Here is a 144179-nt window from a genome sequence, read left to right as displayed (position 1 = left end):
CTCTTGCCATATGATGGTATGTCCAGCATTTTGATACTCTATGTAGAATCGCATTGGTTTCCAATCAGATCCAGTGGCCTTTTCCTCTGTTGAACGATTTCAGTTGCTTGTCTATCTCACGGTCATTTTGACGTTCATACGACGAGCAAATAAAATAAATTTCCAAGTATTACTTCTTCTTTATTTACTTGCAACACACAATTATATCACATGTACCTATTACACATTAATATCACGCTCAGTGACTGTGCTGTGGTGAATGATTTTTAAGAAAAGGTCTGGTGATGGTGAATGCACTGAAACCGGTACCTGTTAATAAAAAATCAGTGCGGCATGACTTACGTTTGATATACGATTACATTCCGATATCAGTCACTTGGTCCCAAACTGACAGAACAACTGAATCTACGGAAATCTCATGATACCACTCGGGAGTTCGTGTGAAAATTTTCGTCTTCTGAACAAAGCACAGAAAGCAAAACTGAAAATTACTCGTACTTACTGGACGTCATTAATGAGGAATGAAACATTTAAAAACAAGACCACTGCTACGAAAGTCGCTGCTGAACTTAACATGCGTCAAAATAGGTTATAGAAAACAAGAGAGAAAGAGCAGAAGTACGACATTCACGTAATAATAACTGCTGATGCCAAATCTCCCGCCAACGAGGTGAATGTGGAGAAGAGGCTTCAGCGTTGCAAGGAGCACAAAAGCTAGACCAAGGGAGGTAGGTAGAGTGGAGCAGCGCGTCAACCGTAAGAATGATCCCTGCCACAGGACGAGTTTACTTGTGGTGACCACTGGGTAGGTGTGCAATCCAAACTGTTTTCCCCTGACTTCGAAAGACAAAATTCTGTAATTGTCTGGTTTGGTCATACAGCAGCTTTCAATTATCCCTACGGTCATAAAAAAAGGATAGGTGACTGGTGTAATCTATGAAACCATTTTCGGTGCTCCCGTTCATTCGCCCACGCAGACATTGCTCCCAGGAGGGGCGTACATTCTTGAAGATGCTAATACCCCTTCCCCACCGTTTACACACACACGCGAACACACACACACACACACACACACACACACACACACACACGCACTGCAGCAGTTATTGTGAGATTGGCGACGTAAGGGAGGTGTGAATAATCGGTATTGTTTCGAGGTATGTGGCTGGCGGATGCTTTCACCAGGAAAAATTCGCGCGTCGAAGTTCGTACCTTCACAGTCTCTCGCTACGATTACCACCGAATCAGTACAATGACTATTATATTAACTCTCGTTTTAAACGAATGATATTTATATTTTCTTTCTTGAAGAAAAGGGAACGTCTTCCACCGCCATGATAAAGTACGCAGTAAAATGCAATCACAAGTGAGGTCGCCGTTGTTCTAGAAAACCGCAGGTTCTCGTGCTTCCAGGTGTAGGTATAGTTTCTAGTAGGAATAATTTAGAAATGAAAGAAAGCTTTTTCCCTTTCCGAAAGATATATTGTAAAATGCTTTTACACAAATACATATAGGTCACTAAACGACACATGTCCGTCCAGAATCACGGATAGGAAAAGACAGATAGTTGAAGAGTGAAAAAATTGATATCGGCTAAAGAAACATTAGAAGATAGGTAAATCTTCATTTTTAATTTCGTACATATCTCTTTCTGGCGCGGGCATGTTTATACTGCATCTTTGCCCCGCACAGTGTTCCAGTACTTACTAAATGAGATTCGCTTAATGGTTCAAATGGCTCTGAGCACTATGTGACTTAACATTGGACGTCATCAGTCCCCTAGAACTTAGAACTACTTAAACCTAACTAACCTAAGGACATGACACACATCCATGCCTGAGGCAGGATTCGAACCTGCGACCGTAGCGGTCGCACGCTTTCAGACTGTAGCGCCTAGAACCGCTCGGCCACATTCGCTTAATGGGTAAACCAAAATGAGATTAATCACAACACACACACACACACACACACACACACACACACACACACACACACATATACACAGGGGGAAGCGGAGAGGGAGTGTAAGAGAGAGAGAGAGAGAGAGAGAGAGAGAGAGAGAGAGAGAGACAGACAGACAGAGTTGAAAATTTCCAAAAATTATTTGAAGAAAATGAGAGTGAATTGATACGTCTTCCCTGGCTTCCACATTCGACCCACTGAAGACACCGCCCAACAAGTGTTCCTATACAGCCTGCACGTCAAAGAGATTAGCATGTGCGCGGAAACACTGTCATGTCACAATAGTGGAAAAGGCCAGCTGGACTGATGACTCGTAGTACACGTTGGCACACGCTGGTGACGGTACGAGAACGTCATTAACGACGTGAGATGATGCAAAACCTTTGGCAAGAAAGCATATTATGGTGGAGTTGTTTTCATGCTGGGGATATTTACATGGAAGGCCTCTGACGGTCTACCATCGTCTCTCTCCAGCGAAAAATACAGCAAACTACTGTCTAAACATGTGGATCCGTTTGTTGGTGCCAAGCGAGAACGTCTCAAATCACTGTCCCACCATCTAGATACAGTTTCTCTGCTTTCCTAAAATCGCTTGAAGTAATTACCAAGATGGCTCCTGTCAAACGGTATGACCGAGGTCTTTCCCCATCCTTGATATATTCTAATATTGTGCTCCGTCTCTAATGACCTCGTCGTCGACTGTGCGTTAAACCCTAATCTTCCTACGTCCTTCTTTCCTTCCATCTTCGTGCGTACAACAGCTCTCTTGAGACACGCACTTTCACCAAGACGATGTACCATCTCATCACTCCTGAATTGTGTCGAAATGGTTGAGGAAAGCCCCACGGACGTTCCGCGTGTTTAGACGCCACCGCCTCGCGCCCATCCTCTCCCTCTACTTCACCTTACTTTTACTGCGCATTTCTGAGACGCCATCGAGTGAGATGTGCGCGCCCTCGACACAGTTCCTATCATTCTCCGTGAGTAACGGGCTGAAGCTGTGGGGGTGAGGGGGTGGGGGTGGGGGTGGGGGTGGTGGTGGTGGTGGTGGTGGTGGGGGGGGGGGGGGATGCATCAGAATGCCCCATTGTGGCGGAATGGAGTGTTACGCTTTATTTGCTATGTGTGTCTAACTCAATTACCGATTGGGTAAGACTACGTTGCGCCTTACTATGTGAGGTACTGTAGGGCTGGTGAAGACAGTACCAGACAAATTACTGCTCCCACAATTCAAATATGTACCCATTAGCTCCGTAAGCCATCTGTAAATGAAATCAGAATCAGCATCAAGATATGGAACAATTAAAACCGTCCTCTCTCGTCTACCTTAACAGTGAGTTGAATCAGTAATAGGTAAATGTTGAATACTCGCCATTTGCTAAAATGGCTGTTCTAGTACTCTATCCTTCACATCCGCACTGCTGAGCACCTAGCAACGTTGACTGTACGCCACTCCTAATTTATACGTTAGGGTGCTGGACATACATTTACAAAGCATTTTCACGATAGAAATAATAGAAATAAAATAGAAATAATAGAAATAACATAATGATAAATGAAAAGCACCATCAAAATGGTGCTTTTCATTTATTACAATGTTGTTCTACCAAGAACCGACGGAAGATTCTGTTAACATGATAAAATAAATGTTTTAATTGCGCTACGTCCGCAGCTCGTGGTCTTGCGGTAGCGTTCTCGCTTCCAGCACACGGGGTCCCGGGTTCGATTCCCGGCGGGGTCAGGGATTTTTCCTGCCTCGTGATGACTGGATGTTGTTGTGTCGTCTTCATCATCATCATTCATCCCCATTACGGTCGGAGGAAGGCAATGGCAAACCACCTTCACTAGGACCTTGCCTAGCACAGTGGTGCCGGTCTCCCGCATCGTCCCCTACGCTCTGTCACTGAGTATGGGACTTCATCATCATCAGTTGCACAACATACGGTACGTTCTGGATTATAAATACTTCACTCTAAAAACTATGGCTGTAACTAACCGATACAATTGTCGCATTCTGACAAGAGTGCAAATGTGGATTTAAACTGGCAGGCTGTCTGCTTAGCTGATAATGAGACGCGTGTGGAACTCGATATAATATTGTGGGTTGTGTGGATTTAACATTTATGTTGGACGTTTCAATGTTTAGCAGAATGATTGTCTCACTTATTTTAGTCCAGAAATCTACCAGCCACATGCTCTTTTTATCTTTTTTTTCTGAATTGCATATCTTCGCTATCTCGTAGTTGTTTTTGCTTACTCCCCCCTCTCCCTCTCGCTCTCTCCCCACTCTCTCTCTGTCTCTCTTTCTTTGTGTGTGTGTGTGTGTGTGTGTGTGTGTGTGTGTGTGTGTGTGCGTGGATCGTCTTGCATCGTCAGCATGAGGGTTTACTATCTTCTGCTGTCTCGTGTTCGCACGAGCTGCAGATGAGGAGAAATGCGTGCAGGACACGACGGTACGGGCACGGAAAGAGGTGGGATTCAGGATTCAGAAGCCGCTGGTTGATTAAAAGTGTCTTTTAATGTCACTTAATGCCGCAGTATGGCGGTAAGTTCCGTGAAGGCTACGAGAGTTCGACTGCTGAAATCACAATGAAAATTTCTCGGTAACTCAACTGTTTTCACTGTTTTGGCTAAAAACACCGGAATGCGATTGTGGTAGCTCTCTTACTCATCTATATTCTTGCCTTAGTCTTCTCAGTGCCATCTTTCATTGCACTACTACTTCTGTCGTGGCGTAATTGAGCCTTGGCTTGTCCATCTTAGAACCGCTACATAGTCTCCCCTATCCACTTTTTCTTTTGTTTTTTTTTGTATAGCAGTGCCGCCCCCCTCTCCTCCCGCTTCTTTGTATACCTGGCAGAATCAACCAGGAAGTGGAGATGAACACCTTTCTCTTTGATCGGTCCATGAAAAGTCCCGACCAAGAGTCCGACATCACCAGTTGATCGTGCTCACTCATTCCTGATGACCAGTTGCTATGGCTGTCAACGCTGAGGTAAACTCACTAAGCAGAACGATGTTGTGTTTACTTTCACCTCATTCATTTTGTTGCCATACAAACATTCCACTTCTTGTTTCCGTTCACATTACAAAACGAACAATTCCATTGAACAGATTTCATGGGATTGGACAAAAGTAGATGCAATTTTTTATAACACATCAATACAGAAATGTTTTATCTTGGAATAGTACTGCCTCACAAAGAAATAGTTAGCAATAATGCAAAATTCAAGAACGGATATGCTGATTTGTCGCAGAAAGGATGCAGCCAACCAAGGAGCGTTTTCAGAGTAATTTTGTGCCTTACACCACGCAGAGCGGTCCTCACTTTGTTCAACGAGTATTGGAGGAGGAATCTATCTGGCTGATGGTAACAGATACTGTATAATGTTTAGGTTGGTTGATTGGGGTGGACCACAAGACGTTCTGAAATTCTTCTTAACATAGATAACAGCACGAACTGGAGCACCATCCTTGCTGTTTTAACTGTCACTGCCACCTCCAGTTGTAACTGGCAATGAATGGCATTCACACTACAGATTTACACAAATGCGCATATCGCTAGTATTTTGGCTCATCATGGGCAAGATCATTTTGTGAATCATAATCTACACGTGGTCAATGTTCACATAATCTTTGGCCGCAATTGGTCCAAATGGTTCTAAGCACTATGGGACTTAACATCTGAGGTCATCAGTCCCATAGAACTTAGAACTACTCAAACCTAAGGACATCACACACTTCCATGCCCGAGGAAGGATTCCAACATGCGACCGTAGCAGCAGCGCGGTTCCGAACTGAAGCGCCTAGAACCGCTCGGTCACAGCGGCCGGCTGGCCGCAATTCATTCTTAGAAACTAATACAGGGTGGGGCAAATAGAAGTGGCCAGGACGAGTAGGTACATTGTCAAACCATTTGTGGCAGCATTAACGGAGGAGGAAAAGACGTACAGTTACTTCCAACAGGATGGAGCAACTGCCCATACAGCCATCCGAAGCTTGGAGCACATTTACACAATCTTCACGCCTGACAGAGTCGTTAGCAGAGATCAGTCTGGTCGCTGCCCCAGCTGGCCACCCAGGTCTTCTGATCTGCCAGTGTGCAGTTACTTTGTGTGGGGAGCCCTCAAGTCTAAGGCATACCGCAACAACCCCCACTGTCTTCAAGAACTGCAGCAGAACATTGCGGATAAGACTGCATCGGTTCCAGCGGTCCAGCTTCGATACCCCTTCAGTAGCTTGCTGACCAGGACCCAAAAGTCCCAAGACATGACTGGTGGTCACTTTCTACATCTGCCATAGTCATGTTAGTACTGTATTTCCTTTCCTTTGCTGTGTTTCCTTGTACTCTGGAACTCTATTCGCCGGGTCACTTTTATTTGCCCCACCATGTACAAAGCTAAATTTCATACCATGAAATTGCAGTCTGAACCATAACAAATTTCACACAACCTTTTTCGTGTGATAAGTGGACAGTCAGAACTAAAAGTTGCTCCGAATGTCAGTTACTTAAAGCTGCGATAAGCTACAGCAAGCGGCTATGCACCTCATGTTCTGCCATCTATTTCTAAAGGCTGCGACAATTTTTACTGCTCAACTTGCAACAAGGGATGGAATCTCGCCAGGTAAAATAAATACGTTCCCTGGTAAAAAAAAGTCATTGGTGCCGTTATTGGTAATAGATCTGGCGAAGGTGGAAGCACAATGTGATTAAATCGGTTAAAAATAATAAAAATATTATTCGATGTCAATTTATGAATGTCTAAAATTCTAATATCTCTCGCCATGTATACCTGAAATAAAATGTTAAACTAGAGTTTCAAAAGGTGGATATTCTGAATTGTCGTTCTGGACAATGTTCTATAGAAATTGGTATGCAGTTCCTCAGGTCTGTCTTTGATATTAGACGTTTAACAAACTGTAACAGTGCGCTTGGAATCTGTTACGACATTGATATTACAGCATTTAGTGTTACTGTAACGTATTTCAACCAACCATCGCTAGCGATTTACGCCCATTTTGTTCCATACATATGCTCGGTTGTTCTCGCTGTTCATCATATTCTACTAGCTATTCTGCTCTACGACACATTGTATCATTACAACCCTCTTGAATCGACTAAGAATCTAATGAGTTGACTCTACGTGTGTATCTTGTAAAACCACTTAGTCACGACAGAATATCAAATGGCTTTCGTTACCAAGGGCGCACATATGACAGTTTGTAGGGGAAGGAGGCCTAGACCTTAGCATATGGGGTATTTTTAATATTCTGGAAGACGAATGGCCACATGCAATTAGACATAAAAGATTTCTAATATCAACCCTGTTACAAAACCGCGACATATCGACTGAGAGCTGGGGGGGGGGGGGGGGGGGAGGGGGGGCGGTCCCCGTTGCTCCCGGGTATGGGCGCCCTTGTACGTTACAGCAGTTAGCAGTTCATGTTTTCGTTGCTTGAATTTGTGGTGTTCGACTGAGCGGCCATCACCGTCCAAATGTGGTGATTTTATTGCTGTGGGAAAGGACGGAAATGAATGTAATAGGAACAAAGAAGCATTTTAAAGGCACATCGAACACCACTTCCTGAGGTGACTAATGTGCCAATGAATTTAATCCCACACTCAAGGGAAGGTCTTGCTCCACGAGATAGCAAGGAAAGATTTATAGTTTCACTTGAGACTCTCCTGTACAGTGTGATCAGCAAGAACTAGATTGTAACAGTGCATTGCACCTTTAAACTTTGGCAAAGGAAACTGTAGCTTCCTTAACGGGTATCGAATCTCCTTCAGTTTAATCGAGCGATACTGTATAATCTACATATCAGACACTTATCTCTTTAATGCGACTAAAACAATCGTAGATCAGCACACCGACAGAATAGGCTACATAAAATTTCAACGAATACACAGCACGTGACCATCCTTCCGCGCCAGCAGAAACGATACAACAAACGTTCCGTACAAGCACACTGAACACAAAAAAGAATTCGTCAAAAACCAAGATGACTGATGGGTCTTGAGTGGTGATTAGGTGATGTGCCAACCGAGTGTACAGGTATAGATTAGTTATATAAACGTCATACCCAACAGGAATGCGGATAAGAAGCGTACCCCACAGGAATGCGGATAAGAAGTCCAACTACGGGCCCGTCACTGCCTAAGCGAAGACAGGGAGCGGCACGGAAGTGAAGTGTATAAAGGACGTCTACCAAAACGTGAATCCCGTGCATAAACATAAAAATAACGATGTATATGTTCCAGAACTACTTTCATTCTAGTGACGCACATATGTAGAAATGATCCTTTTTTTTTAAAAAAAAAAAAAGATCTAACTGGACCAGTGACACTTCTTTAATGCAAAGAGGCGAAACGCACCCTGTGAAAATAAAAGCAAACCAAAGTAGGTAGATACAGGCGATTTTTTTATCATCGTCATTAGAGTTTAACGTTTTTCGATCTTCATTCAATGATAAATACAATTCTTTGCCCAAAAGTTAGGTCTGGCCCTCAATTAGTTAGATCGCTAGTCCGAAGACATACGTTTGCATCCGATATCTGTCGCTGCTACCAAGCGAGATGACGCAGTGGCTAGCACACTGGATTCATATTCGTGGGGTACGATGGTTCAAAACAACCTTCGGTTATCCAGATGCAGGTTTTCCATGATTTATCTAGATCGCGCCAGGCAAATGGCGGGAAGGTTCCCTTGAAAGGGCAGGGCCGGTTTCCTTCCCCATCCTTCACGAAATAATACGAGCTTGTGCTCCGTCTCTAATGATCTCGTTTTCGATGGGACGTTATATCCTAATTTTCCTTCCTCTTATTGGCACTTAGCTATTTTTTCGTCATTTAACACGACTTTCAATGTTGACAAGACTTCGTGTAAATATGAATACCGATCGTGTTTCGGACTCATTTTCAACTCAACCCAGAGTGAAATTTTCGTGTTGAATTGCCAGTTAATCTGAAAGTAGAACGCACACTAAAATTAATTGTGGGTAAGTCGGATGCCAGACTGAATGCAGTCCATCAGCAAAGGACGTAACTTGCAAAACACTCCTTCGACCAAAACATGAATGTTTGTTTAGTAAATAAAAAATGCCTTGTCTTGCTGCACTGTATTTTATTTCCGTTGTGTCCTGCCTACCCGTCGAATATAGGGTGCCTACGAGACCTGCTTTCTCTGATAGCTAGCCAACAATTCAAGCAAATCGTATTAATGAAGTTTCATTACGGTAAGATAAATGAGAATACTTAACTTTGAGAATTTACAATGGGGTGTCTCAAGCAATGGGCGACAGGAAGAATAAGAAAAACTCTTCAGTATCCACAAGTCCTAATACAAGTGAAACGATACAGTTCCTAAGCCGCTGCTATAGAGGTCGTAGAACGGCTAGTGTTCAACTGGACCGCGGCCAGGCGGGGTGGCGCTGATGTTCTCTTCGCCTAGAGGCCGCTGCCGTCTCGGTGTCGTCCTAGGGATGGGTCGCTCAGAGTACGGTTGGCTGACGTCTCCTTCACAGCCCTCTCTGCCTACCGTTCCTGACCGTCGTGCCGGCGCTTGGCTTTTACCCTGGAACAATTTCTCCCATGCGCGTTACACCTTTTTTCACTTTAGGGCATCATCAGTGGGATCTAGAATGATACTGTTCTGTTTTGACATGTGTTACTTGTAGACTATGGAACAGTTCACGTCTCGTTTCTTATAAAAATAAATAATTACCTACAGTTCTTCGTGTTTTTAGTTGTTAGTCGGAACAGAGAAACATGCTTATGTTTCGTAAACAGAGCTGTAATGCGACCTGAAGCTTGTGACCAGATCAGAGGAAACGCAGATGCCAACTAAAAACGCGAAGAACTGTAAGTCAGCACTTATTTATATAAAAAAGAGACGCGAACTGTTTTGTAATCTACAAATAACACGTATGTGAAAAATGCAAAAGTGTGTCATTCTAGATCCCGCTGATGATGCCATAAAGTGAAGAAAGGCGAAACGCGCCTGGGAGAAATACAGTGCAGCAAAAGATGGCGTTCTTTATTTACAAAACAAATATTTCTGTGCTTGCTGCGGAAGATGGCCATGGGAACAAATTCACGAAACATGAATATTGCTCGTCATTATGGGATCCGTACCAGTTCGAATTGTCGGCTGCGGTGGCCGAGCGGTTCTAGGCGCTTCAGTCCGGAACCGCACGACTGCTACGTCGCAGATTCGAATCCTGCCTCGGGAATGGATATGTGTGATGTCCTTGGGTTAGTTAGGTTTAAGTAGTTTTAAGTTCTAGGGGACTGATGACCTCAGATGTTAAGTCCCATAGTGCTCAGAGCCATTTGAACCAGGTCGAATTAATAGAGAAGATCCAAAGAAGAGAAGCGCGTTTCAATAAGTTTCATTTAGTAAGCGTGAAAGCGTCACGATGATGGTCATTAACTCCTGTGCAAGGAGCTGCAAGAGAGCCGCTCTGCACGACGGTGTGATTTACTCTTAAAGTTCTGAGAGCGAACGTTCCTAGAAGAGCCAACAAATATTTCTTCTTCCTGCCCAGATTTTGAGAAAAGGCGCTGAAGACAACATCAGAGATATTCGCGATAACACGGAAGCCTAGTGGCAATCGTTCTTCCCGCGAACGTTTCGCGACTGGAACAGGAGACGGGGGAAGTGCCACTCGTACACAAAGTACCCGCCGTCACACACCACAACGTGACTTGCGGAGTACAGACGTAGATGCAGATATAGAGTACCGCCCACAGTGAAGGGGAGGGCTCGTTCGTGAGTCTGCAAAGACAATGACGTACAATCTACAACACGGCCATGCCTATTGCAGCACTTTAAAGTTCAAACAATCCTCGTGAACGATTGTTTTTCTCCATCTTCAACATATATTGCGAAGGATTAAGTACCAAATCGGTTCAACAAGGCTGTCAATGTTTGTAATACGATACCGGGGACAAATTTATTTATAAAACAGCCAGTAAACGGAACGAAACATTAGAGTTTAACGTCTCGTTGAAGTAGTGTTCAGTACGAGCTGAGAGCTGCCTGGAACTGGGCAAGACCGGGCCAGAAATCAGCTGTGACCTTTTCGTGTGAACCATCCCAGCATTCCCCCGAATACATCTAGGGAAACCACACGAAAGCGTGAATCATGAGGGTCCGACGGGGATTTGAAGCCTGCTCCTCTAGATTGCGAGCACAGAACCTTAAGGACTGCGCCACCTCCTCTGGTAACAGAAAAACGTATGTAACCATAATGAATGGTCATCTACAACTTTCTTGTGCTTTTAACAGTAAGTAAACGGTTAAACTACATTGAAGAGCCAAAGAAACTGGTACACCAAGCACGCAGAAGTGCCGCAGCACGACGTGACATGGACTCGACTAATGTCTGAAGTAGTGCTGCAGGGAACTGACACCTTGAATCCTGCAGGGCTGTCCATAAATCCGTAAGAGTACGAGAGGGTGGAGATCTCTTCTGAACAGCACGTTGCAGGCATCCCACATATGTTTAATAATGTTCGTGTCTGGGGAGTTTGGTGGCCAGCGGAAATGTTTAAACTCAGAAGAATGCTCCTGCAGCCACTCTGCAGAAATTCTGGACGTGTGGGGTGTCGCATTGTCCTGCCGGAATTGCTCAAGTCCGTCGGAAAGCACAATGGACATGAATGGATGCAGCTGATCAGACAGGATGCTTACGTACATGCCATCTGTCAGAGTCGTATCTAGACGTATCAGGGGTCCCATATCACTCCAATTGCACACGCCCCACAGAGCCTCCACCAGCTTGAACAGCCCCTGCCGACGTGCAGGATCCATGGATTCATGAGGTTATCTCCACGCCGTTTACCTCCATCCGCTCCATATAGCTTGAAACGATACTCGCCCGACCAGGCAACAGTTTAGGTGAGGCATAAAGCTTTGTGTTGTGCAGACATCAAGGGTATACGAGTGGGCCTTTGGCTACGAAAGCCAATATCGATGATATTTCGTTGAATGCTTCGCACTCTGACACTTGTTGATGGCCCAGCATTGAAATATGCAGCAATTTGCGGAAGGGTTGCACTTCTGTCACGTTGTACGTTCTCTTCAGTCGTCGTTGGCCCGTTCTTGCAAAATCTTTTTCCGACCGCAGCGATGTCGGAGATTTCATGTCTTACGAGACATTACCTCCTCTCCTACCATCCAGAGAGGTCTGCTGCATTGATCGTTGGGTATTTGACTAATACACATTTGTTTTTGTTAATTGTTGAAGACGCCGTTGAATTAGAGAACAGATATAATTCAGTTTACTACTGATCATAACTGGGTGAAGCTTAGTGCGTGTAAGTTTCATAGTTCCGCAGTTGACAAGGTTAGAATTTCTTTAGAAGATACTGGTGTACACCTTTCGCAGTTTGCTACTGTCGCTTATGCGAAGCTTAAAAATTTGCAAATCTGCAGTCGTGTAATTGAAGAAACAGTAGGCACTGTGAAATTTACACACGCTGGCGGAAGTATAAGTGAGGTCCCTCCTTTGAAACCCCATGTGATCACATAAGTTAATTTTTAAGCTGCTTTGGACAAGTAATTTCTGTTTAGGAAGAGTGATGAGGTAGTAACGGGATTTAACTTGCCTGTTCTCAATATAGCTAGGCAAACTGCGACTGATTTATTGAAACACGTTCCGTCATTTACAGATGTTCCCAGCTACAGTGCATTAGTTATCTACGACAGACAGCCGAGCACGCGTGTATTGTACGGCTCCACTGAGAATACGGGTGCCGAGTGCTCGCTGCGGCGCGTGGGTCAGTTGCAGCACAAGGAGGCGGTCGAGCGCACGGCCGGCGCATGCCGCTGACGCAAGTGGGCGCGGTCGCCATGGCAACGCAACCCTCGCCTGTGACGACAAACAATATCCCGGAAACGAAAATCGAGATTGAGCTGCACGGTTAGCGCGGCGAATTGCTAGCCAAAGAGGCCCGAGTTCCATTCGCAACTGGGTCGGAGATTTTTTCCGCTAGGCGACTGGGTGTTGTGTTGTCCTTACGTTCGTATCGTTGTAACTGACATTACAATAGTTGGATGGCTGTAAGGGCACGTCCTGAAAGCCAACAAATAAAAAAAAAAATATCGATAATGTCTCAGAGACTGGAACCTTAGAAACGGGCGCAGAGTTAGGATATACCGACTATAGTCAACGGAACATGCGATCTCCAGAGAACACCGAAAACTGTGCAGTTCTCCTGCCGAAATCCGTACCAGATGAGGTAAATGACTTGTACGTGGGGAGCAATGCATCTGAATATCATGTTGCAACGACTCGTAAGATGGCTCGTCCAGCAGCAGAACCTTAGGTCCCCGAAACGGGAGACAGTTCACGTCAAGTTAAAGGACAAAGAACAAACTCACGTCATATCAGAAGGGAAAAAAGACATCGCCGATTCTTCCGACACCAGTCAGAGCAAGAAAGACAACGGAAGCAACCACTTTGTCAGCCCAATAAAAAGAACGAACGTCGCAGAAGGCCCAGCAACCAACGATCTCACTCCGAGAAGAAGAAAATCTGAAGAAAGAATGAAGATCTTAGGTACACCGGATCGGGCGACTGAAATAGGTGACGAGGACAATCTGGCATGGACGACCAACTGATAACTTCAAATGTTGAAAGATAGTAGAAATGACGACGACAGCCTTCATGGAATCAATTCTAAGACACTGCGCTAAACAGTAGAAATCAGTGGTGTTGCTGTGCTACAGATGTAAATGATCCCAGTTCTTTAGATACAAAGCTTTAGTAAAATTTTGAATATTGCTGTCGGTAACTTTGTCAAATACGTAATCAATAATATATGATCCGACTCAATTGAGGAATACAAATACACTACTGGCCATTAAAATTGCTACACCAAGAAGAAATGCAGATGATAAACGGGTATTCATTGGACAAATATATTATACTAGAACTCACATGTGATTACATTTTCACGCAATTTGGGTGCATAGATCCTGAGAAATCAGTACCCAGAACAACCACCTCTGACCGTAATAACGGCCTTTATACGCCTGGGCATTGAATCAAACAGAGCTTGGATGGCGTGTACAGGTACAGCTGCCCATGCAGCTTCAACACGATACCACAGTTCATCAAGAGTAGTGACTGACGTATTGTGACGAGCCAGTTGCTCGACCACCATTGACCAGACTTTCTTCAGTTGCTGAGGGATCTGGAGAATGTGCTGGCCAGAGAGCAGTCGAACATTTTCTGTATCCAGAAAGGCCCGTACAGGACCTGTAACATGCGGTCGTGCATTATCCTGCTGAAATGTAGGGTTACGCAGGGATCAAACGGAGGGTAGAGCCACGGGTCGTAGCACATCTGAAATGTAACGTCCACTGTTCAAAGTGCCGTCAATGTGAACAAGAGGTGACCGAGACGTGTAACCAATGGCACTCCATACCATCACGCCGAATGTTACGCGATGACGAATACACGCTTCCAATGTGCGTTCACCGCGATGTCGCCAAACACGGATGCGACCATCATGACGGTGTAAACAGAACCTGGATCATCCGAAAAAATGACTTTTTGCCATTCGTGCACCCAAGTTCGTCGTTGAGTACACCATCGCAGGCGCTCCCGTCTGTGATGAAGCGTCAAGGGTAATCGCAGGCATGGTCTCCGAGCTGATAGTCCATGCTGCTACAAACGTCGTCGAACTGTTCGTGCAGATGGTTGTTGTCTTGCAAACGTCCCCATCTGTTGACTCAGGGATCGAGACGTGGATGCACTATCCCTTACAGCCATGCCTGTCATCTCGACTGCTAGTGACACGAGGCCGTTGGGATCCAGGACGGCGTTCCGTATTACCCTCCTGTACCCACCGGTTCCATATTCTGCTAACAGTCATTGGATCTCGACCAACGCGAGCAGCAATGTCGCGATACCATAAAACGCAATCGCAATAGGGTACAATCCGACCTTTATCAAAGTCGGAAACGTGACGGTACGCATTTGTCATCCTTACACGAGGCATCACAACAACGTTTCACCAGGCAACACCGGTCAACTGCTGTTTGTGTATGAGAAATCGGTTGGAAACTTTCCTCATGTCAGCACATTGTAGTTGTCGCCACCGGCGCCAACCTTGTGTGAATGCTCTGAAAAGCTAATCATTTGCATATCACAGCATCTTCTTCCTGTCGGTTAAATTTCGCGTCTGTAGCATGTCATCCTCGTGGTGTAGCAATTTTAATGGCCAGTAGTGTATTATACTGGAGTTGACTTCTATGAAGAGCGTCAGACACATTTTGGCAGTAGGTTAAAAACAATATTTCATCTGTGAACAATAAATGAGTACTGAAATGAAACTGAAGCTTGACCTAAATTCTACTACTAAAAGTGTAGGAGAAAGATGAACACTAAGTACTAACTGCTTCCGTGTATGTCATGTATGTACAGAACGTTACCAAAATCCATGTACTATATGCGCTCCTTATTTCACATTTACTTCCAGCTCTACTCAAACTACTTGTTTACACTGAGGTGACAAAAATCATGGGATGGCGATATGCACATACACAGATGGCGGTAGTCGCGTGTACACAAGGTATAAATGGGCAGTGCATTAGGAGAGCTGTCATTTGTACTCAGGTGATTCATGTGAAAAGATTTATGGCGTGATTATGACCGCACGACGGGAGTTAACAGACTTTGAACGCAGAATTGTAGTTGGATCTAAACGCATGGGACAGTCCACTTCGGATGTCGTTAGGGAATTCAGTATTCCGAGATCCAGTGTCAAGAGTGTGTCGCGAACACCAAATTTCAGGCATAACCTCTCACCACTGACAACGCAGTTGCCGACGGCCTATACGTAACGGCCGAGAGCAGCGGCGTCTGCGTAGAAGTTATTAGTGCTAACAGACAAGCAACACTGTTTAAAATATTTACAGTAACGAATCCGTTAGGACAGTGCGGCTAAATTTGGCGTTAATGGGCTATGGGCGCATACGACCGATGCGAGGGCCTTTGCTAACGTCACGACAACGCCTGCGGCGGGCTCGTGACCATGTCGGTTGGACCCTAGTTGACTGGAAAACCGTGGCCTGGTCGGATGAGTTCCGATTTCGGTTGGTAAGAGCTCATGACAGGGTTAGAGTGTGGCGCAGACCCGAAGAAGCCACGGACCAAAGATGTCAACTAGGCACTGTGCAAGCTGATGGTGGCCCCATAATGGTGTGGGCTATGTTTACATGGCGTGTACTGGATCCTCTGGTCGAATTGAACCGATCGTTGACTGGAAATGGCCATGTTCGGCTACTTGGAGACCATTTGCAGCCACTCATGGACTTCATGTTCCCAAAGAACGATGTCATGTCAGCAGGCCACAATTGTTCGAGATTGGTTTGAACAACATTCTCGACAATTCGAGCGAATGATTTGGCCACTCGGATCGCCCGACATCATTCCCACGAACGTTTACGGAACACAGTCGATAGGTCAGTTTGCCGGCCGGTGTGACGGAGTGGTTCTAGGCACTTCAGTCTGGAACCGTGCGACCGCTACGGTCGCAGGTCAGAATCCTGCCTCGGGCATGGATGTGTGTGATGTCCTTAGGTTGGTTAGGTTTAAGTAGTTCTAAGTTCTAGGGGAGTAATGACCTCAGATGTTAAGTCTCATAGTGCTCAGAGCCATTTGAAACATTTTTGATAGGTCAGTTCGTGCATAACATCCTGCACCGGCAACACTTTCGCAATTATGGACGGCTACAGAGGCAGTATGGCCCAGTATTTCTGCAGGGGACTTACAACGACTTGTTGAGTCCGTGCCACGTCGAATTGCTGTTCTACGGATGTCCGACACGTTGTTAGGACGTGACACCTCACTGTAATACACATCAATTCAACAGCGTAGTTTAAGAGCTTCAAAAGGACTAGCAATTTATTTATATACTTTTTGTTTATAACATTAACTGAATTTTCTATGTTTGCATGCACATACATATTCCTCAAGCCACCATTCGGTGCGTGGCGCAGGGTACGTTGTACCACTACTAGTCATTTCCCTTGCTGTTACTCCCACAAATACAGCGAAGGAAAAATGACTATCTACATGCCTCCCTACGAGACCTAATTTCTCTTATCTTATGGATCTTATGCGAAATGTACATTGGTGGCAGTAAGATCATTCTGCAGTTAGCTTCAAATGCCGCGTCCCTAAATTTCCTTAACAGCGTTCCTCGAAAAGAATGTCGCCTTACCCCCCAGGGGTTCAGATTTGAGTTCACGAAACATCTCAGTAATACCTGCGTGCTGATCTAACCTACTGATAACAAATCTAACAGCCCGCCTCTGAATTGTTTTGACGTCTTTCTTTAATCCGACCTCGTGGGGATCCCGAAAACTCGAGCAGTACTCAAGACTGGGTCGAACTTGTGTTCTATATGCAGTCTCCTTTACATATAACCCACACTTCCTAAAACTTCCCAATAAACCGAAGTGGACCATTCGCCTTCCCCAGTACAATTCTTACATGGTCGTTCCATTTCATATCACTTTGCAACGTTACGCATTTTTTAAAATTATTATTTTTTTTTCTCACACCGGCCGGAAAATTATGGTCTGCAGCGTGCTCCTAAGCTGGTCGCTGGTCATAAAGTTGTTTAGGAGTTCTTGTAGTAGTGCGTTCCATTCTTCCACCAGCGGGTTGACAACTGCTGGACGGTTGTTGACACATACATGGTTACAGTCACACAACAACACTGAACAGTGCGTGAACCGTGTTCAAAGATTTGGAGGGCAGTACGCCCTTGCAACATTGTACCTGCTCACACCATGACACTTGGACCACCATAACGGTCTTGTTCGACAAACCTGTGCGTTCCTTCATATAGCGAGAGATGGGAACATTAATGCACCCAGGAAGATTGTCGAAAATGATCATTTTGATGGTCGAGGTATCATAGCGTGGGGAGGCTGTATGTTTCATGGGCGTACTGTCCTCCAAATCTTTGTTCGCGGTTCACTCACTGGCCAGCGATATTGTGACACTATATTCCTCCCCAGTACGTATTTTCAGGGTACATTCGGGTCTGACTTAATTTTTAGGGGTGACAATGCGCGGCCGCTTCAAGCAGCGCAAGTGGAGAAGATCTCTGAAGGAGCGGATATTCGGCGGACGGTCTGTCTTGCCAGTTCCCCCGGCTTAGATCCTATCAAACACGTGTTGGATGTGTTGTGGAGTCGTAATGCAGTACGTCCGCACAGCAGTTGGCAACCACGCTGTTGAAGGAATGGATCCCCCTACCATAAGAACTCCTTGTGGCTATCATAGAAGGACGTTGCAGAAGATGTATTGCCATCCCTAGTGGTTCCAAACCGTGTTAATAACCGTGTCCAGGCATATGTAATGTCGAAGAGACAATCATAAATCACGATGACTTCAGTGGTCTTTGTATAAAAGTGTCATTTCTGTTCATCTCACTGCGCATTTCTTTCTTCTGCACTATACTGCAGTAATTCTTTCTATGTGTGGTCCAAGTCTGATCGGGCTATGTTACTTGACAGCGAGACATCACGTTCTTAAGTTTTGCGCACCAATGTATTTATGCTTATAGCTGTTTTTCTACCTGACAACGAATAAGAAAATAATTCATTATCTTGAAGAAAAAAACAAGGATCGGTGGAGCCTCTGCACACGAAAGGCAAACGCCCCAGGTTCGAGTCCAGATCTGGCACGCAGTTTTAATCGGCCTGGAAGTTTCATGTTCTTATAATGATTATATGGCTTGCGTTTCTCCTCGCGCGAAATTCTACCGAAAGAGCGGACACGCTCTGACACCTGTGGATTCTGGACCTCTCCCCAGTGTTAGTTATTAATTGTCAGCCGGACTTTTACTCTGATTCGTTTGTGCATTTCCTTACAAGATGGTACGTAGTGTGCTGTCTTCGAGTAACTTGTGAAACAACAGCGTTTCCCTGTGGCAGGCGTGGCTTGTTGAAGACAGCAGGAGGAGTGGGCTCTGAGTTTACCAGCAGTCCCTCCAGCTGATCATTGTCGCTTAAACACAGGACAAAAGTTCTGAGCGCACTCTCGGCAATAGCCGCAGTGCCTCGACATCAGCTGAAGCAGCAAAGTGTTCCACAATAGGAGCATAACGAAGTCGCTACTCTGGCCTAGTGTTCTACAAAATTCATTCTACAAGTGTCCTTGCACTTGGCTGGCTGGTACAGGCTCCTTATATCACCAGTCGAAGTATTTGTTAGCAAATTTTGTTGCTTTTGCACATCGTCCTCTTTTTCAATGCCCTGGCTCTACGTTTCTCGGCAGCATCAGCTTGGCGAAATTCTGTACATGCCAAACCGGTTGGTATAGCTGACGTACTCAGACAGGCTGCCTACGTCGAACTCAAATCAGTAAACTGTATGTGACTGTGGATACATTACCACAAGGTATTCGCAGGAAAGCAGCTTTAGAAGTGGAGAAGAAGAAACAGGTAACAGATCCCAGCCGCACCTCGTTTGGACACGAGCCTCAACGACCAAAACTCAGATCAAGAAGGAGCTTCATGTAGACAACTACAGAAATCCTTTCATACCCCGGAACTCGCCGAGTAGAACTTTGGTGAGAGTGTTTGCTTGCAGAAAGCCGAACGGATGCCAAACTGGAACCTGCCACGGGTTTGTACCTCCCTCACTATACAGGGAGGAGGCTGAGCAAACTGAGAACTGCGGTGTCACGAAGCAACGTCAACTTTAGGAAATGGAATTTCAGCAGTGCTGATGAAATTTGCCTGTGTGATGTCCTGTAGGACCAACAACATTTGCTAGCCTGCGAGAAATTTCGAGACACATGTACTACCAGTGATCTAGCTGCACCCAACAAAACAGCGGTCAGTGCCACCATAAATCGTAGAGAATTATCTTGCTGTTTATTTGTTTTTATCTTCCAGTCTGTATTTTATAAATTCTTGTCTTGCATATTAATCCGTGTATTTTTATTGTTATCACTCTTTGCCTGCATTTCATTGGATTTTCTTTGTAACTGATTCTTTGTATTAATAAAGCTCTGTATATATGTTATAAATGCCCTGCCGTATTCATGTCCTGACACGTAAAATAGATAATTAAATACATTTTAAAAGGAACGCAATCATCTGACAAAACATTTTCGTATATTTGCAATGTAAACTAGATTTTAGTGTGTGATATGTAATTTGAAATAAGAAAGCGTGCATTTTTCATAAATATAGCAGTTAGAGGGCTGTTTTTTTAGTACATATTTGATGAAATTTGTAGTTAAATGACGTGGGTATTCGAACTGAAAGGGAAAAAACGAAAAAAAAATAATGAGAGAAGTGAGACTCTAATCAATCTCGACCGCTAATGATTTTTTTCATCTTTGTGTATTTTAAACTTCGCAGAATCGCTAGTAGGGCGGGGATCCCTGTTTAAAAACTTGCATCAGCCAGGAATCGAACCTAAAAATCCTATATGGCAAGCGAATATTGTATTACACAGCCTATCGAGAAAAATCGAACACATTTTAGCATATTAAAAACGGCCAACTTCGAACTCGATTTTCCGAGAATTTTTGAGAGTTACATCGGCCTGTTTTGCCTGTTTAATACTTGAGTTCTCACCTTCATGTAACATAAATATAAAAAAGCACAAAAATCCGACTGCTGTGTGGTGCCCTTGTTAGTTTGCGGAGATCTCCCAGAATTTGTAATATACATATCCTCTTGCGTTGTGATCTTCTTGTCTGAAGGCTCGTCCACTGTGCATTAAGTTCCAACGACAGTGCTCTTTGTACATCTATGCGCATAAGCCACTCTGTGGTGCGTAGCAGAGGGTACTATCTGTATTTATCTCTGTCACATCTTCCCGTCTCTGATCCACTCAAGACTGGTGCGCGCAGAGATCGACTGTTGTTAAGCCTGTGTGTCAGCTCGAATCTCTCTGATTTTATCTTTATGGTCTTTGATTGTCTCTACTACGAACGTACGCTTTCGGACTTTTAGCGATAAACTACAGCATGATGTACAATGTCTCTCTTGTAGCGCCTGTCGGTGCAGTTAGATGAGCCACTCACGCGATGCTTTCGCTCTTATTAAACGAACCCACGATGAAACGCGCTGCGTTTTTTTTTTTTTTTTTTTTTCGGATCGTTTCTGTTTCCTCTACCAGTCCAACCTGAAAAAAGCCCTGAGTCGGAGCAACACGCTAGTATCGGTTGGACGAGGCATGTAAAATACCTCTTTCGTGGGTAGACTCTATCTCCTTAGGATTCTTCCAATAAATCTCAGTGTGGCACCTGCCGTTCCTACAACTAGGCTTAGACTATGCAGTTGCTCCACTTTGTATCATTTCTGACGCATATTCCCAAATATTTACTGAATGAGACTCTTTCCAATGAACCGGCCGGAGTGGCCGAGCGGTTCTAGGCGCTTCAGTCCGGAACCGCACGACCGCTACGGTCGCAGGTTCGAATCCTGCCTCGGGCATGGATGTGTGTGATGTCCATAGGTTAGTTAGGTTTAATTAGTTCTAAGTTCCAGGGGACTGATGACCTCAGATGTTAAGTCCCATAGTGCTCAGAGCCATTTGAACCATTCTTTCCAATGATTATTCAGATTGTGTAATCAAACAATAACTGACCTTTCCGTCTATTTATGCAAATACATTATATTTGATTAAGTGTCAACTGCCGATCCACATCTACTTACATACTCTGTAAACCAAAGTATTGTCCATGGCAGAGGGTACTTTGTACCACTGCTAGCCTGTTCGATTTACAAATGGACACTGCAAAATTTCTCTTATCTTGTCCGCGCGGTCCTTATGCCAAATGTACGTTGCGGGGAGTCTGGATTGAGCCGGTTCTCTAAATTTTCTCAACAGTACAAAACTGTTAAGGGCTTCGTGCCCACTTGTTGACAAACTGCCTATTGGCTTCTGTCTCGGGTTCTTCGGCCGACGCTTGTTTGACGATTTTGTGACGTTTCGCCAGCACGAGTGGTTGGAATTTTCAAAGCTTCAGGCTCCATTGCTGGTGGTGGACTGGAGTTGAGCTCGCGGCTGCAGATCATATGTACGTGGCGCGACAACGTCCAACGCTTTTTCCGTAGTAATTTCCGGTGCGATTCTCCTCTTGCTATCTGCAACGGTCGATCGTTGCAGCACAGGAATCCAGGCTCCGTTCGCCTTGAGGCTTTCATCTTTCCTGTTGAAGCTATTCTCACGTTTGTGTATTTCTATAGCTTCTCTGAACAAGTTGTGTGACAGTTCGTCTTTACAGCTAGAGCTTCCGTGTCGGCAAATTTTACTATGTGGTTGGCCTCACAGAGCACGTACTCTCCACGGCCGATTTCTCAGCCTGCACCAACTTGCAATGCCGCTTTGAGTTCTGTGATCTTGATGTTCATTGATCGTCCACTCATTCCAACATAACATTTCCGCATGTACGTGGTATGTCCCCTTTTCTCCGTTGCCGATTTGAGACACTCTTTGATTTTCTTTGCCGGTTTATAAATAGTCTTTAGCTGTGTTTGCGCAATATATGGCCGTTTATGTCTGACACTCTGGGAATGCATGGCAAAAACGCCGTACCCGACATTTCTTTTTCCGATGTGTCAGTTCGCTGAGTGATTGGCTCTGTTACACTTCCTATACAGGGTGTTACAAAAAGGTACGGCTAAGCTTTCAGGAAACATTCCTCACACACAAATAGAGAAAAGATGTTATGTGGACATGTGTCCGGAAACGCTTAATTTCCATGTTAGAGCTCATTTTAGTTTCGTCAGTATGTACTGTACTTCCTCGATTCACCGCCAGTTGGCCCAATTGAAGGAAGGTAATGTTGACTTCGGTGCTTGTGTTGACACGCGACTCATTGCTCTACAGTATGTAGCACCAACTGGTTAGTGTTCATCACAAACGTGTGTTGCAGTCAGTGCAATGTTTACAAATGGGGAGTTGGCAGATGCCCATTTGATGTATGGATTAGCACGGGGCAATAGCCGTGGCGCGGTACGTTTGTATCGAGACAGATTTCCAGAACGAAGGTGTCCCGACAGGAAGACGTTCGAAGCAATTGATCGGCGTCTTAGAGAGCACGGAACATTCCAGCCTATGACTCGCGACTGGGGAAGACCTAGAACGACGAGGACACCTGCAATGGACGAGGCAATTCTTCGTGCAGTTGACGATAACCTTAATGTCAGCGTCAGAGAAGTTGCTGCTGTACAAGGTAACGTTGACCACATCACTGTATGGAGAGTGCTACGGGAGAACCAGTTGTTTCTGTACCATGCACAGCGTGTGCAGGCACTATCAGCAGCTGATAGGCCTCCACGGGTACACTTCTGCGAATGGTTCATCCAACAATGTGTCAAACCTCATTTCAGTGCAAATGTTCTCTTTACGGATGAGGCTTCATTCCAACGTGATCAAATTGTAAATTTTCACAATCAACATGCTTGGGCTGACGAGAATCCGCACGCAATTGTGCAATCACGTCATCAACAGATGTTCTGTGAACGTTTGGGCGGGGATTGTTGGTGATGTCTTGATTGGGCCCCATGTTCTTCCACCTACGCTCAATGGAGCACGTTATCATGATTTCATACGGGATACTCTACCTGTGCTGCTAGAACATGTGCCTTTACAAGTACGATACAACATGTGGTTCATGCACGATGGAGCTCCTGCACATTTCAGTCGAAGTGTTCGTACGCTTCTCAACAACACATTCGGTGACCGACGGATTGGCAGAGGCGGACCAATTCCATGGCCTCCACGCTCTCCTGACCTCAACCCTCTCGACTTTCATTTATGGCGGCATTTGAAAGCTCTTGTCTACGCAACCCCGGTACCAAATGTAGACTCTTCGTGCTCGTATTGTGGACGGCTGTGATACAATACGCCATTCTCCACGGCTGCATCAGCGCATCAGTGATTCCATGCGACGGAGGGTGGATGCTTGTATCCTCGCTAAAGGAGGACATTTTGAACATTTCCTGTAACAAAGTGTTTGAAGTCACGCTGGTACGTTCTGTTGCCGTGTGCTTCCATTCCATGATTAATGTGATTTGAAGAGAAGTAATAAAATGAGCTCTAACATGGAAAGTAAGCGTTTCCGGACACATGTCCACATAACATATTTTCTTTCTTTGTGTGTGAGGAATGTTTCCTGAAAGCTTTGCCGTACCTTTTTGTAACACCCTGTATAACTGGTGGAGTGTCCATTGCTCCTCAGAACGCCTTCCAGGTGTGGCATCTCGCGTCTGAGGTACTGTGGCTCACAGATTCGTCTTGCTCGCGTTACGAGCGTATTAATCATGCCTCTTTTCTGGCCCGGGTAGTGATTTGAATTGGTCCGTGTGTGTCGGTTTTCGACACACGCTGTGTCCCAGGTTTTCAGCATCTCTTGTGACCAGCACGTCTAGAAAGGGTAGCTGTTTGTCCTTTCCTACTTCCATGGTAAATTTTGTATTGGCATGGAGGCTGTTTAAGTGTCTTATGAAGTCATCTAACTGTTTCTCACTATGGCTCCACACAACGAAAGTATCATCGACGTATCTGTACGACACCTTATGTTTACAAGGTGCCAAGTCCAGTGCCCGTGCATCGAAATGTTCCATGAAAAAGTTGGCAATCACTGGACTAAGGGGACTACCCATGGCGACGCCTTCGAGCTGTTTGTAGAAGTTGCCATTCCACATGCAATAGCTCGTGGTGAGACACGCATGAAAGAGTTTGGTGATCTCTTGCGTGAAAATGGAACCAATGTTCTCCAGAGAGTCACTGTGTGGCACTTTGGTAAACAAAGAAACAACATCAAAGCTGACCAGGATGTCATTTGGTCCAAGTTTTAGTTTATTCAGCTTTTCATTGAAATTCCTAATTCCTTTGGGTGTGTGTCAGTCTTCTCAACGTGCGGCTGGAACAGAGAGGCCAAGTGTTTTGCTAGTTTATACGTCGGTGGGCTAGGAGAAAATCGGTCTTATTGGAACGTTATTCTTATGGATTTTTGGTAATCCCTACAGCCGAGGTGGCAGGGCTTCTGTATCGCGCAGGTTCCTCTGTATATCACTGTATATCAGCCGAGAGGAGACGCCTTGATTAACCGATTCGTATTTCGTGTGATCCGTTGCGTCGGATCTGGGCTTAGTTTTCGGTACGTCGTCAGGTCTAATTGGTCCTGGATCTTCTGCTCATAATCTTCGGTCTTCATAAGGTCAGATTTCCTTTATCGGCATGCAGTACCAATATATTCTTGTCGGCGTTAAGGCTCTTGATAGCTTGTACCTCTTCTTTTTTCCGGTTGCCAGTTGGTGGTTTCGCTCGGCGCAGTATCCCGGCTGTTTCAGCTCTTTCACATGGAGGGATCCGAATAGCTGCTTCGGTGTTAGCAATGATGTCCTTCACAGGTATAGTTTTCGAGATGATAGGGAAATTCCCTTCTTTTTGGAGGACAGACAGTTCCTCTTTGGTCAGTTGTCGTTCAGTGAGGTTGACCACTGTGTCGGGAATCGCCTTGTCAATCTGCTTCCATCATCTTGCAAACTTAAGCATTCTGCCTCTTAGATGATAGAAGAAGTCCACGCGTTCCTTATCCGTTCTTGCCAAGTAGCTCCATATTACACGAATTTTCTCAAGACGGAAAGCTCGTTGCACTCTGTCATAGATACGATGTGCTTGGGCAGTGGTAAAAAGGCGCTTACATTTCAAGAACTTCGGTGTAGCCCCTTCATATGGGCATCGCGACAGAAGGGCGAGAGAAGACATCAATCGCGCTTTCTTCTTGTGTCGTTGGTCAAGACGTCGGTACAATCAGCAGATCTCCTCCCCGTAGAGGCGTAGAACAAAATCGTCAAGGCTTTCGTGGCCACTTGTTGATAAACGACCTGTTGGCTTCTGTCTCTGGTTCTTCGGCCGACATTTGATTGATGATTTTCTGGTTGTAGAGACGAGCTATCACAACCGCTTGTTCATACAAGCTAAAGAAATACACAAACACGAGAATAGCATCAAAAAGAAAGAAGAAAACCTCAAGGTGAACGGAGCCTGGATTCCCACGCTGCAGTGAAAGAACGTTGCAGGTAGCAAGAGGAAAACCGCGCCAGAAATGACCACGGAAAAGCCGTTCGATGTTGGGGCGCCAGGTACATATAATCTGTGACCGCGAACTCGACTCCAGTTCACCACAAGCAATGGATGGTGAAATCTGACAATACCAGCCACTTGTGCTGGCGAAAAATCAGAAAAAAAGGTTCAAATGGCTCTGAGCACTATGCGACTTAACTTCTGAGGCCATCAGTCGCCTAGAACTTAGAACTAATTAAACCTAACTAACCTAAGGACATCACACAGACCCATGCCCGAGGCAGGATTCGAACCTGCGACCGTAGCGGTCGCTCGGTTCCAGACTGTAGCGCCTAGAACCGCACGACCACTCCGGCCGGCCAAACGTCAGAAACATCATCAAACACACGTCGATCGAAGAACCCGAGACAGAAGCCAACAGGTAGTTTTTTTCCACAGTGCTACGCGAAAAGAATGTCGATTTCGCTCTAGGGATTTCCATTTGCGTTCACGAAGTATTTGCATAATACTCGCGCGTTGCTCGAACTTACCGGTCTGGCAGTACGCCTCTGAATTACCAAGCTTCGATCATCTGCAGGTGTCCTTCATTTTGTTACAATTTTCTAGGCTTATGACATCTCTACACACAACAGCATTATCTGCAGTCTCATGCAGCTTCGGATGTTGTTATCTACTAAGTCACCCAGATCTACTGTGAATAGTGATAATCATAGATAGCTGGTTAGTTAGTTAGGTGTTCCACAGGTCAGTTAAACGATGCATGTGTAATGTTCCCTTGGGGCAGGACCGAAGCTACTTGTATGCGTGAAGATTTATCGCTGTTAAGAGTAATGCATGTGTGGATTCAGTGGACAGAAGACCAAAGCGTTAGAGGAGCCTGTAATAACAAAATTTCTCTATATAAGAGGTAAATAACCTGATGCCTTAGGAATTTGTAAGCAAACGGTCGATGGGAAATGAAAACGATGTGACTTGGATATTTTCTGCAGGTAGCCACTAGTATGAGGCGACTTCAGAAACCAATTTACACCTGTCATCTCATGCTAAGACCATTGACCAAAAGAGCAGTGCCTTGTCAGAAGGGAGTAAGTGTTCCGAGTTCGCTGCAGACACAGTTATGCTATGGTGAAGATATACAGCGTGTGACAATGTTGGACTGAAATGGATATGTAGAGCCCAACGTTGAAGTAGACGTGACGGTATGATTACTGTGGGCAAAATGTCTACATTGCTCACAGGTTCACTGCGAAATTCACGCAGTATATGGACCAAACACAATGTCGCGTCCGGCCGTAGTGTAATGGTGCTACAATCTGACAAAGACTGCACAGGCGTGGGCGACGCTGGTCGCGAAGATAAGCCACCGACATTGAGCACAGTTGACAGTGTCCAGGCAGTCGAGGATATGATCCACAGCAATCGCAGATTTTTCTGACAATGAGGAATGGCTTCGAGACCATAGAGCGGATTTCTGTTGTCGAGGTATTAAATGGTACGTGGAACGCTCCGATCATTGTAAACAGAGCTTTGGTGACTATGCAGAAAAATTGTGTCATATATCTGTGTCATTGTGAAGTGTAATGCAGCATTTTATTAAAGTTACTTGGCCTGCCATAGTAATGTTTAATTACTTTCTGTAGTATCTTCAAATAAAACCGAGCGAGGCGGCGCAGTGGCTAACATACTGGACTTGCATTCGGGCGCATGACAGTTCAAACCCACGTCCAGCTATCCTGATTTAGGTTTTCTGTGATTGCCCTAAATTGCTTCAGGCAGTGCTTGGGTCGTTCCTTTGAAAGGGCACGGCCCATTTCCTTCCCCACCCTTCGCTCAACCGATGAGACCGATGCCCTGTCTGTCTGGTACCCTCGCCCAAATCAACCAACCAACCTCATAAGAGACTGGTCGCAGGAACTTGCACATAATTCGGACAGTAGGGCGTGTAAATGTTCCAACCGGATTAGTGTATCTACGTAGGGAGTCCTGTGAATTCTACGACGTACATTTCATAAATAATGCACACATTACCGATATGCGGGCGATCATTTTCGTGGAGAATGAGTGACCCAGCCTCGAGCAACTCAGTTCGGGTTTTATGCGTTTCTCTGTGCAGGTTTTGTGAGAAGTTACAACAATACACTGCTGTGACACTTGTTCCACATGGTACTTTTACCTGTCATGACGATTCCTTGCTTGATCATGAGCGAAAATCATTATTTGCTTAAGCTTTGAGTGAACGCGTTGAATTTTTTTTTTATTTTTTATTTTTTTTTACTTGGAGAATCTGAAGCTTTCCACTCATTAGACTCTGATTTCAACTCTGAATCAAAGTCCCTCTTCCACGTTTCATGAATAGCGACAATTCGACTCAAGAATCCTTGACCTTCAAGGTCGAATCGTTGCGTGAGCAAGGTTCCAATGTCCAGGTGTCTCTGCTTCTTTTCAGCGGTCAAACAATGTGTGACCCATCTCGCTGAGATTTTTCTCTTCTTCAAATCATTTGTCAGAATACGGAATACTGATGTCGGGGGAATTCCCTTGGCTTCAGAGAGTTTCTCAAAAGTCACAATGCGATCTTCTTCAAGAGCATCTGCCACACGTTTCACGCTTCATCTGTCGACGTTTTTTGCCTTTCGGATCTTGGATTATTGTCTATGCTCAAACGACCACCAAGAAAAAAAAATGGTTCAAATGGCTCTGAGCACTATGGGACTTAACATCTGAGGTCATCAGTCCCCTAGAACTCAGAACTACTTAAACCTAACTAACATAAGGACATCACACACATCCATGCCCGATGCAGGATTCGAATCTGCGACCGTAGCGGTCCCGCGGTTCCGGACTGAAGCGCCTAGAACCACTTGGCCATCAAGAAAACGATTAACCCAACGTGAAACTGTACTACGGCCTACTGTAAACTCGCCACGAACTTCACTTAACGCACTGTGGATTTCTGTAGGGCTTTCCTATCTTGGTTTATGAACTCTGGTCTTCATCAGTCACAGCACCAGAGACCCCTACAGGGTCCATTTCTACCTGTCGCCAATTTTATGTTAGAGTATACAGCAAAAAAACAGAAACAAGTGTTCTTCCTCAAGCTCCCAATTACCTCTAAGGAATTTTCATTGTTATTAGATCAAACAATCCAGAGTAATACCACCCCAGGCATTATTTATCAAATATCCCTCGTAACATGACTGGCAGCCGCGATAACAAGCTTATCGTAGCTTGCGAATTCCACTGTCAGGAGAACCTAAACTGGAGAATAACCAAGGCGTGGTCTAAGGATGGTGTCATGAAGTTTCGTAAAGAAGGAGTACTTGTAGACCAATGTAGTTCCAATTTCTAGGTAGCCAGTAATGTGGTTTTACGGTAGGCAGTGGGAAGAATGTGAGTGTACAAAAAGGTGGAAATAAGTATCGCAACAGGCAAGAACTTGGACAACAGATGAGAAAGGGCAGTTGATAAATGTAGGTGCGGATAGTGAAAGAATGAAGGGGCTGGAGAAGTACAGATCAAATTAGGCTTGGGCAGCGGGCCGTCATACGACCGACACAAAGACAAAGTACTGAAACATTTCATCTGTATTTTACAAGTGTGGTCGGGTGGAAAGCACGGTGGGATTGTAGCGTAGAGGCAGTCATAATAATGGATGCTTATGCATTGCCGTTCTTGGCCTGCAACATTCTCCAATGGAACAGGAAAGGAGAGAAATACTGTAACTGTGGTCCGGAAACACCCTCCGCCGCACATCATAAGGTAGATTACGGAGTACAGTGGAAGATGCAGGATGCTCCTCCCGTTTGCTTCCTCCGCAGTCCCAATCACACAGGCCAAAGCGACTGCAGAGTATGATGCCATGCTGGTACCAGAGTGTGTAAAGCTAAATACTGCACTCATCCAACGACAACTCATGAGTATTTATGTTTCTGTCCCCCATTGTTCACTCTCGAGTATAGTGCGTTTACAGTGTGTGTTGTGGGCACGTTATTACTCCTCACACGACGGGTTGCAGTAGTTAAAAACACTGGACTCTTGTTTGCGATGAGTGGATTTCAGATTCGTGTCCACCCATACACGTATTAAGAGCGTACACGGGATCTGATATGTTAGGGCAAGGGACAAGGGGGTTCGGGGATGTGGAGGAGTACTCATATTAGTTTCATTGAAAGAGGATGTGTGGAGGGAGCGAATCATAGTCTATATATATATATATATATATATATATATATATATACTTAAACTATTTAATAATTGTGTTCTTTAAGCAACAAACGTACTGATGCTACTACTTTATAATAGGTACCTTAAATGAGCATGCGCTGTTTGTGTTAGAATTGTATATATTATATTGCTTTTGGGCAGGTAATACTCAGATGCTTGCTAATACTCTCTATACACACGGTTTCAGTAGTTTTCCACACTGCATGGTAACATTAGAACAAATATTGTGAACTGAAGGGCCTACTCCGCTAGAAGATTTTAGATCTCAGAGCCAGCTGGAATTTTCATCTGCAAGGAGAATAACATCGAATGGTGAAACAGTTTTGAAATTTCTTGACAAATGGCTGTGGGTCAGAGTTGTAAAACGACTGTAAGCCACCATAAACCATCATAAGTAGATGTAGACTACGGTAGTTATCCTTGTAGCTTTGGTCAGTTAAGGCCGTACCTGCATTACTTGTGCGCTAGGTGTGTTAGTTAGTCACTTGTCGGGCGCTACCTCACAACGGCCGCTTACTTTATACGTGCGATCATTGTCTTACTAGGTTCCCCTAAAAGCCGGAAGCAGTGAACTGTCTAGAAACAGCATTTACAGAAAAACTGAATTGTCAATGTTTAATACAAGTTTTGTTCGAAAACTGTTGATTTTTAACGTTGTTGTAGTAAAAATAAAGAAAAGAATACAGATTTGTCATATAGCGCTAGAAAACGCAACTTCCTCAACAAAAAGGTAAAATAAAAATAAATTGATATATATCAAACATTACTTCGTCAAACTTATATAAAACATGTTTCTGTTATCCATAAACAATTTTCGCAATTATCAGTAATAACGGGAAACTCCTGCCTTTGATCATGGCGAAGAACGTTCTGTTGAGTACAAAATAACAACTATAGTTACATATATTTGCACACGTAAACTGTACTTGCATCTAAAGTAATTTACTCTGGTTACATATAAGTGCATAAGTTATGCATTAAGCTAATTCTTATTACTTATAAAGTGCAGTCTGTGTTCTGCAAGAATATAAAATACGCAGTTGACTAACACTGATTGATGTTCGGTTCTAATTATATTCAAAACAAACAAAAAACCAAAGAGAAGTCGTCGGCTCCCAGTTTCTCTCTTAGACATTCATTTATGTTTCTTTCCCCACTAATACTACCAATAATCCTAGCATTTACTTCGTCATTTATGAAATGTACCAAAACTATCGAACTATAGTTTTGGTAGAGCGCGACTCTACTCTGGGTACATTGACACTAGTCACTATCCATTACATGTCCGGGCTTTCTTGAAGCTGATACCGAATGATCTGTACGTCGGGGTAGTGTACAAATCCGCTTTGCGAAGATCGAAACATTTTCCTAAGGAAAGGGATACATTTCTCTCCCTCACCCCCTCCCAACTCGATCCGAATCCTAAATTAGTTTTCCCGTGGTTTGCCTCAACCACTTCAGGCAAATCGTTGTATCTTGGACGGTTTCTTAAGAATGGTCGCGGCCGATCTGTTGCTATCTTGAACTGTGTTTGTGCTCTGTCTCTTGATTTCGAAGGAGACAGGAAGTTAACGTACAACATTCCTTCAAACGTAGTCCCAAATTGACTATTTACTAGTACCAAACTTTTTCTGAAACATGTCCTGTAGCATTTGTGATAGTTTTAACCCAGCCGCTGTTATTTTAGATAGCTTTCATTTATGACAGCTGAATGTTAGCTTCCAAACGGAGAAACTTTCGTTACTTACTTATGGTTCTCACACTGGTGACTGTAGTAATGCCATTGACAAATTACAAACAAGATGCTTGAGACGGTTTGATATAAGAAACTACCACGTTTGGCTAGGCGCGTGATGCTTTACCGTAGTCGCTCTATAGACACGTTTTGACGCATTGGTCATTGTGGTTTTCCACGTGACTCACTGTCTTCTAGCTGGTTTGTTGTTTGTAGGCGTACGGGCAGGGGCATTTCTCCCGAGAGGAGTAAAACGAAAACAAGTTTGGGTTTGTAAAGGTGAAGGACACGGCGAGTGCGGGGAGAACGTCTGCTGTGCATCCCGTGTGATTGTACTTTGGTGTAATTCCAAGGCGGCTGCTTTAAGATAAGGCACTTACGACTTCGTTTACTCATCTGTTTCCGATACATTATTGGGTAACGAAAGCAGTATTTGAATTGATATGTTCCTGAGTCGTTCTGAAGAATTTTTAGATGCCACAAATGCGACGCTAGTCTCAGTTTCCTCTCTCCTCTTCGACAGTGCCTGAAACGTTAGTAGGATATGCTAACGTGGCAACGTAGCTTGGCCGTAAATGCGCGACCTCAGCTATGCTAGATCGATCCACCGGCAGTCTGGGACAGTTGCATAGTGCATCCGAACAATAATTAGCGTCCTCAAATCGGAACATCACGTGAAAAAATGGAGCTCCTATTGCAGCGCTGGGGTTAAATTTTTACGTCTTGCTTCTACGCACGCCAAAAACTCTCAGTTTTATTCTAATTTGTTTACCTCTCCTTTTTGACTATGATTGCTTATGTAATTAACGATAAAGAGGTTAAACGAAGCAACTGAAAACGGCAATGAAAGTGAATTTTCGCAGTTTGAGCAAAACTGATCGATTTGCATCTTTCGCCAAGTATTCTAAAACCATTTGTATCAGTCCACTATCAATAAACAAAGTTTTGTTTTGAACAAGACTGTCTAGGCCACGCAATTTCCGTGGCTCTATATCCGTTGACAGTTCCTGTATCTGGCTAAGTAAGATATTACACTATATAGTAAACGAATTAACTGACGCAAAGGAACGTAGCCAAAATAAATAAAATCCCAAGTAATTAAAATATCTACTCAGTTCTGAGATAATGTCCCTCACTGAGCAAATCTTGACTCTTGAGTGCCAAGCTATCACAGAACTGCGCTTGCTAAGAATAGTGTCAGAAAAGAAGTAAAAAAACTGACCTTCTTGGAATACGAGTATCGACAAACAAAAAGTAATTTTATTACGGATTAGTAAGAAAATATGCTCATACACCTACCGAACCACGATGCCAGTGTGCGGCCGGGCATTCTAATGTGTCGTTAAAATTTCAGTTCACACATATACTCCAAACAATTTGTTGCAGAAATAGTGTCGGTAGCTGCACATCACACAACTTTTCGTGGCTCGTAAAAACTTCACAGGCTATAAGAAGAGCTGAGAACTTTATATTTTCCGCTCACACTGTCATTCGAATGGCCGTCACGCCTGTCACTTAGTTTGTTAACAACATCTCGTCGCTAGTTGCGCTTAGACCTTCCGGCGGTCTGTATGTTCACTAAAATGACAGCAGCTTCACCGTTGCTAGGCGACAGCTTTCTCCGCGCCGTGGACCAACAAGTTAGCCAACGTCATAGCGTGAAATGTCACTAAGCAACTGTGTGGCATTGATAATTCTGACGTGTAGCTAAGAAATGATATTTTTCATTAACTGATGATGAACATCACTGAATTCAGTGCATGATAAGCCTGTGTAATGACCTTAATTGGCAAACAAGAAAATTAGTTATGACTTTCGTATTTGAAATAACACAGTTGTTCTCCAGCTTCTGCTGCAAGTAATCGTTCACCATCTTTTTTTTTCAATTACTTAGGACAGCATGACGAGGGCCATAACGTGGTTTGATTGATACAAGCATCTTTGCTAATGGTGTACGATAACAACAGACAAACGCACGGAAATCTAAACATGGCAGCCAGAAGGGCCCATGGTGTACAAAGAGTCCTTACTAAATTGGAATCGTCGGTTAAGGCCGGTGACTATTATGAAGCTCATCAAATGTACAGGACTTTATATTTTAGGTACTGAAAGACATGGATGTTTGTATCTTCACCGGATTTTGTTGCGTCAAGGAATCAGTGACGATCTAACCTTGTTTATTTACCATAACAAGTAGTCGAATTGTTTGATACTGAGATGTATACACTGGTGGGCTTTGTTTCAGATACTTAGCGCAGAAAAAATATGAAGAATTGCTTCAGTTGATACACGAGGGTGCTACGTGGCTTTTGACAAACGATCAGGTACACACTATTTAAAGTGCAGAGTATGTTTTGATTAGTTGTAGAACTAAAGCCAGTGGTCGTAATAGTGAACACGCAATTTTCTCTATTCAGTTTTTAAGCGATTTGGTCAACACAAACAGGGAGTAAAAGTTATTATGAATGAAATCTAAGAGGGAGTTAAATTTATTTGGCAACATATAGCAGTGTGTATATGTGTGTGTGTTGTTTTCATGGTTTTATTGGAATGTATTTAATTACATTTTGCAAATGAAGCTATTAATTGTATTAATGCTACAAATAATTTTAACAGATATCACAGCTTGAGCGTTTAACACCAAATTTTGTGCTACTGTTCAGTGTTGTGGTTGTCATTCATTTTGACACATTGTAGGGCACTTGATTGGACATCTTTATTTTTTCTTTTGTTTATGCTTTTAGGTGGTGCTTTTTAATTGAACATTTATGTTTTGTTGAATTTTCAAGGTATCTACTCGTGGATAACCTATATTTTTACGAATTAGGGTGTATTATTGCTGTTAAATACGTTTTTCAACAGAGACTGTAATAGCTTCATTCTAGAAATAGACAAGAACTTTGGGAGTGTTGGGAAAGAAGTTGCATCCTCTTGTGTAGTGTAATTATTTATTCTGTAGAAATACAATAACATTGTCACACATGCATTAAATATGTCATTGTAGCAAGTGAATATGAATAAAGTGCATTGAATAATGACAGTAATAAACACTGAGAAGGAAATCTGTAATTTTACTTCATTTTTTTTCCTTTTGTGTTTTCTAAGTGTTATTTACAGTAACGCTCGAGATGCTCATGCATGTTTTAGATTGGTGCCTTTCTAGCAGTCGAAATTATTTGAACATAAAACTTTAATATACTGAGTGAAAGTCACTTAGTGGGCACCCCCTCCCCCTTTGGCATTTTCTGTAGTTTGTGTGTTATACATGTGCACAGTAGGCATCATAGTACTTGTTGGAATCTTATCTATTATCTAATGTACATTATCTTAATTTACCTTTTTATGATGAAAAGGGCATTAAATATGATAAGTTTGTATAAGTATAACCTAAATGTAAATATTATCCTATGCTACAGGCCAGTTTTTTTACTACACCTTTATTTGCCATTCACATTCGTTGCCTTCATCAACTTGCGAGCAAATTGTGATCTTTCAACTTAACCTATGCTACAGATCAGGCTGTTACCACAACCAAGATTTAAAGGGATTTGGGGGAGAGGTCCAATATTCCACACAGACCACTTTATTAACCCATTAATGTTGGAAAACAGTCTCCTTGGTCAAATAATTCGATGCAGTTAGTGACCTTTATTCTAGTATCATAGAATGGAGCCCGTTAAACATGCCCATGCTGTGTGTCAGCTTTCACATGTCAGTACATTTGATTGTATATTATTTTTTAAAATATAGGATCAAGTGACAGACCTATCTGTAGCAGTTTGTCAGCTCGGTATTTCTTTTTTCCCTTCATTGACTGCACCTGATTATCAGTTATTGTATTTACTTTGGTTTATTGTGGTTTTCTTTTTTCTCTTCTTAATTATATATTGGGTATGTCTCCTATGGGTTGTCAGTTGTTTTTCTCTAGTGTTTTGGCAGATATTTGCAGATTTGTTTTTGCAACATGTAGCTGGTGTCAGCTCAATCAAATCCTGTTCATCATGTCTCATACAATGCCTGGTGTTGAGGGAAACCGTTAGTTTGTTCCCCAAAACCAACAAATTATTTTTAAATCAGAATTTTATGTGCCTGTTTCATAGAGTACTCACAGATTAGTCTAGTGCATTATTTATGTTATCGATATTTATTACCAGGAACAGCAAAACATGAAGAATAATTAGTACCCCAGCAGCACCTGAGTAACATGTTTCTGTAGGGTGGCAGCAGTCAGCATGGACCAGGACAGTGGTGTCACTGCTGGAGTACTCATTATTCTTCATGTTTTACTGTTAATACTTATTGCTTAGATGAATATTGCACTAGACTAATCTAGTACTGCTCTGTCGAATGGCACAAAAAATTCCACTTAATAATGATTTTGTTTGTAACATGCTTACCATGTATTGTGAGCCTCTGCCAATGTTGTACAGGAAGCGAATATGGGGTGTACTGCTCTTACATGGCAGTACTGGATGCATAACAGCTCCTCATCAAGCCACTTCCCTCTGTTGGATAATGGAACTTCCCCTGTTTGCAGTTTAATGGTTCAGTTAACATATTTTTAAACTATACCCTGTAGTGCAATGGGCATATAGTGTAGTAAATGAAAAAATTAACTAAACAAAAAGGAAGCAGAATAAAATAATTTAATTATCCTTGGCAGTTGTCCAGTGTATCATTGATTGATAGGTATTCATTAGGATCTTTGGACTCAGATTTGTAATGAACAATTCTTTTAAAATTAATCACAGGTCAATACAATTTCAGTAAGTAACTTTAATGAATGGTTCTATTTTATTCAATTGTAGATCACAACTAGTCCCCATATGCTCTCACATGTAACCTCTTTATCTCGTGAGCTCGAAAACATAACTGGATACGGTATGAAAAATTTGTCGTTCAAAGGTGGAGTGAAAGAGGTTATACACGAGGTTCATAGTTTTGTAATACGATTGAGTTACGAAATACATTGTGAACTTCGGTATTATAACAAATATTTCAGTGTTAAATAACGAATTGTTTCTTCATTTACTGAATATTTGAATGATATATAGAAAAAATACAATTTTGCTGAGATAAATGTGTAATTTGAAAGCTGAAGTTTGTGGCAGGACCATCTCACCTCTTGAAAATGATTTGTGAACTAACTGAAAGTCCAGGTCTTGAAAATCACAAAAATAATAAATGAACAGGCTGACAACCTGTACCACAAAATTTTATATTGTAACAAGCAGCGAATTGAGGTCAACAAAGGTCCACAGTGACAGTTTTATGGGTTGCAATACTTTGCTATAGTGCGTCCCATGCTTGTGCAATAGGATTTAAGTTTGAGGTGAGTTGTCCACCCTAGACGTGGGATTGTCGCACACTGCATCTGATAGCTCACAAAGTACTCAGAGCAGGTTTGCATTATAAACAAGTGGCTCTGTTAACAAACTGGAGATGTGTGGCCTACATGCCTCTGGGACGTTTCTAGATACTTGCTAGTCGGATGTTCTTGGACACTGATGGCAACAAAATGAAGCTGGCGTTTGACTGTAGAATGTGCCTGAACTTGTTCATTCTACTGCTGAATATTTCCTTCCTAGAAGCCTATCACCTGGAAATAACACTAGTAGTGATTTTCGACTTTTAGCCTGTCTCACACTGACTTTTGCTGGCCGCTGCTGTGCCAGTGGCATTGGAAAATATAATGTTATCCAAATACACACCTAAGAGAAAAGAAACAACATGTCACGAAGGAATAATCTGAATGGGATGGAAATATGTAGATGTGATGTATTTGTACAGACAAACAAATGATTACAATTTCAGAAAAATTGGATGATTTATTTAAGAGAGAGAGCTCTACAAATTGATCAAGTCGGCAGTGCATTGGTCCACCTCTGGCCCATATATAAGCAATTATTCAGCTCGACATTGATTGATAGAGTTGTTGGATGTACTGTGGGATATTGTGCCAAATTCCAGTTGGCACATTAGATTGTCGAAAACCCGAGCTCGCTGGAAGGCCTTGCCCATAATGGTCCAAGTATTCTCAGTTGGGGAGAGATCCGGCGATCCTACTGGCCAAGGTAGGGTTTGGCAAGCATGAAGACAAAAAGTGTAAACTATCACCGTGTATGTAAGGGCATTATCTTGCTGAAATGAAAGCCCAGGATGGCTTGCTATGAAGGGTAACAAAATGGGACATAGAATAGCATTGACGTAACACTGCTGTAAGAGTTCGGCGACAACAAAAGGAGTCCTGCTAAAAAAAAAAAAAAGACATCCCAGACCATCACTCTCTCCAGATACGTCTGTGCTTGTCGTCGGGGCTCAATTCAAAGTGGGACTCGGCACTGAAGACAATACTACTGCAGTCAATGAGATTCTTGGCTGAAGGTGTGCCTGGAGAGAGCATAACACACAAATGACAAATCGGATGAACAATAAAGTAAGTGACTCATTTTTAAAATGATGACATTTTAAAGATTTTGTAGAGCTACATCTAAACAAAGCACATTGGTTTCAAATTGCTGAATTGAACCAAGCAAAAGAGGATTTTAACATGGGAAACACTGTACTTTCTCTGGGCTTGTCTGCCGTGCCAACCACGTGGCACATCTCATTGAGTAAATCTGGCACACTTTTTCTCATTTGTATCTGCTTCATGTTTTCAGCATGAACCAGGAAGTCGGCTGCATGTCTGGTTGTACTATATCCATGTACAGCCATCTGTTCCAACCACAGGCGGTGTCTGAAGATCCTTTCTGTATATAGAAAACTTCGATGTTGCCAAACAAAACAATGGAAGAGATTTTTTTGTCTTCATGTTTTTCTTGAATAACAGAACTTACATTGCAGTATGCTTTTTGTCTTTGTTGCAGTTGACCAGTGGTGCTGATTTATCCATTCTCTTTGTCGATGTTCTTCAAAAGTCTGAGAATGCACCATCTGATGATTATTTTAAGAAACTGTCACGGTAAGCTGCAAGTTAAAAATCTTCACTAAGAATATTATTTTCTAGTACTTGCAAGTCTAGCACTCTCATATTTTATTTTATGTTTCGGTTTGTTATAGTGTAATGCCCTATACTGCCAACAGAAATATGTCCAAGGAAATAATATCTCTAGCTTTCACAAGAACAGTTTCTTCCTAGGAGTAAGGAGGAGCTGATTGGGGGAACCTCTCAAAACTTCCGAACTGCATATAATGGCCTTCCAAAGTTTAGTGACAGAGAATTGTGTAGGAACCATTAATTGATATCACTGAAAATTTCATTAAACATTCTTTCAGAAACTATTCATGATTTGCTAGTTTTTTGCAGTGTTTATAGCATCAGCACTTGGGGGAGGGGGGGGGGGGGGGAACTATATCCATATTAATCTCCTTTCATCAGTAAAATTTCACACACACACACACACACACACACACACACACACACACACACACACACACACACACACACACACAAAGGAGAAACAAGAAAAAGATAAGGGCACAAAGTTGGATTTATTTGGGCAACCAGTTGGATGATGACTAATAGCTTAATACAGGACTGTTTCCAGTTGAAACCCTCTGCATCCTGTCAAAGAAATAACATTTGAGCTGTTTTGCAGGGTTTATTGTTACAACATTATATTCTAATTTACTTAAAAGGATGTTGTGATTTACACAGAGAATCTTTAACAGATCACAGAATATACGAGTTACCTGCAATTTGTTCTCTAATAATTGGTATATTTTTGTTGAATGCACAAATAGCTTTCTCGATATCGAAACCATTTAGAAATCCAAACTATATCTTCAACAATGTATTGTGTGTAGTTACATGGTTAAGAAACCCACTTGTATATTATATTTGCTAAAATTTTAACAAATACTGTCACAAATGAAATTGTATGGCAGTTTGATGGTATTTCTTTATCTTCTTTCTTATACACTGCCTTAACTTCAGTGTATTTCAGTAAATCAGTAAATGTTCCAGTGAGCATGACTGATTACACATACAACTTAATATGTTATTAAGCTCAAGAGGACCCACTTTAATTGACTTTGTTGATATATTACCATAGCCGCTAGTTTCTTAAAGTATTTTTCTTTGTACATTGGATGATATTCTTATATGTAACACTGTTCATTCAGTAGCCCTATGGCGAGGAGGTATTCAGTGAAATGGAACATACCAAGAGGGTGGGGATGTTAACACTCCTTGAACTAATCACAAGTGAAACAGTCATGGAGGATGAGAATGAATGAAATTTTAAACATACTTTACTTTTAAAATTTATACAAAGTTAACTGTGACATGTAAATATATACTTACTACAGTGCACATGGTAATTCTTAGAATATTATAATAAGTGTTCTTTAAAAGATTGCATTTCTCACACACATTACATTACAATTCTGAAGAAGTACGGAAGTCAAATATCACATTGAATTCACATTATGTGATGTTGATAAATTATACATACAGATAATTTGGTTCTTATCAGAAATTCATCTGTGAAGTTGGAGGACTTAGCAACTAACAAATCATGTAAGCTCTTCTTACAGTGTATCATAAACTTTTGTATAGTTACTGGCAGTTACTGAAAATGTGTGTTTGTGACTAGTGGACACATACCTACGTCAAAGTAAGTAATCTTAAGTCTCTATGTAGATTCTTTTTTATTCCTAGAGTTGTTGTAGGTGTGAAAGAATGATGTATTATTTACAACAAGTGTGATCAGGAAATGAAAATATGCTGAGAGCCAGCAGTTAACGGGATTCTGCTTGAGCTTGAATTCACACCACAAATTATTCACATTATATGCTTTTTGGACTTGGAGAGCTTTGACTTAGCTTGATTGTTTGCACCAAAATAGTATACAGCATGCAATTATACAGTGAAAGTAAGCAATGATAATGAACCTCTTTGGAAAGCATTAATGAACATCTGTTGTGCTCTATAGATGAATATCTTAACAGGGATTGTTAGACCAGCTTAAGTAAAAATGTCTGTTAGATTCAGTTTTGACAGCAGTCAAGATGAGGTATTTTGTGCATGATAAATTTATTAAAATTGGATAACAATGTTTCATTCTGCAAGTGTATTAATTCTGTAAATATTAGCAGTTCCAGTTTACTGCAATATATTAACCTATTTTGACAATCTGACAAGTGATCAGGATAGTGAGTATTGTATTCAAATGTTTTATGTTTTTATGTTCTGGTTCCAGTTTCTGACATGTTCCACATCCACAAGAATTATTTCATTTTTGGGTCTATGGAACAAAAACTGAATCTAATCTAATCTTAATTAATTAATTAACAGTTCTGTTCTACTATCCTCTATAACTATCTTTGTGTCAGCATAACTACGGCAACCCACATCCATTGAGTCTGTCTGCTGTATTTCAAACCTTGGTTTCCCTCTGCTGGTATCACTCCCCCATGTAGACATACACTTGCTAAACATAGATTTATATTCAAATTTCTGTTTTTCCAAAAAGCTTTTCTTGCTTCGCAAGGTTTTTAAATGTTATACAATACAGGAAGTTTCTAACGATGTGGGTGATAAGAAGCGATGTGAAGTTGGATTGCAACATTCACTCCTCTCACACATCGGTTGACTTACTTGTTACATACAGTCGATCTTCTTCTCTGGATTGCCTGCTATGTCGACCTCCAAAAACTTCTTCTCCGAAGAATACTGCTGGTTAAAAGGAATTTATGACTCTCTCTCTACTTTTGAATTAATTTAGTACTCGAGGAATACTTTTAGTTCAGTCCTGGCATATTTCGACTTCCATGAACGTATTCACCATTTCTCACATGAGTATTTGAATGTTCACAAGTCAACCGATTTGTCTTGCGTTAGAATCTATAAAATACATCTCCAATAAAGTTGGTTTAACAACCACGTAATTTATGAACTCGTCTTGCCTCTAGCGAGTACTGCAGGTGAAGTACTTAAGTCTATAATCAGTTGTTCATTTTTCTCTAACAACACTCACAGTCACTAAAACAGCAAAGAATACTGCATAATTACTTCTTGTTCTTCCAATACAGCTTCCGTGGTGCGAGCGGCAAACACTTGTCGATGCTGTTCGACCATTGCGTCTACCTTGTTCTTGTGACTCCTTTCCAGCCTGCACACACATACATGTGCTGCACAGTTTGTATGTTCTCTCACACTTATTTTTAAAATATTGTATGTTCGAGGCGGTAGAAGGGCGAGTGGTTCTAGAATTTACGCTGAAATTCTTGAATCACTACGAATTATGGAACCAGGTTCAACTCAGTTTCTGAACCAAGATGAAAATTGATGTCCAGTCAACAACATTTATGCAATCAGCCCTTAAGTGTCTCATTTCCTAAATTAATTCCCTCAGCCTCACCTAATTTAATTCGACTACATTCCATTACCATTGGTTTACTTTTGTAGATCTTCACTTTTAACCTCTTTCCAAGACATCCCATTCAACTGATTTTTCTCTCTCTGACAGAATTGTAATGCTATCAACAAACATCAACATTTTTAATTCGCCTCCCTAAATTATAATCCACTTACCAAATTTGTCCTTGGTGTCCTTTATTACTTGCTCAGTATACAGACTAAATAAGATCAAGGAGGGGCCCTTCTCAACTATTGCTTCCCATTATTGCTGCTGTGTGAGTTCCGTACGAGTTGTGGATAACCTTTTGCCCTGTGTGCGTTATCCCTGCCACCTTAAGAATTCTATAGAGTATATTTCAGTCAATATTGTCAAAAGCTTTCCTTGATCCTTTAAACACTATAAATATGGGTTTGTGTTTCTTAAATATTTCTTTTATGATCAATCAGAGGATCAGTATTGTTTCGCATTTTCCTACTTTTCTCTTGTAAGCAAACAGATCTTCCCCAAGGTCAGCTTACACCAGTACTGTAAATATTGAGTCTCAGTATTCTGCAACCATGACTTATTAAACTTGCAGTTTGATTATATTCACACCTTTAAGCATATTGTTGGTTTGGAATTTGAATAATTATGTTGTTCACAAAGTCTGGTGACATTTACTCTTTCTCATGTATCTTGCACACCATGTGCAATAATTTTTCATGGCTGGCTCTCCCAAGCAGCTCATTAATTATGAGAGAATGTAAGGGGTCTCGTTTCAGCCTCCCATGTAATCTTCATATATTTGTTTTTCTGTTACTATAATTCTGTGTTTAAGTTCATTTCCTGTAAATACTGCTTCTATGTATTTCTTTCACCTCCGCTATATATTCTTTGCTAACGTTGGCTCCCTATCTCAACACTTAATATTCGTGAAGCTGCTTCTGTTCTTTGATTTTCATGTCCATGGCATTTATCTTACCCATAATCATACATGCTTCTAAAGTTTCTCATTTCTCATCTAACCATTTCTGCTATGACATTTCAGAGGTACTTTCACACATTAGGATCACATAAACACCTCTTCGACTAAATTACTCGTTATGTAAATAACAGTTAATCTGTACTTGTACACACATTGGCAAAAAATTATTCTTTATGAAATTGTGTAATCTACTAACCACTTCTTCTATTAGCTATTGGTAATATGCCATCAATAACTAATGGTTAATTAGTAATTTATTAACCATCTAACTAGATAATCCAAGACGATTAGCACATCCCTGAAAATAAAGAAAATATGTGAAATGCTATGCAAAATATCCAGAATTTCATTGTACCGGTCAAACCAGTAACAGTATGACATTCTGTCACTAGATGTCTGGAGGTACACATTGTAGCTCCTATGGCACAAAGTTGACGGATGCAGTTGTGCACCTGTGAGCTATAGTGGTGTGTGTCAGGATGTGTTTCAGTGCTTCTGCGACCTGTGAAACAGATAACGTGAAGGAGTAACAGATTTGGAGTAAATTGTGTTTCAAGTTGAAGAAAATTGCAACTGAAATGCACCACATGCTGACAGAAGCATGCAGTGAGACTGTACTGAGTCAAGCAAGAACATTTGAATGGACCAAGCACTTCAAGGAAGGTCAAAAATCTGTGGAAGATGACAAACATTCTGGTCAACTGTCAATGTGCACAACATGGTACCGTATTTACTCGAATCTAAGCCGCACCTGAAAAATGAGACTCGAAATCAAGGAAACAAAAATTCCCAAATCTAAACTGCACCTGAAATTTGAGACTCGAAATTCAGGGGGAGAGAGAAGTTTTAGGCCGCACCTCCAAATTGAAACAAAGTTGGTCCATTGTAATATGAGACACAATTTAGCTCGAATGAATGACGATACAGCTACAGTTGTTTGGTTCAAGTCGTAAGCTAAGCAGTTAAGCTTTACCAGGTAGCCATTGCTATGCATTAGACGCTCCGTCCGTATTTATACAGGTACCCTTACTTTTTCACGTGCTTCGTCTGGTTTGAATTGATTGCTTATTTTTCTTTGATCTGATCAGTGCCGTTCTCTTTGTTATAGGTGTTTACATCATTCTAATCTGAAAATGCATTATTTTACTGTGTTGTGCATTGTTTGTCGCATTTTGATGATGAGTGTTTACGACCTGTCGTCGCTCGCCGCATGTCTTGCTTTTGTGTGCGATACCGCCGCTTCAAATTAAAAAAAAAGAGAGAGCAAATAATAGACTGTGTGTGATAGAAGATGTTGTGAAGGAGAGTTTAGCGAAAATTTTTCTTTGTTTGAAAGTCTTTGCAGATGCCTCTTTAGTACATTACATTCTGCACAGAAATTAGAGTCATCTTAGATTTAAAAATCTAGTCAGTTGTTGTGCTTCATTTCTGACTGTATGACTATTCGGCGTAAGAATAATACGAATATAAACTTGACATGATATGTATATTCTTCCGCGTTTTCTGTTGTCTCACTCTAGTTTCGTAGCAGACAGGATTTAAATGAGATAGCAGCAAACACGAAAGAATACATGGCAAAATGTTTATATTCGTATTATTCTTATGGGGAAGAGAATACTGCATGTGATTCGCAATTCATAAAAGTTCTTATTAGCAACCATCTCTTGTCACAAGTAGGAAAAAATTCAGAACGTAGAGTTGACCATATTGACAAACATACCAAACAGTCTTCTCAGTCGGATTTTCGTAGTACATTGAAAGGCTACTACATTCGAAGATGAACAATACGGAATTTATATTTACTTCGTTGGATAATGTATGAAAATCCACTGGTCGAAACTCGGAGCGGAGGAAAAAAATCTCGTCTTCCACCTTAATTTATTTACTGACGCAGAGGTTTTGGCACCAGTATTTATCTTTGTGCCTATAAAGCATGGCTCTGTAGCGCTACATATATTCGACGGCAGAAGTTAATTGTGGCGGCACCTACCAACATTTTACAGAACTTCCGCTTACTTTGCACTCGATTCTAAGCCGCAGGCGGCTTTTTGGATTACAGAAACTGGAAAAAAGTGCGGCTTAGATTCGAGTAAATACGGTAAATGTTCACTGAAGTGCATGATGTGATTCACAAATACTGAAGGTAGACAATTCATGATGTTTGTAACAGACTTTGAGTTCTAGCAGATGAACTGAACACGAGATGAATTGCAGTGAACCTCAGAATTCAGCTGTGCACTGAGCTGAAGTAAAGAGTTTGAGAGTGTCCAAAACCCTTATCCAGAGTCATAACAGGTGATGAATTTTGGGTCTGTAGTTATGACCCTGAAATGAAGCAACAGTCGTCATAATGGGAAGCGCCATCTTCTTCAAGGCCGAAAAAAGCAAGACAGGTTCACAGCAACAGAAAGTCAGTGCTGATCATTTTTTTGATATATGGAAAATAGTGCATAAGTAGTGTGTTCCACCTGGTCAGACTGTCAGTGGGCAGTTAAACTGCAAGGTTGTGAGATGACTGAGGGGAAAAGTTTGGTGGAAATGGCCAGAATTGTTGAAAAACAGAGACTGATTGGAACATCATGACAATGCACCTGTGCACATGTCTCATTTGGAAGGAATTTGTGGTCAAAACAACATTGCAATCTACATCTATATCTACATGGATACTCTGCAAATCACATTTAAGTGCCTGGCAGAGGATTCATCGATCCACCTTCACAATTCTCTACTATTCCAATCGCATACAGTGTGCAGAAAGAACAAACACCTATATCTTTCCGTGTGAGCTCTGATTTCCCTTATTTTATTATGATGATCATTCCTCCCTACGTAGGTTGGTGTCAACGAAATATTTTCGCGTTTAGAGGAGAAAGTTAGTGATGGAAATTTCATGAGAAGATACTGCCGCAACAAAAAAACCTTTGTTTTAATTATGTCCTCCCCCATACCCTGTATGATTTCAGTTACGCTCTCTCTCCTGTTTTGCGATAATACAAAACACGCTGCCCTTCTTGTTCTTTTTGGATGTACTTCATCAGCCCTATCTGGTATGGATCCCACACCGCACTGCAGTATTCTGAAAGAGGACGGATAAGCGTAGTGTAGGCAACCTCTTTAGTAGTTCTGATACATTTTCTAAGTGTCCTGCCAATAAAATGCAGTCTTTGGTTAGCCTTCCCCACAACATTTTCTAAGTGTTCCTTTCATTTTAAGTTATTTGTAATTGTAATTCTTAGGTATTTAGTTGAATTTACAGCCTTTAGAGTTGACTGATTTATTGTGTAACCAAAGTTTAATGGATTCCTTTTTGTACTCATGTGGATGATCTCACACTTTTCGTTATTTAAGGTCAATTGCCAATTTTCGTACTATACGGGTATCTTTTCCGAATCGTTTCGCAATTTGATGTGACCTTCTAATGACTTTATTAGTCAATAAATGACAGCATCATCTGCAAACAACCTAAGATGGCTGCTCAGATTGCCTCCCAAATTGTTTATCTAGATCAGGAACAGCAAAGGGCCTATAACACTGTGTTGGGAACACCAGAAATCGCTTCTGTTTTACTCGATGACTTCCGATCAATTAGTACGAACTGTGACCTCTCTGACAGAAAATCACAAATCCAGTCACATAAATGAGATGAAATTCCATAACCATGCAATTTCACTACAAGCCACCTGTGTGGTACAGTGTCAAAAGCCTTCCGGAAATCCAGAAATACGAAATCAATTTGAAATACCTTGTCAACGGTACTCAACACTTCGTGTGAGTAAAGAGCTAGTTGCGTTTCACAAGAACAAAGTTTTTTAAATCCGTTCTGACTGTGTGTCAATAGACCGTTTTCTTCAAGGTAATTCATAATTTTTGAACACAACATATGTTCCAAATCCTGCTGCATATCAATGTTAATGATATGGGCCTGTAATTTAGTGGATTACTTCTACTATCTTTCTTGAATTTGGTGTGACCTGTGCAACTTTCCAGGCTTTAGGTATGAATCTTTCATCAAACGGACGGTTGTATATGATTGTTAAGTATGGAGCTATTGTATCAGCGTACTCTGAAAGGAATGTAACTGGTATACAATCTGGACCATAAGACTTGCTTTTGTTGAGTGATGTAAGTTGCTTTGTTACTCCGAGGATATCTACTTCTATATTGCTCATGTTGGCAGCTCTTCTTGATTCGAATTCTGGAATATTTACTTCTTTTTCTTTGGTGAAGGAATTTCAGAAGGCTGTGTTCAGCAAATCTGCTTTGGCAGCACTGTCTTTGATAGTATCTCCATTGCTATCATGCAGAGAAGACATTGTGTTTTTCCACTAGCATTCTTCACACATGACCAGAATGTCTTTGGATTTTCTGCCAGATTTTGAGACAAAGTTTCATTGTGGAAAGTTTTATAAGCATCTCTCATTGAAGTCCATGCTAAATTACAAGCATCTGTAGAAGACCGCCAATCTTGGGGATTTTGCATCTGTTTAATTTTGGCATGTTTGTTTTGTTGTTTCTGTAACAGTGTTCTGACTCATTTTGTGTGCCAAGGAGGATCAGCTCCATTGTTTGTTAATTAACTTGGTATAAATTTCTTAATTGCTGCCGATATTATTTCTTTAATTCAATCCATATCTGGTCTACGCTTACATTGTTAATTTGGAAGGAGGGAGATTGTCACTCAGGAAGGTGTCGAGTGAATTTTTATCTGCTTTTTCGAATAGGTATATTTTTCATTTATTCTTGGAGGATTTGGGGGTTACAATCCTCAGCCTCACTACGACAACCTTGTGTTCACTAATCTCTGTATCCGTTTTGATGCTCGTTATTAGCTCAGGATTATTTGTTGCTAAGAGATGAAGTGTGTTTTCACAACCGTGTACTATTTGTGTGGGTTCATGAACTGACTGCTCGAAATAATTTTCAGAGAATGCATTTAGCACACTTTTGGATGATGTTTTGTGCATACCTCCAGAATTAAACGTGTATTTTCACCCACATAACAAGGTTAAATTGAAGTCACCACCAAATATAATTGTATGAGTCGGTGTGTGTTTGAAATCAAACTCAAGTTTTCTTTGAACCTTTCAGCAGTTGTATCATCTGAATTGGGAGGTCGCTAATAGGATCCAGTTATTTTATTCTGGTTGCCAAGAATGACCTGTGCCCAGACTAACCCACAGGAACTATCTGCTTCAGTTTCATGACAAGGTAAACTACTTCTAACGGCCTACTCAGCAGACCTAGCCCTGTGTGACTTCTACCTGTTTCTGAAGATGAAAATCGCATTGAAGTGGTGATGTTATAACTTGATTGAAGACATCCAAATGGAATTGCAGCATGTCTTGAACACCTTCACCCTGTGGACTTCCAGGAGTGCTTCCAGAAATGGGAACAATGCTGGGATTATTGCGTACATGCCCAAGGTGCCTACTTCGAGGGTATTTGGACATTAGGACATAAGTATAGTTTCCTGATTTTTACAGTGAAATTCTCAGATACTTTGGGTCGCACTTCATACAGTTAATTGTAAATAGACATTATGGCAAGTTCCTTTGTCACTGTGGCTTTAAAGCAGCACATCCTGTTTACATATTCTTAGTAGCATTGCACAAAAACCCAATACTATTTAGATTTCACTATTTTACAGTGGTAAATAATTATGTATGTGGCTGGAGAGCAAAAACATACAGCCTACTCACTGAATGTTCCACAGTGTCATGTAAAACTTCCTTTTCGAAAGGTGCATAGCTTAAAGATGTGCGCGATGTCACGTGCTAAACTATTGTACATGAAGCACATATTACACCAGCAGGTTTGGAGTGCTGTCTCCTAGCTGGTCGTGGTACAAAAATATGTAGGTAGAACTGAAATGTGAATTTGCATCTTCGTGCATTGTGAAACAGTTAACACTATCTCAATTCTGCTGCTTCGGCCCAGATGCCCATGGTCCCCAAGGAAATCGTATCTGCATCCACATAAACCTCCACATGAAACTGCTACCTGGTCCGAATGTTGCCTATACTTCAGTGGTTTCTCCTCCCATACCATTATTAACCCTTTTTTAGCAACATTTCTTTCTTTTAGTGAAGATACTAGCTACATTGTGAGTGCCTCACAAGTGTCAGATCCCTCTGTGTTTGGTCTCTTCCTCCAAACAACCCAACCCAACAAGTGTCGGACATTTATGTTGGTATAGATGGTTGCTTTGAAACTTATTGTTAATGTGTGTTCCCCCTGCCCTCATAGGAAGTGACTTTGGCTAACATTTTAGTACTCATCCAGTTCCTTGGTGTAAAATGCAAGATTTTACTCTGCCATATTCAAAATGGCACTTACACTAAAGGTCCCAAGATCGAAACTCACTCATGGCGAATTTTTTTTAACAGTTTACGTGTGAAATTGTTATATGGGAGAACATTTTTCTGACATCCAAGAGGGCGTTTTGGAGTTTGTAGCTCTGTTCTTTTGGCAGTCTGCTTTTGCTTCATTGGTTGAAAGTAGCAAACCTGTAGCGTACATTTGTATAGATAACACCACACCTACAAGTACAAATGTACACTATAGGTTTGCTACTTTCAACTAATGAAGCAAAAGCAGACTTCCAAAAGAACAGTACTATAAACTCAGAATTGTCCTTTTAGATGTCAGGAAAATGTTCTCCCATATAACAGTGAAAGAAAAAGAAAAAAAAAAAAAATCTGCCATCAATGAGTTTCGAACTCAGGACCTGTGGTATGACAATCTGCTACTCTACAAACTCACCTACCAGAGGTCTCAATGTCAGCGGCTTACAGATACGATTTCCTAAAGTCTGTAATTCTAGTGTTACTTTTAATTATGATTTACACATGTTCCACTGGACGACAGCACACAGCATGCTCAAAATCAGTGTTTTGGTTGATACTTTGACACACAACATTTGGTACCTGTCTGAGTCCCTGACATCGGGAGGTTTGTGTGTAAGTAGCTCAGTGTAACCTTTGGCCAATCTCTGCCAATCATTATTTTGTTTCACATATACTAGGATTTGCTGGAAAGTGCCCTATTAAGATGACTTTCACTAATGTGAATATTGTGAAAAGGAAAGTTGCTACTCGCCATACAACGGAGATGCTGAGTCACAGACAGGCACAACGAAAAGACTGTCACAAATATAGCTTTTGGCCAGTAAGGCCTTCGTCAAAATTAGATGAGACACACACATGCGCACACACACTCGCACACGGGCAACTGTGGACTCAGTTGCCTGAGACTGCAGTTGTGTGTGTGTGTGTGTGTGTGTGTGTGTGTGTGTGTGTGTGTGTGTGTTTGTTTTTGTTTGTCATCTAATTTTGATGAAGGCCTTACTGGCCGAAGGCTATATTTGTGACAGTCTTTTTGTTGTGCCTATGTGTGACCCAGCATCTCTGCTGTATGGGGAGTAGCAATTTTCCTTTTCATAATATTGTTACATTCCATCTTGGATTTTCCGTTGTTTGACTTTCACTAATACGTTTGTCTAAAAACTTTCCTCAGTTCAAGTGCCACTCAAAATATTTCCTAAACCTTCTTCATCTTTTAGTATGAGGGCCACAATCTAGTAATTTCAGAGATAGTTTCTGTTCTTAGCTTTTTGAGCAATAGTTGCATTTATAGTGCTGTGAGAAATCTGCCCAGCTTTTGAAGTCCTGCATGTGAATAACTGCCCATTCTGTAGCTTCTGCCCAAGATTCTCAGATATAATTGGGTGAAGCTCTCCTTCTTGCATAAAATGGGAAATAACCTGCCATATGTCTACTATTGCCTGAGCTAAGCTTCTCCACCATTTACTCAGTGAACATGGTTTATTCTCACTGGTATGGTGGAAACACCATGAACCATTTTTATCAGTGGCTCCTCCATACCATTTAAAAAATCTAGTATGGTTTTGTACAGATTATGTTTTCTGTCTGTAATAGGACCACTCTTTTGTATAGAAGACTTAAAACCTGTTAGCTTGTGTCTCGAAAATGATCTGCTGCATGTTCTGAATGTTCAAAGAGAGCGGTCTTTTCCAACCCGTGATCTTCTCCACAGTATGAGTACTCTTTCTTGCACTGGTCTGTAAGATAATGTGTTGCAGTTTCCTTTCACCTTGGATTTAAAATTTTCTAATGCTTTATTCCTCTTTTTGATATGATTAAACATGGTTTCAAATTTCATATTCGTTTTTCCGATTTCCCTCCAACATCTAACGATACTTCCTTGATGGACTCTAATAACAGTTTAGGAACTAAATCAGTTTGATCAGTAATCTCCTTACTTGTTGTAAAATTATTTTGGTCAGTTTCATCTTATGTACTTTTAAATTTCCTATCTCTTTGCTTAACATTGATATATCCTGCTTCATTTGATTTGTGAATATGCACTTGCAATTGTGATTGCTTATTCACAACTTGTGCACTTAGACTATTTAACTGTAGATTTGAAATGTCAACTTGTGTACTTAGCCTATTAACATGTATGATTAGATTATTCAACAGCAAATTTGAACCGTCCTTTTTTTGCATTACTATTCGGACCTGCAAAAGCATGTCATCCTCATCAAAAATTTTCCACAGATGTGGTAACTAATTATAGTTTAGACACATCACAATACAAATACATAATCACTAAACTATCTTCTCGAGCTTGCACAACACTTCACCTTTTAGTTTTACATAACACTACACAACTCTTCCAGTGCCGGCATTAATGGTTGACTGTTAGCTGGAATGGGGTGTAGATTGCCATCTCCAAACGGCAAATATGTCTGGCAGTCACCATCAAGTTGTGATGTCTCATTGTCATCTGCAGCCTGTATTGTCAGCTTGATGGCCTCTTCTCAAAGTCATTGGCAGTTGCAGGTTACACTTTTGCCCACATGTACAATCAGCTCATTGGAGCCCTCTTCAGTTGATTCTCCAGTCTTAGTCTCTCCAGTGCCCTATGTGTGTGTCACCAGGTGTGGTGTAATGATTCTGGTCCAAAGTATTGGATTTAGAATAATTTGCATTTTCAATAAATCACTTTGACCATGTTCGAATTTCAGTTACCAGTGCATTAGCCACAACCAAATTTATGAAATGAATTATTAAATTTTTCCTTCTTAAACATGCAGCTCCATTTTAACAGGGTAGGACTGGATTGGACAAAATTAAATTCACTTGTTATTATAAAAACTACTAATTTTTATGGTAATCAGTCAGAGGTGCTATGTATTGTTCATATATGCAGCAGACTCGCCTATCTCGCACTGTGTTAACTTTCTCAATAAATTAACCACACTATAATTCTTCAGCAAGTTCTCCGGAATTATATGTACGCAATGCATGTGAACTGTTACCAAATTATCTTTTGAAAGTAAACAATCTTTCCAGTCCACAACTAAGAACACTGTGAAATTGAATTTCAACTCGGAACACATTTATTTCTTTCACAGTTCATAAGACAGTATGGATGACTTGACTAGCTGTCATCAGCAGACTGACTCACTAAATGATTATATTTCCATTAAAGATGTACAGACATTCACTTTTTTCATTTAATTGCAGTTGTGCCAGTTACTGTTCAGTGAAAGCTAGACGTTAGCAACAATCGCAAGAAGAACCTTCTTGACATCACATGAGAAGGGACTTTGTTCCAATGGGCGGATACAGCATATTTTGCCACCACAACGAAGAGTTTACCGATGGCTTACTATGTTAGTCTTCGTCTCAACATGCAACAAAGAAACAAACATTCATATTATAAACAATTCCAATAATACAAAAATATATAAAATCTTAAACCAACTTACTTTACATGCCTTCATTGTAATTACTTCAGCTTCTCATCTGTGTGTGCTAGTGTTGTCCTGTATTCTGTTATACCAGATGTAGAAGCAGTTGCGATGACCACTATGTCCAGATCGCTTAGTGGTCAGAGCATCTGCGAATAAGCAGGAGCCCCGGGTTTGAATCCCGGTCTGGCACCAATTTTCGACTTACTCATTGATTTCAGTCAGTGCCCATTCACAGCCAATGTCTGCTGTTCCTTTGTGTCTTGAAACATCACAGTGTAATCATCAAAACAAAACTGATTCAGGTATAACCTGTTAACACACAATATTATCCCCCTTTTTATTTCACCAGTTCAGGGATCTGAGAATTTCATCTAAGAGTGCTATGAATAGTTTTGTCGTTATGTAGTTTCTTTGACGGATTGTTCTGTCAGTTCTGATTTCCTCACTACAGTTTTCAAGTCTAATGGAAGCATTGATGCATATATTCTTTATTAAACTTACGTAGCTTAAACCAGCTCTTTTTTCCCTCTTGGAGGGTACTACTGCAGTATAGATCATGTTGAAGCCAAGCCAAAAGTTTCCTCAAAGTCCCTGCATCCTAGATGTGGTAGTATTTCATGCTCATCATTGTTTTCTGTGATTTCATTCATGACTTGCAAGTGACACATTGTGCTGTATCCACTTCCAAAGGCAGCTTATTCATTTCCTTGATTAAAAGAAAACTTTTTTTGTGTGTGGTTAGTTCAGTGAATGTCTTCTACATTACAGATTATTTTCTCAAGTCTCCTTTTTGTATAATATAATAATTACAGCATTGTTAGAGTTTGAAGAATTGCTTTCAACTTCGGACATTTGTTAAGAACTGAGCAAATTTCTTTTGTATAACTTTGCCCCAAGCTTCTCAATTTCCATTGAAGCACTGTCAGCTCATAGTGTCTTTCCTTTCTTCAGGATTTTTTACGCATCATAAAGCATTACTTACAGAGTTACATTTTCTTCATTATTACTAATCTGCATTTCTGATTAATCTCTCAAACAAAATTGATATTTAAAGAGATATGTTGGTACAATTCTCTCTCTTGGTAATCATACTGTCTGCCATCTGAATTGTTCAAATGTGGTACCTAAAAACATACATTTCTGTGTAGTCTTACTCAAACTTCATCATACTTTTGTCATTTTCTGTTGTTACTCTTATGATATTTTTATTTTCTCACAGAAGAGATTTTCGAATAGTTTGAATTTGGTGAGATATGTGAACAATGTTACTTTCTGATGGAGCTATGCTCAGAGCAGTCTCAGCTCAGACTGGAGTACTTCTTAATCTCAGAGCTGTGGGTCAACATTACTCGTTTGCATGATGATAACGTTCCAGCAGAGTTTCTTCATGTCTAGTGATATCATCATTTAGCAGTTATTTTTTTGTATGTCTCCTCCAATACATTTAGCCAAGAAAAAGATAGCTGGTTTTGACTCGTCATGCTGCCTTTCTGTGTAGCTATGAGACCTAAAACAAATCTCCTAAAGTGTGACTGTATTTGTAGAATTTTATGTGGTACATTGTAATTTGCATATCAACAGTTGTCAACAGCCTACAGATTAAAATCTGTTTTTAAGCGCCTCTACCAGAGAGAGTTGGCCAGATGCTCAGGGGTGGCAGTACAGCATTTCGTGAAAATGCATGCGAGAAAAAAAATTTGCAAAAGCTCTCAATTTTGTGAAGTTATTGTATACTGACTTTCACCAATTGGGGTCCAAGAGGTTTTTGTGAAATAATTGTGTCTTGATGTGAATATATTACTTTGATTGTGAATTAAGCAGGGCATTCCATTGTGTTGAAACACTAAATTCTTTAAAAGAGCAAACATCACTCTTGATTAACGCTTAGATTTTGGAAAACCGTCTATGGTAGGCCTCATAATATAAATCGAATCTATGTGATTCAGTAGCATGCACACTGAAAACTAACACTGACAATTATGCAAGCAATGGACTATATCTGAAAGATAAAACATGAGCATTTACTTCCATCTTTTTCTTTATCCCCCTGTTTTTAAGTCTCTCCCATGCAAAAGCTAAATTTTAGTGAGAAACATGTAATGATGGCCTCTTGATATGTTTTTTATCACTGCATTTTTTTATTAAAAAAAAGCACATAGGTGAAAATATTCCACTGAATCTGCTTCCTGTTCCAATGAAATTTGTACTCTGAGTGGGAATGTTAGTCAGTTTCATTATGATGTTGCAGAATCAGTATTTTTTGGAAAGTTAAATTATAGAGCCGGAAAACACTAAACAGAAATTCTTTATCAACCATCAAAATGATACATTACCCTTCAGATTGTATTGCTTCCAACCATGAAGGGGTTGTTACCTTCTAATTTTTCTGTGAATTAGAGACAAATATGTGCACTTTTATTTTTGTTTTTATTTTAAAGGTCACTTGTAATGTATGATTTCTTTCTGTGCTATTTATTTTGCTCATTCCCTACAGGCTTTTTGAAATGATAGGACCAGAGATACCTGAAAGGGAAACGTTCCTCAGTAATGCTTTACAGTGGTCCACGAAAGGATTGAAGGAACACCGAAATGGACATCCAAATTTACATCAGTACATAGCACAAGTTTACTGGAAAGGTGGGTTATAAGTTTATTTTTTTCTGTTCTACAGAATACAGTACTCTTTTTTTTTTTCTCTATAAGAACCTATATTAAGTGGAGAACATTGTTAATATTTTCTGCTTCTTGGAGCTACTGTAAAAATCATTCTGAGAAAAGACGTCAAATGTGTACTAGGAAGCTTTTGCAGTGCAGGATCATTCAGTTTTCAGAATAATGTTCGGTACAACTAATGCAGCTCTTAATTCTTAAAAACAATCACCATATCTCTTTTTGTTTTGCTGAGTGTCTTCTTGCAGGTGCACACACATGAAGTGCCTCATCGCTGCAGGCCTTCTTGAGTCTTTATTATGCAAACAAGTAAATGGGCTGTAGATGAAGGGTGCCCAAAAGTTTTGAAGTTTACTGCAGTCAGATGGTGCAAAGTTTGACAAGTGTACTGGAATGTCAGTGTCATACAAGAATCGAGTAACATTTTCATTAGGTGACTGTCAACATCTCTTAATACTTGGAAAAAATCATTAATCATCATGGGATGTTTGCCTCAAATTTTTCCCAGCTCTGAGTATTTGGTCTAAATAACATGTTAATGGTTTTACATGTGAATTGACATTGTTACATTTATTACTTACCAAAGACCATTTTTTAAAGTTAAGCTTTTAAGGTCTTTTTCTATTTATATGATGTTGACAAAAATATGTGAACATCACAGACAAATGAAATAATGCAAAATTCAAATTACATTTTTAACAAACATTGTATTCAGCATTTCCACAATGCCATTTGACCTCCAGGCTTACTGTTTCATTCCCTTGTGCTTAAGTGAAAACTCAACATTTCATTCACCTGTAACAGAAAAAAATGTTAAAAGGGTACATACAAAAATAGGAATCTGACTGAATTGAAAGAATAATATTAAAATTTAGTAAAAGAGATATGACGTAAATACAGTGAAACCTCACATAGTGAGCATAATTTGTTCCAGAATCTTACTCATAGAGTGAAACACTTAAGCAAAACAATTTATCCCATATAAATTAATGTAAACATAATAATGCATTACATGCACAGAAAGTACTAAAAGTTTTATCTTAGTCATGCTATTTATTCAAAGAAAATTGTACATGCAGTGTTATGTTCTTTATTATTCATGATATGTAACTAATTCTTTTTTACTAGGAAGCTGTCTACAGTCATTTGTTTCTGCTGATGCATCAACACTTGGTGAAAATGTGACACAGTATTATTGTCAAATAAATCTGTAGTGTACGTAGCTGAAGCTTTATTAGGGTGATGATTTTTGACGTATGGTGCAACCAGTTCCCATGCTTTTAGCATTTCTCTTATTGTGCCTGAAGATTGCTGCTTTGCTATTACTGCCTCCTCCTCCTCCTCCTAAGAACTCCACAACTTTTTGCTGCGAAACACTGCAACTCCTTGAGCTCTTCAGTGGTCATTTCTTGGCTGTGATCTTCCATGAGTTCATAGATATCATTGTTATCCACTTCTAGTCCAATGCTCGTGGCCAAAGACACAATCTCATTAACTACAGGCTCCACAGGTACTGTCTCAAATCTCTGAGTCATATTTGGCAGCGCACTCCAGCCAAAGCTTCTTCCGAGCAGAAGTGAGTGTTCTCTTGGTGACCCCTTCCAAGCCTTTTCTATCATCTTGATGCAGGCAACAATGTTGAAGTGATATTTCCAAAACTCTGAGAGTGAGATTGGTAGCTTCAGTTAACTCAAAGCAATGCTTGAAGAGTGCTTTAGTGTAGAGTTTCTTAAAGTTCGAAATAATCTGTTGATCCACCAGCTGAAGTAATGGAGTGGTGTTGGGAGGCAGAAATTGGATCTTGATAAATTGAAATTCTTCAAGGAGATGGTGTTGTAGGCCTGGAGAAAGGGCAGGAGCATTGTTCATAACAAGCAAGACATGGAGTGGCAGATTTAGCTCAAGGAAATATTTTTCCACCGAAGGAGCAAACAGTTCATTGATCCAAACACGAAAAAGATCTGGTTGTTGGTCCTCCACATCACATTTAGCCTACTCTTACGGACTGTACACTTCTTGAAGGCTCATGGAGGTTCTGAATGATAAACATGTAGTGGTTTGTGATTCTTGAGTTTCTCCCGGCGTATTTGATAGTCAAAATATCCACGGGTGTGCTGCCGGTCTACAGTGTCCAACGGGCACAATATTTTGGCGATCATACATGTCGCCATCATCAGGTGAACTGACGGACTGAGCTCCTGTGAACGTGCCGGCACGGAGATCCGTACGCTATGGCTGCTCAGAGGGAACTGGGTTCGGTCGCGGCGGCAGCCGATTTAAATACCCTCCGCCCGCGGCGCGCTCCCTCCGCCGTCCGCGCCCCGCGCCATGGTCGCGCGGTGGAACAGATTGCGACGGCGTCTGAGATGACGTCGGAGTGATGGCTCTGTCCGCCGTGGTCGTCACAACTATACGTTTGCTCGATTTACTCTTGATTAACCCGATCGCTGGTTCCCAAGCCTTGCTAAGATTATAGCCACAGTCACGGTTTATGAGGTCATCATTGGTGCGAATTTCGATGGCCTCTCTAACAACGCTGTCCCAATATCTCGACGTCTGTACCAGAATCCTCTTGCGGTCATATTCCATGGCGTGATTTTCCGACAAACAATGTTCAGCAACCGCCGACTTGCTCGGATACATCAGACGAGTGTGCCTCTGGTGTTCACGGCATCGATCCTCGACGGTACGCATCGTCTGACCAATATACGACTTGCCACATTGACACGGAATCTGGTACACGCCGGCCTTCCTCAAACCGAGGTCATCTTTGGCGCTCCCCACTAGTGCACGAGTTTTATTTGGAGGACAAAACACAGTTCCGACCCGGTGTTTCTTCAGAATGCGAGCGATTTTCCCCGAGAGTGCGCCTGTGTATGGAATAAATGCAGTGCCTACCTCCTCCCTCGTGACTTCATCCATCTCAAGGGGTTGTGCTGCAGTGGTTGGGCGGAGAGCACGTTGAATCTGCCACTCTGAGTACCCATTTTTTCGAAATACAGTTCTCAGATGTTCCAATTCCTGGGGTAGACTCTCTGCGTCAGAGATAGTGCGCGCCCTATGTACTAGAGTTTTAAGTACCCCATTCCTCTGTGAAGGGTGGTGGCAGCTGTCTGCATGCAAATACAGATCAGTGTGCGTAGTCTTCCGATACACCCCATGACCTAGGGTGCCGTCAGCCCTTCTCTTGACCAAGACGTCAAGGAAAGGTAATTTACCCTCCGTTTCAGTCTCCATAGTGAATTTGATGTTGGGGTGTATGGAGTTTAGATGTGTAAGGAAGTCACGGAGTTTATCCATACCATGTGGCCAGATGACGAACGTGTCGTCCACGTAACGGAAAAAGCAAGTAGGTTTCCATACGGATGACGACAGGGCTTCCTCCTCGAAGTTCTCCATGTACAAATTCGCTACCACCGGTGAGAGTGGGCTACCCATGGCGACTCCCTCCGTTTGTTCGTAGTATTCTCCATTAAAAAGAAAATACGTGGAAGTCAAGACATGCCTAAAAAGTTCAGTGGTCTTCTCGTCAAACTTCTGACTAATCAGTTCTAGTGACTCTCGCAGGGGTACCCTCGTAAACAAGGAAACGACGTCAAAACTCACCATGATATCTGACTCATCCAACCTGAAGCTGTCAAGGCGTTTAACAAAATCCACGGAATTACGGATGTGATGAGGGCATTTACCCACATAAGGACTTAATATTCCCGTCAGGTATTTGGCCAGCAAATATGTAGGTGCCCTGATGTTGCTGACAATGGGGCGTAATGGTATTCCCTCTTTGTGAACCTTCGGGAGTCCATATAGTCTCGGCGGTACCGGACCTTGGGGTAACAATTTCTTAGCGTCACCCTCCGGTAAATCTGCGTCCTTGAGAAGCGCCCTCGTCTTGTTCTCCACCTTCTTTGTAGGGTCAACGCTGATCTTCCGGTAGGAATCGTCATTTAGCAGGCTCTGCATCTTATCAGTGTAGTCCTCATGGGAGACAACAACTGTAGCGTTGCCTTTGTCAGCCGGTAAGACAACAATTTCAGAGCGCTCCCTCAGATCACGAATGGCCGCCCTCTCTTTACTGCTGATATTTGACTTCATCGGCTTGGATTTCGTCAACGCACGACAAGTTTCACGACGTATTTCCTCGGCTGATTCTGGCGGAAGTCGAGCTGCAACCTGTTCAACAGCACTAACAATTTCTGCGACCGGAGTGAACTTGGGGGTGGGAGTGAAGTTGAGACCTTTCTGCAAAACCGAGCTGATTCCGCCCACAAGAAGGCTACGGGACGTCAAACAGCTAAGTTCTCACGTCTCCTTGACAAACCATCCCTACAGGTTCCGTGTAAGACTGTCATCAATTTGAGTGGCATGGTGTTGAGTGATGATGCAGTCTCGGTTTTGCAGAAAGGTCTCAACTTCGCTCCCACCCCCAAGTTCACTCCGGTCGCAGAAATTGTTAGTGCTGTTGAACAGGTTGCAGCTCGACTTCCGCCAGAATCAGCCGAGGAAATACGTCGTGAAACTTGTCGTGCGTTGACGAAATCCAAGCCGATGAAGTCAAATATCAGCAGTAAAGAGAGGGCGGCCATTCGTGATCTGAGGGAGCGCTCTGAAATTGTTGTCTTACCGGCTGACAAAGGCAACGCTACAGTTGTTGTCTCCCATAAGGACTACACTGATAAGATGCAGAGCCTGCTAAATGACGATTCCTACCGGAAGATCAGCGTTGACCCTACAAAGAAGGTGGAGAACAAGACGAGGGCGCTTCTCAAGGACGCAGATTTACCGGAGGGTGACGCTAAGAAATTGTTACCCCAAGGTCCGGTACCGCCGAGACTATATGGACTCCCGAAGGTTCACAAAGAGGGAATACCATTACGCCCCATTGTCAGCAACATCAGGGCACCTACATATTTGCTGGCCAAATACCTGACGGGAATATTAAGTCCTTATGTGGGTAAATGCCCTCATCACATCCGTAATTCCGTGGATTTTGTTAAACGCCTTGACAGCTTCAGGTTGGATGAGTCAGATATCATGGTGAGTTTTGACGTCGTTTCCTTGTTTACGAGGGTACCCCTGCGAGAGTCACTAGAACTGATTAGTCAGAAGTTTGACGAGAAGACCACTGAACTTTTTAGGCATGTCTTGACTTCCACGTATTTTCTTTTTAATGGAGAATACTACGAACAAACGGAGGGAGTCGCAATGGGTAGCCCACTCTCACCGGTGGTAGCGAATTTGTACATGGAGAACTTCGAGGAGGAAGCCCTGTCGTCATCCGTATGGAAACCTACTTGCTTTTTCCGTTACGTGGACGACACGTTCGTCATCTGGCCACATGGTATGGATAAACTCCGTGACTTCCTTACACATCTAAACTCCATACACCCCAACATCAAATTCACTATGGAGACTGAAACGGAGGGTAAATTACCTTTCCTTGACGTCTTGGTCAAGAGAAGGGCTGACGGCACCCTAGGTCATGGGGTGTATCGGAAGACTACGCACACTGATCTGTATTTGCATGCAGACAGCTGCCACCACCCTTCACAGAGGAATGGGGTACTTAAAACTCTAGTACATAGGGCGCGCACTATCTCTGACGCAGAGAGTCTACCCCAGGAATTGGAACATCTGAGAACTGTATTTCGAAAAAATGGGTACTCAGAGTGGCAGATTCAACGTGCTCTCCGCCCAACCACTGCAGCACAACCCCTTGAGATGGATGAAGTCACGAGGGAGGAGGTAGGCACTGCATTTATTCCATACACAGGCGCACTCTCGGGGAAAATCGCTCGCATTCTGAAGAAACACCGGGTCGGAACTGTGTTTTGTCCTCCAAATAAAACTCGTGCACTAGTGGGGAGCGCCAAAGATGACCTCGGTTTGAGGAAGGCCGGCGTGTACCAGATTCCGTGTCAATGTGGCAAGTCGTATATTGGTCAGACGATGCGTACCGTCGAGGATCGATGCCGTGAACACCAGAGGCACACTCGTCTGATGTATCCGAGCAAGTCGGCGGTTGCTGAACATTGTTTGTCGGAAAATCACGCCATGGAATATGACCGCAAGAGGATTCTGGTACAGACGTCGAGATATTGGGACAGCGTTGTTAGAGAGGCCATCGAAATTCGCACCAATGACGACCTCATAAACCGTGACTGTGGCTATAATCTTAGCAAGGCTTGGGAACCAGCGATCGGGTTAATCAAGAGTAAATCGAGCAAACGTATAGTTGTGACGACCACGGCGGACAGAGCCATCACTCCGACGTCATCTCAGACGCCGTCGCAATCTGTTCCACCGCGCGACCATGGCGCGGGGCGCGGACGGCGGAGGGAGCGCGCCGCGGGCGGAGGGTATTTAAATCGGCCGCCGCCGCGACCGAACCCAGTTCCCTCTGAGCAGCCATAGCGTACGGATCTCCGTGCCGGCACGTTCACAGGAGCTCAGTCCGTCAGTTCACCTGATGATGGCGACATGTATGATCGCCGAAATATTGTGCCCGTTGGACACTGTAGACCGGCAGCACACCCGTGGATATTTTGACTATGTAGTGGTTTAATTTTCAAATTGTTGCTTGCATTAGCACAGAATATCAATGTTAGACAGTCTTTCATTGGCTTGTGATTGGGCAGTGCATTCTCCTTGGCTGTTACAGAGGTACACTTCAGCATCTTCTTCCAGAATAAATCTGTCTCATCACAGTTAAAAACCTGTTGTGGCAGATAACCCTCAGAATCTATGAGCATCTTGAGGTTTGGAGAAAGAAAAAGAAAAAAATTTATAAGAGAAACAGTGAACACATGAACAATGCAAAACCAAAAAACAAACAAATTAGTGCACTTTTGGATATTCTGTATGGTGGAGTGATGGAATACAAACAATGTAAAGAATGAATATGATCATTCACATTCTAATTGAGATCTCGAGCTATTGACAGGCATATAATCAGTATTTGGAACTTTTTTGGTTAATGTTCTCCTGGACACCCCTACCCCCCTATCTCCACATAACACACACACACACACACACACACACACACACACACACACACACACACACACACACACACAGAGAGAGAGAGAGAGAGAGAGAGAGAGAGAGAGAGAGAGAGAGAGAGAGAGATTGTCCCAATACTGCAACCTGACTGGGAAGAAGGGAGTTCTGTGAAATGAATAAGATAAACAAGAAAGTGGACAGGGGAAGAATGGGTGAAGGGAAAGGATGGGCAGTTAAGAAGATGGCTAAGAATTGGCCACCAGTCATATAAGTGTGGTACATTCGAGATAAGTCATGTATGTGAAGAAGTAGATGACCTGGTTCCTGGGGAGATTGGGTGGAGGGGGGAGTAGGATTTTCAGTGTTGTAACTGCCGTGCTTCACAAGTTAGTATTCTTGGAAACAAAAATTACAGACATTTCTGTAATGTAAGGCATAACCAGCCACTTACGCATAAAGTTGGGATTTTAATCTGGTGAAGTAATCAGTTGGCTTTGGAAACTGATATAGCATGATTGATCATTTGCTAGTCATCAATGAAATTGCAGAATAGAGTAATTACTATGAGTTGCTATTTTGTCTGAGATTCATGGATTTTGAGAAAGTTTTTGACTTAATTGCTACAAAATCAGCGTGAATGGACCCTGAGAAACAAGGTATTAATTCAGTTTCTGTTTGTATACTGATGAATTTGTAAGTAGCTGTAGCTACATATTAATGGCTCCTGCCTGAAGTGCCTTCGGTTTATTGATGATACTGGAGTATTGGCCTTTCGCGCAATCAAACTTTGTAAGTGTATTGAGGAACTCTGTAGAAAAACTTTCAATCTTGCTTTACAAGTCAATTACAGAAGCTCAGAATAATGTATTACCAATACATTGAAAAGTTAATAGTACTACTCGTTCATTCTAACAAGAGTATCTATATCGATAGAAGTAATGTAGTCATCTTTACCCAGCAGATAACATTGTGCTTTTAAATGAAAACAGGTAAATATGGTTTCTAAAAAATTAAGCTTTTGATATATCTGAAAAGGAAAGTCCACAGTCCTTTTGTATCACCAGTTTTGACGACTGGGAGCGAGGCATGGACTTTGGTGGGAAACAGTTAAAACAAAAAACTAAGCATGGCTAGCTAGTGAAAAGCTGAATGATGCACATTGAGAATTACAGAGAGGTACAAGAAGAGAAACCAAATGGGTCAAAGGACAGACTGAAGTGGAAGAACTGATTATGGTACTAGTGGAAAAGAAGTGGTTGTAGGCAGGACCTGTAGTCTCTGTTGTATCCATAAATGGAGGTACAACAAATTACAGAAGGCATGAGTAATCAGCACGGTTTATTCCTCAACCATTGAAGACAGGAAACAGAATTATATACAACTTATGTGATTGGCTGGCACTGCCACTGGGATGGCACTTCGCAAAGTCAGCGGATGACACTGGTGATCAGAGTGCCGAGTTGAAGAAATACCAAAATAGTCCTGTTCCAAACACAGTCGAAGTCCTGTTGAGGGTGATCTGAGTGTTTGGCATGGTGTGACGAGAGTGTCATCGGTGTGCAGCTATTTTGTGAGAACATTGCGGCTGGGTGTTACTACGGTGTTGTGGAGGCAGCTATGTGCAGCAGCCGTGCGTGTGCCTTCCTGAAGGGCGGTGCTGCGTGTGAACTGGATTTGCTAGCTATGGGCTGTGAGACAGCTGACCTGCAGCCATTTGGCATCAAGCACCATGGTGTAGGGATTGATGACACCACATTTTTCCTTCTCAAAACGAGGGCAGAAGCTCTGTCCGGAAGTGACTGACATGCGTTCCAACATTTGCTGCAAAGGCCTCTGGAAAAACAGGTGACAGAATGCACCTCCTTTCCATCCTGGTGGGAGCAATCCCCTGCTGAAATAGGCAAATCCAGGTCCAGAGGTGTCTCAGTAGCCAACGGCGAAGAGGAGGATGGCCGGGATGGCAGAAGGCACGATGCCTATGGTGACGACTACAGCAATGGCAGTGCCGTGGACTGCTATGATGCAGGCTGCAACACCAGGGCCTGCAACGGCTGGGGCTGCAGCGATGGAGGGTGCGACATCCGTGGCTGAGATGACACAAGCTGCTATGGCTGTGGTGTGGTGGTGGTGTCCTTGATGCAGGAACCCTGCTGGGAGTGCCAGGCAATTGGTACCAAACCTGCTGTGGATAACTGCCGGAGGAGAAACAGTCAGTTTGAACATTCTCGGAAACAGAAAGGTTTGCAGCAGGATTGGGGATAGCATGAGACCACGACTGAGTCTGGTGTCTGTGATAACTGTGTCCTGATCCTCCCAAATAACATAGGTTTCTCTGCCCACATGTCTGATTATAATCCTAGGTTCCCATCAGTGACCACTTCGAAAACATATACTTGGGTACTGACCTGGAATTTCGAGGGATACAGTAAAGTGCCTTGGGACCAAGGTGGATGGAGGAGGATGGAGGATGCAGAAATTCAGCTGGTGACTTATCTCCATAAGACATCATATGGTATTGATACGAAAAGGAGCAGAGCATTTTCTTTGTTGTGGAAATTCCATAATTTTGACATCTGTACCTTGAAGGTATGATTTTCTGCTTCTTTAGATTGTGGTGAGAATGGTGCTGATCTGATGTAGGTGATGCCATTAGCCTTACAGAAGGACAGAAATTCGCTGAAGTCAGTTGTGGGCCATTATCAGATACAATAGTAACCGGTAATTCTTCTTGGCAGAATATAGTTACTAGAGCTCAAACATGCTGGCCGATGTCAAGGAATGAATTGTGACCAAAAAGGACATTTTGAAAAAGCATCCACGAAACTCCAAAATGACCCTGCAAAATTGGTGTGAATTTGTTGCCAGCAGCCAACTGGTACGAGCCAGTCAAAAAACTGTTGATGAGGAACAGGCATGTTGTCAGCAATGAATGATCATGTGTTCAATGTCCTTGTCTGTCCCCAGCCATGTACAGTGCAACCTGGCCAATTGATTCGTATAGGTAACGCCCCATTGTTTTGTATGATGGAAGTCCAACACATGCTGCTGCGGAGATGCCAGGATCAGGAACAAAGTCTGTTATTTGGTGTGTGTAAAAGAGCACAACTCCATTTTGGACTGAAGAGACACTCCACAGAGAAAACCAACACCAAAGAGATTCATTGGGAAGTAGCTTCCTATCTACAGGCTATGCTGATGGAATAAACTGGTGAAGGAGTGGAGGGGACCATCATCTTCTTGGCTGTAGTGTTTCTGTGGTAGTCAGTTGGAAAGGTAAGCATCATGGCTTTATTGATCTGGTCAGTGTGAAAGCAGGGGCCCTCAGAGGAATCAAACACAGCATCTGATCTGACAGGAAGGGGTCAACCCATACCAAGTGGTCGAAGAAAAAAGTAATTGGTTACTTGGCCATCTCAGAAAAATTTTATATTTGCTGGGTGAATTCCCCAGTGTTTAATACACACATAAATAGTTTTTTTTTAAATAATTTATTGTTTATTATTTTGAAATGGTGGCCATATTTGTTCCAGGCCGCTTGCATTTTTTTGTATTTGCAAGCATCTACATTTTTTACAATTATTTAGTAGTGGATTGTCCTAAGCCTTTCAGATAAAATGCATTTAGTTCAACACACTCTGGGCTACAAATTAACATCATTATCACTTAGCTGAATGTATTCTTTAATATAATTTTTAATAATTCAAAGTTATAAGCCACAAATTAAAAAAACTCAATTTTTGAACAGTAGTTTTCCAAAGAAAGATTAGTTTCTCAGCTTTAATATTTTTTCTGCTATTATGGTGTATAGTATAGTTACTTTTTATAAAGTATCAATAGTGAGCAGCATACACTTAAAAAAGTACACTATTTTTAAAAATGGATTTTTAAAATTTTTCCATTTTGTGGTCTGCAATTCTTTGTTGGGGGACCAAATAAAAATCTGAAAATTTCACAGTTAATACACCTTTATGCTATCAAACTTCAGTATAAATTTCAACTTTGAGATTAAATTGGAAGTTATGGAAAAAATATTACAAGCACGAGTCAGAAATACGTTTTTTAACATCTGCGATATCTAGGCTTGTGGAATAAAATGTATCAGTTATAATTTAATCATATCTATGATTACTTACTTTTTTTTTTTTTTTTTTTTATCAAAAATAAGCCTACTGATTACGTTATATTGCTCTCTTGTTATTTGTTTTTAGTACATCGCTCATTGAACATTTGAGACATTTGTTCTCTCAGTTTGGGTTTTAGATTACAAGTTCGCCTAGTCACAGTTGTAAATTCCATGGAAGACAGCTTCCTTAGTACATTTTTAAGTGGCATCCAAACTTGATACTTCTCAATTTTTTTTATAAGATGTCCTTGGTCCTGGAGGGTGATAAAATACATGTACATTTTGGTTTTGACAGTCAATATTATCAACTTCACCAATCTACCACTGTTCATTGTAAACACAAGCCACTATGTCTTTATTTTGAAGAACCAGTTGTTCAAGTTTTCCGTACTGATGTAGTTCACTATCAGGCGTATTTGATGTGATCTTACACTTCAGTAAGTTGTGTAAATGGGGTACAAAACAGCGAAAAGATCGAGTGCCTTTAATCTGCTGACAAGTGTTGTATCTTTCCTTCAAGACACTGTCATAGCCTTCTTGTGTTTCCTCACATTTTACAAAAACATAGGCAATTCCTTTGATATGTTTTTTACAGAATTCAAACATTTCTTGAGGTGTTATGATATGTTTGTCATAGGTCCACTGCAGACTTGCTTTTGTAAGAGCTCGCTTTGTTGTACCCCCGACACCATCACAAGCATTCTTCACATGGCATGAAGTGAAAAAGTGCCATTCTACATCAAACCCAAAATCTTCTGTATGAAAGAAGATGTTAATAAATTTTTTGTTGTTTTTATATTGACTTGCGGCCCTATCTGAAAAGTAACTCAGTTTTTTTATGGGAGGGTGGTGCTGTTTAATGTAGTTTGTTAATGTTAGTTGAAAAATGTGCACTGCTATAGTGTTGTGTTCAAGGTAGTCACTTACGACACAAAAGCTGTGGCTCATTAGCTTATCTTCATCTTTATAATAGAATGCAAATGAATTAACTGTGGCCTGTTTGTTTACCCCGTGGTGCCCTTGTACTTCATCTTGAACAGCAAAGGAATAGTTTTCCGAAAAGTCAGCAAGAACTAAGCATTCATCAGCTACCAAGGTTTGCATTTTGTATTTCAAAAATTTACTTTGAGCTTTTGCAATAAAATGATGCATTTTCAGATTTTCAAGGTTAGCCACCAACACCTCAGAAAACTCTTCTCATGATTTTTATGACTGTCATCATTTCAGTTCTGTCTTGTCACCCATTGTTTTTATTTTATATTGTCGGGCATCAAATTGTCTTCTTCGGATTCTTCAAACATGTCAAGTAAGGCTTGTTTGCCTGGACAATCCTCACATTTTCCCTTGATCGTACAATTATAACTGTCAATATTGCATACTGTAACTTCCAGAAGCTCTTTATAGTCAACTCTAAGATTGGCCCCATTTATCATCAACTTTACGTTCTGATGATACAAAGAAACACAAACATTATGGGTGCCAGATGCCCCTGCAACAATACACCATCGTGGTCTCAACCCGCAATACTATGATCTTCCAATTTTAATGTCAGAATTTTCTTTTTTAAATTCAGTGAATAGTTCATTTAAGTTTCACAATATTAACCTTTTTTGCCTTTGAGTCTTAGAACCATTTTCTTTCACAGAAACACAGTATTTTTTGCCAGTCATCAAATGGCTGTTATTTGTCATCACCATAATACTTAATAACTTTAATGATTGTGTTTTCATCTACCAAATTAGATTCACTTTTCTTTTGTAATGCTGGTAAAATTCCATGTTGTTTTACTAATTGCCTAGTTAACTTAACAAGACGTTCTGACACATTAAATTCATCACTAACTTTTGCTCGACTCCAAGAATTTGGCAGTAAACTGGTAATCTTAATTTTATCCTCTTTGTTTGAAGTACTGCATTTAGTTTTTCTATCAAATCATCATATTCAGTTGGTGAAGTTTTAGAACTTCCATCTGTTTTAGTACAAATTGTATTTTGAAATGAAACTTCCAAATTCTTTTTGACTGTAGCTGCCACTTTCTCAGTTTTTGTATTCAAGGCACTTGATCTTTTATCTTGACTTAGTTTTCTAATTTTACTAGCAGGCAATATACCCAGGATTTCAAAAGCCGTATCTACTTTTTTAATGGTTGCTGATAAGTCACAAAATTCCGTATCTGAGGTTTCACTATCCTTTCTCTTGTGAATTACAAATATCTTAGAATAACATGTTGGACACAATGATTTTCATAGTATGATATTGACAAAAGGACTTTTATTTTTAGAATAATGATCAAATGTTATTTCTCGCACACTTTTGTTACAAGTTTCTTATGTTTCTCAAAAGGGTCCATGCAAGTCTGACCAAATAGGTGATGAATTGTTTTTTTACGTATTTCATTTCATGGTACTTGCATGTTGATTTGACCTCTTGGCCGACTCGTAAGTTAAATAACACTTTTTCTTCTTCACTGTAATCTTTGATTAAAATAATGTCTTTACAATACACTCCATACACACTTTCGTGACATGCTTCACTAATAATAACACCAGCAGGACAATGAGACACCATTTTTCGACTGCATACCTCAAGAACTTCTAGCTAAATAAGTGTGAGTAGACAATTGTTGGTTTAAGGGGGAAGACAACAATCAGACTTGTTTAGGCTTGCAGATGCAACTGTTAGCCCGCTGAAACAAGTACCACATCAGTGTTGTGACAAATAACCGTTAGTCAATGTAATGTGATGTGTTACATTATGCAATTGATATACTTTATTTGATTAGCCTACCAGATATCGCAGATGTTAAAAAACGTATTTTTGACTTGTGTTTGTAATATTTTTTCCATAACTTCCAATTTAATCTCAAAGTTGAAATTTATACTGAAGTTTGATATCACAAAGGTCTATTAACTGTGAAATTTTCAGATTTTTATTTGGTCCCCCAACAAAGATATTGCAGGCCACAAAATGGAAAAATTAAAAAAAACCCATTTTTAAAATAGTGTATTTTTTAAATGTAAGCTGCTCACCATTGATACTCTGTAAAAAGTAACTATACTATACAGTGTAATAGCAGGAAAAATATTAAGTCTGAGAAATTAATCTTTCTTTGGAAAACTCCTGTTCAAAAATTGAGTTTTTTTATTTGTAGCTGATAACTTTGAACTATTAAAAATATATTACAGAATACATTCAGCTAAGTGATGAAGATGTTAATTTGTAGCCCAGAGTGTTTTGAACTAAATGCATTTTATCCAAAAGGCTTAGGACAATCCACTACTGAATAATTGTAAAAAAATGTAGATGCTTGCAAATACAAAAAAACGCATGTGGCCTGGAACAAATATGACCACCATTTCAAAATAATAAAAAATAAATTATTTAAAAAAAACTATTTATGTGTCTATTAAACATTGCGGAATTCACCCAGCAAATATAAAATTTTTCTGAGATGGTCAAGCAACCAGTGCTGGACCACTTACTATGAATTGACCCAAATGATAAAGTATCTGGATTGGTGTGGCATGCCACAGGGTGATAGAGGATTTCATAATTGTAGTTCACCAGGGTAAGTGCCCAACGTTGGAGTTTTTGTGCCGTCCTGGGGGGGGGGGGGGGGGGGGGGGCTGGTTTGGCTGGGTAGAGTAACTGGTGAGGGGCTTGTGATCCACCTTTCGCTTTATCCAAAGAGGCATCAAAAGGGAGACTATTTGCCACAGAGCTTTGTGATGCTGTCATGGGGGACATGGGCTTGATTGTTGCCACATTACCCAAGATTTGTAGGCCGAAAATGTCACAGGTGTTGAGGCCAAAAATGTTAGGACTGCTGTAAGAGTGAAGTGCCATGACTGGGATTGCCTTAATTGTAAATCTGTACTGCATCTGCGGAAGCCATGGGCCGAGGATGGCGATGCAATCCCCAGTGTATATGGTGAGGACCTATGTTGGAACTTCAGGTTATGGGGAGCAGACCATTTTTGAATGTGCACTTGTTGATAAACACAACTGAAGCTCCAGTACACAGCTGTTTCTGAATAAGCAGCTGAATGAAAAGTTTCTTTGAGTCACTCACATGCCCAGAGGGTCATTGAGGGTGACCGACAGCCCAGGATGATTCCTGCATAGTGGAAATGCTGTAGCAGGTTTGAACTGGGAATGACTCATCAGACTCTGAAAGGTTCAGGAGTACGACATCATTGACATCAACCTGATGGATATCCGTTGCTTCAGAATTGTGGCTGGCCATGTTAACAGATGTGCCAGGTAATTTCTTTGAGCAAAGGACTTGGATGTGCCCAATCTTTTTGTAAAACAGACGTCAATCCATGTATATTGATAGTGTTCACATGGCACTAGTAGCTTCCATTTATGATTTTTTTCTTTTGTATGCCTTACTGTGTTTAAAATCGTTTCATCAGCTTTATTACATGATTATCTGATGGTGGGCTAGGTCCGAAATGTGTACTGTAATAAAGAAGTGTAACTAATAACTGTTGACTGTTGTTAGTGACCTACCAGCATACTGATGAAACGTCTGAGATACGTATACTGTGTATACGTCTCACAGCTTGCTTATGCTCCTCTGTCAAAGGAGCACCACATCTCCTTTTTGGTTGCTCATCTCTATGTAGTTCATTTGCCATTATCTTCTAATGGATAAAGACAGTAGGTCCCTAATTAATAATGTTTTCTTTGATGAGGTACAAAGCAAGAAAATAATTGTTCACCAAGTAACAAATGCTCTCTCTGATCATGATACACAGTTAGTCAGGATAAATGATATAATGCCTTACAGTGTGGACATACCTCATTGAAAGTTAGTCAGAATCATTGATGACTACAGGGCAAATGTTTTTAAGTGTAGTTTACAGGAAACAGCCTGGGATGACATTTATAAAGAACCAAATGCAAAAATAAAATTTAAAATTCATATCAGTATTTGAAAATAGCTTTCTGCATAAGCTAATCAGAAGGGGCATTAAACAGCCATGTAAAAAACCATGGATCAATAAGGGGATTAAAGTATCTTGTGAAAGGAAAAGGGAAATGTTTTTTTTGGCAAGAACAAGTAGAGATCCAGCAGTAGCTGTGCACTACAAAAACTGCTCTAAATTACTAAGAAAGGGAGGGGGGTGCTGGAAACAATTATATGATCATGTTTTGAATACAGATTAATTTGCAGTATGAATGTAAAATGACTAGTTCTACATCATGACGATTTATTGTGCAAAATGATCCATGGAACATGAAAGTAACTAACCATCAGGCTGGCTGTAATTAATGTCAGCTGTTTGACGTCAACCCTTAATTCAGTAAGAATGTTTTACGGGACTTCATACAGGACTTCACGGTCTATTCAGTCATGGGCTTTTTTGAAGTCCACATGAGCTGATATGGTCTTTTTAACTTCGACCTTAGAATATATTATCTGATGATGCTTTTGATGTTGTTGAACTACCTTTCATGATACTCACGAAGTATACACTATTTGAAGCTCAGCTTGGCTTCAAAATGCTCCAGGGTGGCAAGTGAGAGAATTTTGTGGGTAATGGTAGCAGCAATATTCCTTTGTAGTTGCAGGTGTTTTTTCATGTTGTCTTTCATGTGCATTGAATGGATTTGGGCTATTTCTTATTCTTCAGGTAGGATTTCTTCACTCCAGTATTTATTTGTTTATTTTTTTTTCGATTTGCTATTGCAAAATTTTGACTGATCTTCTCCAGATGCTTTGATCTTTTTGTGATGGACAATGCTGTGCTTGATGTCATCTTTTGTTAGGTGGTCTGGACTATGGGCACTGGAGAATGGGTTCATTTGTGTCTGTTGGGGATTTTGGTTTACTCAAATTTAGCATTTGAATAAACCAAAATGACCAGATGATTAACCTATCAAACAAAGGAAAATCCAGGATGAAATGTAACGGTATTATGAAAAGGAAAATTGCTACTCACCATATAGTGGAGATGCTGGAGTTGCAGATAGGCACAACAAAAAGACTCTCACAATTAAAGCTTTTGGTCATTAAGGCCTTTGTCAACAATAGAGACTACACACATAGGGGGCTGCCACTCCCCCCCCCCCCCCCCCCCCCCCCCCTCCTCTGCCCTCCACTAACCTGCAGCACTTCACTGTCTGCCACCCCCACCATACTATCCCTCCCCCTCCCAGCCTCAGCCTTCTCCTTACCCCCACCCAGTCGCCACTCCAATCATACATTGGTGCAGCTGCTCACAGAGTGGTTTCAGTTGCCTGAGGCTGCAGTTGTGTGTGCGAGTTGCGCGCGTGGGTTTCGTGTGTGGTTTGTCTTTGTTTTTTGTGTGTGTGTGTGTGTGTGTGTGTGTGTGTGTGTGTGTGTGTGTGTGTGTGTGTGTTGTTGACGAAGGCCTTAATGGCTGAAAGCTTTAATTGTGAGAGTCTTTTTGTTGTGCCTATCTGCGACTCGGCATGTCGCTATATGGTGAGTAGCAACTTTCCTTTTCATGATATTGTTACAATTGATTAATCTGCTACAGTGTTACAGTTTTTTTCATTGAAGATACCAATGGACTGCCCTTTTGCTGAAAGCATAATGAATGGTGGCTGATAGCCCATGAGTTTCCATTTAAAGGTTCTATACTACTCTCGGGTTTCATTACTCGTAAAAGTTTGGTGTATCTTTTCAATAAGCAGTTTTTTATACTAACATTCTAATCATTCGGCCGTGTTGGATTTTGCAGGCTATTCCATAATTTTCAACTTCATTGAGGACAGATTCACTGTTATCCTTCTACCAGGCATGGTAATTTATTTATTTATTATCACATGGTCTAGCCTTTTTCCTCAGACTTCACTGCCCTTTGTCGAAGTTCATTATTTGTCAAAGCATATGATATGTTTTTGGTTTTCCTGCTGATTACGGACTCAGTCTGAATTTAATTTTTGACATGTTTTGATCTGAGGTCACCTTTTTTAACTTTGACAGTCATAATCTCTGGACTGTTTCTCATGGAGATTGTGACATGATCAATTTGGAGCAGTCCTACGGTTTGGATGGAGGATTACAAAGTTGTCTGCTTTCTGGTTAGACGTGAAAGTGGGTTGGCGTGACCTGCAGGTCTTGACTTTCACAAATGGAGACCAGTCTCTTGGTTAGTTCTTCTGTAGATAGTAACTGGTCACTTTCTTGTACTTCTTGACCAGATTGGGTGCTGAAATCACCCACATGAAGCTCAACATGTTATTTTGGTAGTGTTTCATCCAGTAGATTCCAGAAATTTCATGCTTAATCTGGGATTAGACCTGTTTTCATAATTTTTAGGGGGATGTATGTCAACTATGGTGTAAGTCTTGTTGGCACATTTGATTGTTAATATAGATAGTCTGTCTCTCACTAATTTGAAATTTGTGGCCAATTTAAGAAGGCTAGTTCTCATGGCAATTGCAGTTCCAAACATTGCAGGTACCTTGAGGATCACTGAGCGAGGTGGCGCAGTGGTTAGACACTGGACTCGCATTCCGGAGGACGATGGTTCAATCCCGCGTCCGGCGATCGTGATTTAGGTTGTCCGTGATTTCCTTAAATCGCTCCAGGCAAATGCCGGGATGGTTCCTTTGAAAAGGGCACGGCCAACTTCCTTCCCCGTTCTTCCCTAATCTGATGAGACCGATGACCTTGCTGTCTGGTCTCCTTCCCCAAACCAACCAACCAACCAACCTTGAGGATCATTCTTTGAGCTCTGCTCTTTAAGAAACTGTAATTTTCGGATTTAAGGTGCTCTTCATCTTGGTACTGTGTGTCCTGTGTGGCATTTATGGATAGTTGAGGTTTGTGTTAAGGGGCCTTAGTGTGAGAGTTTTCAACTTGGCACTGTGTGTAAGGGAGTTTATGTTGAATGTTGCTAGCAAAGTTTTTGATTTGGTTTTGAGTTTTTGTGATACACAGAGATGCTCCAACTTGTCACTTGTTTCATGATGAGGGGGCAATCTGAGGACTTACCCTGGAGAATCTTTCTTCTTACGCATCCATGTTACAATTACGGTTTCTTAGCACTAGAAGTCACCTCAAGATGTTCTCTGGATGCTTCATACTACTTTTGCATCATTCCTAAAAACAGGGCTGCCTATTCTGTGATACCATTGATCATCTCTGCCTTCATTGCTGTTGGTGTCTTCTCTGTTAACTTGGCAAGGGGCCCTCACGAGGTGCTATCAGGCATGGCACACACAAAGACTTCTTAATGAGATGTTACTCCACCCCGTCCTCATCTCTCAACTTGGCTTGGGATTGACCATTGCTGCTATTATTATCATATCATCATCACCACCACCACCACCACCACCACCACCACCACCACCACCTGTCACACGTCACCCTCGTTGTGCATAATTTAAGTAAAGTAGTATACTCGTTCAGCAGATCTGCCCATTTAACGTTTAGAATTTTACACACTACACGTCATCGAATCAGTGTACATTGTAAAAAATCTGTCTTTGAAGATATCTGTAGACAATTTAGGTGTATGCTCTCCTTTAACATCTTTGTTCCTGATCATGAGTTCAGCTCATGCAAGACGAAAATAAAGAATGATTCCATATCCTCATGCAGTCCTGTTCACGAAGCAAAATGTGTACTTTCAAACCTTTTGTAACATTTCTTGCATTTGACATACAATCCATCATTTATCTTTTTTTCGCGTATGATGCTCACAAAGAACAAAGTTTCTTTAGATCACTATATTGGATGGTATGGTGCGCACGTGCGCCCACACATGCACTCACGCATGTGTGTGTCCCCCCCCCTCCCCCCCCCCCCCCTCTCTCTCTCTCTCTCTCTCTCTCTCTCTCTCTCTCTCTCTCTCTCTCTCTCATCAGCTTCTTTGGGGTCTTTGTGGGTGAATAATGTAACAGAACGACCAGGACAGGGGGCACCCTCATTACTGAAACTGCTTCTGTGGAACACTCTGCATCATATAAACTGGGCAAAGTAGACTATCTTCTACAAGAAATGGAGACATTCCCTTGAACTGTTGAACTGTCAGTGCTAGGGAAGAATTTACCCAAATGTGATTCATCAGTCGTATTTATTTCACTGTGATATATCTGGTTGCCTACAAAGTAACAGCTGCTCTAAAACTTGTTGGAATTTTTGAGTCCCGGGGTACAGAGAATCTAAGCAGAATTTAAACCCCCACTATGTTGGGTTTCAGCTTATTTCCGCTTGTTTATAAAATGGCAAGATTGTGGTAGGTAAATGTGCACATGATGAGCAGTGTACAAGCACACTTAGAAGACAGAAACGAAAGAAAACTACAGTACATTTTGAGCTTTTGTTCATCTCATTTCTGTTGAGTTTTCTTTTTCATTCTGGTAGTTTGGTTATCCCAACTTGTATGCAGTAAACGTAACTAACATTCTTTTCATGCAAATTATCATGATACTGGCATGTTTTTATGTATTTTATTTCAGAAAAAAATTACACACTGGCGAGACATCATTTTTTACATTCAGAAGATGGCACAGGATGCGCAACAATGCTGGTTGAACTCCATAGGCAAAGAGGTTTTGCTTGTGAAGTTGACTTGTTTATTGCACAAGCCGTTTTACAGTAAGTGCAAACTTATATGTATTGCATTATAACATTTCAACAAACTCCTAACGCTGGTAATTTTATTCATATATTTTTTTCAATCTAATATAAAATTACAAAAGCATTTTTTTAAAAATTATGCACACAGTTTGAGGGATATTCGATTCTAGAAGATGTAAAAAATAATGGATCTGCAATAAATCTTGATAGGAAGGAATAATTAAAGATGTTAAAATTGCTTATGCCTGTTGAACGTTTTCTTGAGTGTGTCATATATAATGAAAATCTGGAAAAGAATGACAACTGAAATAACTTGAGAGAAGTATTTAGATACCTGTTTGGCTATGTCGATTTTGGTTTCCAGTCGGTTGCCTAAATCACTTGAGGCAAATGCCATGATGATATTTCAGAATGGGACACAATTGATGTATTTTTCCTTGCTTGCCTAAATGCCTCATTACCTATAAAAAACTCAACTGGGTATTGAATTGTGAACCCCTTACATTCTTTTTACTTGTTTCATAATGTGAAAGTTGTGAATGAATGCTAACGATACGTATGGGAGGCAGGTAGGGAAATGGAATAAGACAGGGGCGGGCAAATGTTGCACGCGGTTCATGAGCGCACAGCGCTGCATGTGTGCTGCTCGCATGCAATCGTCGACCGGGGCAGTGGCGACAGCCAGCAGGTTGCAGACGTTGATGCGAAGCGACCACTACATGTTCAACGTTGTATTTCAAGAACCGGAAAATGCAGAGTGACTCGAGGAAACGGAGGAGTGGAGATTTGCTATCTTTTAAAAAGGAATCGGAGAATCATTTTTTCTTTGTACAAAAACGTGAAAATTCGAAATGTTTAATATGTGGCAGTATTCTCGCTGGTCAGCGGAACGTGAGTATTGAACGCCATTATGATAAATTTCCCAAGGCCGAGTACAATTTATTATCAGATTCTGGGCGGATGGGGAAATTGACTGAGCTTAAGAAGAGCGATCTGACGATACGAGATGAATCTGATGTAAGTTGCTGTTGTCACGAGAGATCTGCGACTTTCTTTCGTCATGTCTCTCATCTAACTGATTTAACATCTTATGGAGCACTGTTTTCAATTTTTCAAGACGACAACAATGATAGGCCAGTGGTACGTGCAAATTATAAGATTACGCTTAATGTAGTGAGAGCTGGAAAACTATTTGCTGAAGGTGAGTTTATAAAGGTGTGCATCAATGACACTGCTGATTCACTTTGCCCACTGAATGCAAATCAGTTTCGAGCTATCACTCTTTCTCGGCGGACTGTAAGTCTTCGTATAAGTGCCATGGCAGGTGACATTTACCGTCAATTAAGGAGTGCAGTGCAGGAGTTCATTGTATTTTCCATTGCACTTGATGAGTCTTCAGACACCGTGCAATTAGTGATTTATGTCTGTGGTGTGGACACTGTTCTGCATATAAAAGAGGATTTTTTAAGGTGATATTTTCAAAAAGCACGACCACCCCTCTTTTGGTGCACTACTCCCTGTTTGAGCCCACCACACCCATGTCAGTCCGCCGCCTCCCTTTCCTCCTCTATGCCCCGTGTGGCTTCCGCCCTCCCATTTATAGGCTCCTCTGCTCCCATCTCTCACCCCTTCCCCCACCCTTCCACAGCTCTCAACTCCCTATACTGACACAAGTTATTTCCTTTGTAGCTTCTCAATAATATATCCCAGGTTTCCACACAGATCCTTATTTGTGGATGCCATCTTCTTATACATCACCATCCCCATCATTCCCATGATTCCAGCCTCACCACCATCGCTGAATTTCCTTCCAACTCCAGATCTGTCATGTGATTCCACATACACGTGACCAACAATATATTCATACTCCTATCTAGTTCTCCTTAGAGGGAAGATATATAAACAAATCTGTGGCATTGTCCTGCATACCTGCATGGCACCCTCAAATGCCAACCTCTTCATGGACCACCTAGAGGTAACCTCCATAGTATCCCTGTTCTAAACTTCTTGTTTGGTTCACGTTCATGGATATCTTCATGATCTGGACCCAAGTTTAAGGTATGGTAATTCACATCTTAAACACCTTCTCTCTTGCCCTTTCACCTGCACCTCTGCAACTATCTTCCTGGATGTTAACTTCCTTTCTTGCCAGTGATTCCATATAACATCTCCATATCATATCAAGCTTTTCAACCATCATCAGTGCCTCCACTTTGATAGCTGTTATTTATTCTACACTAAAGTCACTTCTGTAAAATCTGTCCAGCTGTGGACAGTGCATATACAGAGATGAGCAATCCCTAAAACAGCAAAACTGCCAGTATTTCGACAGGTGCAAAAAACTGCAAAGAAATTGAAAAACACACACACACACACACACACACACTACAAATACTAGTCTCACTATGCTAACAACAATGACCAATGTCAGTTAGCGTTAACTCTGTCCCTATGTTGTGTGACCAGGGAGAGAGCAGGATTCTAAACAGACTTTAAGCGAAAACTTATGTCTCGAATGTCTCTTCCTTCCTTAACAACACTTTACAAATAACTGGAAGCACATGGCGGAATCTCAATGTTGTTATATTCCATAGGATGTCAAGGCAGTGCTCTGCAATAGCAGATTTGCTTGGCTGTTGTAAGTGTATGTACCACATCAGTGCACTTTGAAGAGAACTGTGGCAGTGACGTAGTTCTGTTGTTGTTCCCGCATAGTGATTTGCGTAGCTGGAAAAAATAAAGATTTGAGCAGTGATTATGTACTTCGTAAAGAAAAGTATGAAAACAAAGGACATTCATGCTGATTTCCAGAATACACTGGGGAACTCTGCTCCTTCATATTGAACTGTTGCCAAGTTGACAAATGAATTTACATTTGGTTGGGATAGCTTGGATGATGATCCGTGCAATAGTCATCCAAAATGTGTCACTACTCCAGAAATCATTGCAAAAGTGGACAAAATGGCCATGGAGGATTGCCAATTGAAAGTGCATGAAATTGCTCATGCTTGTCGGATGTCATCAGAAAGGGTATATCACATGTTAACTGAAGAATTAGAAATGAAAAAAATTATCTGCAAGATGAGTGCCGCGACTCTTGTCGGTGGATCAAAAACACTTGAGGATGGACATATTGGAACAATGTTTAGCCCGTTTTGGAGGAATGAACAAGATTTTTTGCCACCAAAGAAAGCAAAGACACTTCCTTCAACGGGAAAGGTCATGGTGTCAGTGTTCTGGGATGTGAAGGGGATTCTGTTTGTAGAGTATCTCCCCTTGGAGCAAACAATTACTGGAGAATAGTATACTAACCTCCTGGACAAATTGCAACAATAGATACACGAAAAAAGGCCAGATTTAGCAAGGAAGAAAGTCATCTTCCATCAAGACAGTGTGTGCCCACACACACATGCCATTGCCATGGCAAAATGACATGAACTAAGATATGAATTGTTGCCACACCCACCTTATTTGCCTGATATGGCTCCATCAGACTTCCATCTCTTCCCAAAACCGAAAATTTTCTTAGTGGACAAAGATCCACTTCAAACGAAGAATTGATAGCTGGAATTGACAACTCTTTTGCAGTCCTGGAGGAAACTCATTTTCGAGATAGTACCAAGGCGCTGGAACATCGTTGGACCAAGTGCATTAATCTACAAGGAGACTAAATTGAAAAATAAAAAAGTGTCAGTGATGTAAGTACTTTTTTCTATTCCGTATCGAAAACTTTTCAGACCACCATTGTACTCTGGTGAAAGGTGGCTTCGAGGTGGGCTAATTCAGCTGACACACTTTTGGATGTGAGATGATGTGGAACTGAGGTATGAAGTACCTGTTCATGTGTAGCCGAATGGTGACAACTATGAGCCTGAAGATACCAGACAGTGAGAGTTGACTTCCTATAAGTAGCAAACTGCTGGTCCTAACATTACATCAGTCTTCCTCCTGACAAACACTCAAGGAAGGGAAGGCAGTTATCCTTTACATCTCCATTGTGAAGCAACTATTCCAGTGGATTGGATTCAGATGTTCTAAAAAGCCATTTAATTTTGCACTTCCATGGGACTAAAAGCCAAAAGTGACATCTGTGTATCTGGAAAAAACAAAGACGGCATACAGTTTTCAGTGACACAGACTCCAAGGTACATTGCATAAACAGATTGGCCAGTATATGACAAAGGGCTCCCCACCACAACTTCGGCCATATGTCCATAGTGTTGGTCATTGAATAAAAAGTAAGTGGAAGTAATTTTAAAAAATGTTGAAATAGATTTTGTTAATCCAACACCAAACCTAGCCTGAATTAACTGTAGCGAATCAGTGAAAGGAAAGTGAGTGAAGAGAGACAACATACTAAAAGTCAGGGTCATTCAAATGCAGTCCCTCTAATTGACATAAGAAATCTGATGAGTTGTTACAGTTTGATGCACACACCAATTTAATAGTTGCCTTAACAGAGTAACAATGTGTTTCGCTACACGGTATGTGCAGCACCAATGTTTCTGTAAGTAGGTCTAAGAGGAATCCCTTCCTTGTGGATCTTCGGAAGGCTGTATAATCTAGCAGGACAGCACAGAAATACTTGTGATAGGCTAAAGTTTTCTTTAACTCTTTTTGTTGGGCCATCACTGTGCCTGCAGTTCGCAGGATCAGATGTAAATACTGCTTCTTTCGAGTGCGCTCCCTTGTTTCCAACATAACAGTACCATTGCCCTTGCCCGTGGGTAAGATAACAATATCGTGATCACTCTAAAGTGGAAACAAAGCAGCTCTGAAGTTGCTATTATATTACTCGTGAGTAAATGTGTCCCATTCAACACATGACATACTTCTTTCTTAACCTCCTTGGCAACATCAGGAGGCTGTTTAAAATACAGCCTGTACGGCAATACTTACAAAATCAACAACTGGCAAATGCTTGGGTGGGTGTGGATGAAGCTGCTTCATCCAATACTTCCTTTGAGAGTTCATGAAACAGCATTGTGATGTAATGTTACAGTCTGAGCCATGAAAACGTTTGAACTTAGCCGAATGCCAGACAGTTGCAAATGAAATTCCCAGTCAGACTGCGACCAAGAAGCATCATCCAGTGAATACCAAGAAAATAAAAATTTTTTGTAAACAGTCATTAAATGAAATGAAATAATTATTTACAAATGAAGTCCAAGTGTTGGCAACTATAATGGCTTCTGTCACAAACAAGAGCTAAACCACCACACTGACTGATGTGATTAGAGGCAGGAGAATTAATATTGGCTGTATGGTGCTTCTTTGTCACAGTCTGACTGGGAATTAAATCTGTGACAACATGGGATTCAATTAAGATAAAATGTTTCTGTAGCTGGAAATGTGATACTGAATCCCGATGTTCTGTGATCAATCTCACGGAGTCTGTGCACCAGTGCCAAATCATTTACACAGTTGTTGATTTTATAAGTTCTGTTGAACAGGTTGGTTTTAAACTGCTTCTTGATGCTACCAAGGACATTTGGAGAGAAACATCTTATGTTGTGACTAGGGCACATTCACCCTTAAGTAATAAAAGGACCTGAGAGGATTGCTTTGCATTCACTCAGGGTACATCCTGAATCTTTATATCACTCATGGACAACAGCAGTGCTACAGTTATTTTAGATAAGCAGGATTACTTTCAAAAGACGCTGTGTTTACTATCTGACCCCGTGACTTGCAGGCTCAGTGCTTGAGCAACAACAACGGTTGAAAGGAAGACTAACAACCTCCTGAACAAAAGTTCCTTGTCAAAAGAGACTGTCAGAAGTCTTAACTTCTATTGTCAAACAATAGAAAATCGAGAATGAAATAGTGACAGTATTATGAAAAGGATGGGTTGCTACTCACCATATAGTGTAGATGGTGAGTCGCAGATAGTTACAGCAAAAACACTGTAAAGCAAGTAAGCTTTTGGCCAAACAGGCATTCTTCAGAATTAGACAACACACACACACACACACACACACACACACACACACACACACACACACCAGTCTCTGGTTGCCAAGGCCAGACAGCGAGTAATAGTAGTAGTAGTAGTAGTAGTAGTAGTAGTAGTAGTAGTAGTAGTAGTGGTGGTGGTGGTGGTGGTGGTGGTGGTGGTGGTGGTGCATGGTGAGAGAAAAAATCTGGGTAGTGGGTGTAAGGAGGAGGCTGGGGCAGGAGGGGGAGGGATAGCAGGGTATATGTTGGGGCAGTAAAGTGCTGCTTGTGGGAGCATAGAGGGATCAGGGTGGAGAGAGGGTAGGGCAGCTAGGTGCAGTCAGGAGGTTAGACGGAGGGCAGGGGTGGGATGGCTGCAGAAAACGAGAGAAGTAAAAAGACTGTGGGTGCATTGGTGGAATAGAGGGTTTATGTAGTGCTGGAGTGGGACAGGGAAGGGGGATAAGTGGATGTAGGTTGAGGCCAGGAGGGTTATGGGAGTGTAGAATATACTCCTGGGAGAGTTCCCACCGTGCAATTCAGCAAAGCTGGTGTTGATAGGAAGATTGCAAATGGCACAATCTACGATGCAGTGTGCTTGGCAATCGGGTGGTCCAGGTGTTTCTTGGCCACAGTTTGTCGGTGGCCATTCATGCGGATAGACAGCTTGTTCGTTGTCATATCCACGTGGAACGCAGCACAGTGGTTACAGCTTAGCTTGTGTACCACATGACTATTGTGCTGTTCCACTACGTTATATGGCCTTCTGAAGATCTACAAGGAAGGGGTTCCTCTTAGGCCTATTGCCAGTACCGTTGGTGCTCAGTCTTACTGTGGAAAAAAAAAAGAGAAGAAAAAAAAACCTTGCTACTCTGTTGAACCTACTAGTAGGTCAGCATGTGGATGACATTAAGAACTTGGCGGATTTAATACGTCGATTGGGAGGACTGCACTTCAGTGTCTTTGATTTTTTTGATGTGGTCTCTCTTTTCACTCCTGTTTTTGTGTCTAATTTACTATGGTTAATTGTTAGGTGTGGTATTGAATTAAAGAACCTATTTCAACATGTGTTGACTTCCATTTAAGTTTTCCAGTCATCCCTTATGTATGGGTGTGTGTGTTGTCCTTAGCGAAAGTTAGTTTAAGTTATATCAATGAGTGTGTAAGCCTAGGGACCAGTGCAATGACCTCAGGCAGTTTGGTCCCATAGGAACTTACCGCCACCGCCACCACCACCACCACCACCACCACCACCACCACCACCACCAAGACTTAAGTTTTATTGAATGGCCAGAACTATGAATAGACAGATGGAACTGCAATGGGAAGTTCGTTGTCATCTACTGTTGCCAGTCTACTTGTGGAAGATTTTTAGGAACATGCCCTGGAGTCAACGGCATTGAAACTGGCATTTTTTTCTCCCCAGATATGTAGTTCATATGTCAGTTGTTTGGCCTAAGGGAAGTCAGAATTTAAATGGCATTTTAGAACATCTGAATTCAATCCACCTGAATATTTGCTTCTCAATGGAACTGTGAAAGGATAGTTATCTTCCTTTCTTTTGTGTATTTGTTAGGTTAATGGAACATTGGGACAAGCTGTTCTTTGTTTATAGAAAGTCAACTCTCACATTTTGGTCTCTTCAGGCCGTTCTAGTTCAGTGTGAAATGGTACTTTGTACAGTAGTTCATAGGGCCCATGTCATCTCAGACCAAAAGTTGGTCAGCTGGGTTTGCCCACCTCGAAATCACCATTTGCTAGGATGGTTATAGTGAAAGAGAGATCAGCTGTGTGTTGCACTGTTGACCAATTATGAATCAACTGAGTGATAAAAATAACATAGTGGCACCAGAGTCTACAGACATTTTGCCTTATGCAGGTAGCATTTTGAGCAAGACTAGCCATATTTTGTGGAAACATGATGTACAATGTGTTTCTCAACCACTATCAAAGATAAGAGTTGTTTTAAAGTCTGCAAAGAATTATTTTGGTTGCATAAGGTGAGTATCAACCATATCCTTCACATTTGTGAAATGTTATTTATTGTTCCCACAATCGGGACTGTGGAGGAACATTGCACTGAACTGAACAAGTACATCATACACACTTACAACAGCAAAGTAAATCTATTATTGCAGAAAATTGTCTTAGTACTGGTCATTTTATGAAATATAAAAACACAGTTTCTGCCATGCTCTTTTCGCTGTTGGGATAGTGTTATTAAGAATGCAGTTGAGATTAAAATAGCAAGTGACATGGAATTTTTGCCTAAGTTTTACTTGGATTCGTGCTGTCTCCTGCATTTATGCTGTCTTTTGTCACACAACTAGATTTAAATTTCCTTGCACAAGTGCTCTCTCATTACATCATGCCTTATAAATGGCAGGGCGTGCATGTGTCAAAATATCGGCAACTGTCAAAGATGTCACGTGACTGCTTTCCCGTAAGCTGTTTGAACATTTTATATATCAAAAGAAACACAGGTTTCACCTTGTCTAGTATGCTGAAGATCTTTGTAAGGCCTTCACAAGCTGACACTACTTTCCAAAACTAGCCAGCAAACAGATATCCTGTGCTGTATCCACTTGTGCCCCTAATTCTCCATCTACCTCATTAACCCGATGTAATGGAATACCCTCCTGCTTACCTATTATCACCCTGGACTTTGAGTATCTTAAACGTATCTTCCATCAGGAGTTTGACTAAAATTCATAATGCACTGAAAAGTGGAACATTCTCCTGCCTCCCACCTCTCACAAAGTGGTATTTCACTGTTCATCCAACCTACCAAATATCTTTATCCAGTCTTGTGCCTTACCTACTCCCAACTCCTCACCTCATCTATCGAATCCCGGTGCAAAATTATGGAAAACACATTTTATTTTAGTCTTGTCACTGGAAAAATCCTGCACTGTCAGAGGCAGCTTTGTATATGAAAACAATTGTGTTATATACCAACGTCGCTATAAGTTCTACCCAGCCTTTTATGTTGGCATGACCTCCAACCAACTGTCCGTGTGAGTGGCCATCGCAAAACTGTGGCCAGGAGTAAAGTTCTTATGTGCGTGTGTTTTCCCTTCTTGACACTGTGCAACATCTAACTCATTAGTGAGTCAGTTTTATGAATCCTGTGTGTTGTCTCCACAAAAAAGTCATCACTACATTTATTAAAATGGTGTATATAAAGAGAAATGATAAGCCAACTTTGGTTGCTCAGAAATAACACTACATAACACCCTAAGATGTTATCCAGTGCCGGACGATGTGGCCGAGTGGTTCTAGGCGTTTCAGTCTGGAACCGCGCAACCTCTATTGTCACAGGTTCGAATCCTGCCTTGGGCATGGATGTGTGTGATGACCTTAGGTTAGTTAGATTAAGGTAGTTCTAAGATCTAGGGGACTGATGACCTGAAATGTTAAGTCCCATAGTGCTCAGAGCCATTTGAACCATTTGTTATGGAGTTTAGTGCTATAAAATGTCATTTCCGTAGTTTATAAAACCTGTAAAAAAAAACCAGTGAATTCAGATACTTTGTTGTTTGCATCCATAAAGGTAACAGTGTTCCATGAGCTTGATACATGAAAACTTAGTGTGTCCAGTCAGTTACAGTTGGTAACTCCATTTAAAGGATGTAATATTGTAGCTTCATTTCCAGTAATCACAGTGTAATTTCATTTTTCTTTCTTTCCTTCTTTCTATCAAATTCCTATTCACAGCAAATCGAACTCCAATAACCAGTTTAAAATTTGTTTGTCTGTAAGCAGAAAGCCATGCGATTCTCTTAAAGTATATTTTCTCTCCATGTGTGAATGCGGTAACACAGTACTTTATCGATGGTCAAAGAAGTTCAGCAGTTGACATAAAGTTGAGAGTGATGCCCTTAGGAGAGCCTCCCAAGTTCTATCCGTGACCTAGATATATTGTATCTCCCAAAGTGCCACCGCTTCCATGTCTCAGACTTTGCCCTACGCATTGTCTCAGTTATCAGGTGGTGATACATTTGATTGGTATGCCTCAGACATTTAGTTTAACAGACACTGCTGTTAAGTTTAAATCACATGCTTTGGCAAGTAAAGGTTGTCTTTCCTGAGACGATAAGGAGAAAGATGTTAGAGATTCACACCACCTTACCTCAGAGTGGGAAAACTGCTGTTAAGATGTAAAATGCTGTAAAGATTAGCGGCATGAAGATGATGAATGTAAGAAAGGTTTAAATGAATGAGACACATTGTTTTATCTTCAAGAAATTTAGTCTTTGGTAGGAAACTCATGAAAGCTACTGCTTTTGTAGAACATCTGTGGTGTTGGGTTCTGTGTGTCCAATTAGAGCATCATGAGTGTCAATACTATGCATACAGTGCAAAATGTGAAAAGTTTTATTGTTGTGTGAAGACGTGTGTGTGTGTGTGTGTGTGTGTGTGTGTGTGTGTGTGTGTGTGTGTGCAGGATACGATCTGGAGAGGAAAATGGAACACATACTAGTTTCGTGGTATGGGGAGATGGTGAGAAAATAGTCACAATTTCTTACAAAATTAAACTGAAAACTAGGTAAAAACTATTTTTATTTCTCACCAAGTAATGTAATGTAATGCTGCTGCTTTGATTTTACTGAACTGAGAGAGCATAGTTTGTTTGAGATGATGATATATTATTTTGCTGTGGGATGGGTAATGTTCAGATATATGCAATAGTACTTTCATGTTTTTAGTAGTTTTTGTTGTTGGCTCATCACACAAGGAAAGACACTCCAGGATGAAAGTACAATGCTACAAGTATTTAGTATTTCCAGTTGCAAGAAGAATAGTAGTAAATGGCTAAATAGTTTCCAGGTTCCCCTGCGGGTTCAGGGGTTAGAATAGGCCCACGGTATTCCTGCCTGAGCCAGCCGGAGTGGCCGTGCGGTTCTGGGCGCTACAGTCTGGAGCCGAGCGACCGCTACGGTCGCAGGTTCGAATCCTGCCTCGGGCATGGATGTGTGTGATGTCCTTAGGTTAGTTAGGTTTAATTAGTTCTAAGTTCTAGGCGACTGATGACCTCAGAAGTTAAGTCGCATAGTGCTCAGAACCATTTTTATTCCTGCCTGTCATAAGAGGCGACTAAAAGGAGTCTCAAACGTTTCAGCCCCTATGTGATGGTCCGCTCTTGGGTTTGGCTACCATATTTCAAAATTATTCTGAAGAGCGAGCCAATTGGGGAAGGGTGTTTTACTTGGTGTGTTGTGTCCATCGTGCATTGGGACCTTTAACTAGCTCATTCGTCGTTGCATTGCAGTCCCGCTTGCTCTCCACCTCTTGAGCGAGGATACATTCCTGGTTGCGATTTCCGCCATGCACTCTGCAGTGTCGCTTTCTGTGCTGACGATGACCATGGACCACTTGCCACCTAATATCCAGCACGGTAGCCAGTTCGTTGTGGTGGGGCCGCCATGTACCATGTTGGTTGTAGCCCCCTGACAACACAGGGGTCGCTCTACTGATGCCTGTGCTGTTAACTGCCCACGTATGCCAAGGAGTAGATGCCTATCTCCCTGGGGCATCGGGACTCCCGGCAATGGCCATCCTTGCAGGTGGCCCTTGCTGTGACTGGGTTGCGCCTGTGGGGAGGGCCCTTGGTCGGAGTTGGTGGCATCAGGGTGAATGACACGCAATGAATCATGGCACATCTTCTCTTGCTGGTGGCCAACCACCAGCAGTCTTGAAGCGTTAGAGGGCTCACTTTAACACAAACATGTGTGACCCCAAATCGTTCCCCTCCCTGGCCACACCATGTGAGGAACAAAAGGCTATGAATGACAGCAAGACGTATTCGCCCCGGTATCTAGTCTGTACGAGAGCTGATGGGGAATCCTTTGTGTCCATGAAGCCTCAGTTCTTTGTAGAGCATTTAGAGGACAAGTTTGGGGAGGTGGAGGGCTTGCAAAAATGCGGTCTGGGTCAGTCTTGATAAAAACAGCATCCTCTACCCAGTCACGGTCATTACTCGCTTGTAAGAAGCTGGGGATATTTCTGTTACTACCATGCCCCATAAAAGCTTAGATATGGTCCAGGGCATTATCTTCCACAGGGACCTTCTTTTACAGTCCGATGACGAGCTGCACGCCAGCTTAGAGCAATGAGGTGTCCATTTCATCTGGCGCGTCCACCAGAGTCCTAGGGATAATCAGGTTGCCTCCATCTTGGCCTTCAAGGGTGACACATTACCCGAGAAGGGCCCTCTCCTGATGCGATGCTTCAAGTGTTGGAAGTTCGGCCATATGTCTTCCTGCTGTGCTTCCAGCCTTATATGTCAAGATTGTTGTCGTCTATCCCATCCCGATTCTCCTTGTGCCCTGCCTCCCATCTGTGTCAACTGCGGAGAGCACCATCCCCCTTTCTCGCCGGGCTGTAAGATTCTACAGAAGGAATGGAAAATAATGGAATACAGGACCCTGGACTGACTGACCTGCACTGAGGCTAAACAGAAATTTGAACGGCTTCATCCCATGCGCATGATGTCATCTTACGCTGCCACTGTCACTCCTGTTACAGCTCCGTTGCACCACATACAGTCAGCTCTCAGAGCCGAAGGACCACACGTGGCCCCTTGATAGTGGGGGGCACTTCCCTCCCTGTTGCTCCCGCACCTCCTACCTCGGGAGCAGCAACCACCCCAACCATCAGGGGCACCAGTCCACACTTGTAAGCCGGAGAAGCTTATGTCTTCGTCGGCTTCTCTCACTAGGAAGGGATCCCTTGGGTCACTCCCTTCCCAGGTTCCTACCAGTGACAAACCAGACACCCGCCAGGGGCTAAAGAAGCCCCAGGTAGCTGGTCGTAGGGCATCGCGGTCCTCTTCAGTCCTGGAGACTGAATCAAAGACGCCCTCCCAGCAAGGGCAACCAAAGGAACAGCATGAGAAATAGCAATCTAAGACCTGTAAGACCAAGGAAATTGCGGTGGCATCCACTCCACCGCTACCTACGAGCTCTGCGTCTGAGTATGCGGTGGAGATTCTGGCATCCGCTGACGACCTAGATCTCGCTAGTCCCTCAGACATGATTGATGTCACTCCTGCCGGTACTCAATCGGTGGCAGCAGGTGACCCAGCGGCGTAATCTGCCTCCTCGGTCCCTTCACGTCTTCCTCGGCCGTGGACAATATCATCCTCCAGTGGAACTGCAGCAGTTTTTTCCACCATCTTGCTGAGCTGCGACAACTGCTCAGCCTTCGCCCTTTCCTCTCAATTGCTCTTCAGGAAACTTGGTTTCTGGCGGTGCGAACCCACGCCCTCCATGGCTATCGGAGTTGTTACAAGAACCGGGCAGCTTATGAGAGGGTATCTGGTGGTGTCTGCATCTATGTCCTTCACTCTCTTTACAGCGAGTCTGTCCCTTTACAAACATCTTTAGAGGCTGTTGCTGTTCAGGTGTGGATGCCTCAGGCTGTTTCTGTCTGCAGTCTCTATCTTCCACTGGACGGTGATGTCCTGCAGCATGTCCTGGCTGTGCTGATAGCCAAATTGTCGCTACCTTTTCTGTTACTGGATAACTTCAATGCCCATAACCCACTGTGGGGTGGATCAGTGGCAACAAGCCAAGGCAGCATCATTGAGCTAGTATTGGCACAGCTCGACCTTTCTCTTTTAAATACTGGTGCCTTCACACATTTCAGAGTGGCGCGTGGCACATACTCAGCCATCGACCTTTCAATCTGCAGCCCTAGCCTATTACCATCTGTCCAATGGAGTGTGCATAATGACTTGTGCGGTACTGACCTTTTTCCGATCTCTCTGTCACTGCCAAAGCGTCACTCTTCCGGGTGCACCTGCAGATGGATTATGAATAAGGCTGACTGGGACTTGTTCACCTCCATTGCCACTATTGAGCCTCTTTCCAATGACGCCATTGATGCGGTGGTTCACTCGGTCACCACCGGCATCGTTATTGCCACAGAACCTGCTGTTCCCTGTTCTTATGGGTCCCCTCGGTGGAGGACTGTGCCTTGGTGGTCGCCCGAGATCGCTGAGGCGATTAAAGATCGCAGGCGGGCACTACAGCGTCACAAGCGGCATCCCCAACTGGCACACCTTATCGCCTTTAAATAGCTCTGTGTGTGAGCACGCCGCCTCATTCATCAATGCAAGCAGGAGTGCTGGAAAAGGTATGTCTCCACCATTGGCGTCCATTCCTCTCCATTGCAGGTTTGGGCCAAGATTAGGCGACTCTATGACTATCGGACCCCCGTCAGCGTACCTGTGCTTTTACTGAATGGAGCAGTCTGTACTGACTCCAATACAATTGCAAACCACTTAGCGGAGCATTTTGCTCCCTGAAAGAGCGGTTGGAACATCGGAGCCTTTCGTTTCACATGCGCCACCCTGAATCGTACATTGCTCCGTTCGGTGAGTAGGAATTCCAAAGTGCCCTACTGCTTGCCCTGATACGGCTCCTGAACCAGATCGCATAAACTGTCAGCTGCTAAAACACCACTTGTTGGGCTGCCAGCGACGTCTCCTAGACCTTTTCAACCATATGTGGGTTGAGGGTGAGTTCCTGTTGCAATGGTGGGAAAGCATCGTAATCCCCGTGTTGAAACCTGGCAAGAACCCACTGGAGGTGGACAGCTACTGCCCCATTAGCCTCACCAACATTCTTTCCAGGTTGCTCGAATGCATGGTGAGCCAGAGGTTGAGTTGGCTACTTGAGTCTCGGGGCCTTCTGGGTCCGTCTCAGGGTGGGTTCCGTAAGAGCCGCTCTGTCGCCGATAATCTGGTGTGCCTGGAGTCTGCCATCCGTACAGCCTTTGCCCCCCCGTCAGCATCTGGTCGCCGTCTTTTTTGACATGCAGAAGACATACGATTAGACATGGCGACATCACATCCCCTCTACACCTCATGGTTGGGGTCTTCGGGGTCTGCTCCTGATTTTCTTTCAAAATTTTCTGTTTCTTCGTTCCTTCCGCATGCAAGTTGCTGTCTCCCATAGTTCCTCCCGAGTTCAGGAGAAGGGGGTACCGCAAGAATCTGTCTTAAGTGTCTGCCTCTTTTTAATTGCAATTAATGGGCTCGCTGCGGCGGTGGGAACGCCTGTCTCAGCTTTCTTGTATGCTGACGACTTCTGCCTATACTTTAGCTACACTGGCATTGCAGCTGCTGAACGGCAGCTGCAGGGCGCTATCCGCAAGGCGCAGTCTTGGGCTGTAGCGCATGGCTTCTAGTTTTTGGCTGCCAAGACCTGCGTTATGCATTTCTGCCGACGACGCACTGTTCACCCTGAGCCACGGCTTTATCTTGACAGTGAACCTCTTGCTGTGGTGGAGACACATCGGTTTTTGGATTTGGTTTTTGATACCCGGTTGACTTGGCTCTCTCATATTCGGCAGCTTAAACAGATGTGCTGGTGGCATCTTAACGCTCTTCATTGCTTGAGTCACACCAGCTGCGGTGCTGATCGGTCTACCCTTCTATGGCTGTACCAGGCATTAATTCAGTCCCGTCTAGATTATGGGAGCCTGGCTTACAGTTCGGCATCACCTTCCACATTGCAGTCGCTTGACCCCACCAACTAGCTCTGCAGATGATGAAGAAATAGATGAAATGTATGACGAGATAAAAGAAATTATTCAGGTAGTGAAGGGAGACGAAAATTTAATAGTCATGGGTGACTGGAATTCGTCAGTAGGAAAAGGGAGAGAAGGAAACATAGTAGGTGAATATGGATTGGGGGGAAGGAATGAAAGAGGAAGCCGCCTTGTAGAATTTTGTACAGAGCATAACTTAATCATAACTAACTCTTGGTTTAAGAATCATGAAAGAGGGTTGTATACATGGAAGAACCCTGGAGATACTAAAAGGTATCAGATAGATTATATAATGGTAAGACAGAGATTTAGGAACCAGGTTTTAAATTGTAAGACATTTCCATGGGCAGATGTGGACTCTGACCACAATCTATTGGTTATGACCTGTAGATTAAAACTGAAGAAACTGCAAAAAGGTGGGAATTTAAAGAGATGGGACCTGGATAAACTGAAAGAACCAGAGGTTGTACAGAGTTTCAGGGAGAGCATAAGGGAACACCTGACAGGAATGGGGGAAAGAAATACAGTAGAAGAAGAATGGGTAGCTCTGAGGGATGAAGTAGTGAAGGCAGCAGACGATCAAGTAGGTAAAAAGACGAGGGCTAATAGAAATCCTTGGGTAACAGAAGAAATATTGAATTTAATTGATGAAAGGAGAAAATATAAAAATGCAGTAAATGAAGCAGGCAAAAAGGAATGCAATAATCTCAAAAATGATATCGACAGGAAGTGCAAAATGGCTAAGCAGGGATGGCTAGAGGACACATCTAAGGATGTAGAGGCTTGTCTCACTAGGGGTAAGATAGATACTGCCTACAGGAAAATTAAAGAGACCTTTGGAGAGAAGAGAACCACTTGTATGAATATCAAGAGCTCAGATGGCAACCCAGTTCTAAGCAAAGAAGGGAAGGCAGAAAGGTGGAAGGAATATATAGAGGGTTTATACAAGGGCGATGTACTTAAGGACAATATTATGGAAATGGAAGAGGATGTAGATGAATACGAAATGGGAGATAAGATACTGCGTGAAGAATTTGACAGAGCATGAAAGACCTGAGTCGAAACAAGGCCCCGGGAGTAGACAACATTCCATTAGAACTACTGATGGCCTCGGGAGAGCCAGTCATGACAAAACTCAACCATCTGGTGAGCACGATGTATGAGACAGGCGAAATACCCTCAGACTTCAAGAAGAATATAATAATTCCAAGCCCAAAGAAAGCAGGTGTTGACAGATGTGAAAATTGCCGAACTATCAGTTTAATAAGTCACAGCTGCAAAATACTAACACGAATTCTTTACAGACGAATGGAAAAACTGGTAGAAGCTGACCTCGGGGAAGATCAGTTTGGATTCCGTAGAAATGTTGGAACACGTGAGGCAGTACTGACCTTACGACTTATCTTAGAAGAAAGATTAAGGAAAGGCAAACCTACGTTTCTAGCATTTGTAGACTTAGAGAAAGCTTTTGACAATGTTAACTGGAATACTCTCTTTCAAATTCTGAAGGTGGCAGGGGTAAAATACAGGGAGCGAAAGGCTATTTACAATTTGTACAGAAACCAGATGGCAGTTATAAGAGTCGAAGGGCATGAAAGGGAAGCAGTGGTTGGGAAAAGAGTGAAACAGGGTTGTAACCTCTCCCCGATGTTATTCAATCTGTATATTGAGCAAGCAATAAAGGAAACAAAAGAAAAATTCGGAGTAGGTATTAAAATTCATGGAGAAGAAGTAAAAACTTTGAGGTTCGCCGATGACATTGTAATTCTGTCAGAGACAGCAAAGGACTTGGAAGAGCAGTTGAACGGAATGGACAGTGTCTTGAAAGAAGGATATAAGAAAAACATCAACAAAAGCAAAACGAGGATAATGGAATGTAGTCAAATTAAGTCGGGTGATGCTGAGGGAATTAGATTAGGAAATGAGACACTTAAAGTAGTAAAGGAGTTTTGCTTTTTAGGGAGTAAAATAACCGATGATGGTCGAAGTAGAGAGGATATAAAATGTAGAGTGGCAATGGCAAGGAAAGCGTTTCTCAAGAACAGAAATTTGTTAACATCGAGTATAGATTTAAGTGTCAGGAAGTCGTTTCTGAAAGTATTTGTATGGAGTGTAGCCATGTATGGAAGTGAAACATGGACGATAACTAGTTTGGACAAGAAGAGAATAGAAGCTTTCGAAACGTGGTGCTACAGAAGAATGCTGAAGATTAGATGGGTAGATCACGTAACTAATGAGGAGGTATTGAATAGGATTGGGGAGAAGAGAAGTTTGTGGCACAGCTTGACTAGAAGAAGGGATCGGTTGGTAGGACATGTTTTGAGGCATCAAGGGATCACAAATTTAGCATTAGAGGGCAGCGTGGAGGGTAAAAATCGTAGAGGGAGACAAAGAGATGAATACACTAAGCAGATTCAGAAGGATGTAGTTTGCAGTAGGTACTGGGATATGAAGAAGCTTGCACAGGATAGAGTAGCATGGAGAGCTGCATCAAACCAGTCTCAGGACTGAAGACCACAACAAAAACGACGACCCCACCCTTCACAGCGGGATCTGACACAACACTGGAGCTTTCCAAACAAGCCCTATCAACAGCATACTTGTGGAGACAGGTGTCCCTCCATTGCGGTTCGGGCACCAACGGTTACTGGCTGCTTATGGTACACACATTTGTAGCTTGCCCAGGCATCCCAATTATTGTCTCCTGTTCCCTCAGTTGGTCGTCCATCTTCCGGAACGGTGGCTCCAGTCAGGGTGTACGATCACGGTTCGCATCAGAGCTCTTTTCTCTGAGCTTGAGGTTTTCCGTCTTCCACCTTTTTTCCGGGCCACTCTGCGTATACCCCCGTGGTGTGTGCCCCACCCATGCCTTCGGCTCGATTTGGCACAAGGCCCAAAGGACTCAGTCCCTCCTGAGGCCCTCCGCCATCGCTTTATTTCAATCCTTGCCGCATTTCAAGGCTCTGACAGTGTCTATACTTACGGTTCAATTGTTGCTGGTTGTGTCGGTTATGCTCTTACTCTAGGGGATCACTATGAACAACACTCATTGCTGGCTGGCTGCAGTGTTTTCACTGCTGAGCTGGTCACCATCTCTCGCACCCTAGAGTATATCCGCTCCTGCTTAGGCGAGTCCTTCATTATTGTAGTGACTTCCTGAGCGGTTTACGAGCTATCGACCAGTGTTTCCCTCGCTCTCATCTGGTGATAGCTATCCAGGAGTCCCTCCATACTTTTGCCCGTTGCGGCCGCTCTGTGGTCTTTGTGTGGACCCCAGGTCATGTCGGCGTCCTGGGAAATGAACGTGTTGACACGCTGGCCAAACAGGCTGTCGGTTCACCAGCCTTGGAGATTGGCCTTTCGGAGAGCGACCTCAGGTCCGTTTTGCGACAGAAGGTACTTCGCACCTGGGGTGAAGAATGGCGCATGCTTCCTTTACCCAACAAACTTCGGGCCATCAAGGAGGCTACCAGTGCATGGCGCTCCTCCTTGCGGGTCTCTCACAAGGACTCTGTTGTCCTCTGCCGGCTGCACATTGGCCACACTTGGATAACACACAGCTATTTATTGAGCCATGAGACCCACCTTTATGTCGCTGCGGGTCAGCTTTGACGGTGGTTCACATCTTGTTGGACTGCCTGCTTTTAACTCTGTTGAGGCAGACATTTGCGCTGCCTGATATGCTTCCTGCACTTTTATCAGATAACATTGTGATGGCAGATTTAGTTTTGAGTTTTATTCGTGCAGGGGGTTTTCATCGCTTGATCTAAGTGTTTGTCCTTTTTTTTTGTGTTGAGTCTGGCCTTTGGCCTACGATTTTAGACTGGGATTTTTAGTGCATTTTTTGGTGGTTGGCTTTTCCTGTTTTGTTTCTATGGTCGGCCAACCACTGTCACACTTGGTGTGATTTTAATTCCTTTTTTCTGGTCTCTGTTTGTGTCTTTCTTGTCCTGTGTCTTCTCTTGTCATCTCCACTGTTTGTTCTTATTCTTTGTGGGTGTTTCAAGTTTGTGGAAAAAGGGACAAATGGCCCTAGTAGTCTGGTCCCTTCAATCCCACAAACCAACCAACCAAGTTTGCAAATTTCTCAATAGATATCAATACACTTGCTATAACCCTCAATGTCAGTTGCATGCTGTGGCTTTCCTCAAAGTGACAATTGAAGAGATACATCTGTATGTTTGACAGGGCATGATGCATGTTCGATTTATGAAGATGACTGTTCCGCTTTTCTGAGCGGAGGGGTTGGAAACAGCAGCCTTCTTCTGTCCCCTACTGGATATGTCGTTAATGATAAGCAAGTGAATAGAAAGAAATAATGGACATGTGGCATATGCCATTTGTTAAACATTGAAGTCTACCAGATGAGGCCATAAATTGTTGATACTAGATGCAGCGTACTAAAAGTTTTCTAGTTTTTGTGGTATACATAAAAATATACTGTGTGTATTATTGTATCAAGATGTCTTACCTGCTTGTGAACAACGTTAACATTCATTTTGACTACCATGTGCTTATCACAGAATCTGAGAAAATTGTGTTTTTCGTTGTAGTGGGTACTTGTTTATTCTGCGTGCTGAGAGGTGATGTTCATGAATACGGAGATGAGAGAAAAAAAATCAAATCCAATCACTTAATTGACATTGAATGGCATGGACAAAATCTTAGATTTCATTGATAGTTCTTGTCCTCTTCGAGTATACTAACATTTATGTTGGTGACCTCATTTAGCCATAGAACATGCTGTAGTATACGTACAGTAAATATTAGGTCTGAAATAAACGTTATTTTAGAAGTCATAGGCATGATTCTGATTTTAGAAGTCATAGGCATGATTCTGATATTTGTTGATAATGTGACATTTTTCTGATTTACTTCACAGATACATATTGTAAATTGCAAGTTTTTGGATGTGATGGCAGGCACAAGCCTGTTGCTAAAAGAATACTTCCCATAAGGCCCAATTAGAGCGAGACTGTGGCCAAGTGCAACATGACAATTCTGTGTATCAAACCTGAAGTCCAGATTTGAGTTCCCCAATTTCTTTTGCTCACTCTGGATGGATGAATGGATGGATGGATGAGGCAGCTTAACTCCTTTTGATGGGAAGCATAAACCGCCTTATGTTTACCAATTTCCAGGGGTGTAGGAAGGCAGATGCAAGTGTATTTAACACTATTAATATTTAACACTATTAGTTGAGTGTAAACATAAGTTCAATAATGATCATTTGTGACCTCAGTTCTTTTACATAATGGGCAAATTCTGGACAAAGCGTATTTGTTCTTGGAAATGTCTCATTGTGAGATATTCTAACCTAAAATGGCAAATGGGAAGTGAATGAAAGGAAAAAATCAAACTATTCTCTGATTAAAAACTGCAAATTGTTGGTGTTCTTTCCATTTTTCTGTAATAGCCCTGTTCCTGTCATTGATGTTACAAAAAAAATATTTTGAAACATTTCAGGTACCTCTGTCTTCAGAATAAACAATCAGCAGTTGAAGCGTTTAAGTGCTATACAAAGCAACACCCAAATATTCAGGCTGGGCCACCATATATTTTACCCCTGCTCAACTTCATATGGTTTCTTTTGCAAACTGTAGAAAGGTATGTACTAACACATCAGTACACATATCTGCATGGTCTTAAGGGTGCTGCAAGTAAAATTTTTCATTACAAGTCTCAGAAGTTTAGAGGAATGCAAAGACATAAATTACCATGTGCTGTTACTGAAAGAAGGAAAGCTAATTAATGTTGGATATTAAACTGTGTGTATTGACACTTGAAACAAATTAAGTGGTTTCTTTGTAATATACTACATGAATCACCTAAGCTGTTGACCTCAAATATTTGTGGAACCATGTAAGATATCATAATTTTGTTTTCACGCTATTGAATTGTAATGAAGTTCTCATTAAACTGTGTATAGTCTTCTGTGATGTCAGTGTTAATTATGGAGATATTAGTATCACCTTTGTTTCCTCAAATAAAACGATAGTACACAGACTTGGCGTACTATACAAGGGAGAACACAGTAACTATTGTGTGACAAATTCCTTTATTGTATTTTTCACACAAATATTGTGACACTCTAAGTTTGTAGCTTCCATACCCAGTGTCATTTTGAATAAAATAATTTTGGCTATTAGGCCTCATCATTGTAAAAAACTAAACAAACAGAATTGCCAATCATTTGACTACAGCCCATTGATCGAAACATCAGCGGTTTAGTTGCTTTAGCGTTTTACAGTGACGTTGCCTAATATCCAAAGTCATTTTATTCATAAGCATCATGACCAGTTTTGCTTTTTATTTTTTAGTAAGTTGATGTTTTGTGGCCATTATTATGTAAAGGATTCAACATATCTGATACTGACTTAATAGGAAGCCAAAAAAAGTGTGACCTAAGGCTGAGAAATACAGTAACAGAAAAACTGTAGTAATTTTTGCTACAGTGATCAAATATCTAGAAAAGATTAATTCAGTTTAATATCACTCACAGCAATTAAGTGCAGTAAATGGTTTCTCTCTTTTGGATATCAAACTTATTGCTGTTTTGTGTAGTAGTTTGTAATATCAAAATTTTGAAGTTGTGAAGTTGTTTACTTACCACTTTGTCATGTGTGCCTTATAATTATGACTGTTTTTCTTTCAGTGGTAAGCTAGCTGCTTTTATTGTCTTGTGTGAAAAATATGAGCCAAGTATAAAAAGGGATCCATCATATACTGAATATCTTGATAAAATTTCCCAAATATTTTTTGGTGTCGCTGCTGCCCGTCCAAAGACACAAGGATTTTTAGGTAATGAAAACATTTACTGAATTCTTCCATTTCATTTACATGCAAGTGTCATAGAGCTACGTTACTCTTTTGATGTTAAGTGCATTGGACAACATTAACAATACATCTCGGGCATTATTTGTAAAGTGTTTGCTACTTACGTGGCGTGTGTTGTGTAGTGTTACCCTTCTGCTTTTCGGGAATGAAATACTAGTAATGAAACTCTGTACACTGTACTCTTTCATGTCATAAAATGTATTTTTAAATTACTTTTCTTATTTCACATGCATTGAATGGAGTACTAATTGAAGTAGTAAGCCTCGGGGGTTGCCATTCCATTCTGAAACAGACTGAATAGGAGTGTAGGTGCATTGTAACCTTTCTCGTTTTCCTTGTTTCTTGGCTCGATAGTTGTCATTTGGTAGAAACTGGTGGACTGAATAAACCTGGTAGTTACTTTTGATGTTGGCAGTCTTTTCCATGAAATAATCCTCCAGAGCAAAAATAAATAATGATCTTATGAATCAGTAAGCTAAATATTGTTCCTATATTAGAGGATACTTTTTGGGTTTCTAGACAACTTGACAGTTCCATTTTTGCATATACACTCCTGGAAATGGAAAAAAGAACACATTGACACCGGTGTGTCAGACCCACCATACTTGCTCCGGACACTGCGAGAGGGCTGTACAAGCAATGATCACACGCACGGCACAGCGGACACACCAGGAACCGCGGTGTTGGCCGTCGAATGGCGCTAGCTGCGCAGCATTTGTGCACCGCCGCCGTCAGTGTCAGCCAGTTTTCCGTGGCATACGGAGCTCCATCGCAGTCTTTAACACTGGTAGCATGCCGCGACAGCGTGGACGTGAACCGTATGTGCAGTTGATGGACTTTGAGCAAGGGCGTATAGTGGGCATGCGGGAGGCCGGGTGGACGTACCGCCGAATTGCTCAACACGTGGGGCGTGAGGTCTCCACAGTACATCAATGTTGTCGCCAGTGGTCGGCGGAAGGTGCACGTGCCCGTCGACCTGGGACCGGACCGCAGCGACGCACGGATGCACGCCAAGACCGTAGGATCCTACGCAGTGCCGTAGGGGACCGCACCGCCACTTCCCAGCAAATTAGGGACACTGTTGCTCCTGGGGTATCGGCGAGGACCATTCGCAACCGTCTCCATGAAGCTGGGCCACGGTCCCGCACACCGTTAGGCCGTCTTCCGCTCACGCCCCAACATCGTGCAGCCCGCCTCCAGTGGTGTCGCGACAGGTGGGAATGGAGGGACGAATGGAGACGTGTCGTCTTCAGCGATGAGAGTGGCTTCTGCCTTGATGCCAATGATGGTCGTATGCGTGTTTGGCGCCGTGCAGGTGAGCGCCACAATCAGGACTGCATACGACCGGGCACACAGGGCCAACACCCGGCATCATGGTGTGGGGAGCGATCTCCTACACTGGTCGTACACCACTGGTAATCGTCGAGGGGACACTGAATAGTGCACGGTACATCCAAACCGTCATCGAACCCATCGTTCTACCATTCCTGGACCGGCAAGGGAACTTGCTGTTCCAACAGGACAATACACGTCCGCATGTATCCCGTGCCACCCAACGTGCTCTAGAAGGTGTAAGTCAACTACCCTGGCCAGCAAGATCTCCGGATCTGTCCCCCATTGAGCATGTTTGGGACTGGATGAAGCGTCGTCTCACGCGGTCTGCACGTCCAGCACGAATGCTGGTCCAGCTGAGGCGCCAGGTGGAAATGGCATGGCAAGCCGTTCCACAGGACTACATCCAGCATATCTACGATCGTCTCCATGGGAGAATAGCAGCCTGCATTGCTGCGAAAGGTGGATATACACTGTACTAGTGCCGACATTGTGCATGCTCTGTTGCCTGTGTCTATGTGCCTGTGGTTCTGTCAGTGTGATCATGTGATGTATCTGACCCCGGGAATGTGTCAATAAAGTTTCCCCTTCCTGGGACAATGAATTCACGGTGTTCTTATTTCAATTTCCAGGAGTTTAGTATTTTTATGGCCAATGCAAGATCTTGATCAGGTATTGAGAGATTTGCTTCTTTGTCACACATGATTACTCGCAACATGTAACAAATGGGACTGCATCTTTCATTGAAGTGATGTGTGTACTAAATGAGACAGTCAGTCTAGCTCGACATTTGAAAGCACGTTGTTTACCGACCACAGTGGGAAACAACGCAGAAATCTCAGCATTCTGTGTTACTGATTGGTGTTGATATTTTCACCAATGTAAAGAGAATGATACCTCAGGCTGTTCAAGAATATGATCCATGATGTCAAAAGAGTGATACTCATTTGACCACGTAAACTCGGTTTGACCATTTCTCCCACGATATCCTGTGAACAATGGATGAAAGGCAAGAGCCAGGTTTAAAATTCCTAGATCTTGCAGACTCCCCTCACGGTCCCAAACCGCCATACAAGTTTTTCAGTTCATCTGCGATTCTGTAAAAAATGGTATGAGTGATAGGTATAGTTTAGTGGTCAAGCCTTTCTGCTGGAGACTGTACTAGTTAATATGACCATTTCATGAGTTATCTTAGCGAATTGGCACATAGGATTTCCTCCTACCTCTTCTCTGTGAATCTCTCATAGAGGTTGCCCCCTGAAAGTGGCTCCTGTAGCACATTGCATTCTTCAGAAGGTGCAAGCAAGCGACCTGTAATTTAATTGGTGGTGCTTGTAGCTAATCTATGTGAAATAAGTCCCAGGGGGCCTTTAAAATGCATTTATTTGTAAACACTGTAAACTAGTAGCATTTTAGTATTATGAAATGATTGCTATCAAAAAGTTAATAAAATCAGAAATAGTAAAGCCAACTATCATATTAACACTTTGCCATCCGCATGTCTCGTACAAATTTATTCGCTTGGTGCCGGCAGTGCTAATTCGGATTACTTGGCTTGTCGACGGCCACTTGTCACCTTTCCGTTGATGATATCGACTTTTGCGCGCTTTAATTTTTCGAGAAATCCTCTGTTTTGCAGTATCATTCCACAAACTCGAATTTTCTTTTCAAGTAACTTCTCTGCAAGTTCTACACTGTTCTAATAATTATCCATGTAGAGGTGACTTCACTTTCCATAAGAAGGTGTCAATAGTTCCATCATTGTTTTTGATAAAGGTTGTATAGTGCCGGAATATATCTTGAATGAGGAAATTTATCCCGCACTCGAATCGCACAGCATCCGAATGAGTATGCCATATTTCGTAATTTTCGATGGATTGTAAACTTTAAAATTTAACTGTCCACACCACAGTATCATTCCTTCATCAATTGAGATGTTTTGACTTAGATTAAATGTTTCTTTAAACTTTTCGGAAAAATAATCAATTACAAATTGCACTTTGAATAGCCGGTTGGCATTGCCCGGTTTATTGTTGTTGTCGTCGGAAAAATGTAAAAATGATAATATTTGTCTGAATCAGTTGCGGGACATCATTTTGCGAAATATTGGTGTGTGTATCAATGGATTCGTTGACCAATAATCATCGATCCTTCCTTTTTTTACAGTTTCCTTAGGTATAACAAGCCCAAACCATTTTCTAAGTTTGGATCTCGTAACATTGACAGATTTGGCATTTTTTAAATTCACTTTCCTTCTATTGCAATTTTGACTGTAATACTGGTCGGTTTCTTTGCTAATATATTCAAATAGATCCTTTGCAATATATAATTCTACGATATTCTTGATGCTCTGTGTATCTTGGGGAAATATGTGTGGCCCGGGAGATCCTTCAAATTTATTATTGGTCCTCCGTAAATCATAGTCTGTCTTCTTCGTCTGATTCATCCGGATCAGTTGGCAACCATAGTGTTTACTGAATTCTTCTTGGACGTATTTCACTATCTTCCAACAATTCTGCTTCACTTTCATGTTTTTGATGTCCAATGTCTTCCCAATCAGCCAAGTTGTCAAGAAAGTCAGACAAGGTGAACACAAATTCATCATATATAATCGTATTGTCTCTTTCGTCTGAGTGCACAAGTACTCATAAAAACAAAAAAACTTATTGACGTGTGTCACTCATTGTTAACTAAACAAAATACTAACAGAATGAAAAAGATACTAAAGTTCTTTCACCAGACATTGTGCGATACTATGCTTACGACACCATTGTAGTGTCACCGGCCACTGAGTGATACCATGCACACACCACTGAGGTGTAGCCGGCCGTTGGCAGCTATTTCACACACAACACCACTCTGGTGTTGCCGGATGGCCAAGTGTTAAGAACAGGCTCAGTGTACAGCCCATTGGTGACTATCACATATGAACAGGCTCAGAGTTCATCTTATTACCGACTGGCAAGATTAGCACACAGCTGAAATCTCTTGCTTACATTGTAAAACTTCATAGCAAATCCATGTCTTTTGGTAAATTAACAGTATTCAAGTGCTTACTGAATTTACTGGTTTACAGCATAGCATTATCATTGTTTCCAAGCTCTGATAAGCCGTAGGCTTCTCATAGTACCAGATATGACAAAAGAGGACTGTAATTATTAAAATTTAATAAAGTAGAATCAAGTGATTCCCCTACGTATTTACTCAGCAGAGTAAAATCTATTCTCAAGGCTCAAGTTCCTCTTCTCGCTCTCATAATTACTGATATGCCATATGGTTCAGTTGCTACATCTATATCTATGGGAATGAGCTACCTACTTACTACAATCTTTCTCTGCGACACTGCTTAATGCAGCAAATTGGCTTCGGCTCTCTGCCAAGTTCCAGTAAATGTAAAATTTGGAAAAATTAATACTTTTCAAAATAGGGGAAACCTCACAATACCCAGAAAGCACTCATCATAGTGTTCCAGTGCAGACCATTAACAGATGTCTGAGTATGGAGAACAGGTTCTCAGATATGTGAATGGCTCGAAGACTTCATAACTACATTGTCTGGGGTAGTGAGTGTTTCTCAGAGAGAAGGATTTTGTCAGGAGTGCCCCAGGGAAGTGTGAAGCTCTTGTTCTGTATAAACATAAATAATGTGATGGATAGGGTGACTGTTTGCTGATGATGCTGTAATGTACAAGAAAGTGTTAACATTGAGAGCCTTTCGGAGAATACATGTTAACTTAAACAGAGTATCTGTTTGGTGTGATGAATGGTGACTTGCTCCAAATTTGGCATGTTGAATGGCGGCTTGCTCTAAATGTAGATAAATGTAAGTTAACGAGAATGATTAGGAAAAACAGTCATGTAATGTTTGAATACAGTATTAGTGTTGTGCCGCTTTATGCAGTCTTGTCAATTATTTAGACATTGTTTTGTAAAGAGGTATGAAACGGAACTATCACGTAAGGTCGGTAGTAGTCAGCTTCACTTTGTTGGGGAATTCTAGGAAAATGTAGCTCATCTATGAAGGAGACAGTGTGTGGAACATCGGTTTGACCCATTCTTTAGTGGCTGGGAACCCCACCAGATTGAATTAAAGAAAGACATCAAAATGATACAGATACATACTGTTGGTGTGTTACTGGATGGTTTGATCAATACAACAGTATTACACATATTCTTCGTGTACTCAAAGGGAATCTCGGAGGGAAGAGGATGTCTTTTGATGAAATGCTATTGAGAAAATTTAGAGAAGTGACATTTGCAGCTGACTGCAGAACCATTCTGCTGCTGCCGCCAATGTACATTTTGCATAAGGACATCAAAGATAATACAGAATGAAAGAAATTAGGGCTTGTACACAGATGTCACGTTTCCCTCACTCCATTTGAGAACGGAACAGAAAAAGGAATGACTAGTAGTGGTGTAAGGTACATTCTGCCATGCATCATATGGTGGCTTGTGGAGTATGTACGTAGATGTAGATCTGAACCTAAGTGTTTAATATCCCTTCTTAATGCCTAAGGCAGGCTCGTCCTCTCCTACCCGTTGCTCCCCAAGTGTCTTACTGGTTTACTCAGTTTTCAGTAGCGTAGACTAACTGATTAATGAGTGGAAGGATCTGTATACAAGTACTTGCTTGGGCACTCCAAAATTCTCTAAATTGTCCAAACTGAATGGGTTGTTTCATTGTAGTGAAGTGCAGTGTAGATATCGAAACTTGTAACTTTTGTGACATTTGTAATCTGCACTTTAGTTCCCAACTTCATATTGTCATATTACAGCAACTTTATTATTTGCAAACTGACTACATTATTGTTTAGTTACTACGCACAAGACATTCTTTCATTTGAAATAAATTAAATCTCCACGTGAGCCTCAGCATTGCTAAAATATTTTTGTAGATGATCAGTTATGTTCACAATTACTCTTCTCTGTACATTACTTGGAAAAGTTGACCACATTGGCAATTCTTACTTGCAATGCATCCAATGTTTTTGATGTCTTTCATTCATTCATTAATCCATCCATCCATCCATACATACATACATAGCATATGTCATGCTGCAGATCTTAGCAAGAAGAAGAACCTGAACAGTAGAGAAACTGTTAGTAGTAATTTAATCTGTACAGTGCATTAACAACAGCCAATCAATATAGTGCTTAATGTTACACGGGCCAGTCACTTTTTATGTGATTACTACCTATGGTCAGTGTCAGCATGCAATAACCACTTAGAGATAGCATGTGGCAGCACTAGCAGTGGAGGGTATATAACTCATGTTCAGGGGATCCAGAAAGACAATGCAGTCATTGTCATAATATGGAAATGGAGCGATTTATCTGATGTCCAAAAGAGCATGATCATAGACTCTCAGGCCAAGGGTGGAAGCATTTCTGAAACAACTAAGTTTCTAACAGCTTGCATCTTGCCGTGGTTAAAGTATCCCATGCATAGCGAAATGACACTATCCAAAACCAGTGCTGAGGCAACTTTGGTGCACCACGGCTGTAGATGACAAGGCTGAATGACTGCTGTGGAGACCTGTACTTGTGAATAGACATGCATCTGTTGAGCAACTGATCACCCAGATGAACCAAGGGCCTACCAACAGTGTCACCTCAATGATTGTTCACCAAATGTTGCTGTGTACGGGCCTCTACAGCAGGCACCTGGTTCATGCACCCATGCTGATAGCTGTTCATCAGCAACAAAGACTGGAATTCGCATGCCAATATCACAACTGGATGCCCACTGAGTGGCGACAGGTGGCCTTTACAAATGAATTTTGTTTTAAGAAGCTCCATTGGGCGTTGGTGTGTGTGACCCTGCAACAGTCGTTGGAAGGGTATAAGCTGGAGGAGAGAGTGTTAAGATTTGAGAAATGGTCTCATGACATTCTCTGGGTGATATTGTCATTTTGGAAGACACAGTGGATCAACACAAGTATGCATGTATCCTTGAGGATCATGTTTAGCGCTACATGCAGTTTAACAATGAAAATAATAAATAATTGATAAAATTATTTAATCGAGTAGACAAAGAATCTACTCACCAAGTGGTGGCAGAACACACATATAAAAGACTGTTGTGATTGGCAAGCTTTCGGAGCCAGTGGCTCCTTCTTCAGGCAGAAGGGCTGAAGGGGAAGGAAGAAGGATAAAGGAAAAGGACTGGAGAGGTCTAGGAAAAGGGGTAGATTTTGGGAAAGTCACCTAGAACTGTGGGTCAGTGGAGACTTACCGTGTGGGATTAGAAGGATAGACTGATTGTTGAGTACTATATCAGACGAGATTTGAAAATCTGAGAGCTTAAAGGTGGAAGACAGGGTAATATGCAAGGCAGAGATTACTACTAAAACATCTTGCACGAGTTAATAAGAGTGCAGGTGCCCACAGCACTGAAGACAGCGTGGCTCCATATCCCTGTCTGTATGTTCTAGAACCTCATTGACTATCTTCCTTCTCATCTCACAGTGGTCCATACTGCAAAAGATGGCTTTTCAGTTTTGTGACAGGTGGTCACATTAATGTTACGGGACAGTGTATAAGTGCTTACACTAGCTAAATGTAGCCTATTGAATTAGCAGGAAACCCATTGCTAAGAAAAAGGTGTTGCTTTATCATTTATATTAAGTTGTTTTTCTTTGGGTCAGTCATTTTCCTTGTTATGTGTGATAGTGATTGATAATGTCCAAGGGGGTGAAATAAGCTATTTGCTAAATGGTGAAATAAAGTGTTTATTTCAAAGTAAAACGGCTTACCCCAGAAAAGGACTTCCCTCAAGAAATTCATAGTGGCTGTATACATAACACAAAAAAGTCTGTTGTTGGTACTGTATTAGTAGCTTCAAATGCAATTGATAAAAAGGGTGTTTATCAGAGAATATAGATAACTACATTTGTAACAAGCGATATCTATTTACAATGAAAATGGCTTCTTCTGGTGTAGATTACAGGAATACTGTCATTGAAAGTAGTTAATGAGATAATTGGCAGAAGTAGTGTGATTTCGTATTCTTTCCCGGTGTAATAACTGCTGATATTCTTCACGGGTTTGCAGCTGGATCATATCGTCGTCCAGACACAATATTTCAGCGGACCAGCTGGCCGCCATCTTCAGGTAACTAATGCTCGTGCAACAGCGTGGCAGTGCACGAGCATTAACTCACCTGAAGGTGGCGGCCAGCTGGTCCGCCGAAATATTGTGTCTTGACGACAACATGTTCTGGCTGCAAATCCGTGAAGAATATCAGCGGAAGAAGTGGTTAACGAGGTTATCTTCTCAATTTTGACCAGAATTGGCAGAGATTAATAATTTCTTGCTGTATGTACTAGAATACGTAACTCTACTGTGAACCTTAGACAAACAGGTAAAGTCCAATAGTGTTTAATATTGTGATTGTGTATGTCGCAGTTCAGCTGATACTCAACAACAAGCGTAGACGGACAGGGAAGCGAGTGCAAGAAATCCAGGAGTCTTAAAGAGATCTCTGCCAAGTATTCAGTTACCTACTTTACGTAACATTCGTACTGCTCAGTTCTGCTAAATAAATACTGTGTGTACATAAGGTATCCCAGAAGGTGTATCCATAAGATAGCAGCAAGTGGTGAAGTCCTATAGAAACCAATGCCATTACCTGTTGAATTAAAAACAAATACTAGCTGGCCCCACACCAAAGCACCACTGATCAGTCAAAAGTGGAGAATACTATGCCCAAGCTTTGGGACCTATAGCTTAATGGTGGTAACATTATCACCGATTCTTGTGTATGACAATCAGCCTGATACTGTTGTATCAGCGGCCCAGACCATTGTTATTAGCTTCCCATTACAATAATTAGCTGTTTGTGCATATACCATTAGACGTTCAGACATGCATAGCCATCTTGGCTCCATGTTTTACAGCTGCTGACAAACCATACTTTACTTACACCAAAGAAGAGACATTGGTGCTAAAACCTCAGTATCTAGTATTAGGTCATTTAAGTGATAGTAATTTGATAATAATTTGAAAATAGCGAAGGACTTTCAAAACCCTACATACCCTGTGGATTATTATGGATGTGTAAAGCTAGATACTTGTTATAATTACTTTTATGATTTATATCATACTGCTGTATTTTATTATGATTAATTTTTTATTTCTGTTCATTAAAAAATGTTAAATAATCTGGTAAAACAATAACAGCTTACATTGTACTGAACTTCTTCTGTTATTTTAGGAAACTTCTTAAGCTCCATCTTCTCTGAACTTGGCAATTCTGATTCGTCAGATGAGGACACACCAAATGAGCCCTGCCCATCCACATCTCGGTTACACATGGAAACTGATAATGCCAACTGAGCAATGAGAAACTTTGTCCTAAATTAATGTGTACAGTGTGGAGGAAAACTGCTCACCAATGTCTATTTCTGTGAATAGTATTTGGATTGCTTGCTGTTATAGACAATTAAAATGATTCAGCCCAGTCTGTTAAATTTATGTAGAAATACCATGGAATTTTGTTGGATATATTTTATTATAGAAAATACTGTCAAACTGCTTTACCCTCCGTTTGCAGTAACAGTGAGTGTACAGTGTGAATGATAATCGAAAACACATTACACAAAGACATTAACACTTCAGCTGTATTTGAGAAATCCATTTTAGAGAGTTTATATTTTTTAACAGATGTGTACATCAAATGCATACTGATGCAGATTAAAGTTTTTTAAACTTCTAGCAAGATATTTCTAATTAACATGTGTGTTTTGTTGAAAAGGGTACAGTGGTGATCCGATAAGAAAATGAGCAGCTGTTTATAATACAAAATGTGATAGTTTTCTAAACACATTTTTTTTACCGCTTGAACAGTTTTTTTATCATTAATACTGGTCCTGTAAACTCATTATAAATATTATTTTCCCTGCCTTAATGACATACAATTATTCTCAAGACAGTGTGATAAGTACCTTTTTGTTGTGAACAGTCAGCTCTCCAATTTCAGATGGTGTTGATTCCATTGTTGGTCTTACAAGTAGCACAAAAGTAGGAATCACAGACAGAAGTTTTAAAGTGTCTGTACAGCAAGTGGCCATTTATGTAGCCTCCAACACAATTTTTTCAGAGACTGTAGATATAGTATGGTGTTGTGACGGAGTTTCTTGGACCACATTGTCAGATTTAGCCGGGAGCAGTTTCAGGGTGGTAAACTCAGTTTTTACAACCTTCCACTCTTACAGTCATTCTGAGAGAGACAAAGTTTCTTATAAATATTCGCATCAAGTTGATCGAAGCGAATTGCAGTGTTCTACGAGGCTGTGAATTACATACATCTTTAGTTGTACATATTCAACGGTTAATGTTGTGCACTGTGGCTGCAACGGAAATAACATACAAACAGATAAACCGGTTATCAGCTACTTACAGTAAGTAAAATAAATACTTATTCATTTGGCTTCCTAAAGATGATGGACCTGCATTCATGTTGATATATAAATACTGTTGTCGTTAAGATGATAGCTAACGTATGGTTAGAGGTATGTGTCTAGAACACATTTCAGGATATTTGAATGGGATAATGTAAGGAGTCATACAGTAAACATGTAGCAGTCTATTTTAGAACACTTGTGAGCTGACTGGAAATTTTGTAACATTTGTAAATCTATATTTCTTTTCTTCATGAGTAATGAGTCTAGTTATTTATAATGTGTTTAGGAAAATGAATGCTAATTTGAGTTGTAAAAATGTTTTTGTAAGAATATGTTTGTGGAATGTTTCCGCTTCTGAATTTTTTGTTGTTGAAAAAGCATCAACCAGTCACATACCAGTTTCATTGCTTAATAACAAACCAAATTGTGTGTTGTATTTTTGTTGTTGTCTTTGAATATGACTGTGAATTCAGAATGAAATAAAGTGAAATGTTTATGGGATTATAATTTTTAACAAGAAGAAATCCAAAAACGCATACTCTAGAGACAAGTGATATGTGATATAATTAATAAATGTCATTTAATACCTGATACGTATCTGGTGAAGGGATTTTAATGCACAAATTATGGTCAGAAAAGGGGAAAAAGTTTCAGAAAATAAATACAAAAAGCTGCTGTTGAAATTACTTTATTTGGGTTTAAATTAGGTACAATAACTTTCTATGGTTTATTAACACAGTTTTGTTAAACTGGATTACACACCTCATTTAAATTTTTTGTCAATAAGTCACTGGTGCTTTGAGCTCAGTAACTCTGCTCAGCATCCACAGAAACCAACAGGGGCAGAACAGCTAGAGAAAGAAGAGAGAAAAATACTGAAAAAAAAAAAAAAAAAAATACTGGGTCCCAAAAGAGGTGGATGCGAAGACGTAGGGAAGAACTGTACCGGAACATGAGAACATTATCCGGGGAAATGAGACTCAAAAGGGCAAGGTTTGCTGGACATGTAGTTAGGATGAGTATGAACAGAATGACGAAGAGAGTGTGGGAAATAACAGGGAGGACAAGGGGAGAGACAGGAAACAAGTGGGTTTTGAACTTCAGAAGGACCGGATGGAATTGGGGATCAAGGTCGAAGGAAAGGAAAATCGGAGGAACAAATACACACTGACCAATATGCCGGAGATCAATGACAGAGAAGAATGCAGGAAAAGATTAGAGTATCACCAGTGGAGCCGACAGGAGAAACGGAAACTGAAGATCTCGGAAGAAGAGCGGGAGAGAAGAAGAGAGAGAATGAAGAGGTTCTGGGAGAAGAAGAGGAAAATGCGGTCCACGAAGAGACTATCCGTGGTCCTACAGAGGCCGTAATGCAAGAAGAAGAAGAAGCCAACAGAGCATATCTTGTAAGCACCCATATAGGAAGTTCAAAGTTTCTGAGGTTTCAACATCTGAACTTTCCTTGACATTTAATTTGAATTTGTCTTTAACAAATCCATCAAGAATGTCACTAATGCTCATTAACTTCTCCTACTGTTTCTCCTCCTCCATATCGTCGTCTTCCAAACTCTGAATCATGTCAGGCAAATACTTGTAGCCATACAGTGCAAAAAGTTCCAACTCTAGGTGTTTGTATGTGAAATGTATTCACAGTTTTGAATTTGAAAAACCATCAGCTGTATAAGGGAATGATAACAACGAAAACTCAGAACTCCCACCTTAACCACTTTGCCTATCCGTGCACAAGTCAATGGCAGACCCAAACTTACGTATGTCATCGTTCCTGCATCACTACCTTTACTCGTACACACATCATGTAATTCCCCTTATGGGAGAGTACATTTTAATTGAAAGTTGCTGCCTGGTTGTCATGGATAAATACAATATTGCAGTGCTTGTATTGGTAAGAAGAACAACAGCACGATGTTTCTTCAGATGTGTATCAAATACAGGAATGACAACGTATGAAAGTTTTGATGTGGCTGTGACTCATGCATGGATAGCCAAAGTGGTTAAGGTGGGCACTTGCATGAAGAGGAGGAAATCTGGATTCAAGTCCCATTGTGGCACAGATTTTTGTTTTCATAATTTCCTTATACAGCTGATGGTTGTTTGTATTCACAACTGCAAATTCATTTCATGTATTTCATAATCTGTAGTCACCACAGTGCATGTTCCTTCAGACTTGCATGAATGTCAGAAGAAAATTGCGTTGTTCTTCTTAATAACACAGCCACTGCAATATCGTGGCTAGGTCTTTGTTGTTAACAAATTGTTGGGCTTGCTTAATGGTTACTGCATCCACTGAGTCTAGGGCACATAAAAACCGTTGGATTTCATCAAAGTTTCCACACAAGAAAACTGTGCAACTTATCAAAGTATCCATCTTCTGATGGTAGGAAACTGTGGAAGGTGGAGCCGTGTCATTTCTTGATACAAAACTTTATGACTGGGAGCCTGTACCAGAATCTCTTTCAGAGCAGCAGTGAAGTCATTTTTTCAGCAGTAATTCGCCCTGATACTTTAGCAAACACGTTGTAGACAATGTACAACACATGTCACATGATTGAGGTTGGGGTACATGCCCTTCAATTGTTGGAAAGCCGAAAGCATATAATGTGCTTCATCAATCACCACAAGCCTGGCCTTTTTCGTGTTGTATGTCCCCTAGCCACAGGTTTGTACATTAGTAGTTGAATGATTACATTATTGTACAGGCATTTATCTTCTCAAGTTGCTCATTTAAGATGTATAGATGTTACCCATTCACCAGATTATGGAAAAACCAACACTTTCTACATCTACATCTATACTCCGCGAGCCACCTTACGGTGTGTGGCGGAGGGTACTTATTGTACCACTATCTGATCCCCCCTTCCCTGTTCCATTCACGAATTGTGCGTGGGAAGAACGACTGCTTGTAACTCTCCGTATTTGCTCTAATTTCTCGGATCTTTTCGTTGTGATCATTACGCGAGATATATGTGGGCGGTAGTAATATGTTGCCCATCTCTTCCCGGAATGTGCTCTCTCGTAATTTCGATAATAAACCTCTCCGTATTGCGTAACGCCTTTCTTGAAGTGTCCGCCACGGGAGCTTGTTCAGCATCTCCGTAACGCTCTCGCGCTGACTAAATGTCCCCATGACGAATCGCGCTGCTTTTCGCTGGATCATGTCTATCTCTTCTATTAATCCAACCTGGTAAGGGTCCCATACTGATGAGCAATACCCAAGAATCGGACGAACAAGCGTTTTGTAAGCTACTTCTTTCGTCGATGAGTCACATTTTCTTAGAATTCTTCCTATGAATCTCAACCTGGCGCCTGCTTTTCCCACTATTTGTTTTATGTGATCATTCCACTTCAGATCGCTCCGGATAGTAACTCCTAAGTATTTTACGGTCGTTACCGCTTCCAATGATTTACCACCTATGGCATAATCGTACTGGAATGGATTTCTGCCCCTATGTATGTGCATTATATTACATTTATCTACGTTTAGGGAAAGCTGCCAGCTGTCGCACCATGCATTAATCCTCTGCAGGTCCTCCTGGAGTACGTACGAGTCTTCTGATGTTGCTACTTTCTTGTAGACAACCGTGTCATCTGCAAATAGCCTCACGGAGCTACCGATGTTGTCAACTAAGTCATTTATATATATTGTAAACAATAAAGGTCCTATCACGCTTCCCTGCGGTACTCCCGAAATTACCTCTACATCTGCAGATTTTGAACCGTTAAGAATGACATGTTGTGTTCTTTCTTCTAGGAAATCCTGAATCCAATCACAAACCTGGTCCGATATTCCGTAAGCTCGTATTTTTTTCACTAAACGTAAGTGCGGAACCGTATCAAATGCCTTCCTGAAGTCCAGGAATACGGCATCAATCTGCTCGCCAGTGTCTATGGCACTGTGAATTTCTTGGGCAAATAGGGCGAGCTGAGTTTCACATGATCTCTGTTTGCGGAATCCATGTTGGTTATGATGAAGGAGATTTGTATTATCTAAGAACGTCATAATACGAGAACACAAAACATGTTCCATTATTCTACAACAGATTGACGTAAGCGAAATAGGCCTATAATTATTCGCATCTGATTTATGACCCTTCTTGAAAATGGGAACGACCTGCGCTTTCTTCCAGTCGCTAGGTACTTTACGTTCTTCCAGCGATCTACGATAAATTGCTGATAGAAAGGGGGCAAGTTCTTTAGCATAATCACTGTAGAATCTTAAGGGTATCTCGTCTGGTCCGGATGCTTTTCCGCTACTAAGTGATAGCAGTTGTTTTTCAATTCCGATATCGTTTATTTCAATATTTTCCATTTTGGCGTCTGTGCGACGGCTGAAGTCAGGGACCGTGTTACGATTTTCCGCAGTGAAACAGTTTCGGAACACTGAATTCAGTATTTCTGCCTTTCTTCGGTCGTCCTCTGTTTCGGTGCCATCGTGGTCAACGAGTGACTGAATAGGGGATTTAGATCCGCTTACCGATTTCTGCGCTTTCTTCCAGTCGCTAGGTACTTTACGTTCTTCCAGCGATCTATGATAAATTGCTGATAGAAAGGGGGCAAGTTCTTTAGCATAATCACTGTAGAATCTTAAGGGTATCTCGTCTGGTCCGGATGCTTTTCCGCTACTAAGTGATAGCAGTTGTTTTTCAATTCCGATATCGTTTATTTCAATATTTTCCATTTTGGCGTCCGTGCGACGGCTGAAGTCAGGGACCGTGTTACGATTTTCCGCAGTGAAACAGTTTCGGAACACTGAATTCAGTATTTCTGCCTTTCTTCGGTCGTCCTCTGTTTCGGTGCCATCGTGGTCAACGAGTGACTGAATAGGGGATTTAGATCCGCTTACCGATTTTACATATGACCAAAACTTTTTAGGGTTCTTGTTTAGATTGTTTGCCAATGTTTTATGTTCGAATTCGTTGAATGCTTCTCTCATTGCTCTCTTTACGCTCTTTTTCGCTTCATTCAGCTTTTCCTTATCAGCTATGATTCGACTACTCTTAAACCTATGATGAAGCTTTCTTTGTTTCCGTAGTACCTTTCGTACATGATTGTTATACCAAGGTGGATCTTTCCCCTCGCTTTGGACCTTAGTCGGTACGAACTTATCTAAGGCGTACTGGACGATGTTTCTGAATTTTTTCCATTTTTGTTCCACATCCTCTTCCTCAGAAATGAACGTTTGATGGTGGTCACTCAGATATTCTGCGATTTGTGCCCTATCACTCTTGTTAAGCAAATATTATTGTAGCAGCTCATCAGTAGTTTCATCTAAAATGAATCCCATCTCACGTTTTCTGACAGCTTCTGTTATTTTCTTTAAAACAGTTTTCATAAATTGGCTGTTAGTAACTTTTTCTCAAAGTGTTCTCATCTGGTATTGGCCTTTGTGTGTGTATCTCAAGAAACAATTTGAATGCGAGATTCTTTGCCTTATGGATTGATACTCATGATTGGATTTATGGCAAGATCCGCACTACATTCATTCAGTGTCTGCTGCTTCCCAGATCCTGAAGTTAAAGGCATGTATCAGAGTAAGTTGCTTAGATTTCAGCTTGCAAAGTTCCCCATTCTTTAATCTTAGATAGCATATTGCAGAATGATGCCGTCAGTTTCGATAAACTGACACTTGAATTATTCTGAAAGTGCACACAACTTCTCCTTCTTAGCTGTGAGCGTGATTTTGTTGTGAAAAATTCACTCTGGTAAAACATTAACATGGCTAACAAAACAGTACATCCCACAATAACCCTGGGTTTGGTGTGGGGCAGCGGTGAGGTGAGTGGACTGCTGTAGCCTGTTGTGGGGTTGTGAACCCCTGAGGGCTAAGGCGGGGACGAAGCCTCTGTGTTGTTTCTAGGTCCCCAGTTCAATACAGTACAATATAATTGTCTGTCTCTGTGTTGGACACATTACACAGCTGCTTTCTTAATAACACACAAGTTTTGTAATAAAATAGTTTTGAATCTGATATGTAGTTCCAGCAACCGTTTACACTATTGGCCCCGGAAATTTCTACACCATTTAGGTGGCTTGCAATTGGTGTTAATTTCACATCAAGTGTACTAAAAGTGCTTGAATATGCAAATAAGTAGCACAACTACACAAAGTAAGTAGGAGTAATGCAATCCATATTCTGTAGCTAAAGAAAGGTCGTGCACCGGGTTTCTCATTCAGAAATCGCACCTACTGATTGATTGTGAGAAGATTGTGTTATGGTTCATGTATGAAGGACAATGTGTACTAGCACATATCAGAATTCAGCAGCAGGATCGTGGCTTATTGAGACTGTGGTCTATTGTTCCATTATATTGCTGCTACTATTGGTTGGTAGCTCATGACTATCATGCAAGTATTGACCTTGCACAACTCCTTGATGGATCTCGATGCCCCCACATGACTAGCATCTGAGAATATAGACATATCTATTGCATGGTTATACAGGATGTTATGTATGGAAAAGAGATTGTTTGCAATACGACACTTCATGGACAGTGGGATCACTTATGTATCTCGCTCTCTCTGCCCCCTTCCTCGCCGCCACTTACAGTTTCAATGAAGTGACCTTTGTCTTGGCTGCTTTTTGCACGGAAGCATAGACACGCTGACACTGTTGTGCCCAGCAATAATAATGCACTTTGAAGTGAACCACAGCATGGAGTCAAGAATGCTTACTCAGTAGGAACTTCATTTATTACTTGATGGCTTCCACGCACTATTTTAATTTTGGGGACTCTTGTGCTGGTTGTGGCAAGTTGCCAGTGAGTGTTGTCCCTAGCAGTGTATGTGGCAGTTGGTGGTAGGCAGTGATCTAGGTGGTGCTTGATGTTTAGTCAGCTTGGTGACACACAGTCAAACCAGGTAGTGCACAAATACTGCCAGCACACTCTGATGCTGGTGGTAACTGCACAGGCCCCATGTCAAACCCAAGACCCACAGAGACTGGCTGGAGTGTCAGATGATGGCACCCACTGGGAAGCCTCGCCTCGGTGGATCCAGTTTGTTGCCTGAAACCATCAAGGCTAGCTGAAAGATCATTGATCAACATCTTCACCTACTTGGTGGCACTGATTTATGAGGCAGAAGCAGTTTAGCTGTACATGTGACAGATGAATGGTTCAGAGACTGTGCCGGACGAACGTCGTGCAACACTGAACCAACAGGGTGTATGTCTCGGGCCAACCGGGAAATCTGGGGGAAAGATCCAGGAATTTTTTCATCAAGGAGAAAACTGGGACAAACTCAGGAATTTTTTTTTAATTCTGGGAGTTCTTGTTTTCAGTTAAATATATGTAAATTTGACTGGAATGAACTGATACTCTAACAAAGAATATTACTGTTTCCGCAGCTGCAGAATAATACTGCAGCAATAAAACATAAACAAGAGAACAAAAGTAAAACTTAAGTTGCAAAGGAATGAGCAATTTACAGCAACAAAACACACTGCACACACAAGTGTCTGCCAACAGCAAAATGTATCAAAGGCTTTAGGATGAAGAGTTTGTAATACTTCATAACAACAAACTGCTCCCAATGAGCATGACGTAACAGCTATTTACATTAAGTTCATCTGAGCAGTTGTCAAAGGGTTCATGTGCATGGACAGTTGAGTCGCATATGAGCAGTACCTTCTGCAGCTTTTGGCTAATTGAAGTGTGACTGTTAACATATATCGGCTGTAGCAACAAGCAGTCACATGCTGCCTGGAAACATTTTTCTGGTGTGGCCAAGTTGCCAGAATCGAGCATGCACAGAGCAGTCTGGATTTTAGTGGGAAGGGGATAGTCTCTGCGTGACCCGAATTTACATTTAGTGATTTTAATGTTTCCTCTTCGTTTACAGCTTACCTCAAATGAAAACAAAAAATTTTTATGTGGCTGGGAGCTGTCACGTGAATTAAAACACATTCAACATAATTGTGAAAGGCTAAAACATGTTAGTTTCAGTTTTGTGATTTTATTTCCATGTTTTTGGCAGTCTAGCATTAACAGCCCTGCAGAACAATGAAGTCATTTCTGTCACTCTGATGAAGAAATTTGGCTTTTATTACTCTTTTCTGCTGAGGTAGTCAATTTATTTGAAATGAAGTGTTTCATTCCACACTACTGGCTAGTTTCAACTGTTCCCTGAATTTCAGGTGCATGTTTTCATCTTCCGGCACATGGCATTGTGCCATAATAAAGAACCAAAAATGAGATATACATTACTGCTACTTCAAGAAAATTTACATCCTGAAAACCACACTGAAAAGCTTAATAACAGGTTCGAGTATGCTTCATTGTGAATCTGGACATATGAATGTGCACTTTAAGCCAACTTCTGCATACGAGTGTGATTAATGAAATCTCAATGCTCTTTGAGTATCCTCTGATGTCCTGCTTCCTTTATGACGTAATGTAAGATCTCTTAATGCTTGCTGCGTGAAGGGGCCGGAAGGTTTGGTTCGTACAAGATGGAGCTCGACCCCATCGAAGCAGGAGAGTGTTTGATGTCTTGGAGGAGCACTCTGGGGACCACATTCTGGCCCTGGGGTACCCAGAAGCTACAGGCATGGTCCTTGACTGGCTGCCATATTCTCTGGATCTGAACACATGTGACTCCTTTTTGTGGGGCTGTATTAAAGACAAGATGTAGAGCAATAACCCCAAGACTATTGCTGAGCTGAAAGCAGCCATTCAGGAGATTGACAGCATCAATGTTCAGACACTTCAGAGGGTCATGCAGAATTTCACTATTTTTCTGCGGCACATCATTGCCAGTGATGGTTGGCATATCGAACATGTCATAACCCAAATCTGAATATCTGCAGTAACATTTACATGTTGAATAAAGTGTGTGCACACCATAGTTTGTAACTAATTTACATTTTTTTTCATATAGTTCAATAATCGGCGTCATGTATTTCTAACAGGTTGTGGGAAAATATTACAAAAGGTGGTTTGAAAAGTGTTACTTTCACAGTAAATTTCCTTTTTTGTATGAGTTATGTTAAGTGTGAGTATGTGCGATGACTTTCTTAAACCACAGTGTGTTTGACTCTCATTTAACGCTTAACTCTTTGAGGACCAGCCACTTAGAAGAATTTCAAGCCCAGAAGACCGGACATTTGGGCTGTAATTTCAAATTTTATTGGCACATTTGTGTGATGTAGCTTGAAGTGTAACACACTCAAAAAAGACCAATATTATAGCTTTTCTTGTAGCTTATTAATCTTAGAGGCCAATATAATATGTGAAAGCTTAGCTTTTCTTGTATCTACAATAGTGTATTAATTTAAACCATTAACTTTTCCAGCTTGTGTGTTCGCATTTCTTAACGGTGATGTTGCTACTGGCTGACTACATCACATGTCTTACGCTCTGAATATGTACTGTCATCGGTTGACACGACCACATACAATGAGCCATGATTGTCTTACAAAAGTGCAATACAATCTTGATTTCAGTGCTTCGGAAATTATCTTGCTATATTTGGTGGAATTTGAATTTATAGTTTCGTAATACAAAAATATGCAGCATACCGTAATAAGAAAATATGTAACGTATATGTTGCTGCACATCAAAGATCTTTGGATTATTTTTTTTTTTTTCCACTGGGGAGAAAGTGTGTTTTTTAACCGGGAAATCCTGGAATATTTTTTCCTTGTCCAAGTACAAACCCTGACCAAAGAATTCATCAATGACTGGTCCACATATTGCTTAGCTGGTTGTGAAGACCTTCCTGAAGCTCTGGCCACAACACTACAAACCCCATAGGAGAATTCTACCCATCAAATTCCAGGTGCCTACTGAACCAGTGAACTACTAAAGCAATGTGGTATTACTTTGCAGTCCATTGGATTGGCAGATAATGGACTGGGCACATGACTCTCTCTGGGTGGTGGACATTGGCCACACAAGTGACAAACAATATAAAGTTTCCAGTGTTGAAATTCTCATTACTGTGTGTTGGTGGAGATACTCACTGCAGTATTGCTGCATAGTATACAGTTGTTCTGTGCATATGCACCCACCATGTGGTGCTAACAGCTTGTTGAGGGAACAAAGTATGACAATTCAAGGCTAGCATTCAGGTATGTTAGCTTCTTTGCTGGCAGGATTTTGAAAGGATTATAAGGTAGATTCAGTAGAAGACGCGTTATATTCAGAGCCATACTGTCTGTTATTATCACTGATAGCTGAAAGATTGGTGCTAAGCTGTTACATTGAGTCCTGTTTAATGGTATCCTACTTTTCCATAATTCCAGTGGGCATCTTTCTGCCTCTGTACTTCCCAGGAACAGATCCATTTCACATATCCTTGAGAAAGTTTCCACCACCACGGAGGCATTGTTACAGCTCTTCTGCTGCCATCAATACAGGAATCTTTCTGACTGGTGTAACTAGCAAAATTTCCTTTGTTCTGAAGTTTACAAATTCCCTCAAGTCCAAAAGAAATACTTTTCAGCATGCTGACTTCTTGGTATCTTTAGTTGTTCTTGATGACTGACTGATATATCTTTATATCCTCTCCCACAGGCTTCAGCTGCCACCACTGGGCACAAACCTGATGCGGTCATGGGGAAAGTGCATTTCTGGGGTCGATTCAGGATCCTCAGTAGTGCTGTGACCGGCACCAAACATGGATCTCTGCTGGCAAGGCAGCAATATGCTCTCATCTTCTTCACTTATCATGATGAGAGCAAAATTCCACATAGATTGCTAATGTACTGTGATTGCATTCAAAGGATGGTCTCAAGCACTGCATCATGGATAGCCGCTGTCTTTCTTTACTAGATTGTCACATAGTCTGGTCTTTGCAGCCTCTTTGAGAATACAACACCAGAAGCTGTCGGATTGTTGCAACAGCTTTGTCATAATGCATGGTATGTCCATGGTAAACTTGTGGTAGAGCATCTACCATGGAAATACACAGTGCTGTGCCAAAAGTTTACTTCGTTTGCTGTGTGGTGTTATGCTCAGTGCATCTCTCCTGTACTGTCCAGATAATGTTACCTACATACATTTTCCCTCAGTGGATAAAGCTTTTGTCTTGGTTGGTGGGAAGAACACACACTTGACAATGTGTTTCTGGAGTAGTCTTCCACTTTTTGTTCCATACATATGGAATAACTGCAGTCACAGCCAGTTTGTCTTAGCCCTTAGCAGGCTATGGTCTCATCTGTTTCGTATCTGGTGGTTACTGTAACCATCAACATAGAACATGACCTGTAAGTGCCGCAATTCACCTACTAATCTGTCATGGTCTGAGACTTGGCATGCTCTGTCCACTAGTACACTTGGAACACCTTTTTGTTGTGAGGAGGCATGACAGCTGCAGGCATGCAAGTGCAAATCCGAGCTGTCCGTTTATGGTAGGTGTTGTGTCCTAGTGTGTCATCTGGTCTTCGCTTGACAACACATCTAGAAATGGAAGTTGAGTGTTTTCTTCAAATCACATGGGATGACTGCTCAAAGCACTGTGCCTCAACAAGTTACCCTTTCAATACTTGAACTTTCCATCCTGCCCAACTACCCAGCTGATCAGACATAGTGTGCCCAATCCTACTTCATGAAAACCACTTCATTTCTCATCACTATGCTGAGATGATGCTGTTGATTGTCACTGCATCATAGATACTGACTTTTTGACACTAATGCTATGGGATGGCCAGCTGTGGCCAGAGAGTTGTGTGTGCTCGATGTTATGGGAAGTGTTCTCTGGCTCTGTGATAAGCATGGAGTCAGGAAAGCTTACTTAACAGAAATGTTAGTTATTACTTGATCCATTTGGTATATTACAGGGTGTCCATAAAATAATGTTCCAGTTATAAATTTTAAATAGTATCAACTGTAAGCATTGTAGGGCATTTGTTCGAGGTCACAATTAGAGAGTAACTCAAACAGTTTTAATTTAGTGGATGAGTGAGTGCTGCTTTTTTGCTCTCTTGCTTGCAGTGCTAAATACACAACATGGTGGCTCCTGAGTGTAAAACTTTTATGTTCTGCGGTTTGCTAAGAGGAAATCTGTAATTTATGTTCACTTTGCATTTTGTTTAAAGTTTAATTGTGAGTCTCCATGCGACAAAGACATCCATCGTTGGTGTAGTCAGATTGAAGCAACTGGGTGTGTGTAAAAGGAAAAGCATGCAATGACCAAAAATGTCTGAATAGTATATTGACCCTATCAGAGCATTTTACCTCCATAGTCCTAAGAAATCTTTTCGGAAAGCGAGTCTTGAACTTAACTTGCCAAAGACAATAGTGTGGACGCTTTTAAGAAAATGTTTACACATGCATCCATACTAGTTACAGTTGGTATATGGTTTAAAGTCAGATGACTATGGTGTATGCTATAACTTTGCAAGTAAAGTGTTCCAGCAGGAAGAGACTTTCCTGATTGTGTGGTGTTTAGTGACGAGGCAACTTTGCACCTAATTGAGATGGTTATAATGTTTGTATCTGGGGGGGGGGGGGGGGGGGGAGGGTTAGAACATCCTCATGAGCATATATACAAGACGTGTTTTTTAAATAAGTATCGTTTTGAAATTTGAAAAAGCCGTGCTAAGATATCGCAATAATTTTATTTTTACATGAAAGCCTGTACCTTAATCTACTTTTCTACATAATTTCCGTCAGTATTGAGGCACTTGTCATAATGTTGTACCAGTTTTTGAATACCCTCCTCATAGAAGTCTGCCACCTGATTTGTTAACCACTGCATCACCACTGTTTTGACTTCGTCATCGTCTTGAAGACGCTGACCGCCCAGGTGTTCCTTCAAGTGCAGGAACAGATGGTAGTCACTGGGCGCAAGATCGGGGCTGTACAGAGGATGATCCAGAGTTTCCCATCGAAAAGATGTGATGAGATCTTTGGTCTGATTCGCCACATGCGGACGGGCATTGTCTCGCAGCAAAACAATGCCCTTGCTCAATTTCCATGGACTGTTGCTATGATCCTGGTGTGAGGTAGGCCACCCATTTTTCATCACCCATAACAATTTGGCTTAAGAAATCATCACCGTCATTGCGTTACTGCTCAAGGAAAGTCAATGCAATGTCTAAACATTTGGTTTTCTGCACATCCGTCAACATTTTTGGTACCCAATGTGTGCGCAATTTTCAGTAATTCAAGTGCTCGTCACAATGCCATACAAAACACTATGAGAAACACCAGGAAAGTCATCTCACAAGGAGGAAATCGTAAGGCGTCTTGTTTTCTCTCACCTTATTGTCCACTTCCTGCACCAAACTTTCATTAACGACCGAAGGACACCCACTCAGTTTCCAGAATGAGACTTTCACTCTGCAGCGGAATGTGCGCTGATATGAAACTTCCTGGCAGATTAAAACTGTGTGCTGGACCGAGACTCGAACTCGGGACCTTTGCCTTTTGCGGGCAAGTGCTCTACCAATTGAGCTACCCAAGCACGACTCACGCCCCGTCCTCACAGCTTTACTTCTGCCGGTTCGAGTCTCGGTCCGGCACACAGTTTTAATCTGCCAGGAAGTTTCACCCACTCAGTTGTTCATCATGCACATTTGTGTGGCCATCTTTAAATGCTCTCACCCACTTTCTTAACATTCCATCACTCATAATGTTTTCTCCATAAACTGCATAGATCTCTCGATGAATATCGATCACTTTTAGGCCTTTAGCACTAAGAAATCTTATAACAGCCCGTACTTCACACACTTAGCACACAACGTAATCAAGGAAGAATCAGACTGTAATGGTGTCAATGCGTAGATTAAGGTACAGGCTTTCATGTAAAAATAAAATTATTGAGATATCTTAGCACGTCTCTTTTTTACTTCAAAGTGGTACTTACTTAAAAAACACGCTCGTAGTATCAAAGACATTCTCCAAAATTAAATGGTTTTTTGTTGTCTCCTGATGTTGAATTGTATCGACCAGTTTGTTTTGCTGAAGTTACTGTAGTGGGAGTGGATTTGCAGGATATTTTGCAAGAATGAAGAATGGCTCTTTTCGTAATTAGAAGGTGAACCTAAAAAGTTTATTTGGGAATAAGATAGAGCCTCTCCCTGTTGACATCTCTTTTTACAAAAGTTGTTGAATGTAAAATTAGCTGACTGTTAGATTGATCGTAATGAACTGTACAACAGAGCTGACCTCACACCTTGGAATTTTTTTCCTTTGGGGCTTTACAAAAGATCATGTCTGCATTCTGTCACTACCTTATGATTTAACAGAATTGAGACATGGAATTGAGGAGGCTGTTGCTCCCATTATTCCAGACTTATTAACCAAAGTATGGGAAGACTAGGATTTTAGGTTGGATATGTACCATATAACTAAAGGTGCACATATTGAACATTTGTAAGGAAAACTAAGTAAATAGTCTAAATTAAACTATTACAATACACCATTGACACTGGGACATTCATTTATGGACACCCTTTACAACAGTTATGGCCTAGGTGCCAGTCATCACTAGTAGCAGCGGGTGTACCCAGCAGTACGCTGGGACTGCAGAGATTTGCAATGGTCAGTGACCTAGCTGACGCAAGATTCTTTTTCAGCTTGGTGGCATAAAGCCAAGCCAGATGGTGATAGAATATGGCTGGTGCTTTGTGATGCGAGTGATAAATGCACAGGCTACATGTCAAATCTTAGGCTGTAGGAGACTGGCTGGGGTGTTAGACAATAGCACCCATGAGGTGGCTTTGCATCAGCATATCTTGTTGGAAGCCCAGAACCATAAAGACTTGCCAACAGGTATTAGATCAGCGGCTTAACCCAGCTGGTGGCACTGCTTGATGAGCTGCTCATTTGACTGATAGACTTGCGCAGAAATTGCGCTGGTCTAATGCCCAATGCCAAAGGAATGATACTACTGACTGAATTTGGAGTGTTTATACACTCTCAGGCTGGGTGTGGTGTTACAGGTTGTAGGTTTCTGTTACATACTTTGGTCTGGAAATAGTGCATGGTGCTGCAGCATTATTCGAAACAGTCAGTGACTGATGGGGGAATGCATGAGTAGTATTACAATACACAGCTGTAGAGCTACATTTGTAGCCAACCCGCACATCATTTGGATTGTTGATAAAGCCAGCCTGAGAATCAGGCTACAACACAAATGAGTGCAGATTGTATACAGCATTATCATGGATGTAGCGATGTATTGGAGACTTGAAGAAGAACAAATGTTGCAAAAATTGCTCTAAATGTGGTAAAAGTGTAAGTTAATGCAGATGTAATGGAAAAAATAGACATGTCATGTGAAGTATTAGTGCCGTGCTGCTGGACACAGTCACGTCTATTAAATATCTAGGCACATCACAAAATGACATGAAATGGCAGGTCAGTTGTAGGGAAGGCATTCTAGAAATGAGCAGATCATCTATAAGGAGACCATATACAGAACACTTCTGTGATCTATTATTGCGATCATTTTTAATTGGCTATGTGAAAAATAAAACAAAGTGGGATACTGTTGACAATTCAACTGTAATGTGTGCCTCACATTTTTGACCACAAGTAAGACCTGGTGAAAAAAAGCTGTAATTTCTGACACAGGATGTCTGAAACCAAAAAGTGAGTGCCAGGTAAAATAGCATCTGTAATTGCAAAAGCACTTGATCTAAAATAATTAGTCATGTTAGGCAGTAGGACAATTAAAATGAATGTAAAGGGGTTGGCAGAAGAAATTGCTAACCCACTAGAGCATATTTTGAGTTGCTGCATGTTATATGTTTGATTAAATTCAAATACATGAACATAAAAACAATAAGACAAAACAAAATATCTAGCAGACAGTTCTTTCTAGCGGTACATATGGAAAAACTTATTACCAGCATGCAGTCATTTAAAAAAGGTTGTGGACTAATCCTTACTAAACAGAGGGTTAGCATTATCTACTGCTGACCCCCACACATTATGCTGACACTTAATAGTGGCAGTTTTAGGTGGGGGGTGTTTGATCTATAGTAGCTTAAGATATCGGTAGAGGTTGGGTGTGAACTACTATGTATGACACTGTCAACCTCAGTAAACAATGAATGCTTTTGCATTACACTTTGCTTTATGTTGTCAGTTGGTGGTTGTTTTCATTTTTGTTTCATAGTGAGTGATGAAGGGACCGGTTGGTAGGACATGTTCTAAGGCATCAAGGGATCACAAATTTAGCATTGGAGGGCAGTGTGGAGGGTAAAAATCATAGAGGGAGACCAAGAGATGAATACACTAAGCAGATTCAGAAGGATGTAGGTTGCAGTAAGTACTGGGAGATGAAGAAACTTGCACAGGATAGGGTAGCATGGAGAGCTGCATCAAACCAGTCTCAGGACTGAAGACCACAACAACAACAGTGAGTGAAGAGATAATCCCGGTCCATGACTATGACCCTAACAACTTCAGAAGAGATTGGCAGTCCCTATGTCCATTACTCCAGTTAAGCTTTTGCAGGAATGCAGAACACAGATGTAGGCTGCTAGTCCTCTGAGAGGGAGGTACGGTTTTTTTCCCCGATTCCACTCCTCTCTCTGCGGGTGGTCCAAGTTCTTGCTTGTTTACACCATGACTGACTACCACAGCAGTGTTCTTCGCGTGGTGTCTGTAGAAAATTTACGCCTGAGATGAATTTGATGATTACTAAAAAACCAGCTGGTAACTGTGAGGATTCCCCTGACATAGATTCATTAAGGTGGCAGATGTGCTCATATTTACTTAAAAATAAATTTTATTATCATTAATACAGTACTTGATAAAAATTTATGATTTATTAAAGTCAGGATAGTACTGTGTCGACAAGGAATGAATCATATCGTGAGTTTCAGGCAGTACAGTTGCACTGCTGTGGTAAACTAATTACATATTCTTGCTATGTATGAAAGCGTGCAATCAAGGGAAGTCTGTTTTTGACATTAATTTATTCTGGAGATTTTCAACATGAAATAAAAAAATCTCCAGAGTGAGGTTCTTCACTCTAAAGAAGTGTGTACACTGTTGTGGACATCATCAGTGAATTAAAACTGTGTAGCATACCAGGACTAGCATGCAGACTAGCAGATTGAAGTGATGAGTTACACATGTTGATGGTTCAGCCTGTGCTGTTAAGTTTCAATGACTTTAAATTTCCTGGAGATAACTGTTACCCCTTTGGATACAATGTATGAGGTGAGGTGGCTGTGCCTTGAATACTGTATTTTTGTAACACTCAAATAGTGGCCCGGATGCTGAATGCTTCTGATATCATTTGTTGTGGTTTTGGAGGTCAAGCATTAGTGTGCGATGTGTTTTTGTTGAAAAGATCGGTGTTTACATGTGAGTTATATTCATCTATTCTCATAAGAGAAGCCAAAAAGGGATTATATGCTGCTGGTCTGTTGTTTGTGGTATTACTGCACATATGGAAAAAACGAGTGTTTCATTGAATTATTTACAGCAGCAATTCTTTTGTTTGTAACATCAGTTTTTACAAAGACTAATTGTGTCTTACACTTTTCCCACTGATTTGTAAATACATTAACACAGCAAGTTTGGTAGGATAATTCTTGATGTTTGTCACCAATTGCTTTTTTGAATGTACTTAAAATATTTAAAACGAGTTACATTGAAATGAAAATTTTTATACCTTGTTATTGCATTACATCCATAGCATATGCCTAAGTGAAGTTTATTGGATATTACCTTGTCCAAAATTCATGTGCTAATAGAGATGAGTAGTGGGTGAGCACTATGTGACAACACTGTCTCTGGCTAAAGTCCAAAACTGCAGAGTGGATGTAAATTGGAATGCTGTCTGGTTTGCACATGTAAAGTGAAAATAGAGTCCATTTATAATCGTGATGTTTATTTGACAGGCAGTCGTATACTGCACACTGAAAAGCCATTTGATGAGTATAAAGCATCTGATGAAAGCATTGTAAGTGTATGCCAGTGAACTAACTAAATCATAAACACATCATGTCAGAAAATTGCACAGCAGTCAATCACAGTGTAGAAGACATATCAACGTACTAAATGCTTTGGCAGCTGCTGCAGCCAAACCACATCATGTTTTGGCCACTGTGCTAGTGTACCACATGTAGTGGGTTAATTGTGAAGGCAACATTGAGAGTGTAGAGGTACACTTCGGTAAATTAGAAATGAGTGCAGTAATTTATTCATAAATATTGAAAATTGCAAGTTCTGTAAGCGAAGATAATCTATCAAAGTTCAATAATATTTGACAAATTAAAGACTGTAGTTTTTTTTTTTTTAATGAAGTATAAGTAATACTATTAGTTAGAAATGTATGTACTGAGAAATACAATACTTCCAGAATGAGATTTTCACTCTACAGCGGAGTGCGCGCTGATATGAAACTTCCTGGCAGATAATCTGCCAGGAAGTTTCATATCAGCGTGCACTCCGCTGTAGAGTGAAAATCTCGTTCTGGAAGTATTGTATTTCTCAGTACATAAAACTGTGTACCGGACCGAGACTCGAACTCAGGACCTTTGCCTTTCACGGGCAAGTGCTCTATCAACTGAGCTATCCAAACACGACTCACACCCCTTCCTCACAGCTTTACTTCTGCCAGTACCTCGTCTCCTACTTTCCAAACTTTACAGAAGCTCTCCTGTGAAACTTGCAGAACTAGCACTCCTGAAAGAAAGGATATTGCGGAGATATGGCTTAGCCACAGCCTGGGGGATGTTTCCAGGATGAGATTTTCACTCTGCAGCGGAGTGTGCACTGATATGAAACTTCCTGCCAGATTAAAACTGTGTGCTGGACCAAGACTCGAACTCGGGACCTTTGCCTTTCGCGGGCAAGTGCTCTACCAACTGAGCTACCCAAGGCAAAGGTCCCGAGTTCGAGTCTCGGTCCGGCACTCAGTTTTAATCTGCCAGGAAGTCTCATATCAGCGAACACTCCACTGCAGAGTGAAAATCTCATTCTGGAAACATCCCCCAGGCTGTGGCTGAGCCATGTCTCCACAGTATCCTTTCTTTCAGGAGTGCTAGTTCTGCAAGTTTCGCAGGGGAGCTTCTGTAAAGTTTGGAACGTAGGAGACGAGGTACTGGCAGAAGTAAAGCTGTGAGGAAGGGGCGTGAGTCGTGTGTGGGTAGCTCAGTCGGTAGAGCACTTGCCCGCGAAAGGCAAAGGTCCCGAGTTCGAGTCTCAGTCTGGCACACAGTTTTAATCTGCCAGGAAGTTTCAATACAATACTTACTCAAAAAACTGTAAATGATCCAAATGTCCAGAAAGTTATTCATGTAATGATTGCAATATTTAGTTTTGAATAGTATTGTTAATTATGTCTATTCCCATGTGATAGTTGCATGTTTGTCCTTTAATTTTCTCATTATGTTTCTACTTTTTTTTCCTGGATTCCCATTTATTGCTCATAGTTTCAACAGACCTTGCACAATACAACACTAACGACTTCAACGCACTTATAGTTTGTGTTCTATCCTTTTCTCCCTTCTCTCTACCCTTTAAACATTATTCTAAATGATGTAGGTAGCAGATGGGAACTGATGCTTTAGCCCATCTCTCTTTGTAACCTGTCAGCCCCTAACCACCTGTAGTCCTCATCTTCTACCAGCTTCCATTGCTACCTTCTCTTGTCTTATTCTGTCTCAGTCCTTAAATGATTTGGGGAAATGAGTGAAAACCTAAATCTGATTGGCAGAACAATGATTTTAACCTGCCACCTCATCATATTATAATGCTAATTACTCTAATAAAAGATTTTTTTTCAAAATTCCATTATGCAAACTTTGGACCCACTAAACTGTTTCAGACTTTTGATTCACATCTTCAACAATGCATTGCAAATACAAAAACAAAATACAGGGCATTGAAAATTGTCATCTTTTTCCCTTCAGAATATTTGTGCACTCTACCATATCAACTGGATGACGCCCAGGGAAAGAAAAACTTACAGGTTACATCAGAACATACTCAAAACAAAGTGAGTTTCCATGGTATGCAATTTATGCATGGTTTATATACTCATAAGTATTATCTACTTAATGACTGTTGCAACAGCCTTACATATTTGATGCATTGTCATGGGGCTGTTCTGAGGGTCTTCTTGCCAATGTCACAATTGCTGAAGATGGCCAAAATTAGGTTTCATCCTGAATGATTTGCTATTAGGAGAAACATGAAGGACATTCACCCTTTTACTAACAGAATGCCCATCTAGTAATGAAGAATGAATAAAAATATTGTCTATGGTTGTGCTGCTGTTCCCCTGCACCCTAGTTGGAAAAAACACAGTCTGCATCAGATCATATGAATTTAGGAGATCTACCAACATCCTTTTTCCTGCACCATCATATACAAAATTTATATTGAAGTCACCACATATAACTAATTTCTGGTACTTCCTTCAAAGTGAATCAAGAACCCTCTCTAGACTGAGCAGAAATGCTCTGGAGTCAGAGTTAGGGGACCTATAAACCACAACAATTAAAAATTTAGTTTCACTAAATTCAACTGCTCCTGCACAACATTCAAATATCTGTTCAGTGCAGTGTCGTGATACATATATGGACTCAAATGGAATACTGTTTTTTACATACATAGCCACTCCCTCACCCTGCAAGGAACTCCTTGAAAAACAGCCAGCTAATCTGTATCCTGGTAAAGGAAGCCTTTGAATTGTGAAGTTGTTTAAGTGGTGCTGTAATATACCAATAATTTCAGAGTCAACATCTATAAGCAGTTCACTAACTTTATCTCTAATGCCTCTTATATTTTGATGAATATGCTAATTGCTCCTCTACTTCGAAACGTGATGTCCTCTGAAGGTGAGCCCTTAATTAGAGGGACTTCCTTTAAGCAGGTATACCTATCAACTGACTTGAATCTAAAAAAGATGCAGCTCTAACATCAACTACTACAGGAATTTTTCCATGAGTGATCCCACCACCACCCACTACATTGTCATCTATAAGCTTTGCCAGCCTCCGCTTCCCGTACCTATTGAGGTGCAGGCCATGCCTAATGAAACCTCATCTACTGATAGATCCAACTTGCACCACTAAAATGTGACCCATGCCCTCTGCCATCAGCACCCTCTCCAGCCCCATGTTAACGCGCCTAACAGCCACATTAAGATGAGGCCGATCAGGACGCTGAAGCAGTTGCATGAAATGTACATTAGTGCCACCAGTTCGAGTTGCTATCTTTACCAGGTCACCACCTACATAATATTCCCCATCCCTATCAAGACTCTTTCCTGCTCCACCCACATTCACTACCCGATCCTCCTCCGTAAAATTCCTGCACAACTTCCCTATGCTCTTAGTCACCTGAGCCAACCCTGCACTAGGCTTCACGATGCTAGTGACCTGGTACTCACTCCCCAACACTTCCTGCAACTGCTGCTCCACATCTCTACCATGCAAACTACCTGGCAGCAGAACCTTCTTCTTTCTATTAGACTTCGCAACTGACCTAGGCCTCCTGACTGCTGAGGACTGCTGTATGTTCCCTACGCCTACAGCTACAAGAGGCTCCTCTCCACTCAACTCTGACAGTTGGTCAAATCGACTGCATATACGCAAAGTATAACTGTCTGAATACCTCCTTCTCCTAGCTGCCTTCTTGCCAACTGCCAGTTCCCATTTCCCACCACCCTTGACTGTCCTCAACCTATATAGTTCCTCCTTTGTGCATTGTAACTGCACCTGAAGGGCACAGATCTTATGCTCCTGCTCCCATGTCTGTTACAAATTCTGAATTCTCAGGAGAGGATCTTGCTAGAATGCCCACTGGCTTCCCCACTGCTTTCCCCCAATGAAAATACTTTGAACAAATCCCACACCGTAACCCACTACTCACAAACCTAGGACAGAGCCCACACTTCTCACTCAAGGTAAAATTTACAGTTACAGAAAAAACTATATGTCTACATTACCTAAGTTTAGTTAAACCACTAGAACTACACTCCTGGAAATGGAAAAAAGAACACATTGACACCGGTGTGTCAGACCCACCATACTTGCTCCGGACACTGCGAGAGGGCTGTACAAGCAATGATCACACGCACGGCACAGCGGACACACCAGGAACCGCGGTGTTGGCCGTCGAATGGCGCTAGCTGCGCAGCATTTGTGCACCGCCGCCGTCAGTGTCAGCCAGTTTGCCGTGGCATACGGAGCTCCATTGCAGTCTTTAACACTGGTAGCATGCCGCGACAGCGTGGACGTGAACCGTATGTGCAGTTGACGGACTTTGAGCGAGGGCGTATAGTGGGCATGCGGGAGGCCGGGTGGACGTACCGCCGAATTGCTCAACACGTGGGGCGTGAGGTCTCCACAGTACATCGATGTTGTCGCCAGTGGTCGGCGGAAGGTGCACGTGCCCGTCGACCTGGGACCGGACCGCAGCGACGCACGGATGCACGCCAAGACCGTAGGATCCTACGCAGTGCCGTAGGGGACCGCACCGCCACTTCCCAGCAAATTAGGGACACTGTTGCTCCTGGGGTATCGGCGAAGACCATTCGCAACCGTCTCCATGAAGCTGGGCTACGGTCCCGCACACCGTTAGGCCGTCTTCCGCTCACGCCCCAACATCGTGCAGCCCGCCTCCAGTGGTGTCGCGACAGGCGTGAATGGAGGGACGAATGGAGACGTGTCGTCTTCAGCGATGAGAGTCGCTTCTGCCTTGGTGCCAATGATGGTTGTATGCGTGTTTGGCGCTGTGCAGGTGAGCGCCACAATCAGGACTGCATACGACCGAGGCACACAGGGCCAACACCCGGCATCATGGTGTGGGGAGCGATCTCCTACACTGGCCGTACACCACTGGTGATCGTCGAGGGACACTGAATAGTGCACGGTACATCCAAACCGTCATCGAACCCATCGTTCTACCATTCCTAGACCGGCAAGGGAACTTGCTGTTCCAACAGGACAATGCACGTCCGCATGTATCCCGTGCCACCCAACGTGCTCTAGAAGGTGTAAGTCAACTACCCTGGCCAGCAAGATCTCCGGATCTGTCCCCCATTGAGCATGTTTGGGACTGGATGAAGCGTCGTCTCACGCGGCCTGCACGTCCAGCACGAACGCTGGTCCAACTGAGGCGCCAGGTGGAAATGGCATGGCAAGCCGTTCCACAGGACTACATCCAGCATATCTACGATCGTCTCCATGGGAGAATAGCAGCCTGCATTGCTGCGAAAGGTGGATATACACTGTACTAGTGCCGACATTGTGCATGCTCTGTTGCCTGTGTCTATGTGCCTGTGGTTCTGTCAGTGTGATCATGTGATGTATCTGACCCCAGGAATGTGTCAATAAAGTTTCCCCTTCCTGGGACAATGAATTCACGGTGTTCTTATTTCAATTTCCAGGAGTGTATTTATAGAACTAACAATAGCAGTCTCGAAATTCTCTGTCTACTAAGAAAGCAACTACTTGTATTAATGCTACTACACCACAGATAATACCAATACCAACAAAACTTCACAAAATTATTAACTAAAACCAAAAATTCAAGTGGCCACTGGAACACTCAACAATGTTAAAACACTGAATGAAAATTTAACCAAAAGATTTCACTAGAAACAGTAAGAAATGTCAGCTGAAAACTGAAGTACAAAATTTACTAAACAACCTCAATACACAGAAAACTCTAAAAACCACAGCGAGCGAATGTTTCCAAAAGTGTATTACCACAAATAACTTTGTTAGTACTTAGCTTTATACCCACAGCTGCAACTGCATGCCGCAAAATTTAAACACACTATGTAATCACATAGTCTAGTCTTGGGTAAAGAAGGTGCCAGACCTCAGTTTATCAATAGGATACTACAGATTGTTGTCAAATTATGAAGGAAACACTTTGGCCTCCCATCTTAGACTCTTGCTCAAGTACATGGAATCCATGGCAACTGGCACAAACAGGGGCTACTGAGCAGTACACATGGTCACAGGTTTGTTTGTTTCATGGCAGTGCATATGAGAAATGTTGGAAAAACTAGAATGCTTCTAGACAGACACATTTTGTCCCAAGAAAGCCTTCTTACAATGTTTCAGGAATAAGTGAAGAATCAGACCTCTGGGGATGCTTATAACTATACCATCACCAAAGTTGCTCAAATTATTGATTAATCAATGCAACCTGTCCGTGTCCACAAAGTGTGTGGTGTACCACTTACAGCTATGTAAAATAGCTTAAGAACACTGTCCATAAAAAAAGATCCTAATCATCAAGCATGAGAGACAAGTGTCACATTACGTCACTAAGAACCAGTTTCAAAACCAACAGGAATTGGTATTCTCAGTGAGTGCAGATTCATCTTGACTGGTTCCTGAGCGAGACATTTTAAGGGAACTGTATGCAATAAATATTTGGGGTTGGGAATCTTCCAAAAGCTCATTTCTCACATCAGTGCACAAAACTGCACATCTCCAGTGGGCCAAACAACATGGAAACTGGACAGTAGTTGTCAGGTGGCATGTAGTATGGTGCATCAAGTTGCAGTTTTGCCTCATTTCAAGACTGTAAATCATCAAGTGCACCTGGGTCCAATAAGGCATTTAATGCACAGTGTGTGGAGGATGTAGGTCGGGTCAGAGGTGATTCTGCATTTTTCGTACCATTGCTTGGGCCCAGTAATTCACATTACTGTGAATGTGAAGCAGGATGTTTGTTTCAACATTCTTGGTGAATAAATGTTGGCCTTCTAAATCTTCATGATAAGTGTGCTGTGCCCACTTCCATCTTCCAAGCTGTCGATGGCTGTGTTCACAGGGCTGCACACATACTTTCCTAGTTTGATGAACACTCAGGTATCGTATCACACCTCGACTGACCCTCTAAATCACCTGTCCTTAATGCCTCTGGAACTATTTTGAACAGTATGTGAAATGTAATGTAAAAAAATTGTGATGAAGCAAGCTGGGACATTTTTACTTCTCCTCGTGTTTTGCCATCTGCCTCCTTAAATTTGTTTTTTCATTTTTAACTGAATGCCATTAACATACATGTGTATAATCTGCATTTTCATGAAATAGAAAGGTTGGCCCTCAGTTTTAAAGAATATAGCACCAGATTTAATTTTGTGCTTAGTTTTGTGTATGGAATTAATTTCCTGATTTATTTTGACAATTCCTAGTTAATATAGTTCATTAGAGGATGAAATCAGTAATTATTCCATGACTTAAATTCTATTGTTGACAAATATAAATTCTGTAATAATGATAATCATTTGGAAAATGAGTCACTAGGATACTGAAAGTATTTATTTGGCTCTATTCAAAAACATGTTAGCAAATCCAGCTCTTAATTAATTCTAAAATAACTACCAGTTTCATCAAAAGTATTGTTTGTATAACTATATCTGCTGATTTCATCTTTTAAACAAATAATTTGGCCTAACCCTCGTGGTAGAAGAAACTGTTAAATGGAACCAATTTTTCAATGTGTTAAGTTAATTTAATGAGGTAAGTTTTAACTGTAATTTCTGTAAATTAAACATCAAACAATGTATAGTTTCAGTTCCTATTATTGTGATGATATGTAAAGGCCTGATTTTTTATCCTGAGTCAGTCCATGGCCGATTTTCAGACAAGGAATCTATACTGGTTAGAACAACAACAATGCATCAACTTAACAGCGGAATAAGTGTAACACAATTAGGTCATGTGTTAAAACAATGAACGTGTCTGTTCAATATGTACCATATTATTCTGCAAGAACTGTGAACTGTGTGGTTAGGGTTTCAGTGCTCATAGATATTCAACAGTAAACTAAGGTAGCAGTATGCTGATGTTTGCCTGAAAACTGTTAATGAGGCTTATCAAAAGTTAAACAATAGTGCACAGGCCATACTAACCGAGAATATGAGTGCTTTGTGAACAGTGAAAGTAAAGAACTGTGAGACGCAACTGTGCACCTGTCAGCTACATTATTTACAGCAGTCAGTGTTGTACTTCCACCCATGCCCCCCACCCCCTCCCCCAATTTTTAAGCCAGTTTCACAGTGCAGTACGTCGACACTGTGAACTATCAGCAAGATAATAAAGCAGGCAAATGTCACATATGGTGGCCTTGTGGGTGAGGAATACTGTATGTAGGCACAATGAACTAGTATTCGCAAACTTTGAACAGTGAACTCAAGAACGGGTTAAAGTGCAGTGATTTTAATGAAGAAGGTGCAATAGCCAATCAGTGAGTAGGTTCTATGGAAACAGCCATTGAGTACAGGAGCAGCCAATCAATGAACACTGGGAGAAACAAGACGCCTTGCCGAGAGAATTACAACATGCAGCAGCCGCGCAGATGATGAATTGAGATGACAACCACAGGAGAAGAAGAAGAAGAAGAAGAAGAAGAAGAAGAAGAAGAAGAGGAGGAGTAAGAGTGAATAAAGCTAAGGTAATTCATAGCAAAAGTTGTTTTATATTAAGCGATACATAATGAGTGGCCTTAACGGACAAGACAGTGTGATAGAGGAGAATGGACAACAGGGAAGTGATGTGAAAATTGATAACAAAGCTGTGGAGGTTAAGTTTTTAAATGAACAGATAGACTTAATGGGGACTGGCTCTGTAGATGATAGTGGCTATAAATCAGGCGTGAATGTAACTTTTAATGATATGGATGAAAGTCCTATTGCAGATGAAATGATATAAGCGTCATCTACATTGTGTGGTGATGTGAGCAAAATGGATGAAAACAGTACTGACACAAATGAAATCTTTAAGGTTAAAGGGAAGGAATCTTGTAGCAAAAGTCAGCAAGGGCAAAAGTTTATGGCAGATTGAAAAGTGGAAGCGATGTTAAGGCAAATTATGAGTAGTTTGAGTAGTATGTGTATGAAAGAAGACATTAGTAGTATTAAAACTGACATGACTAGCTTGAAAGATGAACTGAAGAAAGAAATTAAAAAGGAAATTAAGGTAGTTAGCTCTAATCTTTCAGCATTAAATAAGAAGGTTGAGGCAGTAGGGAAAGATTGTGATGAAAAGATAAAGAAAGTAGTACAGAATACTAGTGAGAAATTAACATTAATGAGTAGTAAATGTGTAGAAGAAAAAAAGAAACTTTGTGATGACTGTAGTAGGAAGATGGAGGCTTCCGAAAAACAGTGTAAAGAAAATTTTGTGCTGAAAGCAGGGTTAAACTTGGGAACCAAATCGATCAGATTAAAAATGATTTAGAAACAGAGGTAGAAACCAAGTGTGCGGTATTGGTAGAGGATAAACTGGTAAAAGTAAATAAAAATGTAGATTCAAAATTGGCTGAGATGGAGAAAAAGATGGAAGAGGTACAAAATCTAAAGCATAGAGTATTCAGTATTCCAAACAGTCCGACAGTCCGTCATTTGTTAGTTGTAAGAAATTTAGTAATTTTGAGCCATATAGGGAGTGCATCCACTGGATTCCGTTAGGGAATTTAATGAGTTGCCTGAAGCATGGAGTGACAAAGAGAAAATGTCATTTGTGAGAGGCTTTTTGAAAGGGGATGCTCATGGGTGGGTAGCTCAGGTAGCTGATAGTTTTTACTTCATGGCATAGCTTTGAGAAAGCATTTTTAGATGAATGTTGGTCCAAAGAGCAGCAGCAGAGAATTTTGAGTGAATTGTGGGGAGGAGAGGGATTTGACTCTAGAAAGGATACTGTGAAATGTTTCTGTCAGGTTTGGATAAACAAACTGAAATATTTGGACAAAGAGCTAGGCAGTGAATCAAAAATTATAGGTTTAGAAACTAAGTTGCCTCAGAAAGTTAGAGAATTGCTTATACCTCCCCCTAGGGGTAATATTATTGATTTCTTGAATTATGTTGATAAAGTGGAGAGGGTGGAGCCTTCAGTGGAAGATCATAGGAGGAACTTTGATGACAATAATCCGCCAGGGAGAGAATTTCAGAACAGGACTAATTACAGTAGCAATTCAAGGAGTGGTTGGGTGGAGGATAGCCAGAATGGGCACAGAAATGGTAGGAGACATTTGAGTAAAAGAAATGGAGGAGATGATTTTAATTCTGGATCAAACCATTTAAACTAGATGATGCTCCTGTTATGGCTCACACTAGAGCAGGTAGTGATGGAGAGCCATGTGTATGTAAATATGCTGTAATCACAGGTAAGAGTAATGTAGATGATAGTAGTAAGATGAGTGTAATTTCTAATTCTAGTGAGATGTTGAGTGATGGTGTGGGTAGCAGTGTTTATGCCATAAAAGGAGAGGAGGAACTTACTATAATAAAATCAAGTGATGAAACAGTGTGTGTTACTGTTGCTCAGGATGTCAAAAGTGTCAAAATGGATGGTAAATTTTTAAGAGAACACAAGGAACTCAGGTGTTTTGCTTTGTGGTCTACTTCTGGAAACAAGGATCAAGTAATTAGCCAAGTATTTGAGAACAATGAAAGTGACAGTTGATCTGATTCTGACAGTAGTTGTAATGATGACAGCAGTGACAAATCCAGTAGTGATGAGGATGAGGTATTTGAATTTATAATTGATAATGATGGCAATGTGTTAAGTAAAGAAAGAATAAAGGATGATAATGTTAGGCCTAATGAAGAGTTAGAGTTTGAGAGTGGTAATGAGGAAGAGGACCATGTTGTCTGTCATTTGACTTTGTCTGAGAATTATTTTGGTAAACAGGATGATAGTTTTTCCAGGGAAAGGATTAATGAGGATTTGTTGTATGAAGATCACCTGGTAAGTAAAAAGGAAGTGTGGCACCCGGTAATAACAGCAAGTATACGAGGTATACATGTTAAGTGTTTACCTGACAGCGATAGTGATTTGAATGGTATTTCACAGACATTTTTTGAAACTATTAAGGACACAGAGGGTATAGTTGTGATACATGTTTATGGAATAAAAATTTATTGGTGCTACTGGTAAGCTATCAGAGTTTGAAACAAGAGGTACTATTAACTGTGGAATTGGCAGGACAGCTGTTGGAGTGCAATTTCTTGGTGGTTCAAAATCTCAGCATTGATGTAATATTTGGAGCTAATTTCTTGTGCAAATTGTGTGTAAATATTGATTTTGTAAGTGGTAAGTTTAGTTTTAAGTGCAACGGAAGTAGGTATGAAGTATAATTTTTGGGAACTATGGATAAGTGTGTGCAAACTGAATTACATTTGCCATTACGAGTTTTGACCACTGAGCAGGTTACTGAGGAAGAAAAGGAGAGAGTAAGGTTGGAAATAATAAAGAGAGTTGAGGATATTGAAGGTATTACAAATAGTCAAAGAGAGGAATTAAAATGTATTCTCCTGAGCAACTGTAAGGCATTTTCAGACAGGCCAGGTTTGGTAAAAGATTTTGAGTGCAAATTAAAGTTTAAGGATCATGAACCATTTTTCAAGAAGCCTTATATTATTCCATTTTCAAAAAAGGACCTGGTGAGAAAAGAAATTCAAAAGATGATTTCATGGATGATAGTTAAAATGTCAATGAGCAGATATAATAACTGACTTGTGGTTGTAAAGAAGAAGGTGGTGTCAGGTTGATCGTGGATGCCAGAAAGTTAAATGAATTTGTAGTAGGGGAGAGTGACCGACCAGCTAACATAGATGAAATTGTGCAAAAGTTCCATGGATGTAAATTGCCGACTTCTTTTGATGTGATTTGTGGCTATTCGAATATCATATCATTTTGGCCAAGGAATCTAGGCCATGTACAGCATTTTTACATGAAGGTAAGTGTTACTAATACTGTGTGATGCCATTTTGTCTGTGTGTGTGTGTGTGTGTGTGTGTGTGTGTGTGTGTGTGTGTGTGTGTGTGTGTCAGATCTATTGACAAGGTGCTGGGTGAAATATTAACCAAAGAAATAACGGTCTTTGTAGATGATATCCTAGTAGCAAGTACAGAATGATTCAAGCACTGTAAGATTCTAAATGAAGTACTGAGAGCTATGTGTAGGAGAGGTATGAAACTAAAATTAAGTAACTCTGAATTTGTGAAGAAGGAAATTTCAGTTTTGGATCACAGGATCAACGAGGAAGATATAGAACCTGATACAGAAAAGCTTGCTGCTATTGTGGATTTCCCGTCCCCAAATAACAAGAATGATCTTAGAGCTATGTTTGGCTTCTACAGAAAGTTTGTATCAGACCAATCATTTAACTGTCCTTGCCTTGGTAATTTGTTGAAAAAGAATGTAGTGTGGAATTGAACAGGGGAGTCTGAAGAGGCATTTCAGAGTTTGAAAAAAGAATTAGTAAATAGTAAGATGTTAGGACATCCAAATTTTTCACTGCCTTTCTGCATGAGGACTGATGCAAGTTTTTTTTGGTTTGGGGCTAGAAATTTTCCCGTTAGTACCTACTGAGAGGGGGTTGAACACAAAACTATCGCTGTTGTTAGTAGAACATTACACCCATGTGAAAAGCACTATTACACTTCAGAATTAGAGACTTTGGCAATTACTTTTGGATTTCAAAAGTTTGAGCACTATTTGCTTGGACATAAGACCACAGTGTATACAGACCATAAGACTTTGAGTTACCTTCAGAATTGCAGGCTGAAACACACTAGGTTAACTAGGTGGCTTTGTATTTGTGACAATTTGAATTAGAGGTAAGGTATGTAAAAGGAAAAGACAATATTGTGGCTGATGCTTTTTCTAGGATGTCATCAGGGAAGAAGGATACTGACAGTAGTGAGAACCATGAAGAATAAGTAAGGTTGTTTTATTTGCAGGGAGTGAAGGATGATGAGCTTATTAGGAAAATTTGCAAGCAAATGAGAAGGGAGCAGAATTTAAGGTTGGTTAAGCAGTATTACAATTCAGACAACATGCAAAAGGTGAAACCGTACTATACACAAAGGGTTGTTGTTTAGGGGGAAAAATTTGAATGATCAGGACTGGAAGTTATTCTTTCCTGACGAACATGTTGATAAATTTATTGACTACTTGCATGAGAGTTATGGGCATTATGGGACCAGGAAAGTAGTAGCTAAGATACAGGAGACAGTAATATTTAACAACTTGTGGAGAAGGGTTAAGCAGAGACTATAAAGGTGTGGTAAATGTCAGAGAGTAAAGATAACTGGTGTGCCATCAAATGGGTTAATGCATTCTGTCCTTCCTAGTGAACCTAAAGAGCTTATAGCAGTTTAGCTTCTAGGATCATTGCCTGCATCTACAGGAGGTTGTAAATATATTTTTGTTGTTTTGGACTCATTCTCAAAATATGTAACACTATATGCATTTAAGAAGGCAAATATTGTTACTATAATTGAGAAGTTGACATCTGATTACTTTTGCAATGTAGGGGTATCAAAATCACTTTTATCTGATAATGGTCCACAATTTGTTTCAGAGAGGTACTGTATGGCAATACACAAGATAAAACACATAAATCTACCTATTTTCCACAAGGTAACATGAGTGAAAGGGTTATGAAGGAGATTAATAGACTCCGCAGAACTTATTGTAGTAAGACACACGTGTCATATTCGGTCATATTCGACATTCTGAAAATATTATCAACAACTTATGGAAGACAGGATATGCCCCATGTGAGCTTATGTTCAGTTAGAGACCCAGCAACATCACCAGTGAAGAAGTGGATTTCCCTCAGATAAGTGAAGTAGCACAGGACAAAAAGATCAGATTGGCTAAAGAGATGATGAAAAAGAAAGCAGCAGGAAAAACAAAAGGCATGACAAAGGAGTGAATCCAACCAGTTTCAGAATAGGTGACATTATCCTCATCAAAATCTAAGAAAAATCTAGCAAAGTAAATGATGAGATAAAGAAATTTCTGCATGTGTATCATGGTTCTTTCAGTGTGGTACGTATTACTGATGAAAACTCTTATGAATTGGCTTACACAAAGACTAACAGGATTTTTGGATTACAGAATATTATTGACCTGAAATCCTATGTATCACCAATTAGATGTACAAATATCGATCCACAACAGTTCAAAACATTTCTAAGCTTGGGTAGTATTGATTTTGTTGGAAGAATGAAGTGTGCATTGAACCAGAAGTAAGACCTACAAGCAAGTAGGGGGTTCAACATTCTGTGTTGGATTCATTATGTGGCGATAATGCTTACCCCAGATGTAGCTCATGGGTGCAGCAGCAGAGGTAATATGTGGTAAAAGCCATCTTGAATACTAGATCTTAATGTTAATTATGGCATAATAAAAGTGTTTGGTTCCATGCAATCAGTATATGGAGATAAGTATCTACCTATAGTAGTGTGTCAGGGTACAGCCTTTTCTCACGTTATTTATTTATTGTTCCGTGGGACCATATTAAGGAGAAGTCTCCATGGTCATGGAACGAGTCAATACATGAAATTATAACACGATTGTAGAAACAGATAAAATGAAATATAAGAAACATGTTCAGTTGTAGATTGTAGAAACAGATAAAATGAAATATAAGAAACATATTCAGGCGACACGTCATTAGTTTAAATAAAGAAAATCAAGAATGTAACACTGGAATTTGCTTAATTTTTTAGCTCTTCCAGGAGCTCCTCGACAGAATAGAAGGAGTGAGCCATGAGGAAACTCTTCAGTTTAGACTTACAAGCGTTTGGGCTACTGCTAAGATTTTGGAGTTCTTGTGGTAGCTTATTGAAAATGGATGCAGCAGAATACTGCACTCCTTTCTGCACAAGAGTCAAGGAAGTGCATTCCACATGCAGATTTGTGCATGGCTGTCTCAAGTTCATTAAAATTTTTTTATTTAGTTTAGTTTTCCAAATTATTATGTTTTAATTCAGATTTTTTCGTTCTATCTAGTGAGATTTTTTTTTTTAATTTTAGTTCATCTAACATTTGTATTTAACGATGTTTATCAGATTCTGATCCTTTCGTTCTATCTCGTGAGATTTTTTTTTTTTTAAATTAAAAATACTAATCATCCTCTGAACCATCTTTATCTTCTATGGGTTGCAGGGGTTACAACCTCTGGGGAGGTGGGTGGGTGTTCATTCACTTTTATCTTCGTTTACTAGCTGAGGCTACATAAGGCGGGTGACCTTGAACGAGCTTCGCCTGGCTGCCGCTAGGGCTTGGCGGATCGCGCTAGAGAAATAGAACTGTAAAGATAGCTGCCTGGAATAATGTGTGGAAAGGATAAGCAAGATTTGTATGTATATCGCCCTTCAGGCTAGAATCTTACAGAATTTGATGGAATACAGTGAAATAATAGTTTTTCTAAGTGATAATTTTGTCTGATCAGTAATGAGAGTTAAGTTTGCCTTAGCACAAGGACCTGTTACTGTGGAGTGTTTTTCAGTAGAATCAATTTTGCATTGGATAAGCAGAGCAGGTGTTAATTTATTGGATAATGACGCAATAATGAAATAATGAATAATTTTAGGGTCTTAATGGTTAGGGAGCCTTTCTGTGGCAGGGATATTTTTTGAGAATGCACTGCACTAGCTAACGAGGTAAGAAAGGTAGGTAAAATAATGGAACTGACAGACATGATTGATTAATGGAAAAGATAACTATATACAAACAAATCTGTTGTTAACCACATTGATGATCTATTTTTGAACTAGGTAATGTTGGGTACAGTGTATATTGTGCAATTCATGATACTTCAGCTGGAAATGATAGCTTAATGAAAAGAGCAATATTTTAGTGAGGTATTAGTCATATAATGCTGCATTTTGTGTCTATAGGTTATCTGAAAACTTCTATTTGTGTTCTGAGGAATTATGAGCTTAAAGTGATAATACTGGAACAAAGAAAAGTAATTTTGCTGATTAACTGATAAATGTGGTGCTAGACTGATGTGAGTTGTTTTGACAGGTCAACTATTTGGTAACATTTTGTGAGGATTTAATTTTCTGGTGGGATGAGAGTAATGCTCAGAGTTGAGTAGAGAAGTGGGGCAATGATTCGGTACAACTTCCATCACTTTAATTTTGAACTGAGCAGTAATTAAGTTATGTGATGGTGACTATTCTTTTTCCATAATGTAATGATTAATAAATGTATGCTACTGCACATCTTGAGTTTTTCCTAGAGGTAATGTACATATTTTGGACATTAAGATGATGAGTCCATAAATGATGTGAATTTCAAACCAGGACTTGGCATGTGAGTGATTTTGCAAAGAGAAAGAAAGCTAACTCTTTCAAGTTTAACCAGTTTTAGACAGTTATGACTTAGAGTAATGTTTTGTAGTGTAATGTGCACTTGATTTTAAATTTTTACTAGTCCCCACCTTTTGTACTATAGCCAATTTTAGTGCTAATTATTGTAATGTAATGAGGACTATGTAATCTATTTATTTATGAAGTAATGACCATTTTTGCATTAGTGTTAAACATTTTTTCCTTATATTTAGAAGTAAAAGTGAGTGTACTAAAGTAGGGTTTTTATTTTTATTTATTTATTTATTTATTTATTGTTCCGTGGGACCACATTTAGAAGAAGTCTCCATGGTCATGGAACGAGTCAATACATGAAATTATAACACGATTGTAGAAACAGATAAAATGAAATATAAGAAACATATTCAGGCGACAAGTCGTTAGTTTAAATAAAGAAAATCAAGAATGTAACACTGGAATTTGCTTAATTTTTTAGCTCTTCCAGGAGCTCCTCGACAGAATAGAAGGAGTGAGCCATGAGGAAACTCTTCAGTTTAGACTTAAAAGTGTTTGGGCTACTGCTAAGATTTTTGAGTTCTTGTGGTAGCTTATTGAA

At 41.3% G+C, this 144179-nt stretch overlaps 1 protein-coding gene across 1 annotated transcript; it reads left to right on the top strand.

Annotated features, from left to right (window-relative positions):
• Window positions 1-33950: 33950 nt before the first annotated feature.
• LOC126457468 (Golgi to ER traffic protein 4 homolog) lies at window positions 33951-110050 on the top strand. The gene is made up of 8 exons (XM_050093758.1): window positions 33951-34109; window positions 34253-34331; window positions 38877-38971; window positions 55614-55756; window positions 76359-76497; window positions 97441-97581; window positions 98630-98775; window positions 108361-110050. The coding sequence occupies exons 1-8, from the start codon at window positions 33955-33957 to the stop codon at window positions 108480-108482; spliced, it is 1020 nt and encodes a 339-aa protein (XP_049949715.1). The 5' UTR covers window positions 33951-33954; the 3' UTR covers window positions 108483-110050.
• The last annotated feature ends 34129 nt before the right edge of the window (window positions 110051-144179 follow it).

Source organism: Schistocerca serialis, chromosome 2 (assembly GCF_023864345.2).
Source record: "Schistocerca serialis cubense isolate TAMUIC-IGC-003099 chromosome 2, iqSchSeri2.2, whole genome shotgun sequence".
Classification (NCBI taxonomy): Eukaryota; Metazoa; Arthropoda; class Insecta; order Orthoptera; family Acrididae; genus Schistocerca; species Schistocerca serialis.
This window is presented reverse-complemented; position numbering and strand designations above follow the sequence as displayed.

Excerpts from the sequence above, each read along its gene's own strand:
- LOC126457468 (XM_050093758.1), top strand. The coding sequence starts at position 33,955 with ATGGTGTACGATAACAACAGACAAACGCACGGAAATCTAAACATGGCA. Across the intron at positions 76,498-97,440 it reads ATTGCACAAGCCGTTTTACA|GTACCTCTGTCTTCAGAATA; the intron begins GTAAGTGCAAAC and ends GAAACATTTCAG. Across the intron at positions 97,582-98,629 it reads CTTTTGCAAACTGTAGAAAG|TGGTAAGCTAGCTGCTTTTA; the intron begins GTATGTACTAAC and ends TTTTTCTTTCAG.